Genomic DNA, 132,079 nt, shown 5'->3' on the forward strand with positions numbered 1-132,079 from the left:
ACGGAACGCCTGTCAAAGAAGAGGCGTATTTTCTTACTGCAAGAATGTTTCAAGTTTCCAAAGGCAACATTAGATATTGTTTTTATAAATATACGATACACAAATAATCGTAAATAACGATATTTAGGTAATAATAGTACAATGTTTTAATATTTACATTTGTTTCTGTCTTATAGAACATGCATTTGAAAAAAAAACTTTCATTTAAGTGGGTTCAATAATAATAACAAAATGTATTCTAGTCGAATAAAAGCTAGAAGAAAAACACCTCTTCATAATGACAATGTCAATGATGTCACAGAATTAATAATATAAAAGTTCCGAATTCCATTCCTTACTTGTTGCTTTTCTTATTTTTTCGCAACTGTATTAAAAAACGTCGTTCGATACACGTGCGGAAATGTCATTCTTCACTCGTTCCGAGTCTCATTGCCACTCGCCTACGGCTCGTGGCAAGATATCTCGGTACTCGTGGAGTAATGACATACTTTCCGCACTAGTATCGAAATGTACTATCATTTTAAAAGCACAGTTTAGTTTTGCCGGTTTCGCCGCAGATACATTCTCCACGTGTCTTCCTTCACTTGTATTTCATAATGGGATTCGGTCTTGTAATGGAACTGGTACTTCATCGTGAATAGCTGCTCCCTCCACTCCACCCTTCCAGTCACGGGCAAACCTTCGCGAACTCGCTGTATCGCGTTTACAATTACTCTAGCGTTTCTTGGTACAATTCGATCAGGGAATCGCTCTCTGTTGTACAGTGTCGTCAAGCTCACTATACTTATTAACCTATCGAATGAGCTGTCAGCCTTTACTGAATGACCTGATGCCGTTACTGAATGAGCGATATGTAAACATACTATAGGTACATACGAGGCCTGGACGTTAGTGAGATGACGATAATTCTAAATTACTAATATCTTGGGACGAAACCCTTCGTATAATTATGATTGAACTTCACTTACATTAGCCATGAACAATTCCCTCGGATCACTGTTCACACTTTGAATACTGATATCACAATGAATGTTAGTCACAATCTACAAGAGACACCTCATTATTCTAATAACACCATAAGAAAGTTCTTGAATAGATCCTAAAGCAAATATCACTCTTCCCGTAGCTTTGTTCGCACACAACCTCCTTTTCTTACTGTCGTTCGGGCGTATACCCTCGTGTCTTACCCTCAAAAATCACCACAACCTGGAAGCATTAGGCGAGCGCCATCTACTCCATGACGTTGGCAGCTATTAGCCGATTCGCGATATTCGCGACGTACAGAGCTAGCGCTCGATTACCATTTTGTAGTGCTTCACCGTAAATTAAAATCATGTCCAATAATTCGGTAGCAGTAAAAGTTGTTAAACGAGGCATTTTTATGACTTACGATTACTTCTGTATTAAATGACTGACATTGTCAAATCAAAGTTGAAATAAAATAAAAAACATTTAACTTTACCAAAGAGTTTGTCACGTTTTGAAACAATGTACCAAACTTAGACTGTTTAGACTGCGACTGTGTTTAGACTGTTTAGTTAATTCTCGAAATCAATTTTGGTAATAATACAATTATCAGGCGGGCCGTATGCTTAGTTCCCACCATCTGGTATAACAAAATCAGACAAATGAAATACTAAGTGATATCATAATAATTGTCTTTACATAGTATTAGGTACTGATATGAAATGCATTTTCAGAAAAGGTGCTATCAAAGTGTGTCTATGCTCAATATTAGGAATCATCACGTCAAGTGCTGTTATCGTGACTGATTAAAATGACATTAAGTAGATGAAGTCAGTTCTTTGTTGATAAAAATGATAAATAAATATCTTTAACATGCCTAGTAGCAGTCTAGTCTACCAAAATAACCACAAAACATTAAACGCAGTGTAACACTAACATGTGATTGTTCCTGCAGATATTAGGTAAGTTTGTAAATGCGTAGTAATCGTTTCGAATAGATATTCTGGTAACGCAATCATGTTTACAGTACATTGCTGCGGATAAAATTTTCAAAAATTAATTATGGGGTCACAATTAAGTGTAGCTTAAAAAAAACATCTTAATTAATGATTGCATTAATGAGTTCTATGTCTGGTTTAATTTATCGCCCGTATTGGATTTACACACTGTATACTTAGCCATGACCTTTTACCTACTTTCAAATAAATGAAAGGGCATTCAAAATTATGATTTTATAATTAACATTCGTTTTAGTGCAACTCGTCCGTATGGACAGATAGAATAACTTTTCCTATTCCCTAATACAAAAGAACAAAATGACTCATTTTACTCTTTCGAACAGGCTGAGTCATATCACAGCAATACAAAGTAAAATAAAGTAATAGTATTTCGTACAGAATGTGTACAGACTTTCTGTACGAAATACTATTTTTATTTTGTGCTAATACTGACAAGATACACCTACCCTACCTATCTATCCATTACTGTAATTTTTTTTTGTAAACCTGTGTTGTGTACAATAAAGTGATTACTACTACTATTACTACTACTACTACTACTATCTACGTATCCTAGGTAATATCATTACAAAATTAAGCAGATAAGTGTTTAATTACTTCGTCGGCAGTGTCGGCGCTAATTATTAATGCACGGTAATACTACTTCATTTCACGGCAGTGGGGAAGCCTCAGCTGCTACGGAATCTCGACTACAATCTACTGCAATTTCATCCAATAAATAGTGCGGTAAATTTAATATTACGTACTTACAATTTAAAAAAATACCCAATAATATATTTGTAAGGGTAGGTTGAAATATGAAGTTAAACTTGAACTAAATTCAATTAAGCGTGACTTCATTTGAGTCGGTTTGGTAGAGTAGTGTAACTGTAACATTCCGTAATATTCGTAGAGCGTTTGTTTCCTTAAGGTATGTACTTACTTAATTTATTATATACCAGGCACTAGCAAAATTATAATATGAATGAGTACTTTTCGAACTCCATCCTAAAGGCGAGAAGAAAGGTTTCGAAATTGCATCCTAAAAGAGTTTTGTGCGTTCTAGCAACCTGATCCCAAGAATTGGCGCAGGCACTAGTTTTTACAAAAGCCACTGCAGTCTGCCTTGCAACTCAGTGGGAAGCTATGCCTTGTTTGGATTAGTCGGGTTTTTCTCACGAAGTTCGCTTCGTAGGTAAGTAGGTAGGTAATTGCATTAGTACGAATCCACCATCTTCGCTTGAACTTCGCACACCTTATTGATAGGCCACCAATGGGTTAGTCCGCGGTAATCTATAAATACTACAAATACAAAAAAAAATACGAATATCGATATTAAAATGTAAAATTAACAAGCCTATATTTTCATAACCACACAAAAAAGCTCAATATTTTGTTTTAAAAAAAATTGCCTTCACCTGTATTGGTTACAAAGCGTAAACGCGTTTATTACAAATTTGATGAGGCTATGTTGTTTGTTTCTTGTTTTGCGATAGACCCTCAAATTGTGGTAGTGGCGCCCCCTTCCCAGAGTTTCGCGTAATATTCCCTATTATGATTAAGTACAATAAGTACGAAAAAGCTCTTTAATTTCGCTAGTCGTGCATATCCTGTTATTGTAACATTTGTAAAAGTAAGTAACATATTGTTATGGTACCTATATTAGTATACCTACTCTAGTATTATCTATGATTGACGATGCGATATTGTCGATACACATGTCACGGTCGTATATCAAGATGTCTTCAAGATGTCTTCAATAAAGTCTTATATTTTATAATTAAAAGTCTATTCATTCACTACACATATTATGAGCCTGAGCTTGAAACAAACATTTTTTTTATTATTATCACGTAACATAGGTTGTGATACCAATAGTTAACGTCTCACCAGTCACATGACTTTGAACAGTCGTATCTTTATTTATAAATATTGATATATATTTTTTGCCTACAATATACGTACATTGCCATGAGAATTATACAAAGTGAAGCAATCGTGTAATTAACCATACTGATCATAAAGTTAGGAGCCAATGTTCGAGATGAAATGTCACACCTACCCGTCACCGCAGACTGACCCCAATGCGTTTGAATTTCGGTCATATGAACACTATTCAATACACTTTATGATATCAACCAACGTTATTATCTATGAGCGCTTGAATACAAAAGAAGAAAAATCATTTTTAAGTCTACAGTGGTTACAAAAATCCTACATAAGTTATGACCTTATGACCTCACGCTACACTAGGAAAGATCTGAAAGAGGAACAGTCCGTGACTGAGGACGAAATAAAGAAGTCACTACTACGTATATGTATATGAGGGCCTCATCATGTTACTGCCTCCTTCTTTTGAACGACAGTCGAGCTTCTTTACGACGCGGGGATTAGAGCGCGGGGAGTCAAAATGCTCCCAACCTGAACGACACATATAAACATTATAAACCTGATACTTACCAAACCTTGTACCTCAATCAATCCTCTGCTTGTAGATGTAACCTCGTGCTTTTCAAAATAAAGCTCAGTTTTCATAAGCAAGCCAAATACATATGCGCGATTTAATGTAATCAACTGAACGAAGTAATGCCGCTTTTGAGCCTCGTTTCCCCCTATTATCTGTGAGAACAATCTGTACCTAAGTCTAAAAATGGCTGCCGGCTTTTCGCGACAAGTGACGCTAATTAAATTTTAATCAGCTGTTGAGTTGCCGTGGCTCTAGCAATTTCGATGCACGTACATGGGCGACGATACAGGCTGACAACAAATTAATTAGCCGTTCCCGAGAACGGCACAACTCTATATGGTAAACTGTGGAATGAACTGTCGCCTGCGGTATTTCCGGACCGATATGACCTTCAAACCTTCAAGAAAAGAGCGTACTCCCATCTTAAAGGCCGGCAACGCACTTACAACCCCTCTGGTGTTGCGGGTGTCCATGGGCGGCGGTAATCGCTTACCATCAGGTGATCCGTCTGCTCGTTTGCCTCCTATTTCATAAAAAAAAAATGCGATGTTGGGTTGCTGGTGGTAAATAGAGCTTTTCACTATACATTTTTTTACGAAATAGGAGGCAAACGAGCAGACAAATCGCCTGATGCTCCGCGATTATCGTTGCCCATTAACACCCGCTACACCAGAGGGTTTGTAAGTGAGTTGCCGGCATTTAAAATGCGAGTACGCTCTTTTCTTGTAGTGTTTGTTGTGTGATCACCTATCGTTACAGTTTTTCCACGTGTCACCTGCAATATCACCATTTCAGCCTTTGTGCCTAGATTCCAAACTAGACTTAGGAATCGGGATAACAGGCACATTAGCTGATCAAAGCAAATGTCGCATTAGTGTCCGCCGTCAACCTACCTCTTTAGGGTAAGGTGAGCCGAGCCGCGTGGCTGCGGTCGCTTGTCATTGTGTTCTATTTCAATCCAAACATGTCTCTTATGTTGTACGACGTGTAACACCAAATCTGATATGTTAACCTTACCCCCAATACAAGCAGATTTTTTAAATAACCTATAGTATTTATTCTTACATACATATTACGTTATGTATTGGCAAAGATAATGTTCTCTACGTGATTAAGTATAGTTGATTCCTAGGTCTCCTCACTACGTCACTTCACCTGTTATTGTCAAGTGCGTGACATCTAATAATTTTCGACTATGTAACTAAGGTAACTAGGTATTTATTAAATATTTATTTATTTCACTCTCAAATTCACTGGCCTGGTTTAGCAACTATCTAGATGGACGCAAGCAATCTGTTAAAATAGCGAAAGACGATGGTACTGTAATGGTATCCGACTCTAGACTAATAACTCGAGGAGTGCCTCAAGGCTCTATACTTGGCCCTTTATTGTTTATTATATATGCTGCAGACATTACACAAATTATCAAGCACTGCAATTACCACCTATATGCAGATGACGTCCAACTTTACTGCTCAGCCCGACCAAGTGAGTTTGACGAAGCAATAGTTAAAATAAGTGAAGACCTGGAAAATATCTCCACTTGGGCAGATAATAACGGGCTACTATTGAATCCACTCAAATCAAAGTTTATGATATTGGGATCCAAGGTGCACATATCTAGGATTTTAAATAATGAGCCAAAGATCAGCATAAGGGGATCACTGATCGAACGCGTAGATGAGGCAAGAAACCTGGGGTTAGTGATGGACAGCCAGCTAAGGTTTGAGAAGCATATAGGAGAATTGGTGAAGTCGTGTTTTTATCGCTTGAAGGTTTTGTACCAAATTCGAAACCTTCTAAGCGAGGAAATACGTAAGTTGCTGTGCGAATCGCTGGTTCTCTCCAAGTTAAACTACGCAGATATTGTGTACGGGCCACGACTGCTGGAAAAAACTCGCCGTCTTATCCAAAGAGTCCAAAATGCTTGTTTCCGTTTTTGTTGTTCAATCTCGCCGAGAAGTCATATCACACCTTACTTAAACAAAGCGTCCATATTAAACATGTCCTCTCGTAGACACCTACATCTTGCGAGTCTGCTATTTGGCATTTTGAATGACAAAAAGCCCGAATACCTGTTTACCAAAATTCGTATATCCTCTTTCCATAAACGACACGGTACTCGTTCCACCAGACGATGTCTCCTAGAAGCACATCCTCACAAAACCGTTGCTTTTACAGGCTGCTTTCGGTATCTCGCAACCAGGTGTTGGAACAATATTCCTCCACCTATTCGTGTTATGAAAACTAAGCGTAGTTTCAAATTTCATTTCAAAAAATTCCTTTTAGAGAAGCAAAGTTTGGGAATTCCTCACGGTTACCTGGTTGCTGATTACCGAATTTAGTCTTAGTAATCCTGCTTAAAAATAAAAATAAAGATTTTCTCTAAATCACATTTGACACTACATACATGCTAACCACACTGACACTTCTATGTCACAACTATGTGCAAGCATTAAATGTCTCTATAGTTTAAACTGTGTCACTAGTTATTTATTAATAATTAATTAGGTAAGTACTAACTTTCGACTATTTCATTATTTTCCACTGTTTTTTGTTGACGTGATCAGGTCCTGGCAGAAAATCAGTGCTTTTCCTAATGGGTGAAGCGTAATACTGAGCCAGAACCTTTTTGTTTTGCTGCGACGCACACAGGATTTTTATTTGTATAAAACAGTATTTTTATGTATTTTTTTCCTTTTCCTCTACATATTATGTAAAAATCGGTGTGACTTATTTGTTGTTGTAATTTTTATTTATTTTCTGGATTGTTCTGTGTACCTATGTCATTTCTGTATTTGAATATTTTGTGTGTATTGTGGCAAACAAATAAACAGTTTATCTATCTATCTATCTATTTATTTATTATTATTTATTTATTATTATTCGGAGATCCAACAGCTGTTAACATGTCTATAGGTTTTATAAATATGATACAAAAAGCCAATTACAGGTTCTCACCAGTAGCTACATATTAACTATTAACAAAAACAATTGGTGGTTAGCACTATTGCACGATTCCTACATTTACACGCCAAAGCTATAGTAAACTCATAATTCGAAATTAACTAAAGAAGATACACAAAGAAAAAGAAAAAATACAGCACAATGAAATTTCAATAAGGCATGCTCACCTAAAGAACTCCTCCGTCAGGATACGCCGCACAGTTTGGATGTTGCTGTTGAAAATATCAATGTCCTGCTCCCTCGTAAGTTTATTTAGGCATTTACTAGCACGTATCAAAAAACTGTTCTGTCTGTAGTTACGCGAAGCATAATATAAATACTACACTCAATTATAAAAAAACTATTTTGAAGTTGAATAAACCATTGCTTATTACAAGTTGATTGTGTAGTGTTTGGACACACTCATCCCGTAGATACTAGGTTTTACATAAAACTCAATTACCTACCACTAACTTGTTATCTAAGTGTTATATTGTTAGACTTGTTAGTGAAATTGCAGTTAATACTAGTACTCTAAATGAGATCGCACTGAAGGCTCAGGTCTAATTATAAACTGGGAATGTATTTTAGTGACATTTACTGTGTTAAATCCGAGTGATTCTCTATTTTGAGCAACTTTAATTCAGCAATCATAACAGGAGCCTAGCTGATTCAGATTTAACAACTTGTAACGGTTTTGATCATATTTCGATACGACGTTGAATATCGTTCACGCTGATTAGTGCATGCGAAATGAAGTGAAAGTTGTGCGTGAGATGAATCCCCAAGACGATCGTCAAGGTCGTTTCAAATCAGTTCAAGACCAACAAATTGTTTAATCTTAATCGGGCTCCTGGTAATTATACTGAAGCAAATATCTCCCCGCGGAGAACGTTAATATTATTATATATTTTAATTACGGCGGGGTAAGAAAACCAGCACAAAGCAAAAGTCAACCTAGTTGATACCTCGAAAATTTTCATTTAGAATTTATGCTAATTTGAGATGAACGAGCGCACGAGGCCAGTTTAACGGAACGAAATTGTTTGCTTATGGATCTCGTCTCCTTTGACTAATGGTTTGGGAATATTTTGAAGCTTCTCATAAGCTATTCCAGAAATAAAATAATACAATTTTTACTAACAATTACTGCGCTCGATTTGATAAGGTTCACTCATACATTAACAGTCACATGAGAAGATCATGAAAAAAAAAATCTTCAAGTGAACTCGCACCCCACAGCTGGTGGTGCTGATACATTTGTTAAAACGTTTTTACTCCCTTATCAATAAAGTAGAGTACAGTATCCGTACCACGAATCACTGCAATGTCAGTGTCAACACTGACATATATTAACGCTAACGTCGACGTAATTTACTTTCTATAATACATCTCGCTCGCACTAATAACTAAGCCAGTAAGAACGAGATGGGTAGAAAGTAAGTTACGTTCACGCTAGCGTTTATGTCAGTGCCAAACTGGTGGTAGCTGGGTATAGGTCAATTTGGTCACCCCCCTAACTTCTTGATTTACGCCTGACTGAACGTTTGTAGCGTCTCCTAGCGTAGGCGGTACCAACATCGGCAACAACAAGCCTTTGCTCTCACACGTGTGCACATTAAAGTCCAGCGCAGAACCGACCATCCTGTACCTAGAACGTAAAACTAGAAAATCGTTTCGAAATTAACAGATTTTTCAGAGCTTTTAGCCCCAGTAAATCCATTTATGTGTTACGAATATTTTAGTGGCATACTTAAGTGTCGACGTCGGTAAAGAATATTCCTCTTCCAGTGAATTATTAATCTTCCTACGTTGCGTTGCATAAATTTAAATAAAAACGTTAAAGAAGCACGTCAAGCTGAATATCCGAGATTACTCGCGATGTCTTCAGGATTGACTTCATAATATTCCTATTCAATTTGAATAATGTGACCTGAAGAGGAGCCACTTGAGAGTAATCAGTTTAATTTCAGCTCGCGTCGGGTGAGCCACAGTTTGCGGTGTCATTACTGACTTCATTAAAACGGTGCGCATCTACTTGCGACAGTCGCTTTATTATTAAATTAAGTATATCTAATTTATTTAGAAGAAAAGCTGTAAAAGTAGGTATTATATTTAATGGTCCGTGACAGTTCAGCTGCTATATGACTATTTACACTACATGTCTTTTCATATTTGGGTTACACCAGGCAATAGTTCAATATAATCCACCTCAGTTGAGATGGATTCTGCGGAAAAGTTAAGGATCAAGAAAATCCTTCTTATGCTTCGGAAAGTCTAAGTGTGAATACTTCTTACTTCGACGAACGTCCCCTGAATATTAATCAACGTAATTATTGTGCTCCGAAGAGAGCTGCGTAAAAATATAAAACTCGTTCCTACAATCCTACGGCGTAATTAGGTACTGGAGATTTTTCATTGCTAATTGAAAAATCTAGCTGTTCGTTAACCCGGACAGTGGATTATTCTTTTGTTTACTCTATTAATGAGAGCTCTCGCTCTAATGCCTATGCTCTCGACAACTGAATTCAAAAGCTATTTTATTTGTCATTTTTAAGCGAGGTTTAGAATAGCAAGAACTTGCATGCAATTTTCGTTACATTGCGGTATCTGATCAAACTTTTGAATACAGTTTACTTTAGTAGTTGGCAATGTAACTTAAATTGCATGCCAGTTAATAGCAAATCTATACCTGGCTTTAGAAAGAACATCTTGCAACTGACAGTACATTAAAAAACCATACATACAATTATAGTCGTTAGTACCTACAGTGCAACGTTAATAAATCGGACCTCAAAATAGATTACATACTTAAATACTTAGTTTGTGCTAGTTGTTAAACAACAAATTACTCCTGTGTTGAACAATGTTTAAAAGCTCGTTTCCATAATATAATAATCGCTACCGCTAATAAAGGGTGCAGCAACAAGTATATACAGTATTGTTAAGCTATCTCATTCAAGATCAGCGGGCGAGCGTGTAAAATTGCGTGTAACGTGCGACCTGTTAGCTTCCGAGGCGATACCGCGCATCCGTTTTATTATCTACTTGGCCGCGAACACTAAAACGGGCGAATTAGCAGCCAACTTCATCGGCCGACCGCAATTACATACGTACTATAACCTGATACGGTATACATACAAGTACATACACGGGGTATAATGGGGTAATTAAGAGTATAAGTTGGTGTTGGATTTTATAATGGTGATAAGTGATGAATTTTCAAGTTTTTTTGGATTTAGCAAAAATCATTGCACTTTCCATCTTACACAGGATCTCTAAAAAGTGACCGTGATATTTATTAGCATAGGGTATTCCACTATTTTTTATTAATGGTATCAGTCGATCAGGTTGGTTTTGAGGATCAAATGTCTGTATGGGACCCATTGTCTTAAAGCAATACAAAAGTCACTAATGATGGTCAAAGTCTGGCACCCACACTTTACTGACGAAACGCTTCATAGTTCATAGGCATTACATCGTGACGTCAGCATGTAACGTTGCTATTGCTTAGAAGCCGTGGAAAACAAGGAAATTGCGATTTTGTCGGTGAAATATTGCGTTTATGTATATTGTTGCCATACAATATTTTTTTAATAAAATGTAAGGAATCGAATGATATCATTTTTTTTCTATTTGGAAATTTAAAAAAAAAATTTGAAACGTCTTGCATTTATTTATTATTTTCATATTTTTGTTGTTTCCAATTTATTGTGATAAATTGCTCATTCACTATTTATTTAACTAGATTTAGTTATAAAATTCAACATGTGTCAAATACCCTATTCTGCTTTATAACGCTGAATCGAACTCCCGTAACTATTTATAAGTAATTAAAAACAATCTAATACGTACCTAACCATAAAAATAATTTAATAACTTTGGCTGATAATCGTCGCTTTTGTTCGTTGTGACACCTATTAATTAAGCATTAACGAAAATAAGATGAAGGAATACAAACATAATAACAGTTGATCCTTAGACCAAACGATTAAATTCTATTGGTGAGGGATTATTGAGCCATTTAAATCGGTAATGTCAATGTAGATTTGGCGGGTAGCCAGGGCTCTCCCATAAAAAGTTAATTAATCATTCGAAGGCGACGCCCTGTATAATTGATTTAATATAAAACCTTTGCGTAAAGGCATTCGTGCTCTGATGCACGAATGGGGTTCATTATCTCTGTCTGAATAGAAATGTCCGATTGTACGAATGTAATATAAATACAGCTGCCCTACAGTGTATTAGGTTGTACCGCCCGGCCTAACGAGGCATCTAGATAGGCTCAAGATAAAATCAGTTGGATAGTTTCTGAGCTGAAAATTCAATTAAACATTACTAAAGCAAGTTGGTCGGCATAATTTTACTTTATCTGTTTACTTAATGTTGTCCTGTTTTATTATGGGGCCCACTGACTATCAGTCCGCCGGACGACATCGGCCTGTCAGTTGTTCGGAACTGTCAATTTTTTGTTCTAACTGACAGGCCAATATCGTCCGGCGGACTGATAGTCAGTGGGCCCGTTTAGGGAAGCGAAAGCTTAAATTTATTATATAATTGCCTAAGTAAGTTTTTCAATACAATTTAAATATAAAACTAGAGAAAAAGTCGTTTCAAACCTACTTCGTTTTTTAGCATTAGGAAAAGGGAACCCAAAAGAATGTAAATGATCACATATGCTATATAATTGTTACATATTTGCTGTAAATTATTTTTCATGTGTTTTTCAATAAAAAACATGTCAAGATTGTTAACTCTTTATTTCACTTTGATGTAAATAGGTAGAGTTAGACCCATACAAGTCTGCAACGATTTTGATAGCACATTAAGCACACGCAGTGCAAGTGTTATTTTAAACGTTAAATTTCTATGAAATGATGACGTGTAAATAACACTTGCACGGCGTATGCTATCAAAATCGTTGCAGACTTTACTTGGTCTATCTCTATGTATGTACCTACATAGAATGGAAAGTTACGTAACCACTCCACTCCCCCTTTTCAGGCACCCATCTAATAACAAATGGTTATGCTCGGAATGTTATAATTTATAATTCGTTTATTATTAATCTTCCCCTAATGAATCTCCCACGATTCGCTATGTAAACAATGTGAATAGCAGATCAAAGCGAGGAACAATTTCGAGGGTGTTAGCCGTGGACAAGTGCCGGCCGGCAAGAATGTGACGCTAATGAACAACTTCTCCTGCGCAGATTGTCTTTGTTCTGCATGTTTCACAACACATAATTTGAGAAATTATGAACCCGCCTCGCGACGCTGACACTGTTTCATGTTGATTTCAGAATAGCGCGGTCAATATCAATTAATTTTTAGACTAATTTATTGCGGCGCGGAACAACGGTGCAAGTCCAATTATTAATAGAATCGGATTATTGTATTCTATAGAATTATAAGTTACAATATATTTTCAATTATACAATTTCTATCTTGTATGTTACATGATTTCAATGTTGAGTAGCTTCCAAAGTGCGAGTAAGGACACTTAGCCGGCATGCACTGCTCAGACCCTTGTCGATTCTCGATTCAAAATAGTGTCCTCCTTTGCAAACTGGCATGGTGTGAGTAAGAGGGCTTATATTGTGTCGGTGGGGTGGGCGTCGGATAGGGTTAGGTTGGGTCGAGGGCTGGCCGAGTGGTCGCGTCAGCGAGATCGTGGCTCGAGTTGTCGAGCTCCACTCAGCACGTTGTAATCTCTTAACGATTCTCACTCGATATTGACTTAGGCACTAGATAGATTCTAAGAAATGCCGAGCTAATAAGAGAAATCTTAACGTCTGCCCTTTGCGACCTATAAATATTTACAGAGACAATTAAGCTCAACAGAGACAAGATGCAGCAGACTAAAATTAGCTCCGGCTGTCAGACGGCTAGGTATGTCGGGTACCTAAGTAGTTATGATTGGACTGTTCTAAATATTAGTATCTACCAAATTTATAAATTGAAGATATAATAATTTTAATTCACCGCCGGCATTTTTCATATATTGGAATCTGCATTTAAAATAGTACCTATTCATTCGTTATATTCATAAAACATAAGTTGTAATAATCATAACTCTGTAAGGGTAACCGTACTGCAGGCCGCAATTTGCAGCATCCGAAATTAAAACTCGGAAATCGCGAAGTGCTTTACCGATTTTTGCAGCTTGGATATCCTTAAAAGATCGAGGTAGAAAACACGTTTTTGTTGTGTTTCAATGAATATTGATTAGATGTAGTTAGCATAAATATTATAGGTACCTACTTAATACAAATTGATGACCGCACGTAGGTCGTTTACTTAAATACCTATTTTGTAATTAACATTTTTAATCCGACATAAGGCGATCGATTTTAAAATGTTCTGTTTATTAAAATTGAAACAAAATATGGGTATTAAAATAACTAGTAGGTATTTCTTAGTCACAACTGGGTGATGTACCCTAAGTGTTACCTCGCTGCGTTATGTAGATTGGGCATAGTTAAGACTTTAAAACACTTTATAAGTAAGTACATAGAAAAATACTACTTCATCAACTAAATCTCCGGCTCTGAAAAATACTAGAAGAAAATCAGTCACCATAGTTTCAGCATTAATCAAAGAAACTGATTGTGCATTCGGATAATGAGCGTTTTTATCGCATCAATCTAAAAAGCTTTTCGTTTCCATCTCAACGGGTCCTATCTCGGAATCACAGGGCGTTTTGCAAGGAAGCCTCTTAAAGAAATCACACAAACAATTATCTAAAAGCGAACAATATCTGAGCAGTCAAAGCCAGGCCAGTCATTTCTTCTAGCATGAAATTGAAAACATTTGAATCTACGAATTTGTTAGGAATTTTAATAAAACAAGTATTGTGTACCTATACGTATTTATAAATGCGTTAATAGATAGGTACATAATAAGTGTTTTAGTCAGGTAAATTACGAGTAAAGTTATCTTTTCAGTTTTGTTTAATAAAATTAACTTGAATAAAACGAGATTTCTTGTGTAATTTTGACGGAACTTATTTCTCTTCTTTGACAGTATGTACTATATGATAATATGTACTTATCGTAAATTGTTGGTAGGCATTTTGTGAAACATAAAATGGAACGATACCGTGCGCAGTTATCTCCCTATATAAAACGTTTTTAGCGCGTAGAACCCCGTGAAGTGTGAAAAGCTTAAGAAAAGGAATTACTTTACGGAAACAATTTTCAGAGTGCGCTACTTTACGATCCTTCGCTTTCGTAAATTGTGGATGATCCAAAGCGATTTACGCCCGGTGCGTGCACACCCTTATCAAGTTCCATGCGGGTATTTAGATGTTTATGTCAAATACAAAATAATCCCGTCTCCATGCGGAATAAACATAAATGCAAAACGTACCTAATGCTCTTTCCCTTGCCCCTATGTCAGTGTCGTCTGTTTTTCTTAAAGGAAAGAAGCCGGATTATGCTCAGCTAACTTTTCGTATTACGTTCCGTATCCTTTTAACACAGTTCTTGCGTCCCTCGATAATTATAATACAGGACGCACGTGCAAAAAATGTAGTTACCTACTTCTGAACAATCTAGGTAGTAGGTATATTAGAAAGTATTGTCACGTATGTCTTGTGGCACAGGTTTGTCCCTTGTTTGTATAGTGAGGGCGAATTCTCATCACGTTCCCCAAACGCGGATACCGATAACGCTACGTGTTTTGTTTTAGATGCATAATGTGTAATCCCCTTACATTTGGATACTTCCGAAATTAAATTAAAAAGACTGTGTGGAAAGTAAACAAAGATGGTAATCCGTGGTAGATTGCACTAAGCCAGCTTTTGTATCGTACGTTATCCGGTGAGTTACTGAGTGTGAATTCACGTTGCTTGCACGAACAGCGTAGAGTGGAGCCCGACGAGTAACGTGACTTTAAGCTCCTTACTAACTGTGCATAATCGGGGAGGAGTCATAGACTGGTTTTCGCGAGCGATCAATTCGCAAGCACACGCGCACGATAGTAGCTTGCTTGTATGTGCGTACGCAGCTAAAAAGAGCAAAAACATTTATTTCTCTATGGCTTAACCAACCCGCGTTGTTTCGGGCGTAATAATTTTTTACTTGACTGGTCACGAAATGTTAATCCCCCTACGCGGTGTGGGCCTCTTCTTTGGTTGACCGCGGCTTCACTCGCTAGGGATTTATATCATTTTCCAGGAGGCAGATTAAAAAATAAATAAATTTAATAACCTAAAAGGTTATTAAAATTAACAATATAAGGCTTCAGTAAAAGCTAAAGGATGTGCAAAGGCACGAAACCTAGGTATACCCAACCTAGATTTAGGGAACCAATAACCTAGGTTGCTAAATTGTTTAGTGATTTAAAGGTAAAGATCCTTTAATTTATATTTTTGAGTATGTTACTAGACGGTTAGTGATTGCCTTACATAGTATAAGTATATTTTCAAAGAAATCGTTTTGTGTTAGCAATGTTAAAATGACTTACTAAAGTAAGCCACCAAATTAAAAATCCTCATTACAAATTAGTACGACCTCATGTTTGAAGGTCGCCAACGTAAACCGCCCACCACAACAAAAATACATCATGTCAACCTATATTTGTACATGTCACGAGCACACATGGGTTAGATACCAACTAATCACCTACCCAACATTTTATTGCCGGTACTCAAGGCAATATGTCGAGCGCAGGGAAATGATAACAATAAGTCTGACATACCATCGGGCTATAAATTACTGCGGTAGCGGTCGAATGCCGTCGCAGGATCACACCAGGTCCGTAGTGGTTGTACTCGTACATATTATGATTATCTAGCTATACATCTTATAAAACAATATCCCCCGCCGCGTCTGTCTGTATGTCTGTATGTTCACGATAAACTTAAAAACTACTGAACGGATTTTTATGCGGTTTTCACGTATCAATATTAGTGATTCTTGAGGAAGGTTTGTTAAAGGTAACCCGTGCGAAGTCGGGGCGGTACGCTAGTCTGGTATAAATAAATATTTCAATAGTTCATTATTATAATAAACAGGAAAATTGGTACCTAATCTAGATCAAGAACATCAAAATCGATTTTACAGTCGGTCCCTAACGAAAACTATCTTTCTGAAATAGGTAAATTTCTCGCACATCCATAAACGTAGGCAAAAATCTCGCAAGTTGACATAATGACAGAGTCTGTCTTTATGTCTGTCAGACAGACAGATAGTTAAATGATGACAGTTGAACCTATGCATCCTAAACTGCTCGCCTGGATATTTTTAATTTGCACGTGTACCATTCCACCACAGTGTACTGTACCTAAAGTTTCGACAGTTGTTATTCACAAGTTTTATTAAACACACAAACCCAAGTGAACCAGTAAACAACGTATACAATTTTTATCTGCGATTACGTAATCACATTACGAATATCAAAGGTCAAGTTTTTAGAAACGATATTATTCGAGGCAAATTATTTCAATTGCGGAATAAGCGGAATGAGCGTTTGAGAGGCTGAGCGCTTACGAAGGGCAACCCCAACTATCTAATTGACTAAACCTCATTATTCAGACACATCAAACAACAGTCTACCATTCCTTTATAGGGAAAGGGTCGATAAAATCAACATTCCTTTGAAGTGAAACTTCCCTTGGCGAATCCTATATAATTACATTGTGAGCTCTTCAAAACAACTTAAAGTGAACCTTTATTGTTGCGATCGTGTGTCATCAGAACACATTAATGTCATATAGCGATTATAGGGCTATCTATAAAATAGTAAATAAATAACAAAGAGATTGAAGCCGAAAATAAATTCGGGCGCCCTATTTAATACAAGATCAATTAAGTATTAAGCAGAACCGGCTCCTAAGAGTGATTTGAGGACTTTTAAGAGTGTTTCTAGCTATTGATAGAGAGTGAACAAAAGTCTACGAATTTAAGTAACAGATAATACCTAGAATTTGACATATAAATAATATTGGTTTGCTTTAAAACATATTCCTATAATTATTGTATCACTGCCTATAATTTAACTAACAGGTTACAAACGTTAACCTTACTAGGTACGGTTTCTTGTTGAAACCCTCCTCTTTCAAATCCGGTTAAACATGTAGCCTATGCCACACGTGTGACACGCGTCATAAAAACGAATCGATTGATATGTAATTTACCAAAATTGGCTCAGTACCAGTACCTATAGTTTTTATGCTGGGGCCTGTTTAGTTTTTATACGGGAAACGCCGGGATACGCGTTAATTATCGCGTTAATTGGACGTTTTTCATACGGCCACACTGGGATTATCGCGATAATCAACGGCGTTTCCCGTTAGTATGGCCCCAGCATGGTTGAACACATAACATAAACATACCTAAACGCTTAGCACCTACGACACTACATTCGTTTTGCGAGAGTCTTAATTCCCCCGAGGAAAGTATAATGCTGAAGGAAAATCGCAATTTCACTACAAGATGGAAATACTTTCATTTTGTCTAGTCATACTTTCCATTACACGCATTACTGAAAACAAATGGAAATATAAGATCTGTTGCGGATATTTGGTTCTATTATAGGCAGCCTTTTATTTGTATTTTTGAATCGATTAATTGATAAATATAAACACATACTAGTAAAAAAGAAAGTATAAGGCAGTTTTTTTCCTATATTAGCGGTTTCATATTAAACGATATTTTGAACGGTACCTGGTATGATATGTATTTGGAATTTAAATTTAAAGAATTGGTTCGAGCTGGGGTTCTAACTTAGAATCCACGGCCTTCGGATTCGAAGCCACACGCCTTACCACTTGGCCACCAGCGCTCCTAATAACTACTAAAAGAAAAGCAGTTGAAATAAGAAAACCCCGACCCTGTAAACATTATTTATTAGTTTTACTAGGGGGCAAAGTAGTTGTTTAACCTCTCGTGCTTAATATTCCCGAGCAAGCAAGAAACTCCAAAATTGAACCACGAGCATAGCGAGTTGTTCGAAAAATGGAATCTTGAGCATTGAGAGGGTTTCAAAGTGCGAGGGTTAAACAAATTTTGGCACCTAGTGAAACACAAAATTTTTCACCACACCAACACAAGGAAAATACTAACTGTAAAATATCAAACAAAATCAAAGCAAATCCATTCAAAATGAATATTTATCATTCAAATCATTATTTAAGTCAATTCTATCAGCCAACATCTACATCTGTTGTAAAAAAATATTAAAAGCATGCATGCATTCTGTAAACGTCAATCTTGTCGCATTGGTAATGAGATTTATATTACTCCTCCTACTTCGGCGTTGAACGATTTTTCAGTGAATTTGTATGCAACGATTTTTCAAGCACTACCCGGGGTGTCGAAGGTGCCACCATTTCTCGGGGATGCAATCGCTCTTGAAAGTCTCCAATGTGCAAATCCTTTCCTTGCAGTAACGGTTAGGGTGTGCCGTTTCATCTATCCCAAGGATTATATTGATTTACTTAACAGCTTTTCTATCAAAATACTTTGTTGCCATCCAATACAACACGTAATTGAGCTGTTTCTATTTACTGTCTGAATTTACACTTATACCAATTTAGATGTCTTACTTCAGCAATTCGGTTCATTTTCATCCTATCCGACGTAAGTGGGTGGTTTTACAATTAGGCAAAAGAAGCTGTCTTTTTCATTTCATTGTCTGGAATCTAAGAGTGCACCATCAACAATGATCAACAATAAGTAAACTTTCAGCGGCATCCCCCATTGAAGTCGGTTTTTTTTTCTTAAAAATTATATAAATTTGCGTCAGACAGTAAGTAGTTCACAGCGCGAGATTGTTAATGCCAAACGCTCGTCGATTACACGTTCGCCCGTGGCGTGGGATTAAACTCGCTCACCGCGATCATTGAACGATCTATTTCATATTTTGCCTCTCGACCTAAACCCTACTCTTTGATTTCTGTAATCGTTTTCCGGCCGATCGTTAAGACAGGGGATCCCGATTGATACGGAAGAGTAATCGGTCTTCAACCACCTTCAACGTAATTGCATTTCAACTTAAGAATGATGATGGGGTGTCCTTGGTTCCTTGGAGCTTGGGACGGATGTTGGTGTGGGATACTACCTGCGTAGACACACTGGCACCATCCCACCTCCAACGGACTAATGTAAAAGCAGGCGGAGCGGCGGAAACAAAATTTTAAAACGTAATAAATATGAGAGCCTCGGTAGAGAGTATCATTTCGTTCCATTTGGAGTTGAAACTCTAGATCCATGACCCCATGACCATGACCAGCGCGCATAAGTAGTTTGCAGAAATCGCGAAGCGTCTGGTTGACGTAACTGGTGACCGAAGAGCTGGCGGCTTCCTCGCACAACGTATCAGCATTGCGATACAGCGAGGAAATGCCGCCAGCATCCTTGGTACAATGCCTCAAGGGCCTATTTTGGATTTAAGCTAGTTATTAATTTCGTTTACGTAGTACCACTTTTTATATCTTGTATGTAAATAAAGAGTTTTAAATATTTTAAAAAAAAGCTTAAGAAGGGTATGTTATATTATATCCATTACTGATTTCCGTTATTATTATTACTGTAGTCTTCAGAGGAACTTCATATATCAAAAGTCTTTCGAAAGTTGTATATGTATTTCCATGTATAAGAAGAAGAAAAAAATCCGTACCTATATATAAGAAAGCAGCAAGGATGCATAAGGTAACCCGTTTTGTAATAAGGCATCGTAAACTGCGAGCGAAATCCATTGAAGTACTAGGGTTGTTGTCAAGTCAAAGTACGTCATTTCAATGGATTTCGCTCGCAGTTTACGATGCCTGGTTATTATATCAGCAGCAGCACCATTTTATGTTAGTACGAAGGAAACATTTTTCATCCTTTACAAAGCCAAGTTGTAAGGTTGTAACTTTGTAAGAAAAGATGTGCATTGTGCAAGATCAATGCAACTTTGATGTACTATTTTACAGTTCTATTTTAGAGAAAAACTAAAAAAATATTCCCTTATAGTCAGGTAGTTAATAACATATATGCACTGGGATATAGGCACTGGGATAGTCTCCATGTTCCCACATTATCCTAACTTAAGAATAGTTTTAAGTCCTGACATTCTAACTAAACTTGACTGCGCATACCTTTAGAGCGTTTAACTTTAATTTTTTATTTTAATTTTAATATGTGGATTTTATAATTATTAATTTCATTTTTTATCATTTATCAAATGCCCAGTTATTTTAGTTTTAATGTCTAGTCATGGATCCTTATATTATATACCTATCTTATTTTGACTGTGCATAATATATCTGAATTTCAATTTTATAGTTTTTAATTTTTTATCTTTTTAATAATCAATTAATTTTATTAAATAAATAAAATAAAAATAAAAAAGCCCATTTATTCCTTAACCAAAGATTCAACTTAACTAAAAATTTTTACATATTAAGTTCAACAAAGTATTTAATAAATTTTTAAAATCTATCTATCTATAACTAACTATATTTATAATTTGGTTAGGACCCCTCACGGGTAAAGGCCTCCTCCAGCTCTTGCCATCTTTTCCTGTCTTGCGCAGTATTGGGCCAATCATTTTCTATGTCACGGAGTTCATCTGACCATCTGGCGTTTGGTCTGCCGTGTCTTCTTTTGCCTTCAGGCCCTTTCCACAGCGTGGCCACTTTTGTCCATCTTTTGGCGTGCATTCTAGCTACATGGCCGGCCCATTTCCATTTGGACTTTAAGCTGTATTCTAATGCATCTATTATTCTAGTCTTTGCTCTAATATCACTATGTCTTATCTTATCCTTTAGTTTTATTTTCATAATATTGCGTTCGATAGCCCTTTGGCAACTTCTAATTTTTAATTTTGCTTCTTCGGTATATTTCCAAGTTTGGCTGCCGTATGTCATAGTTGGGAGTAGGCAAGAGTCTATTACTACCTTTTTCAATTTAAGTGGGAGACTACTTTTTAGAACTTCTTTCATGCTCCAAAACATGTTCCAAGTTTTCTTAATTCTTCGATCTATCTCTTCTAAGTTGTTTAATGGGTTGAAAGAAATTTGTTTGCCTAAGTACACGAAGCTTTTTACGTATTCAATTTCTGTGTTTTCTATGATGATCGGGGTTTCCTTGAAGTCTGTCATCAATTTTGTTTTTTGTAAGTTAAGTTCCAGGCCAATTTGTCTGCTAGCTGTACTTAGTGATGAGATCATATACTGCAGATTTCTAGCTGTTTCGGCCACCAGCACGATGTCGTCGGCGAAGCAGAGATGTGTAAGTTCCTGTAGTGACATTCTTATGCCTCTATTCTTCCATTGTAAGCTCTTAGTCGTTTGTTCTAGGACGATTACAAATAAGGTCGGAGATAGCGGGTCGCCCTGTCGTACCCCTCTCTCTATTTTTATTTCAGGGCCAGTATGTTCAAGCTTGACTCTACTTTTGCAATTTTCGTAGATGTTTTTAATAATGTCTATGTAAGTAGGATGAACTTTTGCTGCAGTCAAAGAGTTCCATATTGCTTCGTGGTCGATAGAGTCAAAAGCTTTTTGATAATCAATAAAGCCAAGATAGAGTGGTCTCCTGAATTCTGAGTATTTCTCTATGAGTTGCTCTACTACCTGTAGGTGATCGATTGTACTGAAACCTTTTCTGAAACCTGCCTGCTCTACACCGAGATAGGCCTCTACTTGTGGTGTTATTCTTGACTGTAAACCTGCTGAAAAAAGTTTATAGAGACTGGACATTAAGCTTATTGGGCGGTAATTAGAAATTTCAGTAGGGTCTCCTTTTTTGTAGATAATACTTATGTCTGATTGAGTCCATTCATGTGGTACTTTCTTTGTGTGCAGTATTTTGTTAAAAAGCCTAGTTAAGGGTGTAAGTATGAATGGACAGCTAGCCTTTAATAAGTCATTTGTTATGCCGTCTGGCCCCGGACTTTTTCTTGGTTTCAATTTATTTATAAGCTGAAGTATTTCCTTTTCATCGAAGCTTTTGATTGGACTATGATGTATGTCGAGTTCGTTGTTTTCAGGAATATCCGGTTTATTTTCCATAAGGGTTGGTCGTCTTTTCTTGTATAAGTTTTTATAGAATTGAGTTGCAATTTCCTGTATATCTTGTCTATTTTCTGTGTCGGTAGAGTTGGACTTTAATTTCGATATCCACTTTTTGCTTTTATTAAGCTCTTTGTATGCTCTCTTCATGCTTCCAGATGTTGATAGGTGTTTTTCCAGTGTTAATATTCTATGTTGATTATATTCATGTTTGATGTTTTTGTTTACTCTTTTATATAGTATTTTTAGAGATTAATTTATTATTATTATTATTATTAATAACACTCAGACATGACTTGCAGAATAAAAAAAAAACCTCTTATTAATTTTATTATTACCCATCAATTAATTGTCAAGATCTTTTATATTTTATCATTCAATTATCAAATGCTTAGTCAATTTAATTTTAATGGATCTATCTTTTATACTTAATCTTATTTTTTTTTTATTTTATTGCAAATGTTTTGTATGTTTTAATTATGGATCAATGTTATCTGGATTAAATGATTTTATTATTATTATATATGAATGTATGTTGTGCCCACTTAAAATTCTAACGCATTATCTAAAATAAAATAAATAAACAAAATATAAAATATAAATTTAGTACGTTGTAAATATAGGTACATAATATAGAATCATGTTGTATGAAAATGTGTGAAAAAAGTGTCAATGTTAAAAAAAAACAACGAATACCTATGACCTAATTTTTACAGCATTGTGAGCAATGAGTCGTTTAGGTAGAAACTGGAAGCAAACGAAACAGGCGGGTGTTTGCTGAAAAATAAGTCAATTTCTACAACAAATAGCTCGTGAAACCAGAGAAGTAGGTAAAGTCAACTCCATTTCTACTTAACTTATACAATTATGTTCTTTGAAATTCTGAAGTCAGTGACTAGAAAAACAATTCACAGAGAAAGTTTACCTAAACTGCTTTTTTTTAAATCCATATTTAATTTTCAGCATGATCTTGCGGTTTTAAAATATGTTTATGAATGTAGGCGAGTCAGAGCTTATTTAAACCTCATGTGTGTCTAGGATACGAACAGCACTACTCTCGCATCAGCAAATGTCTAACCAACCTAATTTACCCCCTTAGCAGAATCTATATTGGTTATTATGTTGACCGTTTGTGAATTATTTGTTGAACAAGAGTTGTAGCTCGATTTTTAATTATTGCCAGCAAAAATTTTGTATGCTGTCCAAATGATTTAACGACTATTTTTTTGCAGATCAGTTTTGTAAACGGCTGATCATTAAATTACTTCCCGAAAACTAATCAGGGGTTATTCCATGAATGCTTCGTCTTATTAAATACCCAGACTTGTTGTAGGTATAACCAACACAAATCATAATTCATGACCCAAGCTAAGTCTGGATATTTTGACACAAGTGGAGACATTGCGGAGACAGGCGGGTATATAGCCTATGCGGGTCAGGACCCGTGATCACTGACTATCGCCTTTAGCGTTAGTCGAAAACCTTATACCACAGATTATATAATAGTTCTTACGAACAGATACTTATCTCTCAAAGAAAACGCAAATACCTACCGTTTTGATACCTACACAGAAATACAATGGAGTGACCTTCAACGCGCCGCTCCCCGCACCGCGCGCACCGGCACAACGCTAGGGTTGCCGACGCTTCTTTCAAATACTTAGGTGTCTTAGGTAGATATCTAGCTATAAATGTGTCGTACAAAAACATTATCTACATCTTTAAAACAATTTAATAGTACCTACGTAGCTTGTAACTATCGTAAAAATAATAACAGTAGGTGTAAGTATCTGTATTGAGAATGTCTACTTACTTTTCCTCATCCGCCGAAAGAGGAAAAAACTATATTTTTTTATTTGATTTGTTGTTTCTTCATCCATCCACACTACAAGCTGTGTTATTTGTTCGTGACGAAGACATTTCTTTGGCGCGTGAGCGCGTGTGGCAATGGCAACCAACTGGCTAGCTTGAGTCCCGCCGGCGGGAAGCGAGTCGTAGGTATAAATCCGAGCTCGCGCGGAGTTCCATAGGCCTGCTTATACTCTTTTTGTATACAGAGCATGTCCTCATAATATTTATTTTCCAGTTGATCAGAAGTGTACAATATGGTTAGAGGTCGCGCGGGGCTCCTCGCTTTCATTTGTTTTAATAGCATGGCAGCACTTGACAGTGATCAATGGCATGAAAAATGGTCTTCATTGAACCATAGCCTTTTACTCTATAGATTATACGCGGGGGATCAGACGACAGGTTGCAACTTTATAATTAATAACACTTTTCCTAACAAAAGTGTATCCTGACAAAAGTTTTCGGTTTCAAAAAGGCCCATTTCCACAGATGGACACCAGATTTACCAATACTGGAATGTTGGTGTACTGGCAGGTAGAAAGGATTGTTTCGCTAATCGAGATACTAGTGAATTAGCACGAGCTTGCTCCCGAAACATTTAAAGACAAGTAGTAAAGTGTTATTAAGTATTAAATAAAACTATGAAAACGGATTATATCGCGTATATTGAATTTATAATACATCCCGACGTTTCGAACTCTTTACAGCGTTCGTGGTCAACGGGTGACTGAGGAAAAATTACAAATTGCAAAAATACCCACATACTAAAATAATGAACAATCATAGACTACAAACTTTAAGGCTGGTTGTACATGCAAAATCGGTTCATAAGGCTAGTTATACACTATAATTATTTTTCAAGTAAAGATATATATATATACGCGATAAAAATAAACTATGCCGGCTCCAACCCTACACCACGGACCCGAGAAGATTTAATTCCCTCCTAAATTGTAGGAGGGTATCCCAATATGGGACCGGCAACAAACTCGGCGGGACACATCTTTTCAAAACATCAGAATGTCCAGCATCATCCAACACTACGGTCTCACAGTCTATGTCTCGCTTGCTCCTTTATCAGGTGGACTACAGGATCCCAAGCTGGTGGTAGAGAAAAGCCATCTTCCCTATTAAAGTTTGGATATTTCTTAATCTCAATGGCCTCGCGCAGCATTCTGGGTATGTAACGCTTCTCCTTGGCAAGAACCAGAGGCTTATCAAACTTGATTGAGTGATTGGCTTTATCCATGACATGCTCACAGACAGCAGACCTAGGTCGACGGTGCTTGACATCAGCTATGTGTTCCTTCACCCGAGTGGGAATGCTCCGATGGTTGGAGCCGGCATAGTTTATTTTTATCGCGTATATATATATATCTTTACTTGAAAAATAATTATAGTGTATAACTAGCCTTATGAACCGATTTTGCATGTACAACCAGCCTTAAAGTTTGTAGTCTATGATTGTTCATTATTTTAGTATGTGGGTATTTTTGCAATTTGTAATTTTTCCTCAGTCACCCGTTGACCACGAACGCTGTAAAGAGTTCGAAACGTCGGGATGTATTATAAATTCAATATACGCGATATAATCCGTTTTCATAGTTTTATTTAATGAGTAACTATCGCGGTAACCGAAGACAATATTATGTTATTAAGTAGTTAGGTACCTAACGTTTTTTTTTGAGACCATTTCTAAACTTAGTTTTTATGTATATAACAAATATAAACATAGACATAAACTAACAAAGATCTATCAATGTTTTTTTCAATGTTATGACTCCTGTAAATATTGCCCAAAAAAAATACCTTGAGAAGCAGACATTACGAAACCAAGGGTTTTAATTGTTCCTCGTGTCACTGCCGATGATTCTCATTTTTACACCTCTAAAATTGATAAATGTAATTTATCGTGTTTTATTTGTAGTTTCCAAGTGTCAAAAAAGTCAAAAAAGGTAAAATTATGTACATGTTAATGTTATTTTTCGTTTGATGATGGGTCTCTTGTGAGTTGAAAACGAGCAGTCTAATAATATTTAGTTATTTGTTTTACAAGGGGAGAAAGTTGTTGTTTAACCTCTCGAGCTAATATTGATACCCGACCAAGCGAAAGATTCCAAAATTGAACCACGAGCGTAGCGAGAGAAATTTAATCTTTCAAGGCATGAGGGTTAAACAAACTTTGCCAGCGAGTGAAACACAAAAATTTTCACCACACCAACACAAGGAATAGGCTCTTTCGGTGACGGATATTTATTAAATGCATCTGTCGATTTTTACCTATGTAATGTATTTTAATTATTAAGCTTTAACACCCTTAGTCGAGAACTGTTAATTAAAAAAGGCTAGTAAAAGCTCTATACCTACCATCGTTATTTCTATTTGCGTGACGCGTCGCAGCCCAGTAGCAGTTCAAACCAGCTCCAAAAGGTGCGAGAGCGTTACGTTGTTTCGCTTACATTACCATAATTGCGAGATAAACGTAACCGGTCGACGTTTTCAGCGGCAACGTCGCATTATTGCGTGAAAGCTCAATTTGGACCTCTGTGTTTGTGTTAATAATAAATAAAAAGCCGTTTTATTGCTGGAGATGTGCAAGATATGTTTTGAGCGCTAATCCTTATTAGTATAGTTGCGAATGTAACTTTATTTGTGTGTCAATCTGTCTGCTACCTCTTTCTCAAACCGCTGAAACGATTTCAATTAAACTTTGGTATGGGAATACCTCATTTAAATCCTGGAATCCTGGACATTGGATTGTTTTTATCACGGATATCATTATTCTACGTAGGTAGTTAGTATTAAGCAAATACCTAGAACCTATAAAATGCAATAGGTTTTTTACTGTCGGTTTTTTATAAGAGCTTTGTATTGTTAACCTTTAAGCACATCTTTTAAGTTCTCAACGCTAAATAAGATTATCAAGCAAACTGTTTTATTTAACAATAAAAATTTACTGTGTCTGTCTAAGATATTTGAGTCTCTTTATTTATTATTTTACATCCGGATTACCGAAAGGTTGAAATGGAGATGTCTGATCAGGATTTTCGTTTCTAGACGGATCTTCCCAGAAATAGAATCCCGTGACATAATAATTTGATATTCTGATCACAAACTTGGCCAACACAGTGTGCCAACTGTAGTGCAAAGTGTACCTACTCATCTTATATCCAATAAGCTAAACTCGGATGATTATTTGGAACTAAAAGACATAATGTGTATCTACATCTACCCACTTTCCAACCAGAGTTCGTGGGTTCGGACCCAGGCTCGGATTAACGAAGAACTTATATTGTATAAAATTATTTACCTAATATTTATGACTAATGCCTTTTGAAAATGTGTGCACTGACACGACTAGCCGTGTAAACATTATCAATTAAATTCATATGGTTTCCACACTTCAATAATATTTAATTGTACTTAGTCCCTATATAGGATTCCAGTTAACACAAATGACGATACTATTTACTTAATTCACATGGTAGAACCTATAGTCTTCGGACTTTATTCTCACAGTAGTTGACTGACGAGGCTCCAGTTCAACTTTGCATACGAATGTAGTTTTGTGTAAATTTATATTTATACTATTCGGAATAAAGGAATTACTTAAAGTTTAGCTATAGTTTCCGAATAACTAAGGAAAATACAAATTACTACGTATTCAGTCAAATGAAATAGCTTACTGCCGATCAATAACAGCGTCACTTCGCTTGAACGTATTTACTTATAAATAGTTATGTACCTACCTACCTATTGTTGATGCGTAATGAGAGTCTTCTTTGGGCCCTTCCTTGGAATAATCATAGCAACAATGTTTATGAATAGAGTAACATTTCTTTCTTGTATAAAATACGTCCCGTAATATTTATTCCACAAAATTATCATACTCAACGTGATTATTATAGCCAAGCCCTGGATATGTGTTCAGGCATTTCTACATTATAATATTCCTAGTAGAACGTCTCCGAGACGCGTTTGAAGTGATTACCAAGTAATTTAATACACAAATCAGCGGGGGTCGTCCCCGTTCCAGTATGCTAATGTAATATGATGTTCAAGTAAAGTTGCTTTATGGATTACATTAATGCATAATGTATAATCATACGTTTGTCAGCCCGCTTCGTCATTTTATCGCAAAATGTTCGGAAATCAAAACAATCGACTACCGTTTTCTGTAGTGTGTATTATTATTGTCAGCGTATGTTTTTATTTTATTGCATCATTTGTACTAGTACCCATTTTACCAATAATATTAAATAAGTCTCTAAGCCGCTCAAATAACACCTCTTAATTTAACACAGGCGCGGTGCGGCACGTTCAAATGAGTAATTGGCAACGCACATTTAATTAAGCATGAAATGTGTGCACTGGTTCTGTTGTCTTCTGTGTCGTATTTTCTTAACTTCATGCATAAATAATTAGGCGGCCGCGCAGCGCGTGGAAATTATTTCTAACTTACACGTGACAGTTCATTTGCGGGTGGTTTGTTATACTTTCAGGTTAGGGATACATAGAAAATGGCGAAAGAACGTATAATGTTTAAAAAAATATGACTCAAAAATTGTAAAGGCAAAAAATCTAATTTTATCCAATAAAAATCAGTTAATCACGATACAAAATACAATGCCTACCTTATTAGAATTTTTAAGTAAACCCCGTGAAATCATCGTTGAATTAGCGACTAATCGCAGATGTTGGTAAATTGAGAGAATTTCCGAGGATAGTGGCGGATCTGTGCGGGCAGCATTTCCATAATCATCGGCAAATGTATGCGGCGCACGCGTCGACCCACCGCGTCTTAATTACGACCACTCTTATGACGGACGGCGCTCTCCGGCGAATATAAAGCGATCACATCCAGATCGGGACTTATCTTCCGTATATGAAATATTGCATTCCCGCTGCTACTAGTACGAACCATATTTATGTAATTCCTTTTACAAGCGCGCCTTATTAGGACGCTTATATGTATAAAATGTAAATATGATCGTATCGAGGATGTTGGCCTAAATAATTACATGGAATTACTTGGTATTCTAGAATGCCGGTCGGACATAAAGGTTTATTAGGAGACGAGGACGTCACGGCTCGTAAAACGAGTGACGAGATTGTCGAGAGCGTGAGGTCTATTGGAATCACCTCATTTCTTCGCGCCCGCACTGCATTTGCCTATAAGTTCGGAGGGATCAGGCTAGGATGAGTAAGGACTGCGATTGATGTTTCGGCAGACTTAATATTAGGAAAAAATAATCATAATAAAGGATTAAATCAGATTAGATTATTTGTTTCATAATAAAAGGTTTCTGAGTTTGCACCTAAATGTATCGTCCGATGTTTCAGATTTTAAATCAGCGGGTAGATGTTCATAGAACTTTGGTCTACTTGTTATTTTGTGTTCGTGGTGTCTCGTTGTGTCTGTGTTTTTGAGTTTTTTTTGGCTGCGCAACATTAAAAAGCCTTATTGATACACCTTCTGGCCAGCTGTCCGCATTTCTATATTGGAGGGAATAAACATTTACCTAAAGACACCAAGTTATGTCGTGGCAAGCTTTCCTTAAATATGAATTTACTTTATGTTCGTTTATTTCCAATTGCTCTATAAAAGAGTGTCATTAATGTAGAGTTAATTTATAAGATAGCTCTTAAGGTAATTGACCATTATCGCCGCTCGTACTCATAAAATTGCTTAGTAACCAGACGCCGTTTGCAAGCTGCATCGTTAAAGCTAAAAACAATTAGGGACTCAGTAAAGTTTACGTCGCGTTTCCTGTGTTCGAAATGAAATTATAGCATTGGAATAAAAGAAATTCCGAATTGCTTTGAAGTGAAATCGTACAGCTACGAGTAATCTGAGCGCTTATTTTCGGGGTTTCATTTATATTCCGGGTGGCGGATTCGAATTGTCTGTGATGGTATTGTCCGAGTCTATCGACTCTAAGGATCGATATCACTTCCGGACGTTTCACGTTCTTCACTTTTACTGCTGCTGTTTCAACTTAGTGTTTATCAAGTGGAACGTAAACGTAATCATATTATTCCGCATAATGTAATACAATACGTTATTCACCTACTTTGAGTGTTTTTTCATACTCGGGAACGACTTAACTAACTATTAACTATTCTAACGGCTTCTGCAGCAAGAATAGTTACTCTGTCCCTATCGGCTGCCAGCCCCCAAAGGTCAATACCGTATGCTAGGATTGAGTTCACATACGCGTAATATGCCATACGGAGATTTTTACATGACAGTGCTGGAGCAAGCCGAGACACAGCTAATTGACATACTGCCATGCATGTCATGCATATTGAAATGCTGTTTTTAATACAGTTGCCCAAAAAGTGCTACTTTACGTAGTACATAAATCTGAACATCTTTAAACATCTTGCAAGCAATTACTAGGAGGGGCTCTTTCGATCTCACTTGATGACGCTGAGTATTATACATTTTAATGACTTTTTTTTATAACAGCTAGAGCCTCAACAACTTCGGCACACTGATTATTACGTAACGCTTTGGATTTCAACCAAAACTTGCACACCAGGTAACGTCTACGAATAAATAAAGGTGGCAAAAATAACTCACTCTTACCACAGGGCGGACACGCCATACATCAAAAATCATTTGCGTTTATATGTGTGAATGGCGGGTCTCTATTGTTTGACATAATTATTGAAAGTCATAATGTAATGATTGTCATATTATCAATAGTCATAATTTTGATTTCCTCGAAAACGCGTAACTTTTCAGGATTGCCAAAAAACAAACCTAACCTAACCTATCTATAGGATAACCCGAGGAAAATCCTGAAAAGTTAACGGTTTCAGAATTATGACTAATGATAATATGATATGATATGATATGATATGATAATATGACAATCATTACATTATGACTTTCAATAATTATGTCAAACAAAGGGACCCCATGAAGGGGTACGTTCGTATACGCGTCATTGTGTGAGTAAGTCGCTTAGGGCTGACTCGTGCGGCGCGCGGGCAAGGCGAAGCCGAAATATGCCGAGGCCGGCCGAAGTGACGACGAGCCGCCCGCCGCGTTGGATAATTCGACCGAAATACGTTAACAAACAAAACGTATTTGTTTTATTTCGTCCCAATTGTTGAATTGGCTTTGTCAGTTTATAGTCCTGCACGTTTACGTTATTGTTATTATTGATTTTATACTTATTTCATTATTAAATTAAAAAAAAAACAAACGCAAATGTTCCGAGCAACAAGTTCTTTTTTGTGAAATGAGTGTAAAGAAAATGTTTTAATTCAGGAACAGAAATATCGGTAGGAATGTGACGTATAATATTATTATTTATTCAAGTTTTCCAATATTCAAAACACGAAATGTAATATTTATATGCCAAAGTTTAGCCTTGTTTACTTACATTTCGTGTTTTGAATATTGAAAAACTTGATTATTTATTTTTACAAATTGATAAATAGTAAAATACATACCCGAACATACATAGCACAATTCATCGGCATTTTGAACGTTTCGTCATCGTGTCGCTAACCGAACTGAGAGTACGCCAGAAGTCCGCTAGATTTCTGTCGCGGGGCGAGGTAATTCGAGTTGGGGCGGGGCGGTGCGTGGCCGTTCTGTATGATAATACTATTACTTATTCTGTGCTCTTACCATGAGCTTGTCACTAATATATTCGCTAGCGTGTGTGTAACTTGCATTCTATGCATCGTATGTTCTCGGCATATTACTGCGAGCGAGATGTCTAGAAAGTAAGTTACGTAGACGTTAGCAAACATGTTAGTGTCAAATTTGTGGTAGCTGTATAGTGGTTCAATTTAAGTTACGAGATTTGAAGCACACAATACATATAAATATACAAATAGGTAGGTATACGCAGTGAAGCTAAATAAAGTGAATGTGTATGTGTAATAAATTGCCCATCTCTAGACTACTTTTCTAATAATTGAATGACGTAATATTATCTTTTTAAACTATATTTTCATAAAAAAATCGTGATGAGATGTAACGATGTAAATTGATTATGAAATCCTAATGACATACTCCATAATATAAAAATGGGAAGGTACGTGCAAATAGTGTTGAATAGTGGTGTGATATATGATCGACGATCTTGCTGTCGATTGTGGCATGGGTCTCGACCGAATTGAGAAAAAGTAAAAAGCCAGAAATTTTGCTAATTTCTTTAATATCTTTTCTACTCACCACCAAAATTGTAAAACACGCTTTGGTACAAAAACATAACAATCCTCGTAACAGCACAAATTATAAACGATCAATACATTTTACGATTAACGAACAATAAAATATTTAATTAATAATAACGAAAAAAAATATCTAAAACATATTCTAGAACACATTATTTCGAGCCGCGGGTCTAAAATTTTATTTCACAAATTGCTAAAATTGACTTTGTTCACGTTTCCCGTTATACGTTCTATTGATATATCCGTTTGCTTACTCCTAGAGGTAAATCAGCAAGCGTTAAAACTGCCATTTCTAATAAGGATATAGATATAGTTATAGATATAGGACCGTGACATGTGTATCGACTATATCGCATCGTCTATCATAGATCATACTAGAGTAGGTACCATAACAAAATATTGCTTGTTGGACGCATTGAAGCAAAATAACATTTACTGAACTTATCGAAAAGTGCAAGAGCGTAAACTTGAAATTGCACTGAAATATCTGCAGCAGCTGTTGTAGAGGTTAAAAACAGTCATAATGTATTTTTGTGTTCACAATCGTTAAGGAACTCAAGTTATTACTTACTTAATAAAGGTGAGAAATTTGATTGAAACTCTGGCTAATTTACCTGTATCTATCCGCGCTACCTAGCCATGGACACGGGACAGGAAAGAAATAGGGTCGAAATATCGAGTGATAGTAGTATATCATAGATTAAATATTAAAATTCGATGAAACATGAGTATTCATTACATTATTTCCGTATGAGCTACATAACAATAGAGGTCCCACAAGTACTCCAAGAAATACTCAGTAAAAGGTATTTTAATAATTTTATAAATATTTTGTATAGCGTAAGAATGATCAAAAGTTTAAGTTGTTAATGTTTCATTTTTTTCATTTGAATCAGGAATGAAAAGCTACTCCTCTGCGCATTGTTGAACTTAATACATAAAAGTCGACAAATAAGTTTAATAATCGCACTGCTTCCAACATTATAATCAATCCCGTTATTGCTTTATCACCGCTATCAGCTTGACTTAGCTACAAAGAATAAATATTTACAAGTTCTCACTAATCGTATTCACGAGCATTCACTCAATGAGCGAACGGTCATACCGACGTAGTGATCTGCTCTATGAGATGGTGCTCCCGCCTGCGACAGCGACAGGCGCGATAGGAGCCGCCGCGGCTCCAGGTGCTCCCGCGGCGGGCGAGGCCTTCCGGGACGCTGCGCGAGGGCCGCAGCGGCGGCGCGAGGCGGCAGCACTCGGGATAGGCGGCGGCCGAACAGCAAACACGGTCTAGAGGTGCGGCGTAGGAGAGGGACTTGGGCAGGCGCGCGCTGCACGACGGGCCGGGCCAGGCGCAGTAGGCCGTGGCGCCGCCCGCGCCGCACGCGCACCACGCCGGCTCGCAGCGCGGCGACGTCACGCACGGGCACGCCTCCGACACGGTCGGCGCGGGCGCCGGTGGCGGCGGCTCCGGCTCGCGCTTGGAGAAGCCCACGAAGAATAGCAGCAGGGCGCCGGCGAGGGTGGCCGCCGTCGAGAAGTAGAAGCCGGCCCGCGGCGCCTGCTGGTTGATGTAGCCCGTCACCGGCACACCGACTATCACAGGAAGAGCTTCTGCACCTTGGACGAAACCTTAAAATAATAGATAATGCGACCTATAGTCAGTTTTTAAATAAAGGACGAAGGCAAAATGTCAAAAAAATTATTTCGGTATATGATACTACTACTATGTATAGCGGCTGGATAAAATGTAATGACAATAATTTTGAGAATATGCTTAATTGCTAACACCAATTAACAGGCAATTCATTAATTTGTTACATACTTAATTTTATACTTATTTCTGCCACCTAGTTAGTTTTAGTTCTAGTTTTAGTTTTAGTTTTATCAGGCCTCACTGAAAATCAGCGTCACGTAGTGAGTCCTTTGATTCACTTCGGGACAAGCTGAGTGAGGACCTTTTAGCACAATTCTGTTAGTTTATATTCTAAATGAATGTTATTTTATGTTGTTTTTAGTTGTTTTTTTTTGTGCTAATAAATATTTCTTATTCTTATTCTTATTCTTATTCTTAATATCTAAACTGTTTCCAATTATTTTTTAACATTTTACCTAAAATATCAATCGACAATCGGTTATTTTTAACATGCTTTTATTTAATTTACCGGAGATGAATTATTTGATTTAGTTTTACTGCTATTTCCCATAATAATAAATGATTTTAAATATAAAAATATTATTTTACATCTGCAATTTCTACTTTAACCTTTTCGACGCCATGTCAAACACAAAAGCTGTCACTCGGACGCCACGTCACCGAAGTGTCAAAACTGAAGTTGAACTTTATGCATATGCACGTAGGTATATGTTGCTTTGTGGTCTTTGAACCTACGGTGCGGATATATCCGTCATTGGCATCAAGAAGGTTAATAAAATAACTTATTGTCGACACCTATTAGGTAAGTCATACATTATATTTACTCAATCAAAACGATTTAGACGCTCCTGATTTGCAGTTTGTAGCACTTAAAAAATCTAATCATTTTTAAACACATATAGGTAAGTACTTACTGTTTATAAAATGATAGCACACACATATTAGTTTCAAGAACTTATCTCTATGACTATTGGTTAGGCTACGACACGTCGAAGTAAAAATAAAAATTTAGAACTAAGCGTTTTCTTTAAATGATTTTATACCACCTCAATAAGTACTGACAGAAAAAGTACTCCCAACCAGCCCTCGTATAGGTTCATGTATGTAGGTACATGTACAAGTAATATACTCGTGTTTGTTTCCAAAGTTGTGCCTTATCGCGAACATAAAGTTTCCATTTCCACTTTAAGTATTGGTTAAGTACGGTACGGCAAGGCTTTATCTGAGCAATAAATGCTAATGTCGTAGACAACACTGAGAAAAAAAGGAAAACTTAATTTTAAATAACGGTAATAAAGATAGTATATTATATATAAATTAAACTTTATTTACCGAAACAAAAAATAATGAGAACCTAAATGTTGCTTGTTTTAAAAGGGTTTTAAGAAATATTGCGACATACACAACAGAAATACAAGAAACAAAGAGAAACTTGTACCTACTACAACTAGACTTCAGAGGATAAGTAAATCTTTCATTGGCCAATGTGTTCGCTTTTACAACAAAATTCCTTTGGATATTCAAAGTTTGCCATTAAATGAATTTAAATCGGTCATTAAACGAAAGTTGTGCAAAAATGGATATTATAAAAATCAGACTATTTAGAAGACGTTAACCCCGTTAATAAGTATGTGCATAGTGTAACATAGATAATGTTATTTAATATTTAATTTTTAAGTAAATACAATTGTTTGACGTCATAAAGAGATTGTAAAATCCTATTATGAAAATAAACGATATGATATGATATGATGATATGTTCAATATCCAATGGAATACCCATGTCCGGGGGCTATTAAATTTTGGTTATTATACTTACCCCAAACTTTAGCGAAGTGACGTCCCCTAACGCGCTCCATTGTAAGCATTTTCATAGAGTAGAGATAACCACCCAAACACAATCCGTACATCCAGGCGAACAACACGTATCCGTGGTAGCCCTCGACGCTGCTTAGAGCGAGCATTGATATGCCTGGAACAAAGTTATAGAAAAGATAAGGTGTTTTGGCTTATCCTACCTGTTTTTGGGGTTATTCTAGGAACATACGTAGTGCAATGCAAACTATGTAAACAATATAGGTATTATTAGCCCGTAACGACCATAATAATGTATGGGGTTATTAGTGATACTGTGAGTCGCTCAACTTCAAAATCGGGTAAATCCATGTGTCAGATTAGTAGTAGTAGTAAATCACTTTATTGTGCAAAACAAAAATTGTTAACATGAAATTCATATAAATTTAGGTACAAAGGCGAGCTTATCCCTATAAGGGATTTCTTCCAGCTAACCTTAGAGTAAATGAGTGGAAAATTCGAATTAGATAGATAGACAAACTTACAGAACGTACAATAATATTTAAAAAGGAAAACTACAATATTAACGTCTACGAATAACTAAAATACATCAATAGCATTATGCAATAAAATAAATATGTACTAGCATACATAAGTATATAGTACTAAATAAATATTCAATAAATAAATATATATATATATATATATGTCGGAGCGTGACTCCAGAAGGAAACATTGCAGCGTTACATTTCAGTTTTAGACGCCTGTATACAATCGATTAGCAAAGTTTTGCTATGTATTACTTAGTTGATAATGTAATTTATCGAGTTATGTAGAGAGTAACGCCATCTATTGGCATTCTTGTTGAAATAAGATTAGGTACAGGCTTCGGAACGTCAAGTGGTTTAGCTTGCGTGAAGTTAGGTACGAGTTGGCAGTTTTGTTGGTAACTGGTCAAGTAAGTTGGCCTACATTCACTTTGGCGGAAGCAATGTGGCTGCCGCCATCATTCTCGATCGGACCGTGCTAGATATCGGACGATTCGGACGTTAACCAACCTCGTGCCTAAACTCACTACGTTCCTGAAGGCTTATACCTGAAGGATTATTTTGAAAGCTTATAGATCCAACATTATTTAATCATTTAGCTAAGTGTTTTATCCCTAGTGTTAATTTGATTTCTTATGAGTCATTAGAGGTTTACTATTGTAAAAATTAGAAAATAAGTGTTGTTTTGAAAAGATGTGTCCCGCCGAGTTTGTTGCCGGTCCCATATAGGGTTAAATCTTCTCGGGTCAAGAGGTGTACGGTTGGAACCGGATTAGTTTTGTTTGACGTTCATATAATCGCATTGTAATATGCCTACCGACTTGAATAAAAAATTGAACGTTTCGTGAATCTTTTATTTTAAATTAAATCGATTTCCGTTGCTAGTGTGACGAGTTATTTTATCATTCAGTACGAAAGTATAGTAGGCACTAGGTTGATGAGTCCGTAGTATTATTTCATACACTGGTAGCATACTATTTAGCTGTGTAGGCATACATCGATGTACTACGCCCACTACCGCCACCGCTATAGGCCACCACCACGCCCACCCCCACGTCCACGACATATATAATATATAACTAAAATATATATATTAGCACTCAACCAAATCACAGTTCGTGGGAAAGCCAAAGCTTTTTCTGATTAACTTTGAGTGATGCTACAGACCGGGACCGTTTGAGCGACAGGGGCAACTCGTTCCACAACTTCACCGCGCGCACTGTGAATGAGTTTGCGTACGTTCGAGACTTATTCGAAGGGATAGCAAGCGTAAGATGAGCACTAGAACGTAAGCGGTGATCACTTCCTTCAGCCAGATAGTTAAATCTCTCGGTTTGGTAAGATGGGGAACAGGGGTTGAAGTGTATGTTGAAAAGCAACGACAGAACATGCACATCCCTGCGCTGGCGGATCGGTAACCACCCGAGCTGCTTACGAAAATTAGAAATGTGGTCGTATTTACGGAGGCCATACACATACCTGATACAGACATTTTGTAAGCGCTCAAGTTTATTCAGCAATTCCTCATTAAGCTCCAAGAACGCAATGTCACCATAGTCTAGTAGAGGGAGCAAGAGAGAGCGGGCAAGAGTCAATTTAGTATGAAGAGGGAGGAAATTCTGAAGTCCTCGAAGACAGTGTAGGGAATCAAACATTTTTTACTCACCTCAGTCACGTGGGGTTCTCAGGAAAGCGTCTGGTCCATGATGACACCCAAATTTCGGACAGTAGAGGAAAAGGGGATTTTAGTCCCATCAAAAAAAAATGTCAGGTATCACCATGTCTGAGAGCTTAGCTACATAGTAAGGGCCACCAATGACAATTGCCTGCGACTTCTGGGCATTAATCTTCAAACCGAATTTGCACGCCCAATCCCGTATGGACTCTAAATCAGAATTGATTTGAGTAATCATTAAAGCAAGATCATCTATATTAGCCGCTGCATAAATCTGTAGGTCGTCCGCGTAAAGATGGTATGATGACGTAAGTGCTTTCGTGATACCATCATCATCATCTGGATTTCATTTCAGATTATGTGATTTCGGTATTAAGAAAAGGTAATAGGGTAGATATTTGCTGTGAGGGTCGAATGGATAGGCATGTGTAGGTATTATAATTTGAATGTTACCTATTCCCAGCATAGCAGTTTGGCACAAGTACTGCTTGGAGACGAGGCACTGTGCCGACGGACGCACCAGCACGAGCCCGAAGCCGGCGCAGCCCAGCACAGCGGCGAAACCCAGAAACGTCTGCAGCAGTACTAGTGCACTCTCCTCCAAACCCTCATGGAAACCTTGCAGGGCCTGTCAACAAAACTCCATTACTTAAGTCAACAGACGTATGTAGCTTATCTAAAATAAAAACCTCTTGAAAATGGCTGAAGGTTAACCGCAGTTGGATAAATAAAACGCTAGAACTGGCAAAAGCCCCTTTTCGATGGGTCGATATCATAAAGATACACTTTCGATAAGAAAGGGACCGCCAGAGAAAAACCTTGGTTGAAATTTTCGTTGCATAACGCTTAGTAGAACACTCTATTGACTTACCAAAAAAAATACTGGAGTGTAAAGTCCGAACGCGGCCACTCCGGCCGCCAACAACAAAACTTTAGCCGGCCGGGAGTTAAGAGGGCTTAGATCGATCAGCGGCGCCGACCTCCGCATGCCTTTCTTTTCTTTTACCTACAATATATTGCTACAATTAATTATTTATTAATTATAAATTATACAAAAGTATTCAAAACATTAAAACAAAATACTAAATGGAGAGCGCCATATTATTTTGTTGGGTAATTGGATTATAAATTTTAACCGAAAGTAAAAAGTTTTCTTTCTTCTCCAACACAAATTTTTGCCTTTTGGCATTAAGTCCGCCATTTGTACATTTTTCTTTGCTTGTGCAATAAAGTTTAAATAAAAAAATAAAAAAAAATATCTTTGTAGGACAATTTTCATGCCATCAGTGTATTAGAAAATGACGGATTTTTTTTATAAAATTAGGTTCTTTAATTTAGAGCAATTATAAATATCCTGTATAGGTAATCAGATTTTACCCACAATTTGTTAAGATAGTTTCCTAAATCTAGTTTAAAAGTAGAATTTAGTAGTAGTAGGATTTGTTGTATTTATTTACATTACCTTTCGTCTTTGGTTTTTCAAATGTAAAATAGCTCGGCGTTGTGGGTGGTATAGAGATGCACTTCGGTATACAGCACTAAGAAAAAACGCTAGCACCAGTATGCCAGTAATCGCTTGCAGGCCGAGCCGCCAACCAAGTTTCCTGTCATCGAAACATCTCACGTCAAAACAACACTTCTACCTCATTTCAAATTCAATGGAGTGCAAAAGTTTTGCAAGTAGGTATAATTAATAGAAAATGAGTTGAGTAGAAAACCATAACTGTTTGCAGGTGTCGTGTCCAACAAAAAAGTTAATCTACTTTAAGTTTAATCCACTCTTGGAATTCTGGCGCCTGACCAAGCTATTAGCTATTAGGGTTGGCGCGGAGACTTCAACTTGAATACTCGTAGTTCCATTTCATTTATTAAGCTAGTGAAGGAAATAAGTACAGTCTGTTAGGTCTAACTTTGAAATCTCTAGAACAGTCCTGAAATTTGGTATGTATATAAATTAAAGGGCCCATTTTTCATGTCCACACCATTTGACATTTGGGGACCTTATGTAAGTAGTACGCTACATTGACTTAAACAGTAAAGAGAACCCTTAAATTAGACCCCAAGTACCTATTTTGAGAACTCAAACGAATATTTTTTGATTCTAACATTAATATGGTGTTTACATTAATAGTAATATCCTCTTATTGACTTCTGAGCCATATTTCTATGATAGCTTTTGTTTAAGGGACATATATAGTGTTGTATAGCTTTTTTGTGTGGAATTTAATAAACTTTTACTTTGCCATACACGATATTCATATAAAATCCATCAGAATCAGAAACAGAATAGCCATTTATTAAATTGACACATGCTTAGGTACATTGTTTCAGTATTTACATTCATTTGTTATTATTTATTTCACGAATTAATTCAAACTTGAAATGGCCTCTCCTTCAGGGAGAAGAAGGAGGCGTGGTAATTAAACGGCTTATTATTTTCGCGGCGACAGAAAAATTAAAGAGCAGCAAACTATTTGCAACTATATCTTGTCAGCGATTAAATATTTTGGCAATCATTTATATTAAATGAGCTTTAAACTAAGGATATTTTAAAATTCAAATAATGGCAGCTACTTTAAGGTAGCAGAAATAATAAACATGATTACTGAAATCATAGGCGAGGTACTATAAATAAAAATGAACAATCCTAATTGGGCCAGAGTGGAATTGTTTGGTAAATAAGTTTTGTAACTGGCTACAAAATGGGAATCCAAAATTACATTAAATCAATAGGTAGGTAGGTTAGGTTCGTTAGGTAGCTTCAAATGCCCGAAGGGCAAACCGCCCAGAAATAGGAGCCGGCTCCGTCTAGTTACGTTGTGAAGTAATTTTTTTTTAAAGAAACAGTCCGACGAACTCCAGCTAACTAGACGGAGCCCTGCTTCGCGGGGCTCCTATTTCTGGGCGGTTTGCCCTTCGGGCATTTAAAGCTACCTAACCTTGATTTATTTTATATGCAATCTCCATTGAACAATTAGAGTAGGCCATTTTCAACTTTTTATCCGCTGTCATGTTTCCGCTTAATTAGTTAATTCAGTCGCCAAAACAATAACTCGATGCTAGTTTATATTGAAACAAATCCGAAAATTGATTACTTAGCTGCTACGTTTTACTTTACACTAGTCTCCGCAATTAGTCGCCAACTTATTATTTTTGCTACCCCCTTTAATTTTTTATAAATCCCTAAATCAGATTAATTTGTCGCCGCGTTAAATACATGCCGTAATAAACTCCATGGGTTACCAGCCCTGTTAGGAGTTTTTTAGAAACTTAGAATTATAGTTATATTCTTTTTTTTTTGTTTTTTTTTGTTCTTTTCATTTAATTAATATTTTATTCAGATAAACGCGTTTATTTTTTATTTTTTTTTATATATAAATTAGCTCGTTCCATGCTTCTCGATCCCGGGCCGCGCGCAGCCAGCGCGCGCGCGGATGGCCTTGCCCGCGATCACCATCTCTTGGTCTCCATTCAGTAGTCCTCAGCGTCCATCTATTGTCAATTGTCATTGAGACGCATTATATGTCCAGCCCATTGGCATTTGTTTCTGCTTACATGCTCCAGGATATCGATGACGCCGGTTTCTTTTCGTATCTCCGAGCATCTTATTTTGTCTTTTAATCTTATGTTGAGCATACTACTTTCCATGCTACGTTCACAAGTTCGAAGTTTACATTTAAGTGTCTCCGTGAGTGTCCATGTTTGTGAGCCGTATGTGAGTGTTGGTATTATAACCATGTTAAAGACTTTGCTTTTTAAGGTAATAATGAAGTCTCCTTTAAATATATGTTCTAGACTCCAGTATCTTTTCCAGCCAAGGGCAACTCCTTTTAACTTCTCTTGTCACTGATGCTAGGGGTCTGTTCGACATTATTTTTGCTTTGCTGTCTTTAATTCTATTGTTTGCTGTCTTCAGATGGTCTTGAAAAATTAGTAGCATCATTTGCAACTCGGAGTTTGATTCCGCTAGAAAAACTAGATCGTCCGCAAATCTCAATACACTCAACTTTTCACCAGCGATATTTAGGCCATATTTGGTTGATTATATAAAATCCATAGCTACAAAGAAAAAACGAAAAAAACAAAAAAAAACATATTTTTACATATTCCGTCTGATCCCCGTGGTCCCCGAAGCTCACATTTTAAGGCACGTAAACAGGGATCCCAGAAATTGTAAAAATTATTTAAATTATCCTAAGCTACAGGTTGTACTGAATCATCAGTACTTAACGTAGATTTAGAGTAATACGCGAATTTATCCAGAATGGTACACATTTTCCAAGATGGCCGCGATTCCCAAGGGGCCTTTAATTTATATACATACCAAATTTCAGGATTGTTCTAGAGATTTCGAAGTGAGACCTAATCCGATTGTAGGTACTACTCCGGCGACAAGTGAGTGATTGTATTTTAATCACAATATGTGACGTTTTCAAGTAAAAGGTACCACATTGTCGCTTACGGCGCTTACCATGGACGAAATTTGCTAGTATCTTTATACAAATAACCTGTCAGAGCGTCCTTATGGTAAGCGACAAAGTGGTACCTTTTGCTTGAAAACGACACATATATTCTATTCCTATGCAAAAAAAATATTGCGTTAAAAAAGTTAATTTTCTTACTAAGCGATTTCAATTATTCAAAAGGAGGAGGTTCGAGAGGTATGGCGTGATCTGGTGTAGGAGGCCAAGACTCACTTTGGGTCGTTGCGTTACCGTAGTAAGTAAGGAGGTTCTTAATTCGGCTGTAGGTTTTACATTGTTATCTTACCCCACAGCCTCCTTATACGCGACGCTGAAAAGTGCGATGCCGACGCCGCCGCCGGCATGTGCCACTAGCTCCACGAACTGCCGACGCCGTCGGAAGTACGCCCCGAGTACTAAGCCGGCTGCCTCCCTCACCAGTCCGCATCCAATCCCGAGTACCACTCCTAAGAATACACCATTCATATTAACAGTTAATTATTAAGCGGCGATAGTAAACGACGAAATGAAATGCAAACAGATCGAGTACTGGCACAGGACTGCTACTTGGACTGTAGATAACTTTGTCGGTCGTAAGTCACTCACCTAGTTACGACCTTTTTAGAGCTGCGCGTACACAAAAACGTGACTGCAACTCAGACATGCCAATAACTGCTGAAAAGTCTTGTTCGTGTCGCTGCCGTCGCTGGCTTGTGTATGTAGTTGTTCGAGTATTTCAATCTCATGTTGCTAATAGTTAGATTATCGGTTAGCACTCACTTATTTTAACCTCTGGCCGCCCAGATGCATATAAAAAGGTCTCCCCTTCCATTCAAATTTAAATCTTTATTTTGACAAATCAAAATTGCATTCTTCTTGGCAAGTTTTGATTTCTGGGCCGCAGTTATTATGTATTTTGACTTGAATACATTATATAGCAAATATGGAAAATAAATAATGATTTTATTGATTTACAAGTCATACTTTCATCTTTATCTATATATGAATTCTGCAGCATCTTACTTGATCTACTATTAAAACATGTGAAAAAAGTCTTAGTAATCGAGCAATAGCTATAGCACGTATTTTTATACCAACACTACACGCACTTAGCCTGAGATCTCAAGTAGGTATGGCGAAAGAATAGGTCAGCGGCAGCAGGAGGAATAAGCCCAGCAGCGCGGCCAACAGTAGATTTATAATACTGAAAGTTTACCATCAGATAAGAAGTGAAGGCACCCAATTGTGTGTCGAGTATTGGCGAGCATTGCCGACCCAAACCCAGCGCAGTCTTTGGTTCTCCGCTATTTGATAAAGGATTTTTACCGTAGCTAAGCATAGTCTGGTGCAACTGCGTCGCGAAAGAGGTGAACAAGCAGGCCAGCGGCAGCAGCAGCCCGCCCAGCAGTGCGGCTAGCCGTGGCGAACGCCGACGTCCCGCCACCATCGCGCCTGCGGCGCGGGATACTCCCACGCATATTGCTCCCGCCCATACTGTATACAAAACACATTATTATCTTTCCTTTTTCAAATATAAGTACACTCACGAAAAGGGATTGATGAGAAGAAGCTCCTGGCTGTTCGTAATTTATCACAGCATATTTTTTTTATACTACTTCGGTGGCAACCAAGCATACGGCCCGCCTGATGTTAAGTAGTCTCCGTAGCTTATGTACGCCTGCAACTCCAGAGTTGTTACATGCGCCTTGCCGACCCTAACACTCCGCATGAGTCCGCACCCTCGTTGAGCTTTGGCAACCTTACTCACCGGCAGGAACATAACACTATGAGTAGGGTCTAGTGTTATTTGGCTGCGGTTTGTTATAAGGTAGAGGTACTTCCCCAGTTGGGCTCTGCTTTAGATCTGGAATGACATCTGCTGTGCTGTGCCCTACCACATAAAGCGAGATGACATTCACAGTGCCCATACCACTCTTCAACCTGATTTTTTACCTAAATACGCTTGGTAACAGTCAAGCCCACTTTGAAACACAAATAAAATACCTCCTTACTCAGGGTGAATATGTTTTTAATTGGCTTTATTGTTTTTATGATATGTTACCAACAGATAATAAATATAGTTACAACATAGGTGCAACCTGTGTGAGTACATTTGCGCCGACTCATATTGCTCCTGCTAGCAGGTTGGCAGGCGCAACTGCGGAAAATGCAGCGAGGCTCAAACGCTTAAAATACGCCAACCTGGAACCAGCGTACGATTTTGTTCCGATCGCGGCGGAAACGGCTGGGCCGTGGTGTTCGGAGGCAAAGATGTTGGTTAGAGACTTGGCGCGGCGTCTACGTGACAGAGGGTGCGATCCCCGTTCAGGCTCCTACTTGGTCCAACAGATATCGCTTGCCATCCAGCGCGTTAATGCCGCTAGTATATTTGGCACTTTTGGGCTGGGTGGGGGTCGGAATGGGGTTGATAGTATAAGTAGGATAGTATATCAGTAATGTCCTTATTTTTTGGTTAGTTTTAGTCTTTTTATGTTTTTTGCTTTTATGTGCATACGTTTGTGTTTTAGATTTTAAGTTTTGACGTGTATTTTTAGTCTAATTATAAGATGTTGAACATATAAATAAATTTATTACAACGTATATTCTGTTAAATCTATATTACTGTGTGAGTTTCGCAGGAAGGAAACGTAACTATGTTTCTAATTTAACATAACTTTTGAAGAGAGGTATTATAAATACGTGAGACTTTTTATATCTGCGAGTAGAACAAACCTCATGTCTTTTTAAAAGAAACAAATCGTACGTGAGTTGCAACAAATGAGGAGTGTGCCTAACATGGTCTGCGCGGAGTCACGTACGACTAAGTTGCACTGTCTCACACGAAGTCACATCATTTCTATCAAGAGCACTACATAGTACTAGTAAATCGACGAAACGGAAAGGCATCCGTACCCTCTTGGATTTTCTATGCCACCCTGGAGAAAAATTGGGGCGCAGGTGTCAAGCTTTTTTCAAAATTATTTTATTATACTGACGGGATAAGGTTTGACATTCTAAAGAACTATTGCAATGCCGGCAAGGTTAATAAAATGAATGACAAGAAAAGCTAGTGTATTATATTTTTAAGATGCAAACTTGATAATTTATTATTTTGGCTGTCTGTGTGTCCCACGTGTGTCCAAAATTCAGAACAAATATTAAGGTAAGCAATCTTGCTTCAATTTTCATTACAGAAACAGAATTTACTCTCCACTTTCTGAACAATCTTGGATAATTGGATATCGATATGGGTCGCTGGGCAGCGGACCAATGAAAATTTAAGCTTGTATTACCAACAATTACAATGAAACGTATTCATGTTTACAATTCTGATGGGAAAACTGTCCTTAATGACTGTGTACTAACTTAAAATTAAAAGTATTTAGCCCGTCTTTGTGGAGCAACAAAGATAATTATTTTACTAATTTGTCTAAAGGCCTGTCGCTATTGCGTGTCATTAGTGTCATTACCGTTATGAATCGCACAATAGACTCATTGTGCTTCCCGCATAATGCCGCGTTCGATATCTCGCCTCTTTAACCTATTATTTGTGCTTTGCACCAATTACTTAGTTAATTCTAAAACTCAGTAAAGAGCCTTAGTTGATTACTGCTCGAACAGCTTGCGAATAAAACAGCAATTGGGTTTAACTGTTCGACGGTAATCTCAAAAGCTCTGTTTATTGCGAAATATTAACCAAAAACGATTCGAGCCAACAGCCACCCTGTCTAAACATTTTGAAGTGTGCTTAATTGAAGAGACAGTTAAGAGATCAGGAACATAGAAATGTTAACAATAACAGTCTGGGGTAGGGTAGTAAGTGATAACTGTTATTTAGAGATAATTTATTTAGTATGTTCCTTAGGCGTCTCACGCCGCCGCGCGAATAGCCCCTAGCTGTAGCCGCAACGCCGTCTTTAAGCCACCATCTCGCCGCTTCGCATCCTCTTGCCATCCGATTACCGAACGTAGCTTAACTCGTTAACGTCGCTACGAAATTCCAATTTCAGCCTTTACGCAGACCTGACAGAGTTATGATCGGACGCTCCGCCCACACGACTGACAACAAAGACCGCGCTCATAACCGAAATTACTTCTGCCTCTTAATATTCAACCCAGGTCGTGAATCTTGGAAAATTAATTCAATAAATCAGGTCCGCCACAAATACCGGTGACTGGGAAAGTTCATTTACTTCCCCGATCTTAAATTTTGCTTGTCGAAACGCGACGCTGCGGGTTGTTAACATAAATTACTTTGTAAAGTAGAAATACATTATTTACGATTAGCAAAAATTATTTATATTTTCCGGTGCTAAACAATGGCACCAGCAATGGCGCTCGGTAATTAAAATTACTAATTACATGGATGCCAACAGCAACACCGCACGCACCTATGCAAGAAGTTTGCTTAATGGGCGTCGTTTGCATGAAAACGTCTTTAAAGATGTACAAGGTAAAGCCCGGCCATGCATGAACTTGTGGTACCTATATACATATATATTTTTACCGAATGGACATATTCAAGCATTTTATTTTAATAATCTGCATATATGGTACTACTCGTATAATGAAAATACAATCATATTACAACGTGTGGGCGTGTGTACGTTTTCGCCGAATATATTCCATAATATTATCTTGAATTTTTTGTCCAGGGTTTTTTGATAATCTTCACGCTTCCTGCTACAAAGCCGGTTGTGTTTATATTTTTACAAGCTGTTTTATGCATATTAGGATGTCATCTTAGCAAAAAAATAATACTTTTTGAAACTATTTTCTACTTGAGGTAGCCAGGAAGACTTTCTACTCCAAGCACTGAAAGTCGTTTTTGTATGGGAGGCAGTTTTTTGTCAAAAAGTCGAATTCACCAAAGTTGAAACACATCAGAACCATAACATATACTAATCTATGCTCAGAACTATCTCAATCTGAATACAATTAGAAAAATGTTAGCTATTGTGAAAAGATAATTAATAATATTAAAAATTAGATTGTAATAATTTGGCTTATCTAATCAAAAATAATAAAATGTTTTTAACAGGAGAATTTGGTAAAGACTGTCAGAAGACCGTGGACAATTTTTTTTAGGTACTGTGGAATATATAATGCTCAAAGTCACAGACAACCTAATGTATATGTATTTTTATTACGTAGTTTGATAACCACAAATTATAAAAAAACGTGCTGCTTAAAAAAGCACATTCATTTAAAAGATTTACCATATCATGCGTGGTCGGGTTTTATCGTGTAATCTTTATTTACAAGTAGGGGAAGCTGTTCTACCTCGGACAGTTCTTTCTTTTATGGTTATTAGAAAAAAAAACTAAAGGCTGCAGAATAATTGTTTATTCGAATATCATAAGATATATCTTATACGATATAAAATTTAAAGATTGGGTTATTTTGATGGGATACGTGACGATGGGAACGTGATATTTGACGAAAAAAGTGTCCGTGTGTGACGAAGCAACAACACCTGATGTACCTTGGTAATTTCCCGTTGTACCTCGGACATTATTTTAATTACTAAATTTATAATATAATCATAGAAATAATATTTATATATGAAATTACAGATATTTTTAGCATATTTACGCCATTCAATAGATTTTTCTAGTATAATTACCATAGAAAAATATACTTAGCAATGGTAATTTTTTTATGTTTGCCTAAAACATTTTAGGAATCCTTTCTAAGATCGATTACTTGGTAACTTACAACGCAGATAACTAATAATTCGAAATACGGCAAATATGAAACCTTAAGTTAAAAAAAAGTACAGTTAGTAGCAAGTAGAATATAATAGAATAGAATATTTATTGCTCTCAAGTAAGGGCCAAGATGCAAAATATTTTCGGTGTCCGAGGTGCCTACCAACAAAGCAACTTTTTGGACAAGTAAGCTTCGTAATTAAATAGCACTTCCAATTGAGATTAGGCTGAAATGATCCTACCATCGTGTAGCTAATGAACTTAACTTTAACCTATTATATAAGTTTTATTATCTATTAGCAAACATGAAATAATCATCCTTAATGTAAAGTTCGAAATACTGACTTATCATAACACAATTTATATAATTTTTTACTTACCAGCCGCTCTCACGTAACGTTGATAACTTGTTTTAAATATACTTAATAATAACGTTTCAAATAATATAAATGAAATATTTCATTAACCGTAGCAATGTGGAAATATTGCCTTCTGGTAAAACTTGGTCCAAGGTACAACAGTTTCCCCTACCTATACCTAATCTTAGACAATACATATTTTAGATTCGCTAGCTCGATATTGAAGAAAAGTCTTATCCTCGTTGTTTGTTTATTTAAGTATTTCCGGAGGGCTCCGTTGATAAATTACTTTCCGTGCCGACTGTCGCACTGCTCTCATCGGTCTTGTTTCACGCTTTCAAAATGTTTTTTCCCCAATCTTACAGTTCATCTGGGAGACGCTTCGTTTTTTGCGCATTCTATTGATGGCTGTCATTTGTATTCGGCGCAGTGACCCTTAAATAGGTTCGCAAGTAATGATACAAACGCATAGTAGTGGTTCTGAGGCAACGTTGATTATTATGGTGTGATAGGGTTGTTGACACATGTTGAATTTTATAACTAAATCTTATAAATATATGGGAATAATAAAAAATACAAGACCTCAGTTTCAATTTTTTTTTTATAAATTCCAAGTAGGAAAAAAATAATGGTACCTACTATTGGATAGCTAACATCAACTAACATTTTAGAGTTTTGAATGATTCACGGTTAGTTTCACTAGACTTATATTGCCCGGGATATAGACCGTGATTACCTTTTGTATTATTTGCATGATGCATGTAACTGCGTCGAAATATCGGGAGCTCACAAATAATACAAAAGGTAATCACGGTCTATATCCCGGGCAATATAAGTCTAGTGCTAACATTTTATAAAAAAAATGCAATATTTCACCGACAAAATCGCAGTTTCCTTGTTTTCCATACATGTATTGCCATTTTGTTAGAAGCGTTTCGTCAGTAAAGTGCGGGTGCCAGACTGACCATCATTAATTGTAACTTTTTAAGGCAATGCGTCCCATTCAGACATTTGATCCTCAAAACAAACCTAATCGACTGATACCATTATTAAAATTTGTCACATGGCTATTCGAATGCGTGGAGCGGCGTTGCTTTAATAGTTTTGGTTAGATTAAGATGGTTGGTGTCTGATTAGAAAGAAGAAAGAAGAAGAAGAAAGAAAATACATTTATTTGACGCCACAACATAGTACATAAAAAAAAAGAAAAGCATGCAGACAAAAAAACATTTGGACGCCAAAAAGGATCCCCACTCAGCATAGTGCCGCGGCAAACCGTGGCGCTGGTTTTCTGTGGGGACCTGGCTTAATCTAAAAATAATGGCGACACGTACGCCAACGACACACAATGATTAGGTGTGATAGCGCGTGTTTGTGTGAATGGCGGGTATGTTTACCGGCGTGGTCGGCGTTGGGGCCGAGATGTTTGAGGGCGTAAACGTGCAGCGCGCCGTACGCTAGCTGCAGCCCCGTGGATAGGAGGTGCGCCAGGAATGCGGCGCCGCATACGATCCATCTGAAATAAAAATTGCAATTAGTTCTGCGCGGCTGGTACGACACATTATAGGTAATTAGGTACAGCGAACCTGCAGGCGCAGCATGATTCCATTTTTATCGCCTGTCACTATGCCCATCACTTTTTCACTTACATACTTGTAACAACGTGACAGGCATGATGACAAGTGATAAAAATGCGACCGTGCTACCGCCGCTGTGTGCAGGGGCTTACTTTATATTCATAAAGTATGCCCCCGGCGGAGTACCTATACATATTTAACGATCGCAAGAACACAATATATTTATCGCGCTTTTACTGATTTTTTTCTTAGAGAAATTTAGTGGACGAGAACTAACATACCAATTTTATGAAGTTTTTAGTTTTCATCCACGGACGGACGGAAACCAAAATAGCTAGGCGAATATTTAGTATGGTGATTTTATTTAAATATATCTACTGATTACATTTGTTTCTCCACCTAATATGATCTGTACCGCCTATTAAAGCCGCCATTTATTTAGTTTAAATTAAGGATTGTTTAATTTGGTATGAAAATAGCTTGAATCCCAAGGAAGGAGGTAGGGTTTATTAAGAAAATAATCATCACATTATACGCGGTCGAAGTCGCGGGCAGAAGCTATAAAACCAACTAAAATTATTTATGTACATATAACATAAGAACTAAAAACGAAATATATAAACGATTTTTAACTCAATAATGCAGTGGTCGGAAACTAGCTCATACGTGGACGAAAACTAGCTCATAGATGGATGGACTCTAAAATAATACTACCTTTTCATATTATATTTTTTATCAAATTAACCGTAAATATTATTTAAGGTCAAGTAATACCTAAAATAGACAATATGAGCAATACAAACAAATATAACATATTTAAGTAAGTGTACTTACAGATTTTTTTTCGCATTTCAAAGTTGGCATCTATAATTGGACGTAATCTGACATCTGACACACCTACCCTATAGCGCTCACGATCTTGATCAAAATAATTGTCTGCTTTGAGGAATAACAGCCATAAGCTTACAAATAGAATCATATGCACGAAATACCTACTTTGCGCACGAATATTTGTCATTTGGAAATTAAATAGTTAACACATCTCTAATAGCTTAAGAAAATTAAGGAGATGTATTATATAGAACCATCAGTCCAAAAAATATGAAAAAATCTTGAAAATAGTGCTTAAAATACTCATTTAAATAAAATTAAAACAATCTTGATCAGTTAGGCCGTTTATGAGCTGAAAGTCTTCCCTTCTTATATTATTTAAAAGCCTGGCAACCCTTATTTATGACCAGATTTTCGCAGGCAACCCTATACCACGGTATTCGCAATAAAATTACCAACATTTTGATATATAATTCAAGCGTCAGGCAGATGAGTGCAATTATCGATATAAACAAACCTGTTTAAACACGACAACCACATAATAGTGACCGGAAAAAGATAGGCAACCTAAATGATTCATGTTGTACAAGTTGTATAGGTACTTTGCATTGAAACAGTTCGTTCGTCAGACAAGTCGGTGAAATTTAAATATTTTTTTAAATTAATTAAAAATAGCCTTGACCATATTTTATTGGCAACTCTATTTCAGGAACATATGTTCTTTCATAAAATATAAGTTTCATCCGTCAGGCAGATCGGTGAAGGTCGGCCATATATAACGTATCTTAGACTATTTAAGAAGAAAAATATTCGAAAAGATCGAAGAAAACACGTCTTGAACGGTATTTAACATTCGAAACGCACTGTATTTAGAATTTCAGGACTAATTTCATTGTTTTAAACGTCTGAAGCTCAAGAATCGATTACTAATTTACTGCAGTCCTCCTCCTGTTCAGGCACGTAGGAGAGGCTTAATTGGAATTAACTTGATCGTGGAAGAGAGCAATATCAACGTGACTTAGTGAGTATTTTTCAGAATTCTCAGAATACTACTTGGAAACTTTTCTAAGGTCGAATTTATTTACGAACTTTTGCATTGTGTTAAATGTTTAACACAATGCACGAGTTCTTTTAACGATTGTTGGTTTACTAATAGTGAAAAAATAAAAGAGTACGCTTAGAGTGTTTTCCAGTAATCGCTTTTCTACTTTTTATAGTCTCAAGCGAGGAATTTTAGTCACAAAATGTTTTATGATAATTAACATTTAACATTTGCAGATACAATAACCTTGTTTAACTTATGCAGGTAATTTTATTGATATTGATATAGAAGAATATGTTACAAATAACGTTATTTAAATAGCAACTTCATTACGTTTATTTAACAAAAATCAGTTTCAAGACCTTAAAAGTCTTATAACAGTTATAACTGTAATTTTGGACCACCCCTTGATGAAGTTCATGAAGGGGTAGACAGAGACCACGGATTTCCACTTGCTACGATCTCGACATACCTCTTTCGTTTCCATCACTTTCATAACATTCCTCATGCATGCTCGCCGGTTTAGTGTGCTCTTGATCTGGCCTTTCTTCAGGATTTCTCCGATCTGATCAAAGATAGTCCGCCGAGGTCTACCCCTTCCAACTCCCGCTTCTACTTCTCCCTTACCTATACAATGTCTTTGTTAGCCTTCTTTTACTCATTCTTTCCACGTGTCCAATCTATCTCAACATACTTTTCTAAATTTATGTCACTACATCTTCGTTCAGTTCACACTTCTCCCTTATCACACTGTTCCTAATTCTGTCTTGTAATCTCACACCACACACACTTCTTAAGGCTCTCATTTCCACTGCATTCACTTGGCTCTGATGACTCTTCTGCCATACCCAACTTTCGCTACCATACGTAAGGCACCAACACCCCTATGCACAACCAACCGTGTTTTTTGCGACAACTTCTGGCTGCTCATAAAAGCGTTAAGGGGATCATCCCATGCCCCAATGACCTTCGATCTGAATCCCTTAGTTGTCTAATGTTTTTTTGTTGCTTATCATATTAAGAGCAACGACTTTAATCAATATAGTATCCCATATTTACTTCATTTATTGGCATCAAAGTTGAACAATTTAAGGCCAAAAAACTGGTTTTCTGTTAACGAACTTTTGTGTTAATTAGTTTAAAATTAAAACCTTCGACAAATTTTTAGAGACGTCAAAGACGAGCCCAAATATGTAGATTCCTTAGATGTAAGATCTTTCACAGCAATCGAGATATGAAAAAAATGTTTTTTAGACAATATTTAAAAAAATCATAAATATTAAACTTCTTCAAAATTCGGTAGACAAAAATGTAGATAAAAGATTGAAGAACCGATATCCGTTTGTCTTATAATTCTATCTGTATTCAAAACTTGTCAAAAATCTATGAAAACCTCGGGTAGCCCCTTAAGTGCCCCATTCACATGGTTTCCAGCATTCACTCTCCTTTCAATGTCTTGATCATGTGTACCGTCCCTAGTGAACAAGTTTCTCAGATACACAAACTATTCACTTGTTCCACTCTTTCTTGACCAATAAAAATTTCACAGTTTGTCATTTGTCATATTTTCTTTTTTTTCAAATAGCATGACTTTCGTCTTGCTTACATTTATTTTCATTGCCTTTCCTTTCAAAAGACCTATGCATTCTAGTTACCATCGTCGCGGTCTCGTCGGTCTTTACAAATCTGCATCGTGCAACATATGTATATGTGTTGCATGAATTCATGATGTATTGATTTATTACAGGAATCTAAGCGCAGTAAAGTATTGTAATTAATCTCGTATTGTGATGATGTTAGAAAAATACAAAGGCGTATGAATTTGTTTGAGGAAGCAACACGCAACGGATTTCGTTTGGCGACTTTGGCGGCAACTTTATGGCGCCACCAAACCACGCTATATTTAAGCCAATCAGGAGTGAAGGTCAGGCCGCATGTCCATAATTATAAGGTACAAATTGCTTTATGAGAGGGGGTGCCGGCGTTAGTTTCTTCTGCGCAGACGCGGGCAAAAAGCGATAGCGCAAGCTCCCTGGGGGCATTCGTAGTTTGGCTTTAGAGAGTGAATGTATTGTTTAAAGTCTGTTCATGTAAGAAGTGAAATCAACTAAGAGAACTAAGACGAAGTTTAAATTAGACGGAGTCAGATAATAGAATACCTCTTAGGACACCTAATCTTGAGCTAAGTACATACTTATTATTTCATTTGAGTGAGCTAATTGTTTATTTGATAATTTTCTCATTGTCGTTTTGTGTTAGCTGGTTGTTCGAATTATGTACGCGTGCTTGACTAACTAAATAACTAAACTACTAAAATAAATAACTAAATAACTTTAAAACAGATACACCAACTACTAAAACATTGCAAATTATACAGAATGTAACAAAAATAGTGGGGATCCGTTTAATATTCGGTATCGTGTTCTGATTGGGAAATAGTAGAATAAAACATTTTTTCACCCCTATTTTTGTTAAATCTTGTATAAAAACTTTTCAAAATTAGCGAGATTATTGCATGTCCTGGCATGACAGTGTACTCAATCAATTACAAATATTCGATGTCACAAGCACTCACAAACACTAATTAAAACGGTCTGCATTCTGCGGTTCTTGCTCGCGAGACTTCTAGGAAGGAAGCTTGAACTATTATGTTAATTAAGTAGTTGACATCATTGAGCAATTTATCTTAACGTTGCAATATGAAAATATAGAGGTTCTTACATTACGTGCTGGTGACATACATATGTATACATATACTTATAACACATAGATAATCATGAAAATCAGTAGTCAATTGTCACGTGAGATTTCCTCGCACGGCAGGGGCATACCAAACATATATCTTTTTCTCTCTTATCTGTTAGTTATAAAAAAATTATAGTCTTATATTTTAAAAATTCCTTTTCTTTAAAAAAACTGCCATCCTCGGACCTTTTGACACGTGTTAATTGGTGCCGATTTCATCGATTGTGATTATTTTGTGATATGATGTCCCATTTCTTCAGCAAACCCGTTTTCTTAAGTCCTCAATATTTGAGGACAATCTCACACCGGTCGACTTAATAGTACCAAATTAAGCAAAGCCTGATGTTCTATGGGTACCTTTTAGGCGACGATACACAAACTTGTATAGATTAATACATACTTAAGTACATAGATAACATCCATAACTCAGGAACAAATATTCGTGATTAACACAAACAATTGCCGATAACGGGATTCCAATCTGGGGCCTCTTTCTTTGTACTTTGTAAGCAGGGTCAGTATCGTCTAGCTAGCCTAGGAGAACGTTAAATTATATGGATTAATATTATTATATTCGTAGTTCTAAATAAAATCATGTTATTATTAACACACTTAAATTAACTTTACTTGCAACAAAGTAACATTGTATTTAATTAGATCTTTCCAGTCGGTATTACCTTGTTTTATATAAACGTATTGATCTGAAACTTTGCTTAATATGTAACCTTGAATATTGACGAAAATACAATACATATATAAAGGTAATATAATAAATGTAATTGGTGGATCTCTTCGGTTGCTACTAATAGACCCCTCGAGATCAGACTAAAATGCGACGCGAATGCGATTTAAAGAATCAAATTCTTTTAAATCATTAGTTGGCATGAATAAGTGTGTTTATAAGAATTAAATTTTAGGCATTATTTCTGGATTAATTATTTCCCTTTTGGTCAATTGAATCGAGTGAGTTGCTGTTTGTTTCTAATTTGTTTCAAAATCTTTGGCACGGATACCGCCTATTTTTCCGAAAGGAGAAGAAAAGTAATTTTAGGTTTAAGAAAAATGCAGTCGACACAAGATCAGAATGGGCAAGGTTCTCACAAATATCTGAAGATGCCTAGGTTCAGTTATTTTCGAGCATCCCACTAGTTCCGATGTAATTATTCTACATATTCGGTTTAAAAGAGTGAAGCTCTTTTTTTGCCATTGTTTAATGATGTACATTATTTTTAGCAAATATGTTTACTTATTTATTTATAGCAGTCACAAGAACAGGCTTTATTGACATGAGAATGCAATATTTTATTTATTTTCATAATCATAATCATTTTATTCATAAAATCAATTTACATGTCAAAAACTTAAAATTAGAATACAGTTAAAATATAAATTGAGATTAAACTTAAAATTAATATCTAAATCAACAATAAATATACAATTAGGTGTAACAAAAATAAAAAATAAAAAAAAGTAAATCAAGATCGAAATTAGAAATTAATATCAAAAACAAAAGTCAATTCACATGTCACAAAAAAAGAATAGTAAATTTATTATATGGAGGTTTTTTTCTTGACTACAATGCTAGGCTTCTGTGTGCAACGAATTCCCCATATAGGTGTAGAACAGGCGGCGTTCGACGAGCCACTTTCTTAAGCGATGCTTAAAGCTGCACAAACTTGGTGCGTCAATAATGTTTTGTGGCAGATTATTATAGACAGGTCCCATTACATGAGTTAATTTATTAGATTTTTTTATTTTTCTACTAATTCCTACAAGTTTCTTGGCGTTACGCGTGTTGTAATTAGACCTCATCTCTCGTTTTAAAGGAGTCGAACTTTCGAACATTTTACACATTTTTTATAGTAAGTACTTTGATTAGACTAAAGCTTAGTACGCTAAACAATCGTTTAAAAAAAATGCGATTCATCGTACGCTCCCACAGGATTACTGCTGATAGATACTGTGAGTGTTAGGCCCTAATCTTGTTGTCTTGAGATCTATCGTAGGGGTGTGGACTGTATAGGGTGCGGCATAGGCGGCAAGGATGGAGTAAAACAACTGGAGCTCTTCTTAAATCAGATGCAGGAGGGTCGAGGTCGGAGAGGTCTTCTTTTCTTCTTTTGGAGAGGTGTTTCTTGCTCGGCTGCTCGATTCGTAATGGCTTCCTATGGCCGGCGCACCGCCTTTTATTCCCTCCATATTTAAAGACCTCGTCCCCCGCGCCGCGCCGGCGCGGGCGTCTGCGCTTCGCGCATGCGCAGACCTCTCTTTCCTCGACTCTCCTACGTTTCTCTTTATTTATTAAAGTTATGTTATATATTAACAAATTACATGTTTTATTTATTTATCCTACCTATCTTATTAGATTCTAGTCTAATATCACAATTTCTTATTAGAATAAGGTTGCGTATACTTTGCCCTATTTTCTTATACAGATCTACGTAATGAAACACAATGAGGAAAATTCTTTATTTGTTATAAGCCTATCTTAATTAAATTATATTGCAATCCTAACTTTACCTAATTGGAATTCTCTTATTGGATTCCTTTAAGAGGTACAAAGTATGCTACTCATACTTTGTCCTGTTATAAAAACATACTAAATACCATTTATTTCTATACGTGACGCGACTTAAAATTATTACATGTTAAAATGACTCTAAGTTACAAAATACTATGCGCGTCGTGTACATTTCTCCCGCCGTCGCCTTGCGATCCCACTGGTAGCACGACGATCTTCTTTGTTGGCCGCCTCAGCACGTGTCCTCTGCTGGTGGTGACGTCCACGACTCGTACCACGCCGTCCTTGCCCGGATACGTCTGCTTCACTATTCCACGTGGCCATATGTTGCGGGGGAGGTTGGAGTCGCATATTATTACGACATCGCCGACGGCCGGGGTGACTCCTGCGCCGTGGGGCTCCCGCCGGTGTTGTAGTAGCGGCGCGTACTCGCGAACCCAGCGCTGCCAGAAGGTGTCGGCCAGCTGCTGGGCGCGCCTCCAGTGTTGTCGCGCGTTCATGTCGCTCTCTTCGAAGGTGCCGGGAGCCGGGGTGTAGCAGTCCGGCCCGATCAGAATCATGTTTGGAGTCAGTGCCGGCGGGTCTTCTGGATTCACCGCTACGTAGGTTATGGGCCTCGAGTTGACCGTCGCCTCCGCCTCCGCCAGTAGGGTTTGTAGAGTCTCGTCGCTCGGGTATTTTTCATGTAGGGTGGCCTTCATAGCTTCTTTCACCGTGCGCACCATACGTTCCCACACGCCCGCCATGAAGGGTGCGGCGGGGGGTAGGAAACGCCAGTTTATGCGGCGCGCGTGGGCGGCGTCTCTCATGGCTTCCGTCAACTCGCGGTTGGCTCCTCTGAAGGCGGTCCCGTTGTCACTCCACAGCTCTGTAGGGCACCCGCGCCGGGCAATGAAACGGCGTAGTGCGTTGATGGCCGAGTCCGTGCTTAGTGAGGCTACCATTTCTAGGTGTACGGCCCTCGACGTCATACATGTGAACAGCGCGACGTACCTTTTTTCTCTGTGACGCCCCACTGTGACTTCTTGCGGCCCGTAGTAGTCTAGACCCGTGTAGGTAAAGGGCCTCACATGATGCGCCAGGCGTGCCGCCGGTAGGTCACCAGTGGCCGGGGCCGCGGGCTTCGCACGACGTAGTCGACATCTCGGACACTGAGCGATCACTTGTTTCACTGTCGGCCTTATTTTCACTATGTGCACTCGCTGTCGCAACTCGTTCACCACTATTTCCGTACCGCCATGATGTAATTGTTCATGCACATGAGAAACATACAATTTCGTGTAGTGATGCTTCCCATATAGCACTACTGGTTGCACTGTCTCTTCTTGTATGTTCCCGGCCGCCGCTATTCTTCCCCGTAGTCGTATGATACAGTCCTCGTCCATATAAACACTCAGCTTGGCCAGTCGGTCGTCCTTGTCGGGCGTACGGCCGCTCGCTATTCGCCTTCTCTCTTTCTCGTAGCTATCTTCTTGTGAGGCGCGTATTAGTAACTTTTCGGCGGCGTTTAGGTATTTGGCTTCTAGCGTTAAGTATTTCTTCTCTTCTTGGGGTTGGGTAGCTGCACTCTTGGCGGGCACGCGCGTGTGTTGCGTGCGTTTGTTCCATGCGCCGTCTTGTTCCGCGTTCGCTCGTGTCCGCTTGCGCTTCGCCGCCGCGATAAGTTGTGTCGCGGGCGGGGCGGGCGCGCGGGGTTGAGGGCGCACTAGGTCGATGAACTGTAGCACGCGCGCGGTCGCTCGCAGCAGCCGCATCCATTTTGAGAAGCGTTCGATCTCGGGTATAGCTGCGTGTTTATCTTGCGTAGGGACGGCGATCGCAGCGCACGTCTCTTTTTCTTCGCCGGTCGCGGGAACTTCGACCTTATTCTCGTGGGGCCAAGTCTCTTTTTGTTCATAGAGAAAGGGCGGGCCGGTGAACCATCTATGTTGCGAGTCGAAATCTGCCGGGGTGGCGCGGGTCGCGTCGTCGGCCACGTTGTGTGCTGTCGGTACCCATCTCCACTCGTTTTTCTTAGTGCAGTCTTCTATTTCGGCGAGTCTGTGTGCCACGAACGTCTTGAATGTGCGGGGCTCGGCGCGTATCCATGCCAGTGCCGTGCGAGAGTCACTCCAATATGTTTTCGAAGTGATTTCGAAATCGTGTTCTTCTATGACTGTTTTTGCTAGCCGTACGCCTAGGACGGCCGCTTGTAGCTCCAATCTAGGAATGGAGACCGGTTTCCTGGGTGTGACTCGACTTTTTGCGGCGGCTAGGGCTATCTTGACTGAGCCGTCGGCTCGCGTCATTCTCCAATACACTGCGGCGGCGTAGGCTTCTTCACTGGCGTCGACGAAAGTATGCAGCTCGTGTGTGGCGGCGGGCGTAGTGTCGTAGCACCTAGGTATTTTTAGGGTACCTAGGTCTCGAAGTTGTCGTAGCCATTCGCTCCAGCGTTCGTGTAGCTGCTCTGGTATCGCTTCGTCCCAGCCTGTGCTATGTTGCCACGTGTCTTGCATGATTCGCTTGGCCGGCGTAGTGATTGGCGATATGAGGCCGAGCGGGTCGAAAATTGACATAATGACACTGAGTGCTTCTCTCTTCGTTGGAGGCCGCAGGTCGTTGATTACTTCGGGCTGCGCTCTTCTTGTATTGAGGCGAAAGCGGATACTGTCCTCATTTGTGTTCCATAGCAGGCCGAGCGTTTTTTCTATCTCGCTCCCGCCGATAGGGACAGTATTTCCCTCTCGCTCTTCGCTGCCGACGACGTTACTTATTGCTTCTTTTTCGTTCGTGGCCCATCCTCGCAACTGGAACCCGGCTTTTTTGTGCACATAGTCGACGTCTCTTGTTACTTGTCTTGCCTCTTCTATTGTGTCGAAACTTTGTAGATAGTCGTCCATGTAGTGATTTCGTTCTATCGCTCGCGCGGCTTGCGGGTACTGTGTCGCGTGTTCTTGTGCATTCCTATTTTTTATGTATAGGGCGGTGCACGGTGATGATGACGCGCCGAATATAACGGAAGTCATGCGGTACTCTTCTGGTTCTCCCTCGCGGCGATCGCCCCTCCATAGGAAGCGGAGGGCGTCCCGGTCTTCTTCTCTTATTTTTATCTGCATGAACATTTCTTTCAGGTCGGCTGAGACTGCGATGCTATGTTGTCGAAACTTCATGATGACGCCGGGTAGCGATTGTAGGAAATCTGGGCCCGTATGTAGCATGTCGTTGAGGCTGCGACCGTGTGATGTGGCCGCAGCATCGTGGACCAGTCTAATCTTCGGCTTCTCTGGATTGCAGACTGCGAAGTGAGGTAAGTACCACGTTCTGTCACTCGGGGGCGTTGTCGCGCGCTCGGCGTAGTTTGAGGTAAGTAGGTTGTTGACGCGTTCGTTATATTGTTGCTTTAGGCTTGCGTCACGATCCAGCTTCCTCTCGAGCGTGTGCAGCCGCTTGAGTGCGTCGGTGCGATTGTTAGGTATCTTCTCTGTTTCGTTGCGCCACAGTAGCCCCGTCTCGAACCGGCCATTGGGTAGGCGGCGGCTCTTTTCTTCTAGTATGCGTAGAGCTTGTTGTTCGGGATCACTACGGGGTCGCCTCGGCTCGATTGATAGAGACTCGAGGGCGAAATAATTCTTCATGGTTTCTTCTATGTTCTCGGTCGGCCCGGTACGAGTGAGATGTGCGCAGCAGTAGGCGATCGGCTTCGCTTTTGTGGTGCGACAGCCGTGAAGTACCCATCCTAGTAGGGTTCTCGACGCGACGAGTTGTCCGCGCCGGCCTTTTCTTATTTCTCGTGACACGATCAGGTCCCAGTTGTCCTGGCCGATGAGTATTTGTGGGGTTGCACCGCGGTAGGTTAACTTGTGCTTGATACCCCGGAGGTGCGCGCAGCCGTCTATTTCTTCCATGCCGATCGACTGTGTGGTGAAGCCGAGGCTGCCGACGGTGTGCGCGTTCGTTATGCGTTGTTCTTGGCTGTCGTGCTTATTCTTGATGAAGACCTCGACCCTCCTGCTCTGATTGTGCTCCATCTCTTTCCCGCCTACGCCTTGCACCCACATTGGTTCAGTGGGACCGTCTAGCCCGAGTGCGTCCGCCAGTGCTGAGTCGATGATTGTCACCGTGCTGCCTTCATCTAATAGGGCGAACGTGTCTAGTGTCGCTCGCGGGCCGCGCAGTGTTACTGGCACTATCTTCAGGTAGGCGCGGCTCGTTCGTGGTTGTGCGCAGGCGACTGTGTTCACTGCCGAGGCCACTATTTCTTCCGGTTTATGTTGTTGTGGTGGCTCGACTTGCGCAGCGGCGACTGGTTGCGGCGTCTTCTCGTGATGTAGTAGGCGATGATGTCTCATGGGGCAGCCCAGGTGGCCGCAGGGCTTCGCACGACACGCGAAGCGGCGATGCTTGCTAGCGAGGCATCGGTAGCAAATGTTGTGTTTCTTCGCTACTTCCCAGCGCTCGTTCGTGTCAATTTTGATGAATTGCGGGCACGACGGCAGTTGGTGAGTAGCGTGTTCGCATAGTGGGCACGCTTGCTTCTCTTCTCTTGGCTTCTTAGTGTCGGCGGTAGCGGCGTACGTTCGCTCGGGCTTCTTTCTTGCGGTCCTCACTTCTTTGTTCTCCGTCGTATTTTCAGGCGGAGCGTAAGGCGTGCACTTGTCGGCTTCGTTGTTTAGAAAGTCGGCAATCTTCTTAAGCTCGGGCGTATCTTCTCTCGTGGCCGCGTAGTCGTACCACTTGCTTCGAAGTATAGGCGTGAGTTTATCGACCATCAACCGCAGTAGCTCTGGATTGTAGAGGTACTGAGGCTTCTTCAATATCTCGATAGTCGTGACAGTGTTTGCGATCTTGCTGGCGAATATGCACAGGTCGCGCGGGCTGTCGGTGAGTCGCGGCAGTCCCTTCATCTTCTCCAGTTCGTTGACGAGTAATGCGTCTGGCCTTCCGTATCTTCTTTCTAGTGCTTTAATGATGTCCTCGGGGTGCGGCCGGCTGATGAGGAGGGCGCTTACGGCTTCCAAGGCTACTCCCTTGAGGCTTTTTCTTATACGGGCGACGTTTTCACTTGCGGCGAAACTGGGGGCGGACTCGTCGTACGCGGCTTTAAATTGTAGCCACTCGTTGCATAGGCCACTGAATGTCGGCAGGTCTGGTATGTATTTTCTGTAGGACTTGCCGGCTTGGATGGCTTCTGTTAGGGCGGCGGTCAGCGATGACACGTCCATGGCGTGGGCGGCTCGAGGGGCCTCCGGCCGCGCGTGTTTTCTAGTGGCGCGCGGGGCCGGCACGTGTGCTTCTTCATGGGCGGGCTCTTCTTCAATCGCTGTTGGTTGTTCTGGGCGGCGGTTGAACCAATCGGCAATGCGTTGTGGAGCAAGGTCCTCTTCCTCTTCAGACTCTTCCCTTGACGAGGCGAGGTCGAGTCTTTGTTGTCTGATTCTTGCTAGTTCTGTTTCGGCTTGTACGCGCTTCAGCTCCAGCTCGGCTAACTTCTCCTTGGCCTCTAACTCCGCGAGGAGTCTCTTGCTGGAGGCCTTGGATCGGTGTGACCGAGCGGGCTTAGCGGGAACTGGCGGCGGTGGCATTAACTCGACGGAATCTCGCCCGACGAGTGTGGCGACGGTGCTAACTGCAGGCGTTGCTCTGATTCCCGACGTGTCGGCTGGGCCCCCATTCGTGCTGGTGCCGGCGATGCTGGCTTCTGTTGCAGTGCGCGTTCTTGTGGTGGTGCCCGTGCCTGACGTCTCGCCTGTGCCTGACGTCTCGCCTGTGCGTGACGTATCGCCTGTTCGTGACGTCTCTCCTGTACCAGATGTATCGCCGGTCTGGTCCGTGGCCTGCGTTTCATCTGACGAATTTTCTTCTCTGCCGTGGTTGCTTCTTGTTACTGCCATCTTGCTATTTTTCTTGCTTCAGAGATCCGGCTTCGACGAGGACCAAACAATGTGAGTGTTAGGCCCTAATCTTGTTGTCTTGAGATCTATCGTAGGGGTGTGGACTGTATAGGGTGCGGCATAGGCGGCAAGGATGGAGTAAAACAACTGGAGCTCTTCTTAAATCAGATGCAGGAGGGTCGAGGTCGGAGAGGTCTTCTTTTCTTCTTTTGGAGAGGTGTTTCTTGCTCGGCTGCTCGATTCGTAATGGCTTCCTATGGCCGGCGCACCGCCTTTTATTCCCTCCATATTTAAAGACCTCGTCCCCCGCGCCGCGCCGGCGCGGGCGTCTGCGCTTCGCGCATGCGCAGACCTCTCTTTCCTCGACTCTCCTACGTTTCTCTTTATTTATTAAAGTTATGTTATATATTAACAAATTACATGTTTTATTTATTTATCCTACCTATCTTATTAGATTCTAGTCTAATATCACAATTTCTTATTAGAATAAGGTTGCGTATACTTTGCCCTATTTTCTTATACAGATCTACGTAATGAAACACAATGAGGAAAATTCTTTATTTGTTATAAGCCTATCTTAATTAAATTATATTGCAATCCTAACTTTACCTAATTGGAATTCTCTTATTGGATTCCTTTAAGAGGTACAAAGTATGCTACTCATACTTTGTCCTGTTATAAAAACATACTAAATACCATTTATTTCTATACGTGACGCGACTTAAAATTATTACATGTTAAAATGACTCTAAGTTACAAAATACTATGCGCGTCGTGTACAGATACCATGTTTCGTGTTTATCAATAAAACATTAGATTCGTGGAAATGGAAAATTGGTTGCTAAGTCAGCAGGAAGAGAAAGCAGCCAAAGTTTTTGATACTTTGCCTTCAAATATTTATTTGGGCCAGATGAGTTAGCCGGTACGCTTCCGGATTTACTTATAAGTAAGTCGGTATTAATAAAAACGGGGCAACTTTTAGCCGATCGAATTCTACTTCTAAGATGATCGAATCTTCCGAGATCGTAACGGTCGAGAGTTGGATCTCCCCTACACACGCAGGACATGTGAAAGGCACTTTTCAATTATATACTTTTTCGCTCTGCAACTGTCAACAGTGAATGAATTAATAGTACAAATAAAAATTTTATGAGTAAAATTACACGAATAATGTCAAATAAGTGTACCTAAATAATATTTAATGTTAAAAAAATATTTTAGTGTAGCCGTGTACTTTCTTGTCGCAAGAAAGTACACGGCTACTAGGTCACAAACCCGCGTTCACTGAAATCGAAAAAACCGGAAAAACCGGGTTTACAGCCAATTGCAAAAACCGGGTTTTAACTGATAAAACCGGCTTTTTCAAGTTTTTCGATTTTACAGTTATATATACCTACATAGTTTAATTATTTTGATGAGCAACAAGCACTTCAGAGTGCACTATTATATTTAGAACAATACCTACTATACATAAGCACTAATTGTATAAATAAACAGCTTACTATTTTCACTAAATATCCCTTAATTTCCCTTACTTAGTAACGCTCATTGATCTCTAGTTAAAAATGTTTATTGGAGCAATTATAACAAAAGTCAACCTCGCACTATTTACCAGCATGTAATACAGTTTTCTTCTTCTTTGTGACTTTGTAAGACTTTCCGTTGCTCACCTACGCAAGTAACGTTAAAGGGAACACAGAAGAATATACCACTTTTCAGTCTTAGGAGCCTAGGCTAGCCACGATGAAAAGGGAAAATCTATTCATATATAAACTGACCCACTTTCAGACCATGAGAAATTAAAAGTATATTTAATAATACGAAATACCAATAATATAGTACATTATTTTAATTAAGTCCATTATTACTTAATTAACTTTATATTTTATGTAGTATGTAGTTATGTAAGTATACTTAAATAGAACATTTGGAACAGCAACATTTCTGACGCGAGTTGTCGCGAGGGACATTCACCTTCGTACTGTATGTCATTGTCAACTTGTCAAGCCTTAACTACAATCCCGCCCGAATAGTTAGTTTACGATCTATCTGGTACGGACGGTACGGTACCCCTTGAATCCCAAGACAGGTGAGCCATGTCATATTAACTGTACTGTGTCAACTAGGTAAAGCTGATTAGAGTGATTAGGATTAAGCACTATTTAGGGTGAAAGCGCGTTTATGTTAAAAGCTTGCAAAAATTTAAGCCAGTTTTTCAAATTATTATATATATGTATACAGAGAATATATATAAATGTTTATATATCCGGGATCATAAAGGGAAAATAAACATCATTACATTAAAATTTCAATCATATGCATAGAGTTATTCTATAGATTGGATTTTAGCCAAAGCTGCCAATCTAATATGAATGGATACCCGCTGATTGGCGAGAAGTTGCGTGACCTCTCGACGCCAAAGATATGTAGGTATTACAATTATACATTTTTCTTTTCTATTACAGCCGAGCGGTATAAGGTGCAAAAGTGTTTACATATCACTGATACCTATAATCCGAATCTGACTCGATATTCCAGTCCCAGTTTGACAACAATAGCTTTTCTCCAAACTTGTTCTATCAATCGCGATTTGGCAACCGGGAATACAGTGATAGACAAAAATCCATTCGTCCTAAAATAAACACTTTTGAGAACGCTGGAAAAGGAAGGATACAAAGACGGATTTGTTAGGTGTGAGCATAATTATACATACCTATACTACGCATACTTGACATGCGTATGGTATCTTAGATCCGGTCAGCAAAAAATTTGGTATAGACTTGATCCTAATCAAAAGTTAAGGCCGTACAGAAGGACTGCAACCCGACTGCAACTTGTAGCGGCGTGCAGTTCCCATACAAATTTGTATAAGCCCTTAGCTAACTTGTACTAATTACCTATCTAACAATTAGAAATATGTGAGATCCATACAAGCGAGAAGGTATACTTTTTAATTAATATGTATGTAAAATACTCGTAAAGGGAAACTCTACAAAACAAACTCAAACTCCCATTACCACTGGGAAACAAATAAAAGTTTAGGGGCTTAAATAGTTAAACGTGAGGTTCATCCCGTCTACGGGTTTGGTTCGATTGGAAATCGAATACCTATCGCGAATTTATTTAAATAAACAGAGGGATCAATTTCAATTCAATGAGCGCCCGTAATCTTTGTAAGTTTGCTTCAGTTGCTTTAATTTTTGGTTTTGTAAGCGATATATCTCAATAACCTTCTCAATACTACTTCTTACCTACTAGAGGTTAGGTAATAATTATCTATGTAACTGAAGTAATCGTCACATCAGTCATAAAATCTTTATTTCCGCGAGTGAGTGATAACACTGATAAAACGTAGGTAAATTATCTAGAAATGAAACCGAGCTCGGTTTGATTTGTAAATTGGATCGAAATTATTACAGCCTTTTCCATAATCAGATTTACAAATATTTACATCATGAAATATCTCTCAACTTATTCCTGACAAAAGATGGGTAGTTAAATAATACATTACCTTCCCGGGCTATTATTCCTACCAATTGAAACCTATTTCAAAATTTGAATTCGATATTCCAGTATAAGAGTGACTACGTAACTTACATGAGATACGTAACTTATTTACGCCTATTAAATTCATTGGTAGCTATGAAAAGACGTGACTAGTAGACTAATTATTTAATGACTATATTTAATGTTCGTACGCGTGGATTTGTAGTGTGGTGGGATATATTTTCTACATGAGCATATAACTATATGCAGCAAAAGATAGCAGTAGGGACCGTTAATCATTTGTTAATAATTATACAACGCATGAGATTTGTTTGTCACAACCTACGAAGTTTCAAACCCCTAAATGAAAAAATATGTCATCGATTCCCTCTCAACCCCGTTAGGCCACTATTTAATTAAGGCCATGCATGAATATTCGCTCCCGATGCAAACTCAACCCATTTTAACTCCCTTAGCGCCACTTACACCATCCCACTAACCCGGGGTTAAGCGGTTAAACCGTTAACCCAGTGTCAAATTGTACTAGTAACCATGGTAACTCCAGGTTTACCCGTTTAACCCCGGGTTAGTGAAATGGTGCAAGAGGCGCTTAGGGAATAAATTTCTAAAAACGCTGAAATCACTTTTCTTGTTTTCTATTATTGTGTCTTTTTACAACATTTCAAGTTCACTATTTACAAAAATGTTCGTTCCCGACGCAAACTTTCAACCCTTTTTTCACCAACTTAGGGAATGAATTTTCAAAAACAGTGATATCAGTTCGTCTATTTTAATATAATGCCCTTTTACCAAGTTTCAACTTTTATCCCCTTTTTAACCCCCTTAGGGGTTGAATTACTTATCAACAACGTTAAAATAACTTTTTGTGTAATTTTATATACTGCATTTCAAAGAAGTTTTAAAGCGTTAGTAATGGATTCAAACTGAATCAACCCCTCTTTAACCGTTTTAGGGGATGTTTTTTAATAATGCTGAAATTACTTTTCTTGTATTGTAATAATATGCCTTTACACAAAAATTCAAGTTCCGCACTCATTAAAATGTTTGATCTCCATACAAACTTTCAACCCCGTTTTCACCACTTTGGGAATGAATTTTTAAAAGCGCTAAAATTAGTTTTCTTTTTTAATAATATAATATATTTTAACGATGTTTCAAGTTCCTAGCTTTAAATAAAAATTGAACCCCATACAAACTTTCATCCCTTTTCAACAAAATTTCAACTTTCTATCGTTTGTAGTTTCGGCTCTGCGTTGATGAATCAGTCAGTCAGCCAGGCAGGACACACGCATTTATATATTAGATAGTTAATGAAATATCTGACTGTTGATATTCTACTAGAAATTATTCAAATTGTGACAGACTGACAGCTATGAAAGTTGTTACTTAAGCGCGAATTCAACTGTCAGGAAAATTATGCAAATATAAAACTATTTAACATTGAGTTTAATGATTTAATACCTTTAACAAGATTTTGATATACCTCCTACCAAAATTCTAACTTAAATATTTTTATTTGTGTTTTTAAAATACTTAAGTATTAAACTCATGTGGTTTTCCTGAAACTAATTTACTACGTGTTTACTAGGTACATACTTTCAGTGTATTTTGTATTAAGACTTCAAATCAATTTAAATAAGTATATTTAGGTACTCAATTCATACAAGTATATTGCTTAACTGAAATGTAGTTAGTGGAACCTTTTGGGGAATGTTGTAACTAGTGTGATTACTGATTGCAGATTTGGTTGTATCCGACATTCGACAGGAAAGGAGCTAAGATGGCCGCCGCCCCTTCATCTGTCACCGTGTTTGTCGTATTCTAAGAAGTACCTATGTGGGTAGGTAAGTACGAGAGTGACGAATGCCGCGATAGGTGATAAAAGCGCTATCATCCCATCCGTGCAATGTTGTCGTATAACAAAAATAATCAATATTGTTCTTTATCGTAACTATTAGCAAGTGAATTGCAGAAGCGTTGGCCGACCTCCAATCTGATAGCACAATGGACTTGGAAATTAATGGGCGCAAATAGTCACGAATGGGAAGGAATGACCGTGTGCAGGAAAAGACAGTGCAGTAGCGTAGCGGCGGCGTATGCTGAATGCCGGGCGATTTGATTTTATTTTGCACTTCTAAAGCCTGAAAAAGGGAATTCAAAAGCCCGCGAGGGTACATCGACTGACAGCTCTGATAACTTGTCGATAGATTGAGGTTTACCATTTAAGTTTCATTGCGTAAATGCATATTGTTTTGTTTTTCCTTAGTATATGTAGTATGCAAGTAAAATACATTTTTTATACCCTTGTGTTGCTATGGCGTAGGCATTATATTTAAAGTATTTTTTCAAAATTTTAAATAAAATTATTAGTGAAAGCCACCGTTAAATATGACTAAAAGTCATCTGTACTGTTGATAGTTACCCCCAACCCCCCTCCGGGTAGAAGTGGTGCTTGATGGCGCGCGTGTCGAGCTCGCGCCGGCGCAGCGCGGGCACGGTGCGGTGCAGCGAGCGCAGCTCCCGCTCGCGCAGCGCGCCCACCGTCGACTCCTCCTCGCCCTCCACGCCTGTCGCCCAGCCATCTGGAACAACCCATCAGTTACTGCTAAGTTCATATTTAAAAAAAAGGTGGAAATAGCGTGGTTACAAAAACGCGTGGTGACTGCTAATATTAAAGTACATTCTGAAACATGTAGATGTTTCAGAATGTAAGAAAATTCATTACATCCATTTTCTTATAACATCGCGACTTGACTGCTGATCGTAAAAATGAACACTATGACAGTTGAGAGCTTACAGAATATGTACCTTAAAAATAACAATACCTACTTTATCTTTTCTTTGTAAGTATTTTCAATAAATGTTTTTATTGTCTCTTGGTAAGGAAAAAACTGGCCTGTTTTCGTGTTCTTGTAAAATGAATGGCGCCCTTAGAGGGGATAAACAGGATAAAACGAAAATAGTGTGTTTCCCTTACGAGAGGAATCACAAATCATTAGGTATTTAAAGCTGGCTATTCCGAGTCGCATATAATATTATGTTATTATTTCCGCCTTCTGGGATACAATACCGCTCTGGGAAGACAAATAGAGAAATTAATAAGACTGTCTCAGACACCCGGAGTACCACTGAATTAAGATACCTTACCTTGTTAAACTTATTACGTTTATTAGGTACCTGTTGGTTTCAGCCTACCGCAATTAGAATAAAACAATAGGTACCGAGACGGCAAAAGAAAAAAACCAAATTCTTCGTAGAAGATTCACAAGGTAGGTAAGAAATAATATTTCCTTTGTGTTCTCATTTTATGTTGCTGATTGATCGTTTCCTTTCAAACGCAGCCAGCCGCACATCTCCCCTCTTGCCTGCCAATTCGTGGTCTACAACACTTTTCTCGCAAGTCAAACAACTAAGAGTGCTCCCTAATGAAATCTCGATTTCCCACAGTCATGCTTGTAGAATAAACTTCCTAATGAACCTTCACATAAAGTGGACAGTGTAAGTGCGACTGTGCGACTAACCTAGTTGCTACTACTATTCGTGAATAAAAATGTAGGTACAGTTGTTGGTTGGTTGGTTATAAATCTCAATATTTTAATGGTAGATAAAAAAAAGATAGCTTTTCTCACAGAAGACAAGGTGTTTTATTATGATTTTTTACGTTAGGAGTATCACTTCCGTTGTTACTAAGCTGTCATATTAATATTATTTCAGTGATATCGTTTCTGCTACGTTTTTAAGAAAACTGTTCACTTAAAATATTTTCAAAGATGTGATGTTTAAATAATGCCTAATAGATTTGTTTTTCAGTCTACGGAACACATATTTAGTAGTTAATTGTGCCGTGACGAAACTCTCCAAGTTTCTGAATAATGTCGTCAAAAGAAGCCACTTACGAAGTTGCCTATAACTTTTTACCCTGACTTTGCTGTTAGCCCTCTCGACCTTGTCGATATGTCGAAACTTTGAAGGATGTCGGTTTAGCAAAAACACTACGCTTCTGATGGTTTTTGTCACACTATGTGCTAGTCCTTTTTATTATTATTCTATTTATTCATTGCCTAGCTCCCATAGTGCAAGCTTTGCTTAGTTTGGCGCTAGGTTGATCTGTGTAAGATGTCCCCTAATATTTATCTATTTGAAAATGAAAAATGAAAAAGAGTTTATTGGTTACAATATTGTGTACAGCATATAATGGTTGGAATCTCCAAGTAAGAAAAATTATACTTGTGGCAGGAGATCCCGCTCTTCCTACCAAAGTTACATACAAACTTACAAACCAACCGAATATCGGTATCCTCAGTAAGTAGCACAATGACATGCTGGTACCATTCATACAAAAATCGTGAGTCCACCAGATGCGAGGCCCACGGCGGCGACGGCAACCACCAGCCCGCCTCTTGTATATTACATATATTGTGTAATAGTCTAACTAGTTCAGATATTTTTGATCAGTGTATACGTACTTGTCTCACCGTAGTGCGGCAGGCAGGTGTAGCTGGTGGAAAGCGGGTGTCGGCATCGGCAGCGCGGCGGCGGGGCGCGGGGTGGCGGCGGCGGCGAGGCCGACGGCGACGGCGACCACCAGCCCGCCTCCATCAGCCGGCCATGGCTGCACCCGCACCCGCGCCCGCGCACTCGCTACCTATCAACACCAACAAAACATCTGACTCTTTGACCTTCCGTGAGTTTAGAAGTGTCAGGAGGAGATCAACGATGTTTAAATAATTTTTAAGAAAAAAAAAACCGACTTCAATGGGGGATGCCGTTGAAAGGTTACTTATTGTTGATGGTGCACTCCAGACAATGAAATGAAAAAGACAGCATCTTTTGCCTAACTAAAAGGAGGTAAACTCACCCACTTTTCTAGTAGTATTACGTTTCTGTAAAGGTCACAGTTCTAACCTAACCTAACCCAATGTTCTGATAGCATTTCGTTTCTGAAAGGGTCACAGTTCTAACCTAACCTAACCTAACCCACTTTTCTGATAGCAGTTCGGTTCTGTGAGGATCGCAGTTCAAAAAAAGTCCAGGTCCAAGTTTGAGTCTGGGTCCATAACGAAGAGAATAAATCGCCAAACGTGAACTATGTGTCGTTGAAGAGTTCCATTCTGATCATCATCAGCAGTTCCACTTCATCAAATGTCACTTTTTAAAATGGAAATGCTGGATTTGTTGATGAAAATACAAAAATCACTATATGTATGCCTTTCACATTTGAGGAGTTCCCTCGATTCCTCATGGATCCCATCATCAGAACTCGAGCTTGACAAAAATGTGTCTTGAAAACCTAACTTGCTTAACAAACATAACGAAGAGGACAAATCGCCAAACGTGAACTATGCGTCATTGAAGAGTTCCGTTCTGATCATCATCAGCAGTTCCACTTCATTAAATGTCACCTTTTTAAATGTAAATTCTTGATTGTTGATGAAAATACTAAAATCACTATATGTATGCCTTTAATATTTGAGGAGTTCCCTCGATTCCTCATGGATTCCATCATCAGAACTGCGTTTTGACAAAAACGGGACCAATTTGTATGTATATACTTACAATCAAAAAAAGAATTTTCAAAATCAGTCCAGGAATGACGGAGTTATGGAGTAACAAACATAAAAAAAACACAACCTAATTGAGAACCTCCTCCTTTTGAAATCTTGAAGTCGGTTAAAAAAAATCGGGCACGCTTGATTACAGGCCAGTCTTAAAAGTACGTTAAAAATGCAAAGCGTGATGATGTAAAGCTGCAATTTTAACATGTTATTTGGGCTTCTAAGGGAAGTGTGAAACTTTGTTTTGCAAGCAAAATAAGTTGTACTGCCTGCGTAATACGTGAAAAACTGCAGCAATGTCGTTTTTTTTTTAACCGACGACAATTTCATAGAAGGAGGAGGTTCTGTATTCGGTTGTGGCTATTTTTTTTTTTTTTTTATGTATGTTCACCGATTATTCCGAGACCCGTGGTCCGATTTGCGTAATTCTTTTTTTGTTCGAAAGGAGCTACTTTCAAGTTAGTCCCATATTAATCTGGTTCTGATCTGATGATGGGATCCCTGAGAAATTGAGGGAACTCCTCAATTTTTAAAGGCACATGTATGGTGATTTGGGTGGTTTCATAAGCAACTTGAGCATTTTCTCTCGAAAACGACCAATTTGATGAAGTGGACCTGATGATGATGATTGTTTTGAAGATAGTGATGATGATTTTTTTATGTAGGATGTTCAGCGATTACTCCGAGACCCGTGGTCCGACTTGAACAATTCTTTTTTTGTTTGAAAGGAACTACCTCCAAGGTGGTCCCACATTAATCTGGTGCTGTTCTGATGATGGGATCCATGAGGAATTGAGGGAACTCCTCAATTTTTAAAGGCACATGTATGGTGATTTGGTCGTTTTCTTAAGCAACTTGAGCATTTTTTCTCGAAAACCACCAATTTGATGAAGTGGAGCTGATGATGATGATTGTTTTGATGATAATGATTTCAGCGATTACTCCGGCACCCATGATCCGATTTGAGTTATTCTTTTTCTGTTTGAAAGAAGTTATCTCTCCAAGGTGTTTTCGTAATATTTTTGGTTTTGATCTGATGATGGAATCCGTGAGGAATTGAGGGAACTCCTTAATTTTTAAAGGCACGTGTATGGTAATTTCGGTGTTTTCTAAAGTAACTCAAGCATTTCCTCCCCAAAACCACCAATTTGATGTAGTGCAATTGTAGCCTAACCACGAGTTTGACACTAAATATTCTTCATAACTTACTTTGTACACTAATATGCCAGTACGAGCGAGATGCATAAACAGTAAGTTACGCACACGATAGCGAATATATCAATGTCAAACTCGTGGTAAGGCTACTGATAACTTCCCTCGTATGTGTATTATGATTTTTGATGTAGGTAGTGTTGGAAACAACCAAAGAGACTGAGAGGTGAAGGTAGAGGGTATTAGTGTTTGGGGGGTTTGAGGTTGGGGGTTGAGGGGAGGTAAGTTGATGGGTCGGGGACTGAGGTGTTGGGAGTTAAGGGATTGGGGGTTAGGGTTAGGAGTTAAGGGGTCTGGGGTTAGGGGTCGGGGAATGGCGGTTGAAGGGTTGGTGGTTTAGGGTCGAGGGGTTCAGTGATCAGGGGTTGAGGGATTGGGTCAGTGGCGGGGCGGAGAATGGATTTAGTGACAGGAATGATTTCCCAGGCGGACTCGAGGAAAATTCTAATTATTTAATAAAGTTTACGAATTTACACTTAAACATGATTATGTTTTTCATTCATGCGTCACGCTCTTAACAATGTCTTAAAACTAAAAATGGAAAAATAAAAACTTTTATAAAAAAAAGATAAACCGACTTCAAAAAGGATGAAATAAAATATTATCCATTTTAGGGTTCCGTGTTTAAGTATATGCGTTACCAACTGATATGTTTGAAGTCGGTGCCAAGCCAAGTACTCCAAGTAGTAACAATACCAGTCAAAAATAATCAGCTTTATGTCTATAAATCCCATTACAACTGTACAAATATTATAAACGTGAAAGCAATTATGTCTGCCTCTTTGTTACCCTTTCATGGCTAAACAACTGAACCGCTTTAGCTGAAATTTTGAATGAAGGTTCCTTGAATTGTTTTATATTTTGAAATGTAGTCCTCTGGATAAGCGACAGAAAATAACTCAGTCCCAATCCCACACTTGCGTGCTATGACTGTTCAAGAATTACTAAAAAATGCTCTTTAAAAAAATACGACGACAAAACGTATTAGATTTACACTAACGTGCCGACAAGCATGGTACGAACTGCGCCAAGAAGGTTCAACAGTGTGTTCTGTTCTGAGGTATACAGAAAGTTCGTTTATTGTCGTCGTGTACGCTGCGTCTTACATAGGCGAACACTCGCGAACGCGAAGCGAAGCGACGCGGCACGGCGCGGCCGGCCCAAGGCGTTCGCGTTCGCAACGAGATCGCCCACGTAGGACACTTCTATATCTATGTATCTTTATCGAATTGCACTGCAAAATTAATATGAATATATGGTTTAAAATTTGGCTTGGCAGCGACTTCAAACATATCAGTTGGTAACGCATATACTTAAACACGGAACCCTAAAATGGATAATATTTTATTTCATCCTTTTTGAAGTCGGTTTATCTTTTTTTTATAAAAGTTTTTATTAATTTTTACAGTTCAATTAAAAAACTGAGTATTTTTGACGTAAGTAGTACCAAAGATAGATATAACTCCGTAATAGATGGATACAGTCTAAGGAAAAAACGTGCCTCGAAAATCAAGAAAATTTGATTCCCGTTCAGTGGGCGCTACTAGCTTTGGCCTACTGTTGTATAGATGGCGTTGACGGTTTCGTTTGTTATTTAACAATTTTAACGCATATCAGTGAAAGAACATGTGTCAAAATCATAAAAATAATTAATGCAAATAAAAAAAATCATTTATCCATATTTAAATACATTTTATCGTATTTTTATAAATCTTCATTTTTAGTTTTAAAGTGTGTCGACAGATGGCAGTGAATTTACTGGGGTTACAAAATTTACTATGACAGTACCGCTCTAGTATAAGTTACTCTATGGTAGTACAATAACATATCTAAAATGCAGCTCTACGTCACGCTTTGTGTTTTTAAGTTTTTTTTGTATGATTTGACTTGGTCATTATACTCATTATTTAAAAAGTTCGGTTGTCCACTATCATCTACCGTATGAGTTTAATGGTAGTCAATCAATATCGGAGAAGCTCTAATGGATTTTGACGAATACAAGGCGTGACCTGTTCATCCTCCTGCTTACAAGTCTCAAGGCTTCTTATGTAATTTTCACGACTGAGCGATTAGCAAATAAACCCATGTTCCGTGTTGTTCCTGGATAAAGTTACTCATTTCCCCTAAGCTATAGGTATTCAAGTGGCGTTTCTTCTTTGTATGTGACTATGTAGTATGCAAGGTATTATTACAAGGTGTGTAACATATTACGAGATAATGCATGAGGACAGTCAGAATCTTACACAGAATTGTGTGTTTTCTGTACTTAGGTTTAGGTTGTAGCACGGACATAAAGTTGGTCTCTTTTTAATTAATAAAGTTATTTTTAGAGAAAACTTTTCCCTATTTGCGTCATGTGTCACGTCTGTAACCAACATGTGCTGTCCCCCTGAACTATACTAAAAAGTGACAACATCAACTTAAGCTTTTGCTGGCGGAACTGAAATTTCCAAACACACTAAACGCAAAGGAATTGAAATCGGGATATTATTATATCATATCATATCATTTATTCCATTGTAATCATGTTGATTTGTACATACTGGTCTTACATATTGGTCAAGTAGGTACATGATTATGAGGCTAGGGTGTACAATATTGGATCTTAAACTACTTATTTTGAACATACCTAGTTTTAATTTCTTATATAAACTTTTAAATAAAATAAAATTGTCAAAAAAAAAAACAATAATAATAAGACAAAACTAATTCATGCGTTAATTAATCATTAATAATCATAAATTATAGTCATACTCATACTCGAATGAAATTTAACAATAAATTATTAATAGTTATCATAAAATTCATAAACAATTTAATCATTTCGAATTATCCAGACTTTCATCATTAAAAAATTCATCCATTGAATAGTAACATTTTTCTAATAACATTTCTTTTAACTGTTTCTTAAATAATTTATCGCTAACTTCTAGATTCAGAAAACCAAGCAGTTTATTCATTACACGCACACATCGACAGTAAGGGCCGTTTCTTACCATAGCTAATTTGGAGGGTGGCAATAATAGTTGCGATTTGGTCTTGACAGTTTTTTTATCTCAAACAACTGAAGGTGACTTTTTACAAATAGTGCCGCCTCCATTATATAAATGGAGGGTAGTGTTAGTATTTTCAGTTGTTTGAAACATGAGCGGCAGCTGTTTGGTACGCGCGTATTTGTTAGGATACGAATGCATTTTTCTGCATAACGAACAGTTGATGCACATCGGTGCTTTCTCCCCACAGAATAACACCATACCGTAGCCATGCGTACGCATATGCGAAGTATGCGGATTTAGCGGTCTCAATGTTCGTATTAATCTTTAATATACTTAATGCGTAGATGAACCTAGCCAGTTTGGATTTTATATCTTGTATGTGCGATTTCCAGTTAATACTTGAGTCTAGTGTTATACCCAATAGTTTGCACTCATCTACTTCTTCGATGGTTTTATCATTATCAATTTGTAAATTTATATGCAGCGGGTTTTTTTGGTTGGGTTTAAATTGTATTATTTTCGTTTTATTCAAGTTTATATCGAGGTTATGTTCGTGGAGCCAGTCAGTAACTGTGTTGAGAGACTCTAAAAGGCAAGTATTGCATTCTACACTATTTGTACAGTTCAGTAATATTGAGACGTCATCAGCAAACATAACGCATGATGTATTCAAAATTTTTGGCAAGTCGTTTATGTATGCTATAAACAGAAGGCATCCTGTTACACTTCCTTGCGGTATTGAGCAAGTCGTATGCCGTATTTCTGAGGTAATTATGCGCGTTTAATTTTAATTATTAACCATAATGTCAAAACCAGGAATACATGTGTTCAAATATAATATAAACCATTTGCGAATTTCCTTAGCCACCCACGCTCAATCAATTTTTGTATTGAATCACCCAATAGGGCGGGCACAGGGGCGGATAGCAAATGGAAATGGACGTTCCATTTTAGATTGTTAAAATGGAATTCTATTGCGGTCAACAAGTTTATTATGCAAAGCTCTTTTTGGACTGTATGTTTGTAGATATGTACTTAATAAAATTGTTTTGTAGATTGAGGACAACTACAAAATAGCAAAGGTGTTGCGGAAAAACTTCGGAACACTTGCTATTTAAAAGTGAGCGATATCAAATTCCGAATTTATTGAAAAGGATAACACAGGTTATTAAAGCTTCATTTACCTGGCTGTGCAAGTTATGCAAAATGGTCAACGGTACCTGCTAAACGCGGTAACTAGTCTGATGGCCAATAATTAATTATCTAGTGCAACTCTGCCATTCGATTCACATCATAATGTCAATGTAAACCTTATGACAGAAGTAATAAGGATCAAGTTAAGAGGTGGTTTTCTGTACGAAGCAATCAAGGCGGCGCCAGGCGTCATCGGGAGTTAATAAATTGTATACCTATTAATTACTCGCAGGTTCCAATCTAAAACAGACCTTAATGCAGCCGGCAGATAGAATATTACTCATTTACAAAATATAGAGTGTAGATTCGCATAAACGACAGAAGCACTTTGATCCATTATGCAGTGATTGCCCTGAATGAGTATTCAGTAATTATACATCACAATATTCATAATTTAAAGCGGAAAATTGGCGCGTTTTACTCCAAATAGCCTGATAATCGACTTTGCATCATTCATGCATAACCTGGCTTGTTAAACAAGCTTAAAAGTTCAGATGCCCTAGTTATAGATTGCCTACTTATTATCCGAGTAATGGAATTGGACTGAACTAGTTTCGCAGGATGCGGTCATGCAAACAGTAAGTAGTCGGTAGGTATTAATTGCTGAAGTAAACTGGAAAGTTAATTAGAAAAAGGAATAATTCGTCGAATAACGTCGAAAACTTAAATATTTGTTAGCTGTTGAACAGTACATGTCCTAAATTTAAGATATTACAAATTTACAACAGAAGTCTAAGCGAATCTACACGAAGAATATAAGTATGTCGAGCCACAAGCATCTAATTATTACGGCCGAAGAACAAGGCAGTACCTAATACCGCGTATTTTTAACGTCATACCCTCCGAGAGAGATTTAAGCAATAAAAACAATGTTTAAGAAAAAAATTAGAAGTTTGTTAAATATTAAATAGTTACGCTAATGTAAGCTAGGTATATTTAAGTAGTAGGTATGCACTCTGGAGCAGTTAATATGGGTCATACAAATATATATACTTACAGGATACAGGAGACCCGTTTTCATGGCACTTGGATATATTAATAATTAGGTTAGTTTAGTATAAGCATAAAATTATAAATTGGGTGTATTTCATTCGCCAACAAACTGTTTCGCAGTTTGGCGAAGTTTTGTAATAGTTTTATGTGTTATCTGTTTATTAGCAATAAAAAAAATAGGTCGTTACGTACCGTAGAACGTAACGACTCTGTACCTAAAGAAACGAGAATTAAATCAATTGATGAATATTTAAGCTCTTAAGAGTCCCCGGCAAGCTCGGTTCTCCATACAAACGTAGTTACGCTCTCATTTTAAAACGACTAGCTAGAATGCTCTGAAACTGTGTACTTACAATAGGATAAGGTAAATCTAGGTCTGTTAGTTTATGTATGTACAATAGTTAAAAAAAATACAGCGAACTAAAGTTTTTCATACAAAACTTGTTTTTGCTCTATTTCGTTTGTTTTATATACTAGAGCTATATAAACTAATTACACCTAGATATATCTTATGTCATTGTATGTGCAACGTTTCATTACAATTCAGCAGGTAGTTTTAAAATGAGAACGAAACTCCGTTTGTATGGGAAGGTGAAATTCGGCCGAGCTTGCCGGGGACTTAAAAAAGTCAAAAGCCAGTTTATTCTAGCTTATTGTGATATGAGTACGTAATTTTTTTGCAATGAATTCAGTTTTTATAGTATAGCAGTTTTTAGTCCCGAAACTTTATGCCTTACAATCTATTGATTAAAAGTATTTTTAGAATAAATACCTAGAAGCTAAGAGTGCGCGAGTTTCTACTGTTTCCAGCAAGCTGGCGCGCATTTTATATGAAAATGTTGACAGTTCAGTACAAATCGCGCCAGCTATTATGAATTTACATGACCAGTCCTAAAAAGTACCTACATAATTTAAATTATCAGAGTTGCAAAATTTGCTGTTACATATTTTATACGTCTGGTACCTACCAGATAAATTCTGGATAAATTTATTTACGTGCCCTATACGTAAAGTACCTATGTTATATAATACTTATTAAATTTCGTATGAATTACAAAGAACAAATAAATTCTCCGCGTAGCTATCGTGTTAAGTCGGAAATGTATTCTGAAATTCTGTTTGAATTCTTTTACAACTTTAAGAGAGCGTGATTTTGCGGGAATATTTGGAAGCAATCATTTAATGCGGTTGTACAAAATGAATATTTGGTGGTATAAGAAATTAACACGGTTTCCTCTTTAATTATACTTCCCAAGTTAAATGTTATTTCTAAAAAACATTCGAACTTGACGCTACAGAAAAGAACGAGGAAACAGAGATCTGCCTGCTTTCCAGAAGGCAAAGATAGATTTAACTCCGTTTCGGACACGCGAAATGGCAGTGATTTTAATATCGTAAACGTTTGCAAACAAGATGCTTTCCTTGGAGCAATGAGCGTACCTGGCACAGGCACACCGCTCCACTCCCTCGCTGACGCTGTATACACTGCCACGCCGCATTCGACGCTCACCCGGCGCGTGCTGTCACACGCTCCGGCTCCACATCCTCAAACTACCCTTACTCGCACGAAACTCGCATTCTACTGCACCTTTACTAAGTAATACACTCAAATCTAATGTTCCGTTACCTAAACTTTATCCACATCATCAAGTTTTACACTTATAACAAAGGCGAAAATTTCATGTTTTTCACATCACGGACAATTTACAAGTGCACAGTCACGTCCTGCATCTTTTATTGGTTTCCCGGCACTGCACTTCACGTTACACTGGACGGAGAGCTCTTGCAGTCATGGTATTTACCTAGAACAAAGAGTTTTATTAGGTTTTTATAAAATTTTCTTATGAGTAGGAAGGATCTGCCAAAATGGCGTAAGGTTCAAAAATTTAAATTAAAAACATCCGTAAGACTATACTTTCTGTCTCTCGAAATCGTTATAAATTCGCGAGTGCTTCTTGATAATGAATGACCACATTTAAACGTGCACTTAAAAATAATATTTTATCTGTAGTGCACCGAAAAATAATTTCTGGGCGATGAATTAGGTGAATGTGTTATTATTTGGCTCACTGCATCAATTTTGACGCATAATAATTATCACTAATCAAACAACACTAGAGCCCGCTGTGACTGACACAAACGCGGCTTACTTATTCATTGACCACTGTCTAATTATCTCCAGTCAAATGAGATTATCCAACTAACCCAGCTTGATTTAAATGAAAACAGACACAAAGGCTTTGTGGCGGCGAGAAACTCGTGGTACCAGCGCCAGAGCGCAGGTATTACAAGTTTATCATGTCTCTCATATATTGCGATTAAAATTAAAATTCTGCGTTCATAGTGCTGCTTTGTGCGTACGTGCTTCAGTCGAGTTCCCACTCTCTGTTAAAGTGTAAGGCTGCGTTTACATAAACCAGCTACTTTTGAAGGTCCGCTCTGAAAATACTAGCAACATTTTTAAGCATTAAGTACTCTGGTTTGGACACTGAACTGTCCTTACTCTGCTAGACTCTTTGCTTTGTGTGGATATATCCTTAGTTGAAGTGTAATTTGCATTGAATGTGATGTGTCGGCGCGAATTGAGAGTGAACGCTGAGCGTTAGTGGGCCGGAAACATACTCGGGGCTATGTCATGACACTGATATTCGAATTTCATATTATACCGTATGAAGCAAACATCTGTTATCGAAAAATTTACATATTTTGTGAACAAAATATCTCAGTTGTTGATTCGTTCCGTTCGCTTGTTGGTATTGAGAGAATATACCGAGAGTAAAATACAAAGGAACAAGCGAATACAGAATACCACGTTGCTACATCTTCCTAACTATTAAGTATTCTTTCAGATTTCAGTATTTCAGATTGGAAAAGGATTTTGCGGATACATATTTATTGTTTAAAACATTTTTATTTTTTATAAAAGAAAATATGACATCGGCAAAAAGATGTTTTGGAAGGAACATTGTCTTACAAAAACCTTCCTGTAGGCACCGTGTTACATTTTGTATTATAAGAAAAGTATGTTTTTGTTGACAAAAGGTTTTAATGTTTAATGTATTTACATCTTTGCTATTTTCATGGCAAATCAAGACGATATTTGATAATTATTTTGATAGTGTCTGACTGTTCCCCTACCTATGTACGAATGTACCCCCTCGGTGGAGTAGATTCGTACATTCGAAAGCTTCATTCATTTATTATAAAAGTTATCGACTTCTAGTTGGCAGCTGAATGTACGCAGAATGTTATAATAACTAACTGAGCAATCTATATTAAAAAGACCAATTTTTGAACAAACAAAATCTAAAATAAAAAGAGTCCGAATGGTAGGCACCATCTTTCCATACTGTCTGAAAATAATGAATACCTACTAGTGGTACACTACTAAGCGCCACTTGCACCATTTCACTAACCCGGGGTTAACCGGTTAAACCTGGAGTTACCAGTACAATTTGACACTGGGTTAACAGTTTGACCGCTTAATCCCGGGTTAGTGGGATGGTGCAAGTGGGCCTTAGTATGTAAGTTCGTATTCCACTTTGTGGTTTGTTTTTTCCTTGCGACGCGAAGAAACAGATACATCAGTGTTCGATTATCTATTATATCGGTTTTTGTTTGCTAGAACTATTCAATATAACAAACGACTTTACCACCAATGAAAATTAGTAACAACCTTTAATCTCGGAAGTAAATCAAGAGCTTCAATAGGTGCTCCGCTAACCTAAATGGTCGTTTCTCGGTTAATAAATTGACCCATTTATCAGACACTGGCTGGACTTTAGTTTAATAATAATAGCAATGCATTAGCGCGATATTGCGAGTGACACACCTGTTACTGTGACTCCGGGGTGGATAAATTACCCCACTAGTTAACGAGCTCTAGAAGATTCGCTACACTATAAGGAGAAACATTGCTTCGTTGCCTCCCCAAATAAATAATGTATGTAGGTGTTATTATTTTTTCTTCCTTTTTGGTCCGCCTTTCATTCTCGGCGGCTGTAATTACTTTGCAGATGGTTTGCTTCAACGGTCACGATCCTCATCGCCCTTAACACTCCATGGGATTCGGTTGAGTTGAGAGCTTCTTCACATTACTCATGCCATCCAAAGTCCGCATGAGTTCCCAGGAATCGAAATTAACCCCGCTTGCTCCCCATACGTCGACCAGCGGGCTTAGCACGGTCGTATTTTTATCACCTGTCACTATGCCTGTCACTTTCGCACTTACATACTTGTTAGAACGTGACAGGCATGGTGACAGGCGATAAAAATGCTACCGTGCTAAGCCCGCAGTACACCCATGACTTCTCGAAAGTTAGAATTAATTCTTTATAAAATATTTTGTTCAGATGTTATTAATAGGTACTAAAGCAAATAAATACCTTCTTAGTTCTTTAGAATAAACAGGGTCTTCGATGTATCCAGAATATACTCACATTATGTCAGAAACCAACTAATCATAAACAACATTGCAGTTGTCTACACATAATTCCGCTCCAGTTGGCTTTCTGTATACAACAATGGGGAAGAAGCCGCCGAGGCGCTAATAATATTGAATTAATCCATCTCACACTTTCGCTGTAACGCTTGGCAGAATGTTTGTGTTTAATGTGTTTAATTAATAGTTTGACGCGTAGCTGGCGATGGTGTCGCCGTCGTCGCTATGCTTAGATGTGTCTTTGTGAAAGCGTCGTGATTTGAAGACTTCAAAGTCTAAAGAACGTATAACAGGAAAATTAGTTCCCGCTCGTTGTATACAATAAGCGCGTCACGATGTTTTGTGCTGCTAGTAATTTTTAATAGAATTGTCTAGGAAATTAAACAAAACAGTATCCATATTGACTATGTTAAGTATTCGATAGAAATATGTAGAATGTGCCATAATAATGACATGATTAAAGTTTTAAATAAGATTCAAACATAGCAGTCGAGCACTCCAGATAATGTTAAGCCTTACACTTGCATGGAAATCAATAAAAACATATTAAGCTAAAAATTTTAATATAGTTAAAAATCTCAATCAAAACGTTAATTTTACTATATGACTAAAAAGTCTAAAATTAAATATAGGTATATCACTAAATATTTAAATAAAATAGGTACCTACTTACTTGTTGCGATGAGCTAACTTTATTTATAATATAAGTATTGTTGTTTTCTGAAGCTTTTTGGTTGGTATTACTAATACAATAAAAAAACATTAAGGATTCCGAGCGTATTGCATATGAAATTATCTATCCCTCTACTAAACAAATTAGTGAGATTAGGTTGCCAAAAGCATGTTCTGGGCTCCTTAAAATACAACCGGGAACGCGCTAAGATTAGGGCGAAAATTTGTACATAATATCATAGAGTAACTTATACTAGAGCGGTACTGTCATAGTAAATTTTGTAACCCCAGTAAATTCACTGCCATCTGTCGACACACTTTAAAACTAAAAATAAATATTTATAAAAATACGATAAAATGTATTTAAATATGGATAAATGATTTTTTTATTTGCATTAATTATTTTTATATGATTTTGACCCATGTTCTTTCACTGGTATGCGTTAAAATTATAAATAACAAACGAAACAGTCAACGCCCTCTATACGAGTGTAGGCCAAAACTAGTGGCGCCATCTGATCGAGAATCAAATTTTCGTGATTTTCGAGGCACGTTTTTTCCTTAGACTGTATCCATCTATTACGGAGTTATATCAATCTTTGATAATATATATCTACTTCTAATTTTCCATAGCAGACTTGCAACAACGCATGTAGGTATGTAACTTTAGAGTGCTAAGAATTTTAGTTGTTTAATACCGTGGCGTGGTAGGTAAGTACATACTACTATAGTATGTAGGCGTACCTACTAAATAAACTTGTAACGGTGTCACTTTTGCCGAGATACTGCATTTCTCATTAGCACGCTCGTTAAATGCAAACAGTTCGCTACCTACCGAAAGGTAAACTCATATCGAAACTTAATCGTTTTTAGGGTTCCGTACCCAAAGGGTAAAAATGGGACCCTATTACTAAGACTCCACTGTCCGTCTGTCCGTCTGTCCGTCTGTCCTTCTGTCCGTCTGTCCCTCTGTCCGTCTGTCTGCCTGTCACCAGGCTGTATCTCAGGAACCGTGTTAGCTAGGCAGTTGAAATTTTCAAAGATGATGTATTTCAGTTGCCGCTATAACAACAAATACTAAAAAGTACGGAACCCTCGGTGGGCGAGTCCGACTCGCACTTGGCCGGTTTTTTAAATATGCATTCCAATTAAGTACTAAGTACGCTATAAAGTGTAACGCTCACACAAAAGACAGCGGGAATTTACGTCACGATTGTCATGAAAATTAAATTACATGTAGTGTAGGCCATAAAATACAAATCAACACAAATGTTCTGACAAATTATACGAGTACATGTAATAAAATTAGCCTTGTTTAACAACCGAAATTATGTCGGACAGGCCTGTTGACAGAGGGAAAAATTGCTTCGATAGCCACGAATTTCAGACTTAGGTGCGCAGCCGAGTAATAAATGCGAGCGCGCCTTCAGGTCTCGCTATAAGACATCTGGACACTGAGTTAATTTATAGGTCCCATTATTCACCGCGGCGGCGCCGCGTGCGTGACGTCACAGTACAAACATTCGCGACTCCAGCTTTTTCCGTAACTAGACCGATCCATTAACGTTTATTATGATTCATATTTTATTCCGTTAACCTTAATAGTTCCACTGCTCTTCATACTTACGTTTTTATTAGTGAGAGGAAGTCAGCGCCTAATAAATCGAAGAGGGCGTTGAAATTTGAAGAAACGGGTCGGCAGTTAAAAAATATTCGCGCGCAAAATAAGCCAATAAAAATGATATAACGCGGAAATATTTATGTCATACCTACTTTATTTTTCATTCGAATGACGACATTCTCACATTCGACGGTTCATTTCAGTGTGAATGGCTTCAGGCACCAATTCAAGACGAAACAGAGTATAAAAGGCCCATAACCAAATTACGCTCACAAGAAATATTGAAAAGGGTCCCATTAAACTTCATGAACTGAGTGATGGGGGTGTCGCTCGTAATGCTGGACATTAAAGGACTCCTCGGTGCGTAAATAAGTAATGTGTTTCCAATTCTTGAATAACGACCGTGTTACTATGAACGCTTTAAGACGTAATATGCTGTGTTATGGTCCAGATTTATGATTATTAAAGTCAGGAAGCGCATGTGCCAAACAGAGATTATGGGACGGAATGACCGTCGTGCCATTTATTACACGTCTTATGAAGCTACGTCTATTCATCCTACAGGGCGACCGAAACCATCTCGTGGTGAGCTTTATTCGAATAATTATAAATTATAATACATGTTCCGCTCACCACGAACGAAAGTGTGGGCGGGCCGCTATGTCTTCCGCTAACCATGAAAGATTTTATGTTTCTAAAAATAAATGCTTACAGATATAAATAACTTTATTATACTTCAAAATAACGCACATCACCTTGAATATTTCAAATATACCATACCAATTTCATTTCCAATATTCACACAATAACAATTAGACGTGACGTCAGAAATGTCCACCACTGCTGATACAAATTTAAAGACCCCACTTGCACCATCCCACGACTGTTTAGATTAGCTACCCAAAATGTTTGTTCCCCAATAGCTTTTGTTCCATTCGCGTTTTTCCCCATTCTGCTTTTTAACCAGGCGTTAATTTTTTTCAGTAGTTAATTTAATCACACGCGTATGTCCCAGTCGCTTTTTTTCCCAAAGAGTAATGTTTTCACGATAGTCACACTAAGTCGATAGATAGGTAGGTTAGGTACGTTAAGTAGCTTCAGATGCCCGAAGGGCAAACCGCCCAGAAATAGGAGCCCCGCGTAGCGGGGCTCCGTCGGCTCAGAGTAAGAAGGGCTTGTTCTCGGAAATATTACTCTTTGGGGAAAAAAGCGACTGCTGGGATATACGCGTGTGATTAAATTAACTACTGAAAAAATAAACGCCTGGTTAAAAAGCAGAATGGGGGAAAACGCGAATGGAACAAAAGCTATTGGTGAACAAAAATTTTGGGTAATTAATCTATACAGTCCATCACACTAACCCGGGGTTAACCGGTTAAACCGTTAACCCAGTGTCAAATTGTACTGGTAAACATGGTAACTCCAGGTTTAACCGGTTAACCCCGGGTTAGTGGGATGGTGCAAGTGGTGCTTAAAGAACTAAAAAAAAAAAACATTTACTAAACTCTTACAAATACAGGGTAAGTAGTTATAATTTATCTTACTGCACAACTACGAGAAAGCCAGAGATCGTTTCAGTCTCAGTTAGTCATAATACAAGTTACGTCGTGCACATTTGCATCGAATAACTTATGTAACGAGGTATTGCTCGGGGAAGAGAACACCAACACTGGAGTGAGCTGTACTGACAATGCCAATTCGAGATACCTTTAATTGGAAATCCTAAAGGCCACTGAGCCGCTCTCGAGACTGCATCAATATTTTCGTAAGGTTTATTCTACAACTGGGATACTTTTGAACTTGTGAACACCATGCCCGCCATTATGGTTTATTTGTTATTAAGACTTGCCATGCAACAATAAACAACTGTTTACATAGAAATTGGGGCGCAAATATTTTAGGAAAAAGTAGGCTGTTTACATCGAGTTCAATACGAAAATAGGTGTCTATATACAAATAATACCTGATTTTGTATAGGTATAATATTCTTATCGCAAATGGTATGTAGAAATAACGACCAGACCTATATGCCTACAATTTTGCCTTATGATTACAATTTCACATTTATAGTTGTAATATTCTATCTAAATTTCACAACAATTTTTGTTCGTCAATCATACGAGTATAAACTAAGATTTAGGCAATCAAAAGTTTTATCACTACTACTAAATAAATTTAAAATTTCACTATCAATTCAATATCAATATTCATGATCTTCTCATTTACGATTAATACATATAAATTTAATTTTAAGACGACAAATGGAGCAGGGACAGTGCTTCTTCAACTGAAGAGCCTTCCACGAAGTTTACACACGATTTCCAGATAAAATTGAATCTTTTTAGTTTCAAGTCAGATAGGTACCTTCTTTCTGGCAGGTAAATAATGCCGTGTCCCTGGAGAAATGCATATATTTAGTTCAGGACATCCATTTAACACTTAATCAACGTATGTAATAACGACAACGACAGCAAGATTCTCGTGAAATGAGAATGTTGCGTTGGGCAGGTGGGGTGACATTTCTGGATCGCGTACGAAATTTACACATACGAGGCAGCTTCAGAGTAAAACCTATCCCTGACAAACTGGAAGAAACCCGACTCAGATGGCATGGTCACGTCATGCGGCGACCACCTGACCACATGACACAGAAAGTGCTGCACATTTACCCACCGCCGTCGGCAAGGCGAGGAAGACCCCGACAAACATGGATGGCCACTATAAAGAGGGACTTAAAGATGGCAAATATACCAGCCCAGACGACCCGGGACAGACAGTCCTGGCGAAGAATTACTAGGAGAGCCGACCCCAAATGATGGGATTAAGGCTAGGAAAGAAGAAGATTCTAGTGAAACAGTCAGTAACCAAACGATTGCAAGTCTTGAAGCACACATTGTACATTATAGCACAAAACAAGCATTTTAGCAGGTACAACAGAGTGAAGCTAAATAATACCGTTAAAAAACACTTGAGCTAGTTGTTGTATTCTATGTCAGAAAAAGTGAAATCGACCTTTTTATAATATTTGTTTTTAACATTGCTATAGTACAATATATTAAAAACGTATGACTTTTTTGTTAGGTACAAATAATTCCAGGGATTCCAAACACGGTTTATTTAATTTGCTGTAAATTATTTTGATATCTTTATTTTTAACTAAACTGCTTGAACACGAAAAGTGCAACCTCTATTACCTAACTCCGGTTTGAATGCATTTATTAAGATTGTGAGGCTTAAATGCCAAGCGTTTGACAGCCACGCCTTTTCCTATGACAATTGACAATGCAACTGGTCCGACGGCTCATCCACCTTCATGTAATGTAAGTATAATATCAAGATGTAAAACTAGATAGTACCAATTTTGAGTGTAACAGCAGCAGTTTATTTTATCTTACAAGGAGAGCACGTGCTCTCCTTTATTAAATATATTAGTTGTGTTATTTTGAATACATATATTGTTTGTGACGACTGACGAAACTTTTGCAATTTCTTGTTTTCCTTACTTATAATCCAATTCATTAGCTTTATAAGCGCTTTCTACTTAGAAAGTTTATCAAAACCTTATTTGCCTTTAAAGCTTTTGAAATTTGACTGGATTAAGCAATGCTTTTACTTATAGCCATTCAGTGATTTTTCCCATAAAAATGAATACTTAGCTCATTGAGCCGAGATCATTACTTGAGATGATGTTGCAGAATAAACCCGTTTTCCATCTTAATGATTGATTTACAGTCATTAAAAAATCTATAATCTTGCGTTATGTATTATTATGTTCAACGTAACTTATTTATATAGTTTTCTATTCTACACGATAAAAAATTATGTCGGTTGGAGCTAAATTTGTAGATCAAAGTGAACACATTTTGCTATACCACTAACTGTGAAAGGAAATACTTACACCTATAACTATAACCCAGAAATATGACGTCTAATGGATAAGAATTAATGAATTGTATGTATACTATCACAAGCGACTGTTACTGTACGCAATAAGGGCGCGTTAACAGACTAATGTAGGTGACATTGTCCTATTTTAGTTGTATTTAGTCATTCGATGACTGAATGCGCATTTAGGTCAGCGAGTGCGAGTTTGGTGCGATGCGTAGGTTTCAGCAACAATCATATAGGTACAGCCAATGTACACCAGAGTTGAGGTCACGCACACCACAACAAATCATGTACTGAGAAAGGGATTTTGAAATTAGTGTTATTTTTTGTACGCATAGCAAGTTCAACAGCCAACTGCAAATATGACCAAAAAGTTTCTTGGAGATACTTTAAAGTAGTATTACATTAAATTTCATGCACGCTTTCATTCTTACACTATCATTTTTGCAATAAGTAACTACTTTTTATAATCGAGTGTTAGATGTTGAGGATATCTCAAACGGTCTTTTAGTTTTATTTTTAAATATCTGACAAGTGACAGATGGTTTGCCGCGGTTTTGGACAATAATGACATTGACAGGGGATTAAGTTAAGACAGAGAGAAAAACGCAAGTTGTTGGATAAGAGATTTGTATTGCTTTAATTATAGAAATCTCAAAATAAATAATCTATTGTAAACTAATTTGGAGTTTTAGTGAGTGTCTTATACGAGTGTAATCTAATAATTTACGTCAACTCTCCTGCCGATGCCTAGCTATATCCAAAGATACTTTACATGCAGATGCAATCATAGTTTCGAAAGCACATCAAACTATTTCTGAGTGTTTAAATCAAACTCGTAAATTATGAATTTATGATACAAGCGTTGTTGAGCGGGGCACTAACGGCTAACGGCCCCCGCGTGTGGACATTCGCAACACGATCCAGATGCATCTTAGCTATACTTAAACAGAAATGCAACCAGAAATGTAGTAGTATATAGTAGTAGTAAACTCTTTATTGTACAAATATACATATTAAAAATTACATGGTACAAATAATAAGATGTACAAAGGCGAACTTATCCCTTTGAGGGATCTCTTCCAGTTAACCTTTGAGTAGATGTAAAATATTCCCATTAAATATTTATAATACCTAATTAGCTTCAAGCTTTCCGATTTCAACTTCGTAGACTGTCCTTAAGTTAATTTAATGATTACACTATTATTATATTATTTCCAAAGGTGCTCGAGTTTTTCGTCATCATCACGCTTGGCGTTGTGCTTAGGGATGACAATCATAATCATTAACTTTGCGATTTATAAAAGTCCTTCACTCTAAATTTTTATATTAAAGGAAAAAATGGAAAAAGTTACACTTCTGGCAGGATTTGAACCCGCAACCTCCGCAATCCGTGCGTTGCCAGAAGTGTAACTTTATCCATTTTTCCTTTAATATAAAAATTTGGAGTATCGCTCGCAGACGTATCTGCATGTTAAAAAAATTGAGTCCTTCACTCTATCCTAATGTTAGCTTAATCTTCCAAAGTCACTACAAGTCTAAGTATATAGTACTATAAATATGACTTTTTCCTCTATTACAGAGTACACAAGCATTTTTCACGACAAAAACAATAAACTCCGGACAGGTGAGTTATTGATTTATTCTTCCATAAAATACGAAAAGGTGCGAAGCCAGTTCATAAGGATATGTGAGTAAAGTCTCCGCTGTCAATAAATAGTACGCACCTTTGTGTTATCCTCAAGTATTATTTAGGGCGTTTGGTTCGTTGTTGCATGGCCTGACGTATCCTAAATAATATTTCACTCTTATCTGGCATGCCGGTCGCGAGCCGTATTTATCTGGAGATGACACACATGACATGTCGTGAAACAAATGCCACGCGCCAGAGTACTCAGTGGATTTTGCGCCTCGGCGAGTTAGCGTTCTTGTTCCGCACGTAAGTTTAGTATGTAATTATTTTGTTCGTTTTCCGTCTAATCGAGATACTGTATAAGATGCGTCACATGTTAACAAAAAGGAAACGTTTCTATAATATTTATATCGTATGTTACCCTTGCTCTTTTCTCGGTAAACAAATGTTGTAATGTAAGGGCCAGTTCTCGACTAGGCGTCCTAATGTGCGAATTAAAAAGGTTTTTGGCACATTTTTCCCGCCTACGCAAACAATAATGAATATGTAATCAAAACACCGGGCCTGCACGCTCAAAATTAGATAACTACCTACTACTTATCTGAGCCTCCTTTGATGGTGAAGCTAATACAATTTTGGAGGTTCACCGTAAGTTCTCTCGGGTTTCCAAGTAATTCGATTAAATGTTTGCTTTGTTCAGGCTTACTGTGGCCTCAAATACGAGCCACTTTTCCTTGAAAGGAAATCGCTAACAGTTAGAGATGTGTCAGGAAATATTTACGTTTAGGAGCTATATTCCAGCTATATTCATATAACGTTACGGTACCTATACCTACCGTGGTAGCAAGCACTGAAATTGTATACAGTAATGTATGTACATTGCTACAACGTCGATAAGGCTTTGCCTTCACGCGACTGAACTGGTCAGGGTGTTTGCCCACGCAGAAGACAGACAACGAAGTACTGGCTTAATCTGTAGTACGAAGTACCATTTAATATTTACCAGTCGCTTTTCCGTAAAGAATAACACCGTACCAAGAGTAACTATCGCGGTAACCGAAGACAATATTAATAACACCGTGTCAAAACCAGCATACATCCTAATAGAAATTCAAAGGTGTATTTATGTGAAGTTCCCAACTCGCTTTGGGCCAGAGCGTAGGATTTACAGCCGAATCCATCTCGTGCATCAGAGGAGGCCTGCGCGTTGTATTAGGAAGTATAAGTACACTAAGCTAAATTTGTTTTTTGACTGAAACAAATTGATTTAACTTTTTTTATGTAATAGGAAGCAAACGACCAGACGAGCCGCCTGATGAGAAACGGTCATCGCCGCCCATGGACATAAGCAACATCAGAGGAGCCACTTATGCGTTGCCAACCTTTGAGAACCCTAAATACCTGCTTCTTGAAGAACCCTATGTCATAGCGCAAGGGAAACACCTCAGAAGGTATTAGGTAGCTCGATTCCACAACTTGCACGTGCTGGGCAAAAATGATCGAGATGCCCGCTTGTTCTTGGTTTGCCAAGTGTCAAGAAAGTGAGGATGAGCTTTGTTTCTTTGGCGGGAGGTACGGTGGTAAAAACGTGACTATGGCACCAGATCAAAAAGTTATTCAGAACATTCCCCATTGTACAGACTGTAGAACACGCACAGAGAGCCAACGTCCCTCCGAAGGCTAAAAGGTTCTAAACCGACCGTAAGATCGGGATCACCAACAATACGAACTGCCCGACGTTGGATGGAGTCAAGTGGAAGAAGTTAGTATTTCGGTGAGCTCCAGACCAGACATGAGAACAGTATACTCCATATGTCGTCGTAAGTACTGTTTCGCTCTATTAAGCACCCCAAGCTTCTTAGAGGCCAGTTTGGCTTTGAGTTCCAGATGACCCGGAAACTGGACTTCGTTCGTAATGTCGACACCGAGTATCCCGATACTCTTGGATATGGGAAGGCGAATGTTCTGGAATTTTGGCGCTAGGACAAATGGGGTTTCTAAGCTGAAAACGCGCAAACTTGTGTCTTACTGGGGTTAAACTGGACGAGATTACGTTTACCCCACTCGGATACCTGCTCAAGAGAGGCCTCGATTTCGGACACAAGTTGCATTCTAAATTCCAACACCTGCTTACGAGGGGCATTTGCACGACCTGTGTAGAAGCTATCGCCCGTGCTGTTAACTAAATATTAGGTTCCCTTGTAGTCTAAAACATTTTATTAAAACTTCGATAAACTGATGTTGGCCTCGCGCCAAAGCCTAGAGTAGTCAGGTTGCTTGGATTACACTGCTTACTCGTGCACACTCGCGCTTCCGACAGCTTTAGTCAATTACCCGCCTTATCGCTACGTGTTTACCTGAAATAGGTCGTACCTACTTGTAGATTATAAGTACTTAGGTATTTAGTTATTTTAAACCTAGCGTACTCCAGCGTTGAAGATAAATAGGTACGTAAGTAGTACTTACAGCTGTGGGAAAACTATAACTTTAGATCAATTATATTGGATCTTTTTCATAATTCTTCTGCATTACTTGATATTGTTTCAAAATTAACAGTAACTTTTACTTAAATAATACCTATTGGAAGTATTAAAAAATATCATGAAAATCGGCTTTTATACTACCTCGCGGAAATTCTTATAAAAACGTAACAACCAACAAAAAAAAATACAATTGTGTACTATAATTGTAATTTAGCATCTTGCCTATTACTTTCAATCAAAGCTTTACATTTTACATCTAAACCCATGTCAACCAGAAAAAAATATTTTTTTTCTCTAAGACGATCTTCGTCTCAGAGTGTACTAGTAGTTCATCATTTGGCCTTTGTTGTTGATTTTTGACCGACTACCTACTTGGTTTGTCATGGGCGGCACTATCATTTAGAGCCTCAAGCAAACAAACAAAACCAAGTAAGTATTTGGCACGAAAAAGTCCGAATGATGGACTACTAGTACACTGAGACGAAAATCGTCTAGTAGAAGTTTATTTTTTTCTTAGACTAAGAAACTGAAACACAACATTAGGCAGATAATATGGAGTCATGCGCACACACGTCGGACATGTCGGGTGTCCCCACCGACACTATTCGATGTGGTTCTAATTGGAGCCCGTTGTGCCTATAAGATTTTAGGGAATGAGACATCCGAACTGGAAAAAATTATAGCACATAACAAACACTTTTCTGAAAACCGCATCAAAATCGGTTTAGCCTAACGCGAGATAATCGCGAACAAACATACATACATACATACGGGTCAAACTGAGAACCACCTTTTTTTTGAAGGCGGTTAAAAAGTACTCACTTGTACCGAAAACAAGGGGTGACCTTTAGCTTTTGACTAATAGTGTAGAAATACAATCAATGTTAGCTTACCAATTGTCATGATTTTGTAGTAATTATATCAAAAAGTGCAAGCAAATATGAATTTTACTTGGCAACATTCTTAAAATATCTGAATTTAATATTAGGGTGATGGGGTGGTGATGGGTAATGTTTAATGACTTACCTGGCAACACTAAGCGGGAGTTAAAGAGACTGTGGTTCAGACCCGGCCACTTGGATTGGGGAAGTCAAGGAGACAACTTGATGGTAACGGGTGAGCAAAGTTAAAGAGGTACCTCCATTTTATAACACAAGCAATCAAAGAGATATGTCTTATAATACAATGATAGCGTAAATATTCCGGCATAACTTGCTTGTATCTGTCGCCGACATCGGGCGACATGCTGCTGAACACAAGCGACCATTTCATTCATATTTTCAACGACAAACAAACAGCTTCGATATCTAATCCCAAATCCCAAAATTGTCCAGCCGTATTATGTACAGACTATTCGAATATCTAACCACATTATTAAGAGGATACCTACACTTCGGCCGCCTCTCCATACAAACGTAGTCCCCTTTTTCCTCTCTGGGTATTGACATTATGGAAAAAGTTTTAACATATTTTGATGTATATTAACCATAGCTATGCCCCTATGTTTGACTTTTTAAGTACTCCTAACTCTTATAAAAATGAAAGATTTGAAAAAAATCAAACATAAGTGCATAGCTGTGGTTGATATACAACAAACTGTGTCAAAAATGTTAGGAAAATGAGGACTACGTTTTTATGAAAAGGCGATTTCGCGCGGCCGCGCCCGAGGTGTTTCCTCTTAATGTTATGTTATTAAAATAGATAACTAACTGCCCGCGGCTTCATCCGCGTAGAATTATTGATTCCGTGAAAAAAACTATCTTTTGTCCTTTCCCGGGACATAAACTACCTATCTCCATACCAAATTTCATCTAAATTGGTTCCGCGGTTTAAGTGTAATGAAGTAATAGACATATACAGACAGGTAGAAGAGTTTTTTTAATGCTTAGATATTTTTGTTGTGTATAAACAAAATTCATTTTGCAAAACGTGTGTAGCTACTATGCAATTCTGTTCTTTTCAAACATACGGAACATATTATACCTAATATTTACCTATACGTCTATGTTATCGAAATAGAAAAAAAAGGTCTATTACTCGTATCCATATTAGATAGAGTAAACTGACAAGTGCGAGCGTGTATTTGAGCGTGTATATGAGATTACAATAGTTATATTTTTACTATTTTATATTATTAACAATAACAATAAACATAATATACAATACATTAACAGTTTTCGCCTATAAAACCTAAAGTTGCCCGGGGCATCCTCCCCACACCTTCCCCAGGACGCTTCATATACCATATAGATTATCCCTATAACACGGTTATCTCAAGCAAATCTCAAGAAATAGACGCTCGCAACTGTCAGTTTACAGGCATAAGCCTGATACTCTGTTTTCTTAGTGCTTTTTATTTTTACTTTTATGAAGGAAAAAATGATTTATTTTTGATTTTTAATAAAGCTTCTATTCACAAAGGCACTACTTAAGTACATAGTGGATGTATTGTGTTTAAACAAAAGTGGGTACTTACCTAAACACAGGTAGAACATATATTGGCAAAAAGCCATATTGACCAGCCTCTAAAAGCGAAAACCAAACGACAGTTATTGCAGAATATTGGAGATTCCTAAAACCACAAGTCACCTTTAGAATTTAAATTAATAGCGACCGCTTTTCAATTTTATTTCATTAGGGGTAGTTTTTTTATCCATTGACGTCGGATTTGCCTGATTTCAGAATTCTCACTTTGATTTATATTTTACTTAGCTACAGTACTTTGTGCCTATTAAAGAATTCCCAATACCTACTGTCTTATTTGTCATTTTAGATTAGTTAGCTAGTTATATTATAACCTCAGGCGTAATGTACGGCCAACTTGAGTTTGGCCCGATATAACAGCTGTACGTAATTCAGCCATTTATTGTAATATGTATTTTTATTTTAACTTATTTCTATGTTTGTCTTTTGTATGTTATATATTAATTTTGTTGTTCCTTTTGTTACCTTTCGTGATTGTTTCACCGGATGGTCTCATCGGAAGATAAGCACTGGAAGTCGCCAGCAACATGCTGAGGTGAGACCATTTCGTGACACTTTCTCTTTTTTATGTGTCTCTGTTTTGTATGATTTTCTATTTTTGTGTTTGTGCTCACGAATAAATTATTTCTATTGCTTTGATACTTCATTCATTTCAGGCAAATTGTAAGATTTGTAAGTTCTCAAAATAACGTACGTTATCAAAATAGTTTCTTAATTATAAATGATATAAATAGGGAAAGGTATTTGCTTCTAAAATAATACAGCACGGGAAATACTACGATGATTGATGTAATTTGCAATGTTAATAGTAGAAAAGTATGAATGCATATTTATAATGATTAAGCGTGAACAATCGTGCTTACAAATGGTCGTGATGTTTCCCGCTGACAGAGACAAGTTCTCTGTACCATTCACAGCAACAATTTATCGAGAAGATAGCTCCAGACCAAAATGTGTATTTATTTACTTCGCAAACAGCGGGCAGAGTTCCAATCTCTTTGGCGATATAAATAATCGCAATTTTATCGTATCTCAGAACACACTGACTATAAAGTAGTCCCTACGTGGAGTCCGTTATACTCGTATTTATCCAGTAATTTTGACGCAGTTCGCCCCCGCCTCGACCCGCTTCCAAACGTATCTAGGCCGGTAATCCTATTCACCGCAGAAGAATAGATTTGTAGCCGACAACTGAATTATATATTTCCAACCTAATTGCGTTACAAAATCAGCCTTTATTGTGGCGAGCTGGATAAATCTAGCTAGTTTATTTATGGAGCAAGCATGTGGGTACATAGTTTGGATTATGTACGAAATGCCCTGCGGGAATAACGTTTCGGGAACCAAATGATTCACTGCCCCATTCGGGATGAAATCGCACAGGTGGATATTGAAAAACAAAAAACTTTCGTATATAAAATTAATTAAGTCAAATACAGTGTTCGGTCAGGTAATACTCGTAATTTATAATAAATCAATCATTTGACGACCGGTCTGGCCTAGTGGGTAGCGACCCTGCCTGTGAAGCCGATGGTCCTGGGTTCGAATCCCGGTAAGGGCATTTATTTGTGTGATGAGCACAGATATTTGCTCCTGAGTCATGGGTGTTTTCTATGTATTTAAGTATTTATATATTATATATATCGTTGTCTGAGTACCCATAACACAAGCCTCCTTGGGCTTACCGTGGGACTTAGTCAATCTGTGTAAGAATGTCCTATAATTTATTTTATTATTATTATTTATTTATTTTAAAGAGACCTATTTATAAGGACACTCACTAGAAAGAAAATACTACCTACTTATAGGTCAAAATTAATTTTAATTCAGCAAACAATAATAAAATTGGTTCGTTATTTTGTAATAATTATTCTGTGAAAAGACGGTTCTGTGCCTTTCATGCTCGGTATACAGCCACGATTGAAAATTATATAAAAAAATTGGACACCTATACAATTGGTCCCTTTATGCAGCAATTATTTAGGTATAGCATATTCATTCTCAAAACTATTTGCGACTACAGCCACCGCGTTACTCAATATATTACTTAATTATTTAAAAAAAAAGCATTACTCATGTAAGCTCATCACTGAAACATTCATAATTGCCCTGTACTGTTTACGTGTGCGTAGAATAACAATAAACGATGTCCTCTATTAAATCCCGCACTACACTCGACAAAGCACAGATATAACATGTCAGGAACGCGTATCTGGAAATGGTCAAAGCCGCCCAATAACATGCGATATATCAACGTCAGTACAGGCTTACCAGTTATACTACAGGCTATAACATGGTCTACAATCTACATGGCCCGTCCAAATTGCATTTTCATCGCTGCAATAGCTTGCACGGGCCTGAATCACTAAGCGACAGACTGATTTGATTACAGGCGAATTTCATTATAGACGGACGTGTCAAGTAAACGGTCGGAACTGTCGCCAGTGAGGTGAAGCTGATGCTAAATCAATAATCGAGGGTAATATTATGTTTGGAAAGGTATTTTCTAGTGTCCCATCTATTCCTTTAGTGTTTCGTTTGTCAAATAGCAAAAGTCGGCCGCTAAACCCGTGCAAACAGGAACACTGACGCACGAATACATTATATGTGAAAGTAACTTTTTAAGCGATGCCAAAAGTTGTTCGTAGGAAGGGAGTTGAAAATCAACAGACCGCAACATCGCAGGCGTAGGTGTTTCGCGCAGTAACGGACAGAAACTCCTTCCTGTGCGGTAGACTTATAAGCCTGTTGCATACTTCCCGGGTTCCTTCGCCTAACTTTCCGAGGAGAATACATTATTACTTTCGTCACTGAACAAAGATATCGCTTGCCAAACACTTTGGTCTCAAAGGATTTTCACATATTCTGACAGAATTTGATAACGTTTCACTCAAACGCTTTTTTTACGTAAAAAAATTTCTTCATCGTTGTTTTTAGGAACTGTTCACAATGTTAACTGAGGTAGGTATTGATTTATGTTAGAAATACAATTGGTCCCTAAATACCTAAATCCCTAAATCCTACCTCTAATGGCTTAAGCTCATTTTTATGACAACAGTATAATAAACCACTAACGGCGCGATTCGGGAAATGAATTAGAGATTCACTAGATATGAAATAGTAAAGACATGTGATGATATGACATTCCACGGCAAAAGGTACCTTATGGCGGCTGGCGCTTACGTCGCATAGCGTCGTAAATTATTGCGGCGCTATGCGACGTAAGCGCCATCCAATATTAATTGGAGCGGCTTTAATAATAGCATAAGCGCCAACCGCCATAAGGTACCTTTATCCGTGGGACGTCACATATCTTTACTATTTCATATCTAGTGAATCTCTAATTCATTTCTCGAATCGCGCCGTAAGTGTTAACAAATTTAATGATATAAAAACGAATCGAAGGCATAGGATGTGGCGATGTTATAGATATGCATTAAAATAGCAAAGATTGCGAAGCAATGTAGCCGATGCGCCATTGGGCCCGCTGGATTTCCACTTAATAAAGTTCAAATGAGCCGTACGAAATGTTTATTATACCTATCGCTATCGATATGTAACTTTGCTCTTTGGCGATACGAAAATCTATATATATCAGGATCGGAACGGTGTTCCATTTCCACTCAGCGGTTATCGGAGCTATTTATCTCACGGCAAATTCAATACCTAATAAGGCATGGGAAGTAATTAAATGATCAGCCGTTTTTAAAACTGATTAAAAAAATTGCCATTAAATAATTTCAACATACAAAAACTATAGTAATAAGTAGGCTATCTAGTATTAAAAGCCGGACAAGTGCTAGTCGGACTCGCCCACCTTATTTTTGTAGTATTTGTTGTCACAGCGGCAACAGAAATACATCATCTCTAAAAATTTCAACTGTCTAGCTATCACGGTTCATGAGATACAGCCTGGTGACAGACAGATGGACAGCGGAGTCTTAGTAATAGTAGGGTCCCGTTTGTACCCTTTGGGTATTGAACCCTAAAAATTAATACTAACATTTTATATAGTTAGCAGCCGTAGTAAATAATTCGTCGTGAAAAGGATTCACACACGCTCCTAATTCAATTTTCAATAAAGTGGGATCTTTTTGACCCTCAGCTAGCTTAGCAGTTTCTGATACTGACTGTACTAGCTTTAAATCACCTTACACGTAAGTTTATTACAAAAATATTCAATTTAGTGCAATCCGTTGCATTGCTAGGGAGGTTTTGGGATTATACTGAGCAACTTTTATTATGTGACCAACCCCGAAATCGCGAATTTTTTTTAGCTGTTTCATACATTTTGACTGGCCCATTTTCTATGGGAGGATAAATTTTTTTTCGCGATTTCGTGGTTGGTCCCATAGTAAAAGTTGCTCTGTATAATTCCAAAATCTCCCTGGCAACGAGAATGCACTTATTTTATAGCCACCCTGTATATTTACGCATGCGTGCGAACGAAGGCATCGCGTCATTAAATCATTTTTGATATTATTACAGGAATGCCTAAATTAAATTCTAGTAACGGGTTGCCCAATTCACACTCCACAGACTACGGGACAATTTGTGCTGCTCCAAAAACCTTTTAATGCGACCCAAAAACTGAATGAAACCCCGTTAGATCTCACGCAAGCCATTTATATGCCAATAAAGTTTAGCGCCGAGGGTATGATTACGCCTCCATTCATGGGTTGCGCTGCAGATATTTTCTGAGGATCCCCAGAAACCATCACTATGTATCTCTCTTTGCCGTGAAATGTTGCAGCTTTTGGTCGCCGTCGATGGAATTTATTATACATCAAAAATGAGAAAAGGGGACGCTAGTGCCTACCAAATAAAAAAAATCATTCATTCATTCATACCAATCTTGCTACAGGCTAATATTTTCATATTATTTGTGGACTTATGTTTGATTTGCACTGAGTTTCCAAACTTTCCAACGTAAAAAAGAAAGGATTTTTTCAAATTTAGAATGAAATGTAAAAGATAATATAAGAGCTCTTTTGCGATAATACCTACCTTTTTTATTGTTTCCTTTCATATTTGCTGTTCTATACAGCTGTATTGAAGTGTTCCATCAAAAGCATTTTATTATATTTTGTATTATTAAACGTATTTTTATTACATAGTTAAATGCCAAAGCATAAACCTAAAATTACAATTTATAATCGAGTCTAAAAATAACTAAGATAGTTCAATTAAGATTGAAGAATTCGCAATGAGGTGGGAGTTATTTTGATGACGTCATGCCGCTGAACTGTCTCCCAGCAGTTCTAGGTTCCAATACAATTCCCAACATAATACTAAAAATTAGTAGCGTTTTCCGGCTCTAAACTATCTCTTTGACCGTTTCCTATAAGGCATATGATTAAAAACAATATTTGGGAGGATATACGTAATTATGTGGATTATTAACTTAATTATACTATAATAGCTTTTGCCCGCGACTTCGTCTGCGTGGAGTTAGTAATTTGCGTAGCTTATTTTTTACCTAATCTGCTTTATATCGTTTTTATCAATTCCTCATACAAACTTCCACCCTCCTTTACACCCCCTTAAAGGATGATTTCTGGGATAAAAGCTACCCTATGTCCTTCCCCGGGACTCAAACTATCTCAATACCAAATTTTAACTAAATCGGTTCAGCTGTTTAAGCGTGAAGAGGTAACAGAGAGACAGACACACTTTCGCATTTATAATACTACTAGTTTTTGCCCGCGACTTCGTCTGCGTGGAATTAGTAATTTGGGTACCTTAATTCTTCAACAAATCTGCTTTTTAATCCATCCTTTTTTCACCCCCAAATTGGTCCACACTATACATTTCCACCCCATTTTTTACACCCTTAAGAGATTTTTTCGAGGATAAAAGTTATTCTATATCCTTTCCCACAGCTCAAACTATCCCCATACCAAGTTTCATCTAAATCGGTTCAGCGGTTATTGATTCCCATACAAATTTCCACCCCCCTTTTCACCCCCTTGAGGGGTGAGTTCTGGGATAAAAAGTATCCTATGTCCTTCCCCGGGAGTTAAACTATCTGTATACCAAATTTCAACTAAATCGGTTTAGCGGTTTAAGCGTGAAGAGGTAACACACAGACAGACAGACAGACAGACAGACTTTCGCATTTATAATATTACTAGCTTTTGCCCGCGACTTCGTCTGCGTGGAATTAGTAATTTGGGTACCTTAATTCTTAAACAAATCTGCTTCCATCCAAACTATCCCCATACCAAATTTCATCTAAATCGGTTCAGCGGTTATTGATTCCCCATACAAATTTCCACCCCCCTTTTCACCCCCTTGAGGGGTGAGTTCTGGGATAAAAAGTATCCTATGTCCTTCCCCGGGACTCAAACTATCTGTATACCAAATTTCAACTAAATCGGTTCAGCGGTTTAAGCGTGAAGAGGTAACACACAGACAGACAGACAGACTTTCGCATTTATAATATTATTATATATTATATATAATATATATAATATAGTATTAGTATATTAGTATATATATTAGTATTAGTATTATTAGTATGGATAGTATGGATTATTGTGATGATGAGATGACGGGTGACAGAGAGGTATGGAAGAAAAAGACATGCTGCGCCGACCCCAAGTGAATGGGACAAGGGCAAGCGAATGATGAGTATGGATTATTATGCCAACTCGCACGCTTTGAACGAAGTTTCAGATTATTAGTGTAACGTAAAAAAAACTCCGATGTGACTAATTAAATTGATTCTACGAAGCCACGCCCTATAACATAAAAGAAATAAAAAATATTTTTCCCCTCACTAGCTCGGAAAGCCGTCTCATATCCTTTAAAACAAGCGGGTAAAAACGCATTTTATCCACTAGTGGGGAAAGTAATTTGACCTTGGATGGAGCGTGTTTAAGTAGCTTTTGACAGATAACAAAACGTAAAATGCTCATAATAATGGTTCGTTCGATATTAGTATATAATAAATGGTTTGAGAATTTAATAAAATGAGAATTTAATAAAAAATACCAAATTTAGCTTTTTTTAAGGATTTTAAGTCATACTTAAATCTTAAAATTTCATCAAACATCAAACATTTATTCAGCAAATAGGCCACAGGGGCACTTTTACATGTCAATTTTTACAAACAATAAAATTAACCCAAAATTACAAATAACAATTACATAAATGTAAATGTTAAATTATACAAGAAAAAAAAACTAATAAAAACTATACAAATAACAGAAGTACTAAAATTGTTTAGAGATGTAAAAGTCTCTAGGTGTCAGAGATAAAATGTATATAATAATAAAAAGATCATCAAATTATCCAGAGATGTAAAGGGTCTCCAAGACTTGAATTGTTATATAATTAATAAAAATACAAGATATTAAATCAGACAAACAGACAAGAACCGAATGAAGTGCCTCACGTTAATGCCACTCAAAAGTAAAGTTACATAGGTAAAATGAAGCCCGTGTAAACTTAAACAGACCGGTCTCCACAAACAGCACCCGTTCACGAGTATGACGCGTATCTCAGCCATCGTCTCCCTCAACCTTCATTCGGGAAAGTGGTAACAACCATAACAACCATTTGCTTTTTAGGGTTCCGTACCCAAACGGTAAAAACGGGACCCTATTACTAAGACTCCGCTGTACGTCTGTCTGTCTGTCTGTCACCAGGCTGTATCTCATGAACCGTGATAGCTAGACAGTTGAAATTTTCACAGATGATGTATTTCTGTTGCCGCTATAACAACAAATACTAAAAACATAATAATATAAATATTTAAATGGGGCTCCCATACAACAAACGTGATTTTTTTGCTGTTTTTTTTTCGTAATGGTACGGAATTCTTCGTGCGCGAGTCCGACTCGCACTTGGCCGGTATTATTTATAATGATGTTGATTATGTTGAATACAATTCTGAACGCACAGGTTGAGTCGATGCAATTTCATTACGCATCGTCAGAAATGTCAATATTGTCAACAAACATTTTACTTTGTAACTTTTCACACCGACTCCGACTCTCGTAAAAATACACAATTTCCAGAGTTTTCTGTTATAAATATAATATCGTAAAAAAATGAGTGATTCCAGTGATGAAGATGATCTAACGCCTGGATGATGCACTTTCCTCGCTATAGTGAGGTGAAAAGTTTTGTGTTACACACGGGTGCAATAGTTATTTGTGCAACAAGAGAGGAAAGTTGGTTTTTCTTGCGAGTGTTTATTTTGAGTCCCGAGAAAGCGAAAGATTCTAAGGTAGAATCTTGAGCGTAGCGAGGGACTCAAAAACACGAGATGTAAAATAACTTTGCTCTCGTGTTGCACAAATAATTTTTCACCTCAGTAGTGAGAACATATTAAAGGTTAAAATGTATTTCGAATTACACAGAATAAACAGAAAAAAAAAAGTATTATAATATGTACGATACGATAAGATACGATACGATACGATACGATACGAGACGAGACGAGACCGGACCGGACCGGACCGTACCGTACCGTACCGTACCATAATTTTTTTTAAATAAAAGTATGAAGTTCATGGCCTTCACTAAATTAAAAAGCTACATTGTTTCACTCCCTGGAGTGAGGAAAGTCGCACGTCGCAGGGAGTGACGAAAGTAGGCTTGTTCGAGCTGCTGAGGTGAAAATGTATTTTACTTCTCGTGTGTTCCCTCGCTACCCTCGCTACGCTCAGAATTCTATTTTAGAATATCCTTTCGCTTGCTAGTGTTCCAATTCCACACTCGCGGGTAAAATACAACTTTGTACCATTGTATAACAAATAACTATTAAGAACAGGCATCCAAAACAGATATAGAATATACATATCAACATTTTCTTAAACCTAGTAAGTAGGTATTTGTATTTTCACAACTCCCTTGGGTGCTATGACAGAGTTTACGCATTAAGGCGAGTTATTTTATTAATTACATATTCTGTAAAAACGTGGGTTAAGGGAAAATTAATTACGCAAACCTAGAACCCTCCGCACGGATTTCCAGACGACCAAATGATTTAAATTCTTCCTGCATATCGCAAGTGCCATAGAAAAAAAATCGCAGTAAAATACAAAAATTTTCCTTTTTTTTTTTCTAAAAATAATTCGCCTTTGGATTGATTTTACTAATAGATAACACCATGAATGTCTACCTTCACGTCCCAAAGGACAGACGCTGACAGCAATATCAACTACGCGTATATATACATTAGTATATTATATAATACCGTATGAATCGCAGATTCTGATTTCCCATGGGATTTGTAATCCTGCTACTTGCTTGACTTTTAAAATTTGTTTTCAATTTCGAAATCATGGTTCGGTAACGAAATGCTCTCCATGTTTCTTCTCGAAGTGAGTTTTTTGTAAATTTATTAGAGATGCGTAAAAATTACAGGGTATGTACTGTGTTCAGTTTCAATACAAATTGTGATACTTGCTTTATCTAGTGTATCTGTGGTGCTCCCCCTGATACAGGCGACATTGATCAAATTATCTGTGATGTTAGCCTTAAAATTGGTAATCCTTTACGGATATGAATTATATAATTAGTGTTACAAATATGTGTCGCAAAAGTTCTTGTCGCATGTAACAAAATTAATGTGCCAAAAATCCAATGAGGATTACCTCCACCTCCGACAATAAAGAAAAGGAAACACACGGACCTCTCTACATAACGACTGCCGACGACGTGCGCTCACGTCGCGTTCCGCCTCTCACGTCGAGTTAGAGAAACATCCTAATGTTTAACTGAAAATAAATGTAAAGGGCCACAATTCAGCACCTCTCAGCGCATGCCGCCTTGTTGAGATAACGACAGCCTCAAGAGCCTATAAAAATGCTAATGGAATGAAGGTGAATGTGCTGTTTCAAAAGAAAGGGGATTGTGTGAACCGCGTATCATGAAATAAAGTCGAGGTCAGCTAGTTTTATGAGTCTATTTAACATTTTAATGAGAGCGCTAGCAGACTCTTTAGAATCTGCACGCAAAGCCCTATCTAAACACTTAAGTACTCACTGGCCCATAACATTTTGGTGGTGAAAGGAATGAGACCCGAACCAATTTATTTGCAGTATGAATTTGATTTAGGTAGGTAGCCAACTGGAAATGCGAGATAAGACAAATCTCATAAGCATTTGTAAGAGCTGATGAGCTGCGTTCTACACTTTTAACGGAATTATTTTAATAAAGGTTATTAACTTTGGCATGACTTGCCAACTTTTTTACTTCCAATAAAAAAGTTCTGCGAACATCTGTGCCGTAGTAAAGTTTAGGTTTAAAATTAGTTTCACGTATCGTATACATTTCGCAGATGTAATAGTTGTTTTTTGTGTAATTACAGGGTAAGGGTATTGTCAACTAAATGAGTAGTCATTATATTTATCTCACTTAGGATTAGGAAGACACGCTAACAACGGTCCGGGCCCATGCCGAGGCGCCCAACACTTCGTTTTCTATAGAAAGTATCACGTGATCTGCGCAGTTGTCTAAAAGATAATTAAGCGCCATTTACACCATCCCACTAACCCGGGGTAAACCGGTTGATCCGTTAATCCAGTATTAAATTGTACTAGTAACCATGGTAACGCATGTTTAACCGGTTAACCCCAGGTTAGGGATGATGCAAGTGGCCCTAAGTGTCGGACGCCTCGGCCCGGTCCCGTAGCGTTGTAGTGTGAGTGATCCTTCACTTCTACCTTTTATTCCTAAATTAAGTAGTAGTAGTAGTAGTAAACTCTTTATTGTACAAATATACATATTAAAAGTACATGGTACAAATAATAAGATGTACAAAGGCAAAAAAAGCAAAAAAAAAAAAGGCAAAAAGGGTAAATTAACTTCATAATTAAGATTTTAAATGTATATCTATATTTCGACACGGAGGTCGGGACTGGATGAATCGGGCACAAAACCGACGGGAGTGGAAAAAGAGGGAAGAGGCTCAAGAGGCCTACATCCAAGATTGGATCACCAAAAGGCCACCATGATGATGACGGTGATGATCTAGGTATATTTATTACATAGTCATAACAATAAAATAAAATAAACATAAAGAGATTATACATTGACCTCAATAAAAGTGAATATCCATGGATACTTCTGCGCCAACAAACAAAAACTTTGGTGATGATTTTCGTTTGCAGTCGTAGGAAGTTTAATTTAAACAAGTAATAAGAAAACTTCTAAGTTATAAAATAAGTAGGTATACACTCGTTTTCTGTTTTATGTCCTTGTTTATTTTCGAAGCCAGCGATTGCTTAATTACAAATGTTCCTAAATGTTACTTTAATTCAACAACTCCTTGACTACACTTGAGGGGTTTTAAACGTTAAACTTTCTGTTAGGAAATTTATTGAGGGTTTCTCATTTTTTGTTTGCAGCCTTCGACAAGCTGCTATTTAAGCGTGTGTCACGTCATTGGCAACCGGTGTCTGAACAAAGGGGTGGCTGAATAGAGTCGGATTTCGATTCATGGCTGGGACGTGCGGTGCGGCGATAGATCGTCGGATCTTAGTCGAGCGCATTTAGCAATTACCGCCGCATTAAAGGCTCAGACGACGGCGCGTGATTGCGGATGGATGACGCGACTTTGCGGAATATTGCCATGGTCTTATTCAATGTACCTATTTAATGAGATAAAATGTGAAATAATACAATATTATTAAATAATATGTTAGGGATGATTTAAATATGGAAGCTTTTAATAGTATGTCTCGTGGAATATTAATACGTCATAGGAGATATCCGAAACGTAAGTAATAATAACCGTGTAGTGAACAGTGTTGGGCGTAATTAATTACTTCTGTAATTTAATTATTAATTGAATTACATTTAATTAAACTACTTTTAATTGTAATACTGTAACGTTATACGCTAGACGTAACTATTATTATTAAATTAAACTACGAAACGAAATAAAAATACCACTTAAAACTAATTTTACAAGCTATTATTTACAATTAAAACTATATAAAAAAACATACAAATGCAACAGGTATTCGTCGGCGCCGTCTTAGCGCTCCGATAGATTTGAAATGCAACATTTTAGAGCTCACGGAAACAAGTTCTTGTGTTTGTCGTATGACGAGTTGCATTAGCGGATCGTCCTGCGACCATTCCCGATCTTCATTCGAGATAGAACGCACGTCACACAGTACATCGGTCTCTGATACATACTTCATTTTTGGAAAATGTAACCGATATTCACGTTGTCGTTCCTTATGTTCCTCGAAGTTTTTAGTTAACGTCGCAAATACGTTAAATACGTACTATCGCGAGTGATAGTAAACCCCAAATTGGGTAAGTGGTAAATTTATTAACGCAAATGTAGTTTTTACTTGCTAAATAGATATTAAGATAATTTGAGTGTCTTACTATGCTTCATCAAACCATTTCACGGTTAAGTACTTTAGTTTTATAATGATTTTGCCTAATCATGCATTGTAACGATATTGCATCAGAAATTATTTCCACCCTCATTTAAAAAAAATATAAACTATTTCATCATCTTTATAAATTGTAATCTCCGATTCTGATTGTGAACATCCACGGCATCACTGCTACATTTTAGGTGCTTTCTTTCTTCTGCCGCTTGCCGGGGATGCTCACAAATTACGTTGCCGGACTGTATTCTCATGCGTTACAATGACGCGTTCCAGGGTCCAAAGTTCGGGCTGCTATTTTGGGTGGAGGATCCACCGCAGCCACCCTACCACCAACACTACTCTCGCCGGTCGGAAGACGGTCATTTCTTCTCGCCCCGGGCAGCCACCTGAGTACAGTCGGCCACAGTTGCAGCGCCCGCGCACACCACCGACTGCACATACAGGCGAGAGTACCTAACCGCAAAGTGGATAGGATCCATTTGTGTGAATTTACGAATAACCTACGACCCTACTAGAAATAAAGATTCGCTAAATCTCAATCTTTAAGTTAGCTTCTGATATTTTAATTAAATTTATTATTGCACGAATTTAGATTTTATTTATTCCGCTCGTTATAGTTAGTGGTCTAGATCCCAAACCGTGACAATACATGTAGTTGAATTACTTGCAATTGAAATAACAATATAATTTTGTAATTACAATTACATTAATTGGTAATTAAATTACTCAATTACTTTCTTATACGGTAAACCAAACCGAGAATTTTCCATAAAACAATCATCTTGTGCTGTTTGTTAATTTCAAGCAGTAGTAAAGTAGTTATCAGTTTAAATTGGTAGGTGTCTACTATCAGTAATAATAACAAAATCTCGTTATTGTAATTGTTATTTGAAAGGGCAATTACTTTTTACAATTAATTGTAATTAGTAATTGCAATTATATTTTGTAATTGCAATTGTAAATTTGTAATTCAATTACTTTTTGCCCAACAATAATGTTTTTGAAGGAAACTCGCAATATGGATAAACAGCTCATCTGTTAGGCAATAATTCGTATGAAAAGAAAAAACTTTATCTAGAAAAGAGTAATTAAATAACGTTGAACTTTCAGGAAAAATAAAAAACATGTATAATTTATGTTTAACAGTCTTGGGTACATATTTAATGACGATTCAACATATGACGCTCACTCACCCTCGATTGACGACCAGGAGGTTTATTTGCCTTGTTTATTCGATAAAAAATATGTATATAATTCTGATCCAAAGGTTGTATCCCATAACAAACATTGTGTTTTAAGGGGACCCGAATAACTTTGTCAACTACTGAAGCGCAATTTCTGTAAGGACAGTTAGGAACAAAGATGGAAAGGAAGCGAAATTCCGCGCAAACAGAATAAAGACCTTTTACGAACTTTCCCTGGAAACTTCTGGGAACTTCAAAGAACTTTCCTGCCAGCATGTATAAATAAAATGTACGAAACAAGTGAATCTGTTTTCATGAGATTAAATAGATTTTGGGTGGGTGCCTTTGATGCGTTGAAATTTCTCCCTGTTAGCTCATGACATGAACTTATCATACTAATTGCCTTTTTATTGGATTGCGATGAATTATTCTGCTCTAAAATTCACGCCGGGGGCCGGTAATACTTAAGTAATTTTGGAATACCTAGTCGAAAACATGGACATAATTTAGCCTCAATATATTTATCTGTCATTAAGTTGAGTCAGACAGGCCCTCTAATTGTGTTACTTAAGTTAATCTGAAAATGAACATGGACAAGACGAAGATCATGTCTAACGTTCATGTTGTGCCAACTCCCGTATTAATCGGAGGCTCTGCGCTCGAAGTTGTTGACGATTATGTATACCTAGGACAAACAGTCCAGTTAGGTAGATCCAACTTCGAGAAAGAGGTCACTCGTCGAATCCGACTCGGTTGGGCAGCGTTCGGGAAGCTCCACAGTATCTTTTCGTCCAAATTGCCGCAGTGTCTTAAGTCAAAAGTCTTTGACCAGTGTGTGTTGCCAGTGATGACATACGGATCTGAGACGTGGGCGCTAACGATGGGCCTCATAAGAAGGCTCTAGGTCACGCAAAGGGCAATGGAGAGAGCTATGCTCGGGGTTTCTCTGCGTGATAGAGTCAGAAATGATGATATCCGCAGTAGTACTAGGGTCACCGACATAGCTCGCAGAATTGCAAACCTTAAGTGGCAGTGGGCGGGGCACATTGCTCGCAGAACTGATGGCCGGTGGGGCCGGAAGGTTCTGGAGTGGCGTCCGCGTACCGGAAGACGAACTGCCGGTAGGCCTCCAACGAGATGGAGCGACGACCTGGTGAAGGTCGCGGGAATTCGGTGGTTGCGAGCGGCACAGGATCGGTCGGAGTGGCGAGCCTTGGGGGAGGCCTATGTCCAGCAGTGGATGTCTATCGGCTGACATGATGATGATGATGATGAAGTTAATTTGGGTGTAGGTAGTGCTCTGGAATCTCTTCAAATTGTATACTTAATAAAGCTTTAAATAACTTATTTTTTTTTTCATAATACCTACATAAGCACTACGCTTTCAATAGTAAATCTATGTGCAAGCCTGGCTTAATCCATGAATAGGTACACAGCAATGTACCTACAGCGCATTTTGTAAAGCTCTCTATGTGAGCGGAAATCCACTCACGATACTGTTTTGTGAGAAAACGCAGGCGGCGACGCGATGAAATATAAATTTCCATCAAAACCGTTTGGTTGGAAGCGACATCGCTCTACATATTTATTTACAAAGCCACTCAATACATTCATTAATAATAATAAGATTAAAAAAATATGTAAGTACCTATGTTTAAAGAAGGAGTCATCGTTCATATTATTTTCTAAACAATCGATTTTATCCATAATCACATCCTGAGCTGATGTCGGTGAGAACAAGTGTTAAGCCCATTTCAAGAAACGGGCAGCATGCCTAAAAAACAAAGATACCCTCTGATTAAAAACCTTACTCCTTCGAATTTTGAAATGAAGAAAGAAAATCATTTCAACCCTAATTATTACATATTCAATGTATGCTAACTAATTGAATCCACAACGTCACTTAGCGGTTTAAATTTGCATAGCATTCTGGATGTTTCTGTGCAATTTGTGCCAGAGGGGTAAAACATTTAATTGCGTCCGTCACCAGGGAGCTGTTTAACTAACTATTCGAGGGACGTCACAACACAATGATCAATCATGCCTCGAGCGATGTTCCTGTCATATTGTGTTCCTAAGCCCTCGTGAATACAGAGATATTTCCGGTCGTCGCTGGGAACTGATAACTTGTAATTATCTATTGTGATAAAAGCTTACGTTATTGTCATTTACAAGGTAAATTTTCTACTGTTTGACAAGCGAAATTTCTATTTATTAGATGACAGATGTCACAAATTATTTTATAGCTAACATGAGCATATGAAGGTGTTTACATTTTCTTTTTTGGTCAACTATCCACACGGTTTGCTTGTACCTATCTGCTTGTTATATAATCACAGCTTTATATCGTCAGCGTCACCTAGAATATGATACTTTTTAATTACAAGCTATGCTTAGTTTGACTAGGGGCCTGTTTATCAAAAGCTTGTAGATTGTAATACAAGTGGAAGTCCCTTTTTGTCAGCTTTTGTTAGAAAGGGACTTCCGCTTGTATTACAGGCTACAAGCTTTTGATAGTTTTGATAAACAGGCCCTAGATCGATCTGTGTAAGATCGACTCTAAATATTTATTATGACTTGTGACAGAAATTTGGAACCTCACTGTACTGTATTTCACTCATCTCACTGTATACTTATCTTTTAAGGAGGATTTATTTATTAAACTTTATTACACAATAAATATGAGTACAAATGGAGGCTTTCAAGGTACAAGTGAGAAAAATATTTCAGAAAAAATAGCAAGGACATTAAAAATATGATTTAAAATGTTACATATATTATTTTACTATACAATGTGTGGCCTGTAATAGGAGCAAATGAACGATCAAATGTAGGATCAAACTGACCAACATTTGTTCAGCGACTTTTAAAAATAATGAAGACTTTAGACTTCGTATTTTTCATACAAAATAAATAGTATCTTCAATGTACGCCATTATCATTGTGATTGACGTTGCCTGTCACACCTTAAACATAACAAAATTCGCAATACATTGCGTCTTGGAAAAAACTTTAATGTGTATTAAAAATCAAAACAAGTTATTTTTAAAAGTCGCTGAACAAATGTTGATCGGTATTAGGAGTACAGCCTACAGTTTAATTTTTTGCTCCTATTACAGGCCACACATTGTAGACATAATACTAGATAAATCAAATAAATACTAACAAGGGGCTAATAAATTAGCTCTTACCGACATTTTTACAGCTGATATTATAACTTGGCTCCTGGAGTATATTAAAGTATGAAACATCACAGGTTTTATGATGTTTTTGGAGAAAATTGGAAAACAAATTTGCTACGTAAAAGTCCTGTTAATGAGGACTGTCATTGAACAGATTCTAGAACCTCTTTTACCTAACCACTTAACTGACGACTTCACGTTGATAATGATAAATCAAATACTTGATTGTCAGTCATGCTATATGTTAAACATCTTGTCAATCAAATATACATGATGATTATTTTTAGATAGAATTGATTTATTTTTTGTTCGGTTAATGAAAACAAAAAATGATATGAAAAGCTTTCTTAATTTCTGTTTAAAGTTAATTATTTTAATGTAAAGTACCATTTCTTATAATATCGGTAACTAATTTGATAGCATAGGGTTTTTTTTAAAGTTCGTTATTTTCAAGGGTGCATTTCTGAGCTTAAATTAAGTAACTTTCTCGAAGAAACCGTTATTCTAATTATCTCTATTTTGGAGATAATCAATGATTAATTTTTATCTGATAAGGTCCCTACGAGCGTGTACACTTGCCTTAGGGCCTGTTTACATATTGATTAGTGTTTAGTATGAGTTTAGTACATTTGCTACTAAACGCAAGTACTACGCAGTACTATCTCGGACCATCGATATTCGAAGTGCCATTGATATTATGTCATGTATTGTTTGATGGATTTAAATAAAATTGCCCGTGTTACAATAAAGCTATTAATAACTTTTTACGAAAAAAAAAATTAACGATGCCATTCCTTTTCTAACCGACTTCAAGATTTCAAAGGAGGAGGTTCTCAATTCGGTTTTATGTTTTTTTAACCGACTTCAAGATTTCAAAGGAGGAGGTTCTCAATTCGGTTGTATGTTTTTTTTTTAATGTTTGTTACTCCATAACTCCGTCATTTCTGGACCGATTTTGAAAATTCTTTTTTTGTTTGTAAGTATATACATACAGATTGGTCCCGTTTTTGTCAAAAAGCAGTTCTAATGATGGGATCCATGAGGAATCGAGGGAACTCCTCAAATGGGTAAGGCATATATATATATATATAGTGATTTTAGTATTTTCATCAACAAATCAAGCACTTACATTTAAAAAAGTAACATTTGATGAAGTGGAACTGCTGATGATGATCAGAACGGAACTCTTCAATGACGCATAGTTCACGTTTGGCGATTTGTCCTCTTCGTTATGTTTGTTAAGCAAGTTAGGTGTTCAAGAAACATTTTTGTCAAGCTCGAGTTCTGATGATGGGATCCATGAGGAATCGAGGGAACTCCTCAAATGTGAAAGGCATACATATAGTGATTTTTGTATTTTTATCAACAAATCCAGCATTTCCATTTTAAAAAGTGACATCTGATGAAGTGGAACTGCTGATGATGATCAGAATGGAACTCTTTAACGACGCATAGTTTACGTTTGGCGATTTGTCTTCTTCTTTATGTTTGTTAAGCAACTTGAGTTTTTAAGACATATTTTTGTCAAGCTCGAGTTCTGATGATGAGACCCACGAGGAACCGAGGGAACTCCTCAAATGTGAAAGGCATACATATAGTGATTTTTGTATTTTCATCAACAAATCCAGCATTTACATTAAAAAAGTGACATTTGATGAAGTGGAACTGCTGATGATGATCAGAATGGAACTCTTCAATAACACATAGTTCACGTTTGGCGATTTGTTCTCTTCCTTATGGACCCAGACCCAAACTTGGACCCGGACTCGGACCCGGACCCGGGTCTGGACATGGACCCCAACTCGGACCCGGACCCGGACCTGGACCGAACTCTGACCCAAACTTGGACCCGGACAGCCGGACACGGACCCGGACTCGGATCCGGACCCAGACCCGGACCCGGATATGCTACTAGAAAAGTGGGTTAGGTGGGTGGGTGGGTTTTGATGCTACGATTCTCACAGAACAGAACTGTTAGGTATCAGAAAAGTAGGTTAGGTTAGGTTAGAGCTGTGACCCTTACAGAAACGAAATGCTATCAGAAAAGTAGGTTAGGTTAGGTTAGAACTGCGACCCTTACAAAAACGAAGTGCTACTAGAAAAGTGGGTGTTTTTACTTCCTTTTCTACATAATTAGGCAAAAGATGCTGTCTTTTTCATTTCATTGTCTGGAATCTAAGAGTGCACCATCAACAAGAAGTGAACTTGCAGCGGCAACCCATATTGAAGTCGGTTTTTTTTTCTTAAAAATTATCTTAAATGTACTTACTACTTAGCCATACCCCGAAGAAAAACACATATACATTTAAGTATAATATCAATAAGGAATGTTGTTACATTGAGAATAGATTAGCGATTGAAAAGTAATACTCGTATTGGCAGCTGTATTTTTTTATGCTAAATCGACCTTTCTGAAATATGCCAAGAACAGCGCTGTCACCTTGAAGGGCGTAGGCTATATTTCATCTCCGAAATTTATACAATACTCTAGGGACGGGGATATAAAATTCTGCTCGGAAAATGTTTATAATATTTTTTCGTGCATTGCTTTACAAGATTTGTGCCCGGGAATACTGTTATCTCTAAAATCACTAATTAAGTAGGCCAATTACAGAACCCTCATAAGTAAGTAGGTAGAGTTTGAAGAAATAGATGAGCATCATAAAAAGTACGGGTTATTGAGAAACAAATAATAAGTTGTTAGTTGAGTTTTTGACGTTATAAAGCATTAGGTAAGCAATAAAGTATATACTTACATTCTATAGTCTGATATTTTAAATATTTATTTAATATAATTAGCTTCAGTGACTCGATCTTTCGGTTAATTCTTTGGGGATGAAAGGATCTTAACTCTTTAACAGATTTTGAGAAATTTATTTAAGCTTCATTGCAACTTCATATTCCTTAAAAATCTGCACAATTAAGTACATTAAGATGATGTTTAAGGTGGTAATTTTTACCATAAAATATAGCTTGTAAGTCGTAAAAAGGGTTATATAACTTATATATCTCGGACAGGATAATTAGGAGAAGCGCTGGTAGCCTAGCGGTAAGAGCGTGCGCGCGAGTTCGAACCCCGGCTCGTACCAATGAGTTTTACGGAACTTATGTACGAAATATAATCTGATATAGTTTCCCCTCTGGGTTGGAAGGTCAGATGGCAGTCGCTTTCGTAAAAACTAGTGCCTACGCCAATTCTCGGGATTAGTTGCCAAGCGGACCCCAGGCTCCCATGAGCCGTGGCAAAAGCCGGGACAACGCGAGGAAGATGATGATCTCGGACAGTATTTAAATGTAAACGGAAGTACAAATTTATATTATTTATTTTCAAATTATAACCATAACTATGTTTTGTATTTGTAGTTACAAATAAGCCTTATATACCTACTCGTCAGTGGTCCTGTTTCCTCATTAAACTGTATACAGGAAATTCCAGAAAAGAACATGGAATTTTTGCGCGCTTGAAAAAATATATTTTTCGCGATAAGCTGCTTTTATGCCACATTTCTTTGTGCGTGGGTACCGATCCTGCGTGTAAGAACGTAATTCTCCCACACAAATATGAATGAGTCAGCATGATTCTTTATCGAGATAATGGGCAATGTACTACAGTCTCCTGAGTTCCAAAAATAATTGTTTTGATTTAGAAATTGAAATGTTACTAAATAACAGTTTTTTAACATGGCCAATATAATTTACACAGAGCCTCATAAGGATAGTGATGTATTTTTCTACAGCTATGCCTGACGTCAACTTAACTGTTCAAGGAGAGGTTAAAGAAGCTATGCGGTTATCTGATTGATTAATGTGCCTATATTTGTATTGTATGTTGCTTTATATTTTTCTACTTCTTTCCAATTTTTTGTGTATTTTCCCCATTCCTTTTCGTGTAACATATTATATGTTTATCCTATTAATTTCGTATGTAAATACACCCTAATATATCCTTTGTCTTTCTGGTACCTTGTTGTACATTTTGCTACATTTGTCACCCTCTTTTCACTTTCTCCTCTCATCTACTCAAAGGTTAACTGGAAGAGATCCCTCAAAGGGATAAGTTCGCCTTTGTACATCTTATTATTTGTACTATGTAATTTTTAATATGTATATTTGTACAATAAATAGTTTACTACTACTACTACTATTACTTATCTCCTAACAATTAAAATTACACATTACCAATAACATTATTTAATAAATTTCACTTGCTTTCCGAAGTTAAGTATGAATGCCACTCCAAAATCCATATTTCCTATTAATATCCGGTCTGAGTTATACTCGTTTACCTACATCAAAGATCATTGACAAGTAAGTATAATGCTTTGAGCCTGTTTATTTGAACGAATTGTGAGTTTCTGATGTAAATATTGATTCTGATGTGGTAGAAATAAACAAAGAGCTTGAATGGATCTGTATATTAATTTGCTTTGAGTTTGTTTAATATATGTCAAACACACCTAAAATTTAATGCATTCAATGATGGAATATCAAGCTGATTAGATCATTGATTGAGAATAACTAACGAAAAATATGTTTTCGCCGCCCATCTTTAAATTTTCTTGTTGGGACGGCAAAAGTACGTTGCACTGACACTTGTAAGTTGTAAATTTATTTAATTTATAATAACATCGTTTGGAATTGGAAATACGACCAAACCCAATACCGTACATAATTACGGTAATTACGTACCTATATAAAACTTAAAAGAAGACAAAGTATTATTCACCGACTGGTCAAATCTTAGTTTAAATTTCTACATCTGTAAATCTGTCCGAACCTAAATATATCTAAATATTATTTTTATTAATTTAGTGTAGTTTTTAATGAAAATTTGAAGCTTATTATCAGAATTTTTAGAAAATTAATCATGCAAAACGGTAGTAGTTGCGACTTTATAAGTGCTTTCTAGATCGCTCACTTTCGATCGCGCACATTAGCTCACTTGAACTGTCGCACAAAGGACGTAGGCACATATCGCCAGTCTAGGGGCTAAGAACTAGAATCGCTGCTCACAGAAACTAACCACCCTCTGTCATCTGTGTAGGTATTCAGAAAAGGGAACGCCGGTCAAGTGCGGGTAGAATTGCGTTGACGTCTACTTGAGGCGTTTTAACATACTGAAAGAATACAAGAAAAAGGCTACTTTACTTTTAATACCCAAATTTCTGTTAGTCAGTAGAATAGAGATGAAAAATATGCCAGGAACCATAAAGCATAAACACTCCAACAAACAGCAACTTTATTCTATGACATTATAATTGAGAATGTCGTTATTGGAGCTATGTCGAACACTGGAGCATCTACGTTACATTCGCATAAATAAAGAATGTAATAGTACATTACTACAGAGGCCGCCGAGGCCGGGAAGTAAGGGGTTACCGCCCGAATAGAATATACGACGGATAGTTATGAGGCCGACAACCCCTTTTCACGCCTATGCCTATGTACATATAGTGCTTTTCTCAAACATACTATGAAATAATAATACAAATATGATGATGATGATGATGAATGTATCGTGTCCTAATGTGATAAGTTATTCAGTGCGTGGGGTATTAGACGGGAACGAAAATTTTATTATTTTTGCGCTACGACGCACGGTTTAGGAGATACAGCGCTATAGAGATTTTTTTATTTTTTGTCCTTTAGTTTTTTCATTGTGATCTTTAGGGTTCCGTACCCAAAGGGTAAAAACGGGATCCTATTACTAAGACTCCTCTGTCCGTCTGTCTGTCTGTCACCAGGCGGTCTAGCATAAGTTGCGTTCTCGCGCGCGACTCCATACATCTAGCGCGACTTCAAGTATGGACTCGCGCGCGAGAACGCAACTTATGCTAGACCGCTAGGTTGTATATATCTCATGAACCGTGGTTGCTAGACAGTTGAAATTTTCACAGATGTATGTCTGTTGCCGCTATAGTAACAAATACTAAAAAGTACGGAACCCTCGGTGCGCGAGTCCGACTCGCTCGGGGCCGGTTTTTATTTATATATTACTTGGTTCTTAAAGAGGAACGAAAATTTTATTATTTTTGCGCTACGACGCCTACGACGTACGGTTTAGGAGATACAGCCCTATAAAGATAAAAAACAGCTGTTTAGCTTGTTCATGAACACAGACGCCATGTTTACATTGAAATTCAAAAAATATATACTTCCCGGCCTGCAACTATGTATGAAATTTCATTACAGACCCCTCGTCTACCCCGCGCCCGAGACGTGATACTTCCCAGCCCAATATAAAGAACATATAATATCAATATTTCATTGCATGTTTGAGAAAAGAAACTATCGTACCGCCCGCACCTTCGATAAAATCTCCAAAGTAAAATAAATCGCTTGACCGTTATACTTAGTGTTGGCTCAACACATGGCTCTTGTCAAAAATTTCATAAAATGGAAAATAAGAAACAAAAATATAATTTAGCTGTAATACCTGTATAGTAGGTACCTACCTGTTCTATTCTATATAATGTATCAAAGTAGAAAGTACCATAAGGTATACCTACATTTGCAAAGACTATCAAAAACTACTAGTTCGATGTGAATGAATAAATAAGTAGGTACATACCAGAATCAGTATTCAAAATTGTTAGCTACACACGAATCCACACAAGTTAGATGCCTCGTAATAACCAAACTTGGGCAATGTAAATAGGTATCTTAGAAGTTTCTGTAGTACCCGTTACTGCATGTCAAAGGTTAACAAGTTGCAGGAAGTTTACTTCACCTGAATGTTATGGAAACCGTTTTCATAGAATTCAAATTCAGAAAAAAGAGAGAACATCGCCGTAACGTGAATAGAAAGTGTTACATAGAGTAGCGTTAGGCCCACAGTACGTTCAATATTAGTTGAGTTTTATGCGCACGATAAGGGCTTAGGTATATGGAACACGGCGGAATTCCTGTGCCGCTATTGCTCTGATTATTTATTATTATTTCAAGATACGATAGTCAAAATATTGTACCTATTTCGTTTAGGCTAATACATCAGAGAACAAGACCTTCACACTTCATAATTCTAAATTATCATTCTCATATAGTCAGATATGTGGAATTCTAGAGAAGCGGAACCCACACGTAATAATAGGCGCTATTTATTGGTAATAGATATATAGACCATAATCTGTTATTAGACCTTATTACAACGCGATTAATCATCCTGTCTTGCGGTTATCCGTTAAATTACATTAAGTATACTTTAAAATAATTGTATAATAAATTTTTAATAAAAAATCATTCATTTTACTTTCCTCGTATTCGAAATGAAAAGTAGAATGTTTAACTTGGGTGAAAGGTATCATTTCAGCCTCGGACTATTGGCGATCTCACTGCGTTCGAGCACCAAAATACCTCGGCGGAAATAAGTGCCTTTCATCCCTTGGTTAACAATCTACTATTAATGCACTTAGTTAAATTTTTCCTGAAACTGTAATATATTTAACGGAAAAGTGCCTATGCGAAGAAGATAAAATTTTACTAGCAATCCGAAACAAATAAAACTTTTACACAAATAATATTGTAACTTAATAGCCATTAAAATAAATTGCCTATGAAATGTCAACGTCAATAATAAAACCAAAACAAATATATTAACAAAATGAGTTTTTCTAATTATTAGAAATAAAATACCTACCAATTTCAAATAGCATCACTGTAACACACACTGAACATGGCAGTCACTACACGCGAACGTGTAAAAGTGCGGAAGATTCGGTACGGGCGCGACGTGCAATAACTCCGACGTCCGACACGGCACTGGTAGCCCGGACGGCCCGAGCTGCGCGAGCCGGAACGCCGGAACAGGCCGCGGCTTTCAGCGATTCATGGCCATGTGGTCATTTTAGTTTTTTTCATAGGTTGTCATGTTGTTGTCATAGAAATGTCTCCATGACAACCACATGACAACCTATGAAAAAAATTAAAATGAGAAACTTTACACTTATTTTTATAGTTTAATTGCTCCAATTTTTTCAACTCATCAGTCATACAATTAAAACAATAAAAAACGAACTACATCTATTTAATTCCATTTCCGTCAACATATACAGATAGTTTTTGGTCTATCAACTGGACAGCTGGCTCCAGAGACCTCAAATATGCATCATTTTTCGAAGATAGAGCCTTAAACTTGTAAAACAATATGATTTTTCTATAGCAGCGGTTGCATATTTTCGAAACTACATCTATATACCTAAAAAGAATCCACAATTTTGTTTTCAAAATAATTTTAATCACATTATTGCCATAATTAAAAGTAAATATATAATTTCAAGTTGGGGATAATAAAACTCCATTTCGCACTGTAAGTAAAAATTGTTACAGCAGCAATTACTACAAAACAAAATATATCTTTCTGTGAAACGCAAACTCGCTTTAACTCACTTGATATTATTCACGTTTTTAAATTTATTGCATGAAAAAAAAAGCGTTTTAATGGCATGGAAAACGTTAAAGATATTTACCATTAAAATGAAGCGTAAGAATGAAAAATCTCCGCCCGATAGTGTTCCTGTAGTTTGCTCTTCTTGTTGTAGCTTTCTTTACAAAATTCTTTCTTGGCCGTAATGTTCTGAATTACCCGCTATACTTAGGTACTCACGCCGACAAGCCGCGAAATATGAAAGGAGCCGATAATACCTACGCAATAAACAATATATTTTTATAGCCGCAAGCTCTACCAGCGTATCTTGAGAACTGGAGTGCAACAGTCATAAAAAACGTAATCAGAAACAAGAACAGTAATTCCAAAAAAGTCATCGCCACGTGCCCGACCTCTTTCCGATGATACCTCTGAGTCAAACAACTTTTGTGAGTGGTCTAACTTTTTTAATTATGTTTCCTTGGTCCAACTCATTTAGCTTTATGCGAGAATTTGTTTTTGTTACGTCAGCAATAGTCAGCATCAGCAATCAAGGATAATTTCTGTAAAACGTTGTTTTGTTCCCTAAGTTCAGATAAAAACCTGCATCAATTACCTGCTTTAGGTAACAAACACATTGTCAATAAATAATAATGAAGATCTAATTTTATTTACCCTAACATTTACTTAACTGGTTATATCTTTGTTTTTCAAGTTTTTCAACAATAAATTATAAGTTGAATATAACCAAGTACCATCAAATAAATATACATTCAGAAGGTGTCGTTTAGTTTTGATACAAACAAAATGCCCAATTATAATTAGCTTAGTTGGGAATTTTCTGAAAAAAGTGTACCCATTTCCAGTCTTGAGTTGTTAATAAAAGTTGTCAAGCTGTCAATTTTGTGACGATAATTAAGCATTAAATATCAATAAAAAATTGTTTTTGGTATTCATTTCATAAAATATAAGCAATTACAATGTAAAAAACAATGACAAGTGCAAGTCGAACTCAACCACCAAAAAACACGGAACTAAAAAGTACGGAACTCTGTACTTTTTAGTTCCGTGTTTTTTTTTGTTATAGCGGCAACAAATACATCATCTGTGTAAATTTCAACTGTCTAGTTATCACGGTTCATGAGATACAGCCTGGTAATAACTTTGGGTACGGAACCCTAAAATTAAAGGCAAAAATACAGATTTCATGCTTAATTGTCGTTACAAAACTGACAGCATTAACTTTTCTTAACTAAATACTCACGCTAATTGGGGAAACTATTTTCTCTAAATTCCCAGTTATGTCTGAAAAATTAATTTAGATTATAGGTTTTTATATAAAACATTACTTACCCCCACAATTTTAAATTTACTTTCAAAAAATCTAACATACATGTTTTACCCAACCACATCGTTCCTGCACTAATTGCAAAAAAGGAGAGTATTCTATTATGAGAACAAACTTAAGTCAAATTTTCAAACAAATTAAAATGCTTTCCATCATGCATTCAAATTACTTTGTTCGCCGCATTCGTTCTTTTCTGAATAGCGCCAATTGATAAGTTGCAGCTGCAGCAAGTTTTCAGGTTTCTTTTTATACTAGAACTGAAAGTTGCTTCCTACATTAGGTATACTACTGAGGTGATAATACCGAAATTATGAAATAAAACTATGAAAACGGATTATATCGCATATATTGAATTTGTAATACATCCCGACATTTCGAACCCTTCACAGCGTTCGTGTTCAACGGGCGACGGGCTACCAGTCAATATATAATCAAAAGGATAACAAAAACATCTAAATATACCTGTCACAGATGTCAGTCAGTTCCATAGCCTTTGAAACTTATCCAGCCGAGAATGTGAAGCAGCTATACCTATTTTTATAAAGAAAGGTTGGCTCCATAGTACTTAGTATGACCTACAAATTCATTCCGAACAGTATGTCCGGAACGTTAAACAAAAAGATTAAGTGCCAGTTGCACCATCCGCACTTGACAGACTGATCAACGTCACCGGGCGCGCCGCGGCGTATTACTATGAAACTTCCCATACAATAAAATTTAGCCAACTCTTTAACGATGACAAACAGTTGGTGCAACCGACCCTAAGTATTTGTAGTTTTCCATGTTAATAAAAAGTGGCACAAGTAATTAAAATCCGTCACTTCAACCGGTACTTTATTAAATACCATAAAATCGCAGCCCAAGTTTTACGAAATACTCAATTGCGTATAATTACGCCAAATTTATTTCCTTATACGTTAAATACTCGTATTTACCACATTCTCTTTGATTTGCTACAGCATAATCAAATCTTCGATTCCGTAATATTATTGCGACCACAAAAAGAAGGCAAATAAGATTCGGGATTGGATAAAAGAGTTCCGTATAGAGATAGGTAGGGGTGGGTAAATACCGGGTATTTACTCGGTATTAACTCAAAGCACCCGAAAAATACCCGTATTTACTCATATCGGTGGGTAAAAACGATTGTTACGAAAATATTAAAAAAGTGAGATATAAGAACAAAGTAGTTTTTTATTGAAAAGGGTTAACGTGTATTATTAACAATATTTATACAATGAAAAGCATAAAGGACGCTTAATTTTTGAAAGTAAAAAGGTAATTATCACTGAGATCACACAGGTAATTTTGTTTTAAATAAAATAGCTATTTACAATGCATGTGCTCGAAAAGTGCGTTTCCTACGGAGCCATATCATGCGGAAAGTACTACTTTTCCGCACTAGTGCTTTTTGTTTTCAATTTTTTTTTACAGTACATATGGTGCTACTTTCTCGCACTAGTACGGAAAAGAGCACTTTTCCGCACTAGTGCTTTTTGTTTTCAATTTTTTAATAATTAAACTTATTTGCCATTATATGTTTTTTTTATTTACTCGCACAATGCATAGTAAAACATTGTATGATACACGTGCGTAAAGATGATTTCCGCATTTGTTGCATAAATAGCTATTATGCAACAAGTGCGGAAATCATCTTTACGTACGTGTATCATACAATGTTTTACTATGCATTGTGCGAGTAAATAAAAAAACATTTCATGGCTGTAGTGTGTAGATGCTTATGTAAGTGTTTCCAATGATATATAATTAATCGATGATCTTATGAATAAAGTGTAGTCTTATTTAGAATCTGGTTGTATCAATACGTCTCCCGACTTCCATCCTCATATGGAGATCCTGCCATCGCAGCGCTTTGCGCGCTGCCTACCACGACCGTGACTACCGCGCGCGAAAGTGTAAAATAATATTATAAAGGACTAAATCTGTGCTCATCATGGGACTCATTTAAAATATGAAGTTATAAGTGCGGAACGAAAATGGGGTCAACGCAAACAAAAGAAGAGGTCGTCTTAGCCCAGAATGCTGCCGGGGGCTCCAGCAACAGCGCCGAGGTGGTTAAGAGTATAAATACCACAAACACTCTGCTCGTCGTGGTGGTATGCATCTTTGGTGTCATATGCTTGGGTGCTGCATACTACTTTTATAGAAAATGCCACAAAAGGTGGATACGCGAGGAGATACGCGAGCACGCATTGAGGAGGTCAATTTTTCGCCGGACGCCGAAATCGGAAAACGAGGTTTAACTACGTAATACGTGTTTGAACTTTAGCGGAATACGAACTATATACAGCTCAATGAACAATAGCGTCGTAAAAGAAAGTGCAGTGAAGTGTTGTGCGCGTTTTAACCGTCTGTGCCATGTGTAGCCGTCTGTACCTACTCACCGGACAATGGGTAAGATAAGAACTTAATTGGTTTATAATTAGCATATCACGTATCATAGCTTAAGGCGAATATATCTTTTAATTTTAATTATGAATTAGTATGGCAGATAAATTATTAGATTTAATTGAGCAGTTAACTGTTATAAAAAAATATTTAATTAAAATCGGTCCTAAGAGAAGGGTAGGACAATTGGGTAAAAATAAGTTGATTGAAGCACAAGTGCATGCTGATTATTCTAGTATTTTGGATAGTTTAGAAGAAAGTAAAGAGAGTATAAATGAAGAAGATCTTATATCTATAAAGAATTTTTGTAGTCAGTTTGACGCATTATATGCAGAAATTTTAGAATTGTGTGGTGAAACAAATATGTTCGAAATGGAGTAATTTAACCTAAAAACGGTTTTGAGTTTATTGCCAGTAATGACAGATAATATCAACGACATAAAGAGTTTAATTAAAAAGTTTAAAGTGTAGAGTTTAGTTAAATAAGTTTAACGCACGCACACACACACGCACGCACACACACACGCACGCACACACACACGCACTAAAACAATACCTATACACCCAAAATTGCACATGCATCACCTGTAAACCTAAGTTTTTATGTATGTAGTCTTAGTTTCACCTTGTCTTAATTTTAGCTTAATGTAACTAGTATTATTGTGATTACCTACTCATTAGTAACTTCTTTAAATTTAAGTATAGTGTCTTATTGGCATTTCGCACAAATCATGTCACTGATATTTCGTGTCAGGATTGGTTACCTATTTACGTGACAGGCTACGCCTAGTATAGGAACCCGTACAACCTTCATTGTAAATGCATAAATGTACATAATTGTCTCATAGTTTTAAGACCAGATAATTTTTGTTTCTGCCTAAATCTTTGTGTATAATAAATGATTTTTATTTTTACTTTTTACTTTACCTTTCTTTAAAAAATATGGAACTTAAATTGTATCGATGTTCCAGATAACTGCATATCGCGCAAAAGTGCGTAATTTACGCGGCACTTACTTACTTTAAGGGTTTTTTTTAAGAAAACTCAAAAATGGGTTAACCGATCATTTTCAAAGTATTTTTTTTAGTTCTCAATTCTACGGCTAATCTCCCGATATTTTTTGATATTGTTTTGTACTTGGGTTCGAAAGTTTAACATTCAAGTTATTAAAAACTGTACACCTAAGTATAGGCTGTTATTTTTTATATGGGCACATTAATTCTGAATATTTACCTCTGTAACTACTTAATATAGTTGTTACACATACTCACAACACCTTGTCAGGTAGTCACAAAAACCATATAAAACACATAAACAATAAAATAAAATTGGATACGGATTCCCAGAAAACATTTATGTCCAGTTTTAATACTGATTTTATTCTCATCGTGGTCGCCGTTGCGTAAGGGGAGATGTGATCTCATTATACAGAGCGGGCCATTATTTTTGTTCATATTTGCTTTATGCCTGAGCAAACATCACATGACAGGCACCTTCATTTTCGTTTCCTCGTCATTACACCGCTAATGGACTTCAAACGAGGCCGATTTCGACTTACAAATTGTTGCCAATTTCATCTCATTATATTATCTTATTTCATATTAAGATAAGATTATTTTAATTTATTTTGAAATGCACTGTGAGTACATCAAATTTAAACCTTAAATAAATAAAATAAAATAAAAATAATAGTCGTCGAAACGGAGGGCAGAGGGCCTTACCACGAACCATAGAGTAACTTATACTAGAGCAGTACTGTCATAGTAAATTTTGTAACCCCAGTAAATTCACTGCCATCTGTCGACACACTTTAAAACTAAAAATGAAGATTTATAAAAATACTATAGAATGTATTTAAATATATATAAATGATTTTTTTTATTTGCATTAATTATTTTTATGATTTTGACCCATGTTCTTTCACTGATATGCGTTAAAATTGTTAAATAACAAACGAAACCGTCAACGCCATCTATTCGACTGTAAGCCAAAACTAGTAGCGCCCTCTCAACGAGAATCAAATTTTCTTGATTTTCGAGGCACGTTTTTTCCTTAGACTGTATCTATCTATTACGGAGTTATATCTATCTTTGCCACGAACGAAGTTTTGCCTCTGTGATGCACTAGTAAATTCGTACGTAAAAGTGCGACAGAGAGGCAAAACTTCGTTGGTTCGCGGAAGGCCCTCTGAGTCATTATTGGTGCGCTTTACTTTATTAACGTATTATTTTTTATAAATGATTAAATAAATTCTGTAAATAATGATTTTTATACAGGTAGGTATTACGAGTAAGTATTTGATAATACGTTGCCTACGTCCAAACCAAATATAATAGGATATAATAGGATAAGAGCGGTACTGTCATAGTAAATTTTGCAGCCACAGTAAATTCACTGCCATCTATCGACACACGATTAAAACTTAAAATAAAAATATCAAAAAATGTATTTATATGTGGATAAATATTTTTTTCTATTTATTTTGCAATATTTGCATTAATTATTTTAATATTATTTTGAACCATGTTCTTTCATTGATATGCGTTAGAATTGTTAAATAACAAACTAAACCATCAACGCCATCTATACGAGAGTATGCTAAAGGTAGTGGCGCCATCTGATCGAGAATCAAATTTTCTTGCTTTTAGAGGTACCTTTTTTCCTTGGACTGTATCCATCTATTACGGAGTTATATCTATCTTTGATAAAACGAAGTGATATGGCAAAGCAAAAGGGACAAAAAACGTACGGTAAGTCGATATAAATACGAGAGAAATAACAAACTATGTTAATGTAAATTATTTAGGATCCACAATATTTATTTATAAGTATTGTCGTCGAAAACGTGATAGCAATTTTATTATGACAGATCTGTAAAATAAAGTAAAACTTCACAGTATTATTCAAATGAACAATAATCTTCGCAATTAATAAAATTAAACGGTTAATTAATTTTTGAATTTGGATTTGAAATATTTTTGGTAACATTATGAGATATATTAGGGTAGGGCCGGTTTTGAAGGTAGAAATTGAACGATTTATCGCGGATACTGTTAAGGCCTATTACTAAATGATAATTTTATTACAACTTTATCACGGACAGAACTTCAATTAACGGCAGTAAAACATTATTGCAACGGTGATTCAGCGCAACGATAATTAATCCAACCCGCATTCAAATATACATTGTAACAATAAGTTCGCAAAGAGGCAATCTAAATGTATAGCGCGAGCCAGGGTCCTCATAATCTAGATCAAAAGAGTAATCCTTTAGGGTCACATCAAGTGCCATAAATATGTAAATTGAATTGAACGGCTAATACAGTGCGGCCAGAAACAAATAAAACTAAAGACTGTTAATCAAGTAATCAACGTGACATTACCTCATCTCAAACCCAGTTATTAATGTTGCAATTCATTGAAAATATGGATCAGCATAAAAACGTATATCTTAACAACTTCGTCTTTAGGGTACATAATTTTATTATTTCTGAATCAATATTTTTAACTTTAAACTTTTTTTACTCAGCTCTTCTTATTGTCAATTTAATAGGTATTAGAGTATATTACCTATCACTACATAGTATCATTGAAAGTCCCATTATAGGGGGTGGTGATTACATATTAACCAAAATTAAAAAGAGCAAATTGGGAACAACGAAACGTTTTCTTTTTCTTATTTAGACAAAAGAGATTTGTCGAATATCAACAAACCGAACCTCTGTTTTACAAAAAGTTTACAGTTTTTATTATTTACTCGTCCGTCTGTGGCGCGACGCGCGACGCAATCTACACGTATATCATTTACATGTCGAACTATGGCTATTATCTTAACGGCCAGTGCTCTTGTACTCAGTTTACCTCGCATTATAATCCTCAATGCCAAATAAACAGATAGTACCTAATACACATTAATTACCAGCGGATTAATCGATTATTCATCACTTATCACCTACACTTGCTATATAAATGTAGTCTCACAGAACTACAAATGACAAGTTAACATACAAAATTGAACGATATAAATTAATTACTGCAGCGTAGCGTTAAATATTGTATAATTCCAAAATAATTGGTGTAAAGTTCGCAAATAATATCGGAATTTTAATCCGAGTACGTAAAACAGGCTTTTTTTATACACTACATTACATTACACAAGTAACTACTTTGAAAAGTAGTTAGAAATAAGATTAATAGTCAAGTCAAAAGTACAACTTGGAATCGTTCATTCGTCTTTATGGCAGATGACATATTATGTAGATACATTTTCACCCGGCCTCCAAATAATGTGGACATTTCATAGACAACACTTTCGTCGCCAGATTACAGTTTAACAAACGTTTTACTTGTACTACTTGTACTAGTCAGCTTTTAAGAAGGTAGCTCAGATTGTTCGGTTGAGATTTCCCCGATTTATGTGGGGAAGCAGTTTATACTTCTTATAACTAGCTTTACCAGTGTGTGCACTTGTCTAACACGGTGGAACACTAACTCCGGTCCAACGTATTATCTAACCATTCTAACCTAACGACTCGGGTTTTATAACAAACTACTTACGTTTATTTTTAACTTCGCTTTATTCCTGAATTGTGTTCAGATTATTTTTAACGGGTATTTGGTTTTTCTAAATATCAGTTTTAAAATCTATTACGTAATAAGTTTTAAGTAGCTAAGACCAAATAAAATATATGCATTGATAGGACGAGACATCAACTTTCATTTGCCTTAAATCTCGTGAAATACACTCTTCATTAAATTCAATTTTTTTTCGTCTACTGAATAAGAATGAATCCATTTTATAATCTCCCTTCAATAAAGCTTATATCTTGATTCTGAAATCCCCTATTGATTACAATCATTCCTGAAACGCTTCGTGAAAATGTAATCGAAGCAATCCTACTGACGTTTGGCAACAAAAGGCTTTGCTGAAAAATGAAAGAAGTATTCCAATTCTATGTAATATAAGCTTGCTTCATTTTCTCGTATTTAAGGAAACTGTTCGATTTACGGAAAAAGATGTTCCGTCTTAGCCGAGACGTGAAAAGATTCTATCGCACGAAGCAATTATTCTTGTACCTAGTTGTTTGGCCAAGGATTTCTTATGAAAGTAATAGACGAAGCGGAACCAACCTAGAACGATTTTCTACGTAATTTTCACATTAATAAATAATCTATCAACCGTCATTATCCCTTAAGGTACAAGAATCAAGTAATTATTTTCTTATACAAAATACAGCCCGTTTAACGTCCCTATAGAAAGAAAATAATGTTCTAAATTAGATAACCAGCAGTTTGTTATTTTCTATCATTATAGGACCCTTATCTCGAAAGGAATATTTTATGTCAAATGCTTCTCAGAATGGTTACAAACCCAGAGGTCAAGTCCAAGTAATTTTAAATAAACGCTTTAAATTACTATGCATCAGGGGGAGGTACCGTAATGGCCTCTTAGGCAGCACAAATGTGCGCTCCGACCCATTAAGGCTTTTATGCAACACTTTAAAGTAAAGAATGCCGAACAAATGAACGAATAAAAAATCAGTCAAGTCAGAGTTAGAAAAAAAAAACCCGCACTGAAGTCTTGTTAGCACATTTGTTGAAAATTACCCAAGGTTAATTTCACATTTGGTTTTTTGGGATAATTCCTTTGCGTATTTAAACAGTATGGTACAAACTATTCTTTTTAAACCATGTACCAACACTTTTTTTTATTATACATATATTAAAAAAAAATTAAGAAAATTGCAAGTAGGTTCTAACGGCGTAATAAAAAAATTATATGTTTAAAATGAGAGGGCAAACTACGTACCAATCTACCGACATCATCAAATATTTGTACTACCTATTAGGTAACTGAAAATACAACATGTACAACATGCATATTCAGCGTATTAAAAACAGACCGTTTTAAATTTAAGATAAATGATTTGTTATAAAATGTACTGATTTCTTCTCTATTGGATGAAACAATTTATTATTTTAGATAAATGTACTGAGTTGTCTTATCATTTCAACTTTCAACTTACCTTGATACTTTGACTATAGGACCCTAAAATGTAAATCGCTACAGTAATTCCGGCATGAAAGCATCGAGTAAATAGCGCCATCCGCGGCGCAATCGCTTAAAATAAAATTAGTGGTGTTCTCGAATGGATGTTAATCAATTAGACTAAGTGGGACGTTTGTCAGTGTAGCTATGGAAGAAGCATATGTTAGGTATCGGAAGGGTTAATTATTTAAATAGACTTAAAAGTAACACTTAATCAAACCCAGCCGGATATCATTGTCATTTGTGTTAGATAACATGTTAATTTTGGAAAGGGCCAACACGTTTTTGAGAAATATGTACGGGATGATATAAAGTAAGACCAAGATAAGTCTGCAACGATTTTGATTTTGGTCGATTTTGGAGCAAAAATGTAAAATTGATAGATTTAGTCGTTGAAATTATACACGTTTTGTTACGTAATATCTAAATAACACGTATTGGTTTCTATTAGCACGTCTTCTCATCAAGAGAAGGGGCAGTTTTTAAAAATTCATCAAAAAATTATGGTGGTAAATTATACAAATTAATGTATAAGAATAGTTTCAGCAAATGTTGTAGATTGTTTAAGTACCAAAATTACGTTGAAATTAAGTCGATTTTCAGAGAAATTGTCACTTGTTTTGAAGTAATTTCTGGAGAAAATTGAATTCGTTTAACTTTCATTTCCTCGAACTCAAGTCATATAACAAAAATGTAATCTGATAAAGGTCAAGTACAGAATATGTTACAAATTTAACATTTTTAGCAGTCCAAACTTTACGAAATTTACAAATAAGAGTGACAAAATCAGTGCTTTACGCGCGTTTACCTAAACGTCCATCAGAAAAAAACATTACTAATTTAGTGAGTCTGTTTTCAAAAAAATTATCTGATAAAAGGCAAGATAAGAAGACGTGCTAATAGAAACCAGTACTTGTTATTTCAATTAGGTAACAAAAGGTGTATAATTTCACAGACGAAATCTATCAATTTTACATTTTTGCGACTAAAATCGACACCGGCCTCTTATGACGCATAAATAACACTTGCACTGCGTGTGCTATCAAAATCGTTTCAGACTTATCTTGGTCTAACTCTAGAAGACTTATTTAAAAGTTATTTACATTTTTACGTAAACACAATGTATAATTTTGTTAAGAATATTAATTGGCTTTTAGATCATAAAAGCTTTCAACGTCATAATGACAAAAGTTTGCTTATTGTTTTAACATATCCTTTATTGAATTAGTTTCTTAAGTTAGGCTTTTATAATAGGTATTTTTATAATATTAA

General features: G+C 37.3%; 1 protein-coding gene across 1 annotated transcript; it reads right to left on the reverse strand.

Moving 5' to 3' along the window:
• Window positions 1-32,392: 32,392 nt before the first annotated feature.
• Window positions 32,393-120,440, reverse strand: LOC134746595 (monocarboxylate transporter 4-like). The gene is made up of 12 exons (XM_063681018.1): window positions 120,276-120,440; window positions 80,124-80,485; window positions 71,200-71,378; window positions 69,156-69,315; window positions 50,035-50,153; window positions 43,894-44,061; window positions 42,875-43,034; window positions 39,567-39,708; window positions 38,976-39,110; window positions 38,558-38,732; window positions 35,907-36,059; window positions 32,393-34,062 (listed from the first exon to the last, which is right to left on the reverse strand). Exons 3-12 carry the CDS (start codon window positions 71,330-71,332, stop codon window positions 33,530-33,532), a joined length of 1,878 nt encoding a protein of 625 aa, XP_063537088.1. The 5' UTR covers window positions 71,333-71,378; window positions 80,124-80,485; window positions 120,276-120,440; the 3' UTR covers window positions 32,393-33,529.
• Between the last annotated feature and the right edge of the window lie 11,639 nt (window positions 120,441-132,079).

The sequence above is a fragment of the Cydia strobilella genome, chromosome 13, assembly GCF_947568885.1.
Source record: "Cydia strobilella chromosome 13, ilCydStro3.1, whole genome shotgun sequence".
NCBI lineage: Eukaryota > Metazoa > Arthropoda > Insecta > Lepidoptera > Tortricidae > Cydia > Cydia strobilella.

Bases quoted from the DNA above. Each gene is read 5' to 3' on its own strand.
- LOC134746595 (XM_063681018.1), bottom strand. From the start codon at position 71,332: ATGGAGGCGGGCTGGTGGTCGCCGTCGCCGTCGGCCTCGCCGCCGCCG. The intron at 39,111-39,566 runs GTAATGTAAATA...AATATATTGTAG, and splicing joins TGAAAAACCAAAGACGAAAG to GTAAAAGAAAAGAAAGGCAT. The intron at 36,060-38,557 runs GTAACATTCAAA...ACTTTGTTCCAG, and splicing joins AACTGCTATGCTGGGAATAG to GCATATCAATGCTCGCTCTA.